Here is a 144,179-nt window from a genome sequence, read left to right as displayed (position 1 = left end):
AGGTATTGAGCAATTATTGTGAAATTACCCACGAAACTTTACTCTCCATATATGTAAAGTATTACAAAATTAAACAATTTTGGTCCGTTATGGCTTGTCATTTCTGCATCTTCATGCATCCTCTGGCTTATCCAGGTGTCGTTTCTAGTCGCATGTTCTTATGTGATCCTGATTGCTTTTGTATACTTTCCATAATTCTTAATAATTTTCCGTATCTAATTTTGAATTAAAAGTGAGTTATTCGCAAATCAAATCAAATATTCATGATGTGCTTTTGTTGAGCAGAGAGACAAGAAAAAAAGCATCTTTCTGTATATATATGGAGCGAATGTATTTTTTAAAAAATTTGTTTATGTAGTTGCCAAAATTACAAATGCAAACATACATAATTTATTTCACGATATTCTAACCGAATAACAAGGCAGAATTCAAAATTAACAAATTTATGAACGAAAAATAAAAATAAAGGTTTGCAAAATATTTTTTTAAAAAGGATATTAACATTTTTCCTATTCTTTTAAAATCGTTTTCCCAAAATCGAATAAGAAGCACACAATCCATGCATTAGAATACATCATCTTGTCTGTAAAAAAATAAAACACATGCCAATGCCTTTCCTGCATTTGATCCAATTCCATCCCCCAAAACATTCTCAACTGACACTCACTTCACAGCACGAACATCGAAAGAAACACCACTATCTACATCCGATGTTCTTTTCCGAAGCCTACCTAATTAGACAACCATTTAGAAACCTAACACGGAAGGAGGGAGACCCTCCTAAAAATAATTTAGGCAGAGCCAGGCCCCTTCGCACTTCCATGCCCGAAAAATTTTTCCCAACGTGTTCTGGAACATGAAGACTGCGATGCGAGGTTCAATCCAACGACCACTTTAGTCTCCTCTGGGATGTTCCCACGAACAACCTGTCGCCGTAACGCAAACCGGAAGCACCTGCTGTAATTTCATCCTCCCTCCTCCCTTACCCTATAAAACCTCATTAGCCTCATCTTCATCAATATCTCGAATGTCGGACGATCCTCGCTTCTAATCCCTGGGATGGTCGTGTCCCGAGTGTTTGGGATGAGCGAATGGATCTTCGCGTGGTGTGTACAGTTAGGGAAAATACTAACATCTCGTTTTATTGCTGTTGTTATGACACTTGTTGGAATTAAATATCTTGTTCATGTACATTTTAATGAACCCCTGGGCAGCAAAGAGTCAGAAGAAAGGTCTTTTCAGTTTATGCGAGGTCATGAAGACTTTCTTTTATCTTCCAGAATTTTCAACATTTATTAATTGCAAGTCATTTTGAACTTAAAGGATTTCGGTATAATTTTACTTTAAACTAAAAAAAAAAAAAAAAAAAAAAAAAAATCTGTTTAATTCTTAAAAGCCTGATTTTTTGAAAATTAATTTAAAAATATTTTCTAATTTCAGTTTTTTTTAGTAAATTAGAAAAAAAAATGATTTACGAAATTATATTTTATTTGAAATAAGGTTTGCGAATAAAAAAATAGATTGTTGGCAATCATCAATACTGAATTTTAGTTTAATGAAAAAAAAAAAAACTGTAAATAGTGATACAAAATTAAATACTGTACATTTCAGTTGCCATTTTTAATTCAACATTGCTGGATATAATATAGTATTTTCAAAAGGAAACAAAAAGAACATACTGTCACAAGAGGAAAAAAATAATTAAAAAATATTTTTTATTCATTAGCATTATTACCACGTACATATTATAAGTTGATTTAGCAACTATTTCAGTGTATATCTTTTTGGAAACCACAGACATTAGATCTTCAAATTGATTTTAACAAAATTTTAAAAGACGAATTTAGGTAAATAACTAAGAGAAATATACGGTGTTTAATGATTAGATAATTTTTATTTATTATCGCTTAATTTTCCTATTTGTTTTAGTAACTTCTGATGGAAATGGATGGAATGGATGGAAAAATGGAAATTCTGATGGATGGATGAAATTTTTAAAACTAACTAGCGTAATATGTTGATTGTCCTAAAACAAGTCTTTTTATATATTTCCACCGAATAATTTCTAATCTTTTTCTTTAACTTGACTCGTTTCATTTCTTAAAGATTGAATTTTGAAAGCAATTTTTCGCTTTCTTCCTACTTTCTATTCTCAGTAACAATATACTATTTTATTTAGATTAATAATTAATATCTTAACTTAATTAGACATTTATATTGCCAACCTATTAGTTCATTTGAAGAAAAATAATTTTAAGATTTCATTATGTTTATAAAAATGAGTTATAAAGTAAAGATTAAAAAGTAGGAACTAATTAAAATGAAAGATTTTAATTTTAATATATAAATATAATTTTTATTTCAAACATTCTTATAAAATTCTTTTGATTCAAAAGATTTCGTTTACAAGCGATTCATGGAAGCATTTTACGTTCTCACCTTGGAAACTAAAATACGAAAATAAATTATTAAATAAAGATAATATGAAGAAGAAATCATACATTGTATATCTTAAAATTATATATTGTAAGATACAGTTGTTTCAAAATTTTCAACGAAGCAATAATATTTCTCACAAATTATTTTTTATTACTAATATAACAAAATAAGAAAAAAATTACTTCAGTTCATTGACTTTTGTTATTTATTCGTGATTAGGTTTATTCGCCCAACGATAAATCCTTCATTATAAGCAGTTAAAAAGAATATAATTTTTAACTGCTTAAAAATTATAACAAAGAAATAAACAAAGTTTATTCTTTCTGTTTATAAACAACAGAAAGAAACAGAAGTTGGATTTTCGCATCCAGTACTGACGCAGATAAAAGAGGCGTGGATATTTTTAAATTCTTCCCAGCTTTACAGACGGCGGTGAAAGATTATAAGCATTGATAGTAGTATGATTTTTCGCAACCAATCTATTATTCTGATTTACATTATTTTTTTAATACTTACATTAAACACATATTTTTATTTTTCCGTGTTAAAATACCATAATGTTTGTTACTGTCTTAAGAAAAACGCTCCTTAAAATACCTTGAAAACATTTAGCTGCGAGAATTTGATGCTTCACGAGACCGAAAAATTATTTTTGAAATTGTGGTGTGTGTTTGTGTGTGTGTGTGTGTGTATATATGAAACCGATAGCGCAAAATCTTAATCAAAGCTAAACTGATGAAATTTGTCTTGAGATTTTACACCAAATTTCGGATCAACACCAAATTTGAATCAAAACTATCGCAAATAAATTGTCTATCTCTAGTATCTTCGTGAGCATAAGATTACTGAGAGCACAGCAAACTAAAATGATAAAAATGCGACCTTTACATCACAACTGTAAATCTTCGTGTCAAAGTTTGGAATGAGTCTGCCAAAAAAATTCTTTGTAAATTCAGAAGGAAACCTGATTTGGGTTTTCCTTTCTCTTATTATGTCTTTTGCTGAGTATAGTTAGTGACAAATCACGCTAAAGAACTGCACCAGCGATTAATGACAAATGCGTTTCAAACAGACAAAGTTGCAGGGGAAAAAAAACTTTTAAAAAGTTCTCATTTCATAGTATATGTCTGCATTCAAAGGTCTATTTTTTGAGAAATTATGATTTTTTGATTTATTATTTCTAATGTTTGAACGGATTTCTTTATAAAATCGTTAGAATTTTGCTTCCAAGTTTATTTTTTGGGAAGCTACACTAATTTTTGTATTTGAACACGTTTTAATGCTATTTTACACCTTCAGATACTATTTTCTCAAATACTAATTTTTCATTGAATTTTTTTACGAAAAAACTCATACATTAAAAAACTAATGAATTACTGTTACTGAACTAGAGAATAAGTAAACTGTTCATTTAGAAATATTTTATAGTTTTTCAGTGTTTCACAATGTGAAAAAAAATTGTAACTTTCCGTGTTATTTATCAGTCAAACCTCAATATTTAAAGAATGGATAGAAACACAGCTTAATTTATAGTTTAGGAGCTAGAAAATATATTTTTTACGCCAGCTTCACAATTTTGATCAAATCATTTGATGTATTTCTTAAATGAAATATTTTTGTTTTATACCTCTTTTTAGTAAAAGCAAAAAAAAAAAAAAAAAAAAAAAAAAAAGTTTTTCAATTTTTTAAAAACACTTTTGCCATTTAACAGATATATTTTGGTTTCATATGTTTTTTTTAAATCTTTTTTATGCAAATATTCAAAAATATGACTATTTCCGAACGTTTTTCAAAAAATTCATCTCGCACTTGGCTACATACTTTAAATAAGTAATTTAATTGCACAGAATAGAGTTTAAAGCTAATTTCTGTTCAAACTATATAAATTGCTTTCACAAATGCATTATGATGATATCCAGCATTTTATAAATGGATGCGATGGCATGTACGGTATCCCCCATTATTTCGGCTTAGATTATCATTGAGAAGAATTCTATGTAGCGAATGCTTCAACCAAATTTTTAAACGCCGTCTTATACATTTCTTAAAAACTGGAAAAAAAATTAATACTTAGAAATCAGTACAAAAGAAATTTGAAGTACAAGTAAACACGATATTTACATAATGTGAAAATTAGGTAAATAAAATATACCTAATTTCGTAATTTACCTAACATTTTTTTTTCCTTCTAAGGTGAAAAAACTGCTAAAAGCTTGATCATCTGTTGATTTGTATTTTCGCCTGCATATAAACACGAAATCTCAAAAATGCAAGTATTTAAATAGATAAAATTTGATAGGTGTTCTTGTTACTAAAATTTATAGTTGAGTGTCAAAAATTTGTTTTAATTTATTAACAAAAACGCTTCCAACATGAAAGTCGGTTTTCTTTATTTTACTAAGAAAACACAAAATGCTCGCATACGGGGCTAAAATAAAAATTTGAGGGCGCGTGGCATCATACCTCGCTCTCTTTTTATGTTGATCTTATTCTTGAATTATTTTTTCCCCTGAAACAACTGTAAGATTATCAATAAACATTTTCAACCACGAAGAAAACATATTTAGTTCAAACTTTTTAATGATTTTACAAAATAAATAAATAATTAAAAAAAAATAACTGCAAGTATTTTTTATTCCCCCCCCCACACACACACTTGATTATCTACTTCAATGTCTCCAGTAAATTTGGCATTACTTGGTGAGCAAATATTACTGATTTGTCAGTTACTCATTATAAGTTCTGCTTATATCAATAAAAAAAATTAAATGGTTGTGCTTTCCTCAAAAATTTCTCGTATTTTCTCTAGTGGAAACTCATAATACTCTAAAAAGAAACCCTTGCATGGCACGAAATATTTACTTTAGCCGTTCATTTAACATTTGCTGTATCTATTCGTGTCATTTATGGCGAGTTTTTTGACGATTAATTCCTGTTAAATGATTTATAAACGTTTTTAACGACGTTTTTTTTTCTAACTGAATGTAACAAAAATTAACAACACAAAATTACACTCATAGTCACAAAATCCCAAACCTAGTTTGATATAAGTCGTTGCATTTTTGTTACCGCCTTTATATGTTTCTGAAAGTACAGACCGATAGACGGTCAAGCTCACATTAGATTCGTCTCAAAACTTTATAAGTGTCTACACTATAGATATTTAATCTGTTTACAAAATCTTATCCATCTAGCTCTCTTCGTTTCGTAGTTATCGTGCTAACTATGCTATATTCAACAATTGGACAAACGGACCTTCTCTGAACGGATTATGATCAAAATTTAATAGAAATCTAAACATGTGGTGTGAAGAGCGTATACCAAATTTCACCTGTCTAGCTCAAAATATTTTTGAGTAATTTTTGGGGACAGACATTTTACCAAAATGCGTTTTTCGATTCGAATTTTTTGACGATTTCAATACTTTTCCCATATTACGTATACGAGAAAGTAAAAATCTTTTAGTCGTCTTTTGAATATAATTAAATATGTTTCTTAAAGTTTCCAAGTGCCTTTTAAAAGCATGCCGCAGCATTTTCTTAAGTGAAAGAACAAGAAAAGTCCAGAAAATGAACAAAAAAATTCTTTTCCATTTGTTTTGGGTTGTTATTAAGTCATATCCACACGAGATCAGCCAAGTCCGGATTCGGAAAGAATTTTCGCGCTGAGCGAGCTTTGCGTCAGCGATAAGGACGGTCGTATTTCATCCGGGAAAAGTAAATGAATAATTGCTTGTACAAGGCATGATTCTGAATAAAACCTGTTGTAAAATACGTTCGTCGAGAGATTTACCATGCAGATTAATCGCATTGCACGTGGTGCAGAAGGTTTTATAGTGTTTTCTTAAAATCTGAAAGCTGCTCTCGGTAACAGTAGATATTCCAACCATTCCTTCAATACATAATTATACAGCAGATTTTCCAACCATTCTTCAGAATATAATTATACAACGGATTTTTCCAAGCATTCCTTCAAACTGTATTTATACAGCAAATTTTCCAACCATTCCTTCTGAATATAATTATACATTAGATTTTTCCAACCATTCCTTCTGAATATAATTATGCATTTGATTTTTCCAACCATTCCTTCTGAATATAATTATGCATTTGATTTTTCCAACCATTCCTTCTGAATATAATTATACATTTGATTTTTCCAACCATTCCTTCTGAATATAATTATACATTAGATTTTTCCAACCATTCCTTCTGAATATAATTATGCATTTGATTTTTCCAACCATTCCTTCTGAATATAATTATGCATTTGATTTTTCCAACCATTCCTTCTGAATATAATTATACATTTGATTTTTCCAACCATTCCTTCTGAATATAATTATGCATTTGATTTTTCCAACCATTCCTTCTGAATATAATTATACATTTGATTTTTCCAACCATTCCTTCTGAATATAATTATGCATTTGATTTTTCCAACCATTCCTTCTGAATATAATTATGCATTTGATTTTTCCAACCATTCCTTCTGAATATAATTATGCATTTGATTTTTCCAACCATTCCTTCTGAACATAATTTATTCATTAGATTTTTTCAACCATTCCTTCAAAATATAATTACACAGCAGAGTTTCCTACAATTCTTTCAGAATATAATACATAAGATTTTCCAACCATACAATTATATAATTAAATATACTTCAGAATATTATTAAATATCAGTTTTTTCTACCATTTCTCCAGTACATAATAATACTAAGTAATTATAAATTATAATTAAAGTAGATCAAAGTGCCATCAATGCATTTGGGATAAAACTTTTGTGTATCAAAAAAATTTTCTTTAAAAAAAAGTTTTATATTTCCAAGGTGTCAATATTTCTGAATATTGAGCATCTATATTTTTTTATCATTCACAATATCAAGTCAGTAACTGTTCTTTGAATAGCTGATAAAGCGCTTTAAATATTTAAAGGTTTTTTTTCTAGATTTTTAGTAAATTTTTTCATGTTTATATTGTATTTATCTGTATATATTTATGTATTTATAGATCGATATATTATTAATTAAAATATTAAATGACAGAAAGTTAGATAAGATATTTAACTAACTTACTGTTTCTTTTCTAAAACAAATACCTTATGTAATCATCTTTAATTAATACTTTTAAACTAATAAAAAGTTGTAAAGTTGCTTCGAAATTTCATTGATTGTGAAATACGTAGGGAATTTGCTATACTTGATAGGCCATGGGAATGATGATTAGGTCTTATCTTGGTGAGTGGTATGTTGCTGACCTACTTTAATAACCTTTCTATATCATTTTTCTGAGCTACTTTCATCTGTTGTCCATCATGTAAGTTTTATCCATTAGAAATACATAATTTTATAACGAATATGTTGTAAAAATTTAGAGAAATGGGTTCCATCTCAGCTGTTACTTCAATGTAATTCAAAATTGTGTCCATGCCGAAATAGCCATCATGTGGCTTCGAAGAGACGTTCATCTAGCTAAAATAAACAACAAAAAAAAAAGATGTCTTTATGGGGGATTATTGTATCTTTCAGATGGCGATAAGGTATACTTAGACAGGGAAAACTATTTTACGACTAGATAGATCACATAAAATCAAATGCTGAAATAATTGTGTTTTCTCATAGCTGAGATGCAATCATAGAGAAAGTTTTACAGCAGAGAAAGAGAAAATTCAGTGTATACTAAGTTTCTTATTTTCCTTTGTTCATTAAAGGATCATAAGCTTGTTTAACGTGGCATGGTGATTTGTTAAGTACATGCATCTGAGCAAGAAGTCAATATTTTATAAGGCATTGTTAAAATTCCTGATGAGTACAGAATCAATAAATGTTTTCATTACATCCACAAATCCTTACAAGTAAAAGTTAGGTTAAAACTAACTGGTCCTTCCAAACTCTTTAATTTTACCACTTGTTCTTGTTTTCCCAATGCGTGGAGGCATTGTTCCCAATAATTGTTTGTTCCCAAGGTCTTTGGATTTGGTGTGCAGGAAAGAGGGACCCCAGAGTTAATAGTCATTTCAAGTAAAAGTCGTTGTACTATCTACATATAAGATAAACTATTTAATAAGAAGTCGTCTAATTTGGATGTTTAAAATTTTCTCAAGTTATTACTGCCTCAAGTGAACAACATAGAAGTATCTTTCGATAGATCGACTGACTCTCTGGTTTGTCGTCAGTTAGTGAATATGGCATAGATGGGAAAATCAAGTAGCACAAAATAAAAACAGTCCTTAAATTAGCTCTTTTTTCCTTCTTTTAGCTGGACAATGATATTAAAAGCAGAGTAGACTCCAGAGTCAAATTACATTATTCCAGTTTCTGTCCACTAATTAAGGATTATTACTGTCTCAAGTGAACAACATAGAGGTATCTTTCGATAGATCGACTGACTCTCTGGTTTATCGTCAGTTAGTGAATATGGCATAGATGGGAAAATCAAGTAGCACAAAATAAAAATAGTCCTTAAATTAGCTCTTTTTTCCTTCTTTTAGCTGGACAATGATATTAAAAGCAGAGTAGACTCCAGAGTCAAATTACATTATTCCAGTTTCTGTCCACTAATTAAGGATTATTATTGCCTCAAGTGAACAACATAGAGGTATCTTTCGATAGATCGACTGACTCTCTGGTTTGTCGTCAGTTAGTGAATATGGCATAGATGGGAAAATCAAGTAGCACAAAATAAAAACAGTCCTTAAAGTTGCTCTTTTTTTCCTTCTTTTAATTGGAAACTGATATTAAAAGCAAAGTAGACTCCAGAGTCAAATTACATTATTCCAGTTTCTGTCCACTAATTAAGGATTATTACTGCCTCAAGTGAACAACATAGAGGTATCTTTCGATAGATCGACTGACTCTCTGGTTTATCGTCAGTTAGTGAATATGGCATAGATGGGAAAATCAAGTAGCACAAAATAAAAATAGTCCTTAAATTAGCTCTTTTTTCCTTCTTTTAGCTGGACAATGATATTAAAAGCAGAGTAGACTCCAGAGTCAAATTACATTATTCCAGTTTCTGTCCACTAATTAAGGATTATTATTGCCTCAAGTGAACAACATAGAGGTATCTTTCGATAGATCGACTGACTCTCTGGTTTGTCGTCAGTTAGTGAATATGGCATAGATGGGAAAATCAAGTAGCACAAAATAAAAACAGTCCTTAAAGTTGCTCTTTTTTTCCTTCTTTTAATTGGAAACTGATATTAAAAGCAAAGTAGACTCCAGAGTCAAATTACATTATTCCAGTTTCTGTCCACTAATTAAGGATTATTACTGCCTCAAGTGAACAACATAGAGGTATCTTTCGATAGATCGACTGACTCTCTGGTTTATCGTCAGTTAGTGAATATGGCATAGATGGGAAAATCAAGTAGCACAAAATAAAAATAGTCCTTAAATTAGCTCTTTTTTTCCTTCTTTTAGCTGGACAATGATATTAAAAGCAGAGTAGACTCCAGAGTCAAATTACATTATTCCAGTTTCTGTCCACTAATTAAGGATTATTACTGCCTCAAGTGAACAACATAGAGGTATCTTTCGATAGATCGACTGACTCTCTGGTTTATCGTCAGTTAGTGAATATGGCATAGATGGGAAAATCAAGTAGCACAAAATAAAAATAGTCCTTAAATTAGCTCTTTTTTTCCTTCTTTTAGCTGGACAATGATATTAAAAGCAGAGTAGACTCCAGAGTCAAATTGCATTATTCCAGTTTCTGTCCACTAATTAAGGATTATTACTGCCTCAAGTGAACAACATAGAGGTATCTTTCGATAGATCGACTGACTCTCTGGTTTATCGTCAGTTAGTGAATATGGCATAGATGGGAAAATCAAGCAGCACAAAATAAAAATAGTCCTTAAATTAGCTCTTTTTTTCCTTCTTTTAGCTGGACAATGATATTAAAAGCAGAGTAGACTCCAGAGTCAAATTGCATTATTCCAGTTTCTGTCCACTAATTAAGGATCATTATGATTTCTTTGATTCAAACTCTTAAATCACTTATGTACGTTAACAAAGATAGAGATCGCCTCTCAAGGAATAGTTGCTTACAGATCATACACATACATTAAAGACATCTCTGCATACATAAAGGAATGGGAAAATTTACATTGGACAACCAAGACATCTACATGGTAAGCAGAGCATTGGGTTTTCTTGTCTTCCATACTTTTCCAACTAGAAACATCAGTTGAGAAACTCAAATCCTATTAGACTCACTTTTTGAAAGGTAGTTTAAATAGAAGAGATATCTTCCCAAAATATTTAATAATGGTGTGTTAGAAAAATGATTAACAATATTCATTAAGCTTTTCCAAGAAATACATAGTTCTTCATTATAAGGCTACTTTTATAAAACCTTAGAATGGAATAATGTTTTTTTCAGGTTTAGCTGTTTTAATGGTGCTAGTTTCAATTTTACTCCTAGATCGTTATATATATTTGAATGAGGATAACTGCTTGATTATTTAATGATGTTACGTCGTTAATTAATTACTTTAAGATATGTTCAATACCAGAAATCAATTTTCAATTCTCCAAACACAATTTCTTTAGATTCTGAAATACACATTGATATTTTCCTAGTTTATATAATTGAAATTAAAAAAATGAGCTGATAATGTAAGCAATTTAAAGATGTGGTTAGATTCATTTGATGTTCTCTAAAAAAATAGTAGAGAAATACACTATAAGGAACTCTTGTTCGGATGTAAAAGCCTTCAATTGTAGATTTTTGAGAGCTCTACCCAACCCCTCAGGAATTCAGCTCACACTTTCAGAAACGCAAGGGCGAAGTTTTAGACTTCACCCTGCGGTGTATTTGCAGCTTTTATCTCCCACCGTGACAACTGCAGTCATCTGTTATTGCCAAGTAAATACAGTTCATCTTAGGGTTACGCTACCTAGATTTACAAGTGTTGTGTCACGTGGCTCAGATAAAAAGAAAAAGAAAACGCGGAGTCACCTCGGAGTACTCATACCCAACCTAGAAAACCCAGAAAGAAAAAAATTTACCCTTTCATTCTCTTTTGGCTTGAAATAAACTTTATAATCCAAACATACCGTTTCTAAACCATCATTAAATTCAAATATCGTATCACTTTTTACCTCCCCCTATACGTAGTATAGAGAAAGTATAGTTTAGTTATATTAACGTCCCGTTTTAAAGCAACAGTAGGTCTATTTTAAGACGGACCTCGTAATTTTGAAGCAGATGATGAGGACAACACCTGAGCTGGTATACCTTCCCTAAACTTCCACACTACGTTTTCAGACCTCCCTAAGTTCTAAAAATACATTTTTGGAAAATATCCGCCCGTTTGTGTGTGACAAAGATAACTCAAAAACGCTTTCAGCTAAACGGATGAAATTTGGCATATTGTCTTTACATAAAATTTGCAGATTTCCATGAAAATTTGAGTAAAATCTGTTCTAGGGAAGTCCGTTTGTCCAGTTGTCCGAATATAAGCTAACACGATAATTACAAAACGAAGGGAGCTAGATAGATAAGATTATGTACACTGATTTAACAACTTTAGTGCAGACACCTGTCAAAATTTGAGCCAAATCCAGCTGCGGGTTGACTGCCTGTCTACCTGTACTTTCTTAAATTTGTAGACGCAATAACTTAAAAACGAGATGATTTAAATGTATCAAATTCAGTTTGAGAATTTATGAACACAAATATAGTTTTGTTTTTAATTTTTGTTTCAATCGGTTGGTAAAAACATCTGAAATACAAATTCGATTTTCGGATACTGTTAACCTAAGTTAGGGAATAGTCGCCAAATAACTCGCCTAGATTCAGTTAAAATGCTAAACTCACGCCAAAAGTTAATACTTGGTAATTATTATACGCCAATGTTATTCAAGACGTTCTTTGGCATGACGAGTTTATTAAAGAATATGCGAGAAAGTTTTTGGGAGACCACTTCCGCTTAATTTTATCAATGACTGTTTTTTCTTTCATTCATTTTTGGCTTATATAGAAACAGCATTTGCTGAGAATATTAAAATGTTTCTAAAATTTCTCATATCTCTGGTACTGTTTTGTTGCTCGAAATAAATAATTTTCTAACTTTATTTAATCTAGAAAAGATCAAGGGAATCTTTTGAAAAATATTTAGCAAGAATCCTGTCTACACATTCAGAGTACTACATTTAATTTCAAAATTCTGATTAAAATTGGTATTCGTTTGTATAAAGTAGTCTAAAGCTTAAGATATTGTAAAGCACAAAATTTTACTTTATTCGTTTAATATTTTATTTTGTGATTTTTTTTCTTGCTATTACTATATCTATTCATATATGACGTAGTATTTGTAATTTCATTAAAAAAAGAAGAAAAAACATTGTTTAAAAAACGATTATGTGAGTAATTTATAAATCTTTCATTTCTTTTTCATATTTTGAAAAGCCAAACAACAATTTTAAACGGAATATCCACGCTTGTCCTTGAACAGCAAGCTGTCTTGATAAGGAATATGCTAATCGAGGTTTCTAAAATGAATAATTAAAAGTTTGAAAAGAATTTTAATTAATTAAGTTGCATCTGAATTCAGATGGATTTGCTTAAATGTTAATTATGTAACTGAAATTATAAGCTTTTTTTCATATTTCCTAAGGGAAAAACCCTATTTTTATGAAGTTAATGTATCTATTTGTTTTCGCCGTTACCATCTCTTTCATGATTTCGTTTCTATTATCATGGCAACAACATTAAAACATGGAGTAAATGATGTATCTTACTTTATTTTGTATTTCTTAAAGAGCACCTATGAGAATAAGGGGTATAGTGTTACGCGGGTAGGTGGGGGTAAATAAAGGAAGTAAGATTCCCTAAGCGCTAGAATTAGAATGTGCCATGGAAACAAAACATTAATGAACATTGTTCGTCGTATCCGAAATTACCATTATCGGATGATTGTATTTTGCTAAGGGGTGGTACGCAGATAGATGAGAAGGTGTTAAACCTCCTAATTCTGTGAATATTCTCAGTCTAACCTATTGCTAAATATAAGCATCTCCTTTCTTCTCTTCTGTCATCCTTTGTTTGACGAAATAAACATCTCTTTACGCATGTACAACAGTGCGCAGTGTCTCCGAATCCGAGAATAAAAAGAATATATGTTTTTTTAAAAGAAAAATATGATTAAAGAACGAAATAATACTAGGTTCCAGCCACAGTTTATTTTTGCAAAACAACTAATGGCAACTAACGCCATCCCCTCCCCCCCCAACCCCCCTCCACGTACTATATCTCAAGCATCACTTATCTGTGCTACACTACTGATAAAAACAAATTCTAAATCAAAACTACTGAAGTTATGGGATAGAATCTGAAGAACAAGATAACATTGAGACCATGACAACTTACATAGGAGGGTTTTCTTACTTATCTTTACTAATAATAAAGGTGAAAATGTGTATGCACTGTCACTCTACAGGCCAGTCCGTTTGAATTAGAGCTACCAAACTTAGCACATATATAAATTGAAGGTACCGAATGTGCACTTCGGAGTGATTTTTCAAACATCTTTATTATGATTTTAATCATTTAAGAACTAAGCGAAATTTTGAAAATTTTCTGCGATAACTTCCGAAAATATAATTGTATAAAAATAAATTTCCATAATACCATTTTCGAATTTTAAAAACTGTATTTTTAATGATTATAATTTAATAGTCCTGCAAGTTTTTCTCTGAATTTTATAAATTTTCTATAGATACTTTTTCTTAATTTCCATCAATGGAAATTAGGAACCGCTCATGAGAACTTGAAATAAAAACCATTCTCATTGTTTTATCAAACAATTGATGGCGTGGTTTTCTTCCACTGTTGAAAGTTAAGGAAAAGGAATTTTAATTAATATCTGTGTAGTGAATGAATGTGTCAAAATGAATAAAAAAGTGTGTCTGTGTCAAAATGAATAAAAAAGAAAAAGGATTTTTACAATATAGCGAAATTTAAGAGAGAGATTAAATGGATATTTACATTTTTAGTAGAGCTATTATATTATGGGACTTTCTCTATTTGAAATCTTCATGTACACAATAAATAAAACTTAAGTAATACCATTAACATGATACAATTATGGGGAATCTTAGGCAAGAAGCAATATCTAAACAATTTATCTGAAATAAAATATAACCATATTTCTGCCGAACCAACCAGCTGCCTGAGACGGTAGTAGTTTAAATTGCTACTTGATGGTAGTTTGCTGCAGAAAGAAAATGTTTAGAAAATTATCTTAAATGCGGAAATTTCTAGAACTCTCTGAACTATTTCCATCGAACATTTTAATTATTAATAATGCTTGATTTTTGCAACAATATTCCTACTAGTGGCGGATTTGTGCATTTTGAGATCCAAGTCAACGCAGAATTCGAGGCTTCGCTTTTGATAAGATGACCAATTTAGTTTCCTATTTCAGCACATTTTTAATATGTTTGATTCATCTTAGCTTAAATCATTAACATTTTTTGGTTTATTTGAAATTAATCTATTTATTTATTATCTAAATATTTATTTTATTTTTATCTAACATGATTCTAGACTGCCAACCATTCACTTTTGTAATACAATATTACTGATCATACGATAGATTTCATAAATATTTGAATAACTAAGTAAAAGTAACGAAACATAGGAATATGAACTAATATTATGCATGATGAAATATTATTATCCTAATATTTTATCATTCATAGAATTTGTATTTTTTGCAAAATTATTCATTTAGTTACTAGGAAAATAAAAGTTTTTAATCTACACCTTGTGGTCCTCTTTTAACCTAGAGACCCTAGTCAGTTGAAAAAGCCGTTGATTCCTGTTTAAGGGCCATGGAAAATCTTTAGGATCAAAATAGGGTAAAGTTCAAGATCCCTTGTTTTAAATCTATATAAATGTCGTTATTAACAGGTTGTGAAACAACGTGTTACATGAAAAGTTACAACTTTTCTTAAATATTTACTGTTAAAGTTTCTCTAAATTGCATCCCCCCCTTTTCGTCGAGTCCATCGGCTCCTCTGTGGGAAACACGGCAAATTAATGAAAAAACAAAAGAAAAGGTGGCAAAATACATAACTCATGATTTAATACTTGACCTCAAGTACACGCGTTTATCTGGTCAGGCATTTATCCTAAGATAAACAGAATAATCTGCCAAATCTTGGCAATTTTTTTTCTCGCACTCCCGCTGCTTTGACGCTCAAAAAGCAGCTACTTCACACCAAAAAGTCGTGAGGTAGCCCTTCCCCCCCCCCGCCGACAAGCTCTCCATCCCTTTTTTTAATAGGCAGCTTTAGGACTTCCAGAAAAGCATGTAATTATACAGAAGAGCTATTTATTTGCCTAAGCATTTGTGAGGCCTACGTGCTTCTGGGGCAGATAGGCTAATAGCTGTGCGAATAGAAGCCCTCCGCCGAGCAGGGTGCTAACAAACGTGATTCGGTGGCGCAAAAGGAGATGGCTTAAAGATGTGTGATATTTCTTCCTTTTATTTTTTTGTTTGTTGCGTTATTATTACTACAGAAGTCAAAATTATCAGTTTGGGTGTATTTTTTCCCCCTCTCAGGCGCATCGAGAGGTGTTGAGGCTAAAAACCTTGTCGGCAGTAATGAGAGAGAAACGATTGGAAGATGTGTTAAAGTGGCCCCGGGCGCGGAAACTTCTGGCAGGGGTTGCAGATGGAAATATAAAGCATCGCCAAAGCTATTATAATCTATCCAGATGGGCTTGAAGAGAAAAAAGGATTAAAAGCAGACTTTTTAAGAATTTCTTAGGAATTAATCTTCTAATAGAACAGAAACAATTAGAATAATTATAAAAGGGAAGAATGTACCAGAAGGTTACGTTTCTGGAAGAGGTTGCATTCAGAAATCGAAATCATTGCCAAAGCTATTATAATCCACCCAGATGGGCTTAAAGAGAAAAAGGAGTAAAACCATATCTTTTAAAGAATTTCTTAATCTTTTTTACAAATTAATAGGAAAGAAACAATTAGAGGAATATATCGGGAAGTTGAGGTTCTGGCAGAAGTTACAGTTAGAAATCGGAACTGTCTTCAAAGCTACTATAATTCACCCAGATGGGCTTGAAGAGAAAAACGATTCAAAGCAGACTTTCTAAAAAAATTATTAATCTTCTTTAAAAACTAATAGACGAGAAATAATTAGAAGATGTATTAAGGAGAAGAATATATTGGGAAGTTGAGGTTCTGGCAAAGGTTACTGTAAGAAATCGAATGCATCGCCAAAGTTATTATAGCCACCCAGCTGGGTTTAGCAAAAAAAAGATTAAAAGCAGATTTCTTTTAAAAATTTGTTAACATAAATCTTCTTAAGAAAGTAAAGAGAAATAATTAGATATTTTAAAGTTAAGGATGTCTCGGGAGCTTCTGGCAGGAGTTGCAGATGGCATCACCACAGTTATTATAATACATTCATATGCGCAAAAAGAAAAAATAATTAAAAGCATACTCTTTGGGAATTTCTTAGGATTAATCTCCTATAGAAATTAACTGGACAGAAACAATTAGAAGATGTATTAAAGGGAAGAATGAACCGGGAGGATGAGATTCCGACATTGAGTGCAGATGGTAAACAAAAGTATCACCAAAGCTATTATAACTCACTCAGATGAACACAAAAAGGGTAGAAAAAAAAAGCAGATTTTTTAGAAATTTCTTCAGATTATACTAATTTTGTTGAAATATTAATTCTGCTGAAATTATACAAGTCTTCAAAAAGAACAGGGTTTCTTGCAACAAACGAATAATATTGTCAATAAGTGTAATATTACTACGAAGTATGTAATAGCTGGCTCAAAATATCATCTAAAAACTGTGACAAATAAAGAGAGATACCTCTTTAAATTTTCTTAGCATAAATTCACATGAATTATTATTTGCAAAAGGTAGAAAATACAAAAGCCATACCATGAACAAACAAGTTAATTTATTTTTAAAAAGCATTTTTCATCAGGATAAACTTTCGAAAATAATACAGACGATTTTTTTTATATTAATTATGATAAGTTTTATCTAAACAATTCAGTTTTGTTAAAATTTTTCTTAAAGCATTTGTATCGCTCATTTAGAAAAACTCAAAATACAGATATTATAATTGCTTATTGACTTTAAATGAAAATCTTACAATTCATATCTATTCAGTACAATAAAGATAAAAGAAGATTCTTTAAAAAATTTCAATAGAAAAATTCCTTTTAACAACTTATTAAAATGTTTACTTTTATTGAAAATATATTCTTCCTGGTCAAATAACTTGTTTTCTGTATGTTAGGAAGAATATTTAGATAAGCATCTTTTTTTAATAAGCAAATTAATAAATTATTTATTGACGTTTCATGTCTTTTAATATTATTTGAAAAGTATTTTACATATTTTAAATAATCTAAATTGGCCCTCTAGGATTTTGACTTCAGTGATGATTAGAAAAGAAAACAAATATTCTACCATTTTCCCTCTCAGAAAAATGAAGTAAATGAAACTATACTTGAAAAAGATATAAGGGGGAGAAGGCTTGAAAGCAAAAAAAAAAAAAAAAAATGGTCATATTACTAGAAAATCACGAGAATGAAGCACATGGAAGGTTATGTAATTTCTTAAGATGAAACGGGTTATGTAATTGTATGATGTCATAAAATTTTATTGTATACAAAGCAATAACCTTTGTCATCAACTTACGATAAGCAAGAAAATATTCCGACTGAAAGTTATAACATTTCAAAAGAACGATTCTGAAGTAGCATCAAAACTTCTAAATTAGATTTAAAATCTGATACTATGCAGGGAAAAATTATATCTGCAAGTCTTAATTTTTTTTAAATTTTTGGATGTAATTTATAAGGGATGTGTATACAAAAGAAAACTTTCAATATGCTCCACCAATAACTTGAAATTAAAAATACTGATAGAATAAAAGAACGTTGTTACTGCTATAGTTAAGCTTGTGGATCAAATTGATGCTTGAAATCAGTTGTTCATATAAAGGCCAATGTAATGAAACCATGAAATGCATTTATAACGACCATGTGCTGAATTCTGAAATAAAGTTCAGAATAGTTAAAGGATATTTAGCAGATCATTATAGATTTTTATTTTAGCATTTATTTTTTTTATTTTCATCAGGTCACTATAACGCAAAAAAACAATATTTAATTACTTCCTTCAGATGCAGTACTGGCCTGAATTTCGATATTTTTTTAATTCGGAGGTATTTTATATCACGACGATTACGACATAATGAACCATCTTTTGTATCTTGTTTTAATTTTTAAAATATTTTTCTTTTTTCTTTTTATTCTTTTTCTTTATTCTTTTTCTCTTTATTCTTTTAAAACTTGTTTCGGCATCAATTTTTTAAATAAAAAATAAGTATATAATTTATATTAAATAATTCTATAGCCCATGTATCTCTAATGTTTTTCTTATTGCAGAGTTTTAAGACCTCAATTTGATCATGTTACATCAAACACTAATAGCATAGAAGGGGCAATCATAATAAGATACATTTCTGAATCACAGGTGTGAGTCATGGTAACAAATGCATTAAACCCATGATTGAGAAAGTTTCAATGACTTAGACATCAATGACATTCATAGATGGACCAAAACATTCCATATATTTGATCATGAAGGATCAAATCCTTCTCCGATATTTCAACATTTTAATAGAAACTTTTTACGCCATTGTATTTATGAAAAAAAATTACGCATTAACGATGACTTCAATGAACCTTGATTAATTTACCCGTCCTGCACCAAAGAAAAGATAATATTTAGCATATTGGTTTCACTGTGAATCACCTGCGATTCACACTTATTTTTTTTTTATTAGATTACCCCTTCTTTCTTGTAGTTAAGAAATAGCCTAAAATGAATGATCTAATAAGACATATTGCTGAATCACAGGTGTGAGTCGTAGTAGCCATTATGTTAAAACCGATGATTGAGGGAGCTTCTATGGCTTAGATGACATTCAGAGATGGACTAAAGCATCCCATATATTTGTTCATAAAAGTACAAATATTCTTTGGAATTTTAACGTAAAAGATTTTCTTGTGAATTTTTATCATACTTATGGGAAAATGGCTTTAATGAGCCTTGGTAAATTTATCAAAAATAAAATTCAAATGAAATTACATTTTCATTGCATAAGAGATATTTTTGTAAAACAAAACTTCCATCTATCTCAATCATCTTTCCGAAAATTAAAATACTTTTTTTAATTACTGTCCAAGTACTCCAGTAGTGGATGATTATTAAAATAAGCCCTTAGTCAATGAACTTTATGATGACCTTGTTTGAATGAGAAAGAAATATTTGATTTCACATTTCAACATATTTTAAACATAGGGAATGATTTTTTCGATTAACTGTGAGGCAATTTGTTTGTGTTTATTTTTTTACTGTGATTCAAGACTGCCTGGTATCCACATTTGTATGCAGTATTATTGAAGGGTAGGTTCGGTTTTCTTACTATTTTTATAAGATTTCACATTTCAAAATATTTTAAACATAGGGAATGATTTTTTCGATTAACTGTGAGGCAATTTGTTTGTGTTTATTTTTTTACTGTGATTCAAGACTGCCTGGTATCCACATTTGTATGCAGTATTATTGAAGGGTAGGTTCGGTTTTCTTACTATTTTTATAACTAAGAGAACATAATGAAACAGATAGAGACCTGACCAATTATATTTCATTACTGACCCTAATTCTTTATCATTTATAGAATTTGTATCTTTTACATATATATTTAATCACCTCTCAGCCTAGAGGTCCAAGGCAACTGACTTGCCAGAGATGATCCTCTACGTGCACTCATTAGTTCATTTTAATTAAAGGGAAATTTCATTTTACTCTGTATCATCAAACATGTACAGAAAATAATTTTTCGCAATTTCTGAAGCATGTCAAAATTATAAGCTTCATTCCAGACTTTGTTAAAGTAAAACGATAAAGTTATATATTATTATATTCTTTAAAAGATCATCTAAATTCATGTAAATAAAATTTTAAGGAAAAAAAAAGAGGAATCAAAGTTTGTTCGTAACATAGCTCTCATTTAAGATTTAGTACTGTTTTTTATGAATAAAGAATGTTGCTGTTGCCAAAATATTTATTAAATTTTAATGACAAAAACTGAAAATTCCATACATTAGAAGGGTCTCGAAAGAAAACTACAAAAAATTTTGATTTCTTCTTTCGTTTTTAACTTTCACTTGTATCAAAAGTGAAAAACCTCTAATTTTTTTTTCTTTCTGAAAACTAGCAAATGTTCTATATATGTATGGTTCTGAATTCCAGCCAAAAGTGGCAAACCCGAATCGAATAAATGGCCTTTTATTATTGCACCTATTCCTGCAGCACAGTTTGCGGTCTCAGCCTCTTATTAAAATTTTGGCTCCTTAAGTGAGTATTTCGGCGCCTTATCTCATCCATTTGCGAGGCGTCCGTATAATAACAGAGGTCGCCAATAACATTAAATAAAAAAGAAGCAGAAATAATAACAACTGAATGTCACGTCCGAGCTGTAAGCACTTCTCATTTATTCCGATTTTCATTATTACAACAGATTCCTGCAGCCGCGAAGCCCTGATGAATTGGAAGCTGGCAGGCCGTGACGGGAAGCCGTCATTACGCGAGGGGGATCTGGCAACCAATTGATTGTGGAAATTTTATCGTCTGCGTTTTTCTATCTCCCATTGCCGCCATTGCTCTGTCCAAATTATTAATGTGCGAGTAGCAAATTGATTGCATTTGAACGCTTGTTTCCACACGTCGTAAATCTAGCATCGAAAACCAAGTAGGCGATTAATGTACTATTAATCAAACCAGTTATTGAACAGCGGCGGATTTTATGCCCCCCCCTTCTCCTTCCCTTCCATCCTTCACGTTAGCAAAGTGAACCGATCTGTAATTTGGACGGCGTGAGAAAAAATCGTTTGGTTGGTACGGCCACAGGACGTGAGAATGAACTAGTTCGAATTATAAGTTGATTTAGATGCACACCCGATACCCGAGCACTGAGAGTCCAAATTGAATTTTAGAAAAAACATTTCAATGGGGGACTACAAACGAGATGATCACGGATATGTGGATTACGCATGCGCTTTTCAATTCGCCAACCCTTGTCTGCACTTGATTTATCTCAAAGAAGTATCATATATTTAATTACCTTAATTGCAAGTTGTGTAAAGTTTGGACTTCAAATTCAGCTTCGACTGGAGATTTTTTAAATTGATTATTCGTTAATTGCTGGAAATTCAACGATTTCGTGTAAAGATTAGTTCAGCAGAATTTCTTGGCGATGGCCATTAAGGATTATTCAACAAGATAACTGTGAGGAGCTTATTATTTAATATCATAGCAATTAGTTTAGTTTAGATTACATAAAGATTTCACATATTTAATTTTTTGAAAGATTAGTTAAATTACCTCTGCCATTGTAGCTGTTGTTATATATATAAATATAGTTTTATATGATGAAAAAAAATATTTGAAATTTGGAATTGAATTTTTATAATATTTAGATAACCTAGAAGAAAAATATAAATAAAAAACTTGACTCTTTAAAAATAATAGACTAGTATAATTTAAATTTCTTATATCAGAGAAAAATAAGCTTATATTTATTCATTTATTCATAAGCTTATATTTATTTTTATATTACTATTTTATATATTCAGAGAAAAATATGCTTAACACCTAGATTTAATAAAAATTTATTACCGTGTTAAAGCTTTAGGAAATCGAGGATACCTGATTATTTTTTTCATCTAATGTCTACCAATGACAGAATTATTTTCCTCATAGAATCTTTCATTATGATTTATGTATTTGGAATCCTTAATAATGTAGTTGCGCACCAATTCAGAACTCTGACGTCATCATTACATCAAGAAAAAGGTTTAAATGCAATTAAAAATTTTTTACTCTTTCGGAATTTTAATAACTTTCATATATAAGCTTTGAAAGATTACCTTTGAATTTATAATTAATGATACCTTGTTTGAATTTTGTAGTCTTAAATTGTTTTCTAGAAAATAAGGCTTAGTATTCTTTTTAGAGAGATCATAAGTAATTGTTGTTATTCATTTAGAATTTTACACAGAATTCGTCTGTACAATTGCAGTTAGCGACTGACCGTGTCTTTTCTCAGATGATAATCTAACAAATTTTTTTGGATAATTTCTTGCTGCTATCTGATATGACAGTTTTTAAGAAATGCATGTATTCACTTTCACTTTTCATATAACTCATAAGAATTTTTTTAACATACAGGGACTCAAAATAAAAATGATTCACTTAAAAAAATTGCATTTAAAAAAAAGTAATTCATCAATTAAAATTAATTTGTTGTAAATTTTATTTAAAATGCAGCATTTTTTAAGATTTTAAATTATTTTACATTTTAATTTAACATTATACAATTCTTTTTGTGGTAATCCTGAAATAAGAGAAACATATGTTGTTGTTTCTAATGGCACTTGTCATAGACTTTAGAAGTCAGTGATTTTAAGCCAATGGTGCGTCTCTTGTTTTTCAGTAGCTCCATCTAGGATCAAGAGTATGACATAGCTACACGCGTGCGGCGGACTTCACTCATCAACAGATAGCAATTTAGACCTGAATCAGAGAACGATCACCCCTGATCCAGTACCCCCAGTGGTATTACTCTCGACATGGAGGACTTTGTGACCACGACAGATTTATACATGCGCCAGCCACCAAACACAAGGTTTGAACTCGCAACCCAAGGGACGCAAATAAGGAAACATATAAAACTGGAAGTCAAAATGAAATTGATCCGGTAGAGGTTTTCTTTGAGTTATTCTTATTTATTTACAAATAACGATTTATTTAAATCTTTTTCGTGATTTAAGAAGTTATATTTTGTGTTTTTACTTTTGCTGACACTTATTTAGTTTATAAGGGCTAACATAAGGACTTTAGGGACTTCATAAGGGCGTCATAATACTTATGAAGAAAATGAACTTGTAATTCACCATTTTAAACCTTTGCACTCGGATGGTGACTCTCGCTCACCATTTAAGATGATGCATCATTTTCACAGTTTATTTTTTTTAATTGTTAAAAATACCCACAAAATGGTAAGAAGATGTGAAAAATAATTCGGGAAAATATAAATTAAAACAATTATGTAATTTATTTTTCGGAGCAATGAACAAGTCCTTGTCTTAAATGAATGAATATGCATCGAATTACTTTTACGAGTGCAAAGGGTTAAACTTGGTAAAAGTAAATGGGAAATTGTAAAAATAATAAATAAAAGTCCTTCTACAGTTCATTGAACATATCATTTTCGCCATGAAAATCGAATTGCAGATAAAACGAGAAAAAATCCCCAAAAAGCTTTTTCTCCAAGAGCTGAATGCTGAATTGTTAAACAGATTCGCAAAACACTCCAATGAAGTGCACTGAATTTAAATGTACAAGTGGAAAAAAAAAATTGAAAAATCTGTACTGAAGCTGTTCGTCTTGTTGCGGGTAGAATTCACTCAAGAATTTGCGGATAGAATTCATTCAATTCTGACTGATTCTCTTCAAGGTAAGTATTTTGACTTTGGGGAAACATAATTTTTGCAAATGAAAGTAAATGTAATGTTTTTTTTAGTCAGATGGTAAAATTAGCGAGTGAAGAGAAATGTAAGAGTAATTTAAATCAAGGAATGTGAGAGCTAACATAACACATGGGGGGGGGGTTCCATCATGATTAAGGGTTATATAGTGTAGTATATTGTTATGAGGGAGAATAGAACCTCGGACCTTGTGGTTCGCTGCCGAGTAACAAGACCACAAGACAAAAGCAGTTGCCCGTGTTTCGTAGCTGTTATCTGGCTTTATAAGCTTTTCACCACAGTAGGAGGCTTTTCACCACATTTTGAGGTTATAAAATTTTACTTTTTTGTTTGTTTTATTATGAATTTACTAGAAGTGATATTGTTATTTATGTTTTGTAAATTAATAAATTATTTTATGTAAAAATAATTTACATATAACTTATTTCTGGGTTATTAAATCAATTTCAAATTTTGTAATGCATGTGGATCATTTTCACTTTGAGTCACTGTATGCTTGCAGATTCCTCATAAATTAACCTTTTTTGCAATGAAGATTACATTCTTAAAAGCAAGACTGAGATTCTACTACTATTTTTCCTGCCTACTTTAATAGCGGATCCCTGCAATAATATTTATTGAAATTTATTCTGTTTTCGAGTATTAATAGAATTTTTAAAAGAATCGCATCAAAATACACTTCGAATTACTAAGAAGTATTAATTTACTTAATTTTGAGGGTGCCTCTTACTCGTATATTAATTGAATGTATAATTTTTTTTATAGGTTCAGCCATTCTTTCTTACCAAAAAATTCTGAAAACCCGGAATGAAATTTTATTTTTTAGCCAGCAAAATCTGGAAAATTACGTCCTATTGAATCCGTTTCAGGTAAATTAAGATGGTTTTTTTTTATCATCTACTGCATTGTGATATCAATCCATATAAATATACACGAGTAAAAAAAATCGTATATGTGTATCCTAACATGTCCGTTACTACAATTCAATCAGGTGATTTAGGCATCAGCTATCTAATTAGATTTATCCCTTCATGATACATCTTAACTGTAGCAGAGAATGGACTGTGAATCATATGTGTTTCGCGCAATTGGAAAGGTGTTAAGAGTATGCAATTTGTTCTTCAGATGCAAAAATGGCTACATCAAACGCCTAGGTAGGAACCCTTCATTCCTATCTAACAAAATTTTGAAGAAAACATCCCCAATGAATCAACTCCGGTATCCATATCAATTCTATAAAAATAACATGTATAAAAAAAATTTGTGTGTGTATGTCTCATAAAATATTCGTTCCTACGATTCAAGAAGGCGATTTTGGAATCAATAATTAGATTACCCCCTTTTTCATTGCATCTTAATTGTAGCAGACAACAGATAATCTCATTAGAAAGCAAATATGAATCACAGGTAATTCATGCACTAGGCAATGTGTTAAGCATGCGTAATTTGGTCTCCAAATGCACAACCGACTACTTCAAAAACCCAGCAAAGAACCCTCCATTCGGCAGCCAACAAAATCTTGAAAAATCACGCCCCGATGAACCAACTCCGGTAAAACGAGATGCCTTTTGTATTCTTTTGATCGTCGAATAAGTGCTACACAAATCCATATAATAATAACATGTATAAAAAGCTTTTTTGTGTGTTTCTTAAGCGTGTGTATTTTGCTCTCCAGATAAGAAAAGTTATCGATAGCTCTCCGATAAGCTCACCTGAAGAGGAAACAAACACGGCAAGGATTCCTGCAGCACTTGAGAATGGGTGATCGCGCCGGGCCGAACTATTACTGGTTATCTTGTCACAGTGTGAAGGAGATTGTTTTTTGCACTGGACTTTCTCTGTGCCTTTTGTTTTCCTCGATAGCGTCCTGATCGACTGGCACGCAGAACTGGCGGCGCCGCCGATGCGGTTGCCTTATTACAGCGCCCAGAGGTAATGGGGGGATGATCAGCGAATTGAGTGACAATCCTCGAGAGGAAGATAATGGAAAGACACAGAGATTGGGTTTCAAGAGCTGTAAATAGTGTTGTTTCTTTCTAATTAAATGTTTATTTTTAGACCCGATATATTTGCTGAGATGTTTATTGGCGGATTTTAGTCGGAGCCAAGGGGTCGCGATTGCTCAAGAACAGATTATATTGGGTTTGCACTTCATCCCCAAATGTTAAAAAAAAAGATTAAATTTTTTTTTCAAAAGCTTGTAATTGTTTTAGGATGACTTTATACGTTAAAAAGAAGCAATTAAATGTTTATTTTGCTGGTAACCTTAACTGCATCAAAGAGAGAGAAAAAAAATTATCTGCTAGCTTGAAAGTAATTTGACATGTTAGCTAAATTAAAACTTTAAATGTTTTTCTCTTTTCTTATCTATCTACCTTTGGTAATCAGTTGATTCGTCGGAAATAATAGCTGTTAAAAATTTCAGTTCTGTTAAAGATGAACATTTATGACCTTCATGGTCTTGTCCAAGGTCAAAAGTTTTTATGCAAGGAAGGAGAGGAGATTACGTTTTTATTAGAAAATATGCGAGACAGTTTCAAGGAGACCATTCCTATTGGTTTTTATTAATGAAAGGGCCTGAAGGTTATAAAAAAATCACAACTCAAGTAATGATGTTATTAATCAACATATATCAGAAGAAAATTTGATAAAGAATTGATTTAAATAAAAATCAAACTTGTTAAATTATATTCATTCCTAATTTTAAAACAATTACTTTATGTTCCATTTCTCTTCATGCAAGTTTTGTTTGTTTATTTATTTATTTCCTTTTGAAAAGAAGTGCATATAAAGTAATATAAAAATTAAACATTAAAAGATAAAGTGTTGTGACTAGTTTCAAAATAAAATCCATCATTCAAAAGTCAGTAATCAAAATCGATTCATCGAATAATAAATAACTATATATAGTTTTCATACAAAAAATCTTTAAATTTATTTTCCATATTTTAAATTTTATAGCCATAACATTATTCCCTAAATAAATTTAAGCAATTTCCAAACTTTACGTCTCGTTTTCAGAAAACAAAGAAACGAACCACACGTTGCAATTTATCCAATATCAAAATATTATAAAAACTATATTATCATAATAAATAAATAAAAATTATATATTTTGACCGTTTGCACTCGAATATCTTCTCTCAGTCATCATTCAAAACGGTGTCCATTTTGACATTTTATTTATTAATTTTTTTTTTCAATTTTAATTGCTAAAAATATCTACAGAATGTTAAAAAGATGTAGATAAATTTTTCAGGGAAACTCAACTTAAAATTGTTGCATGTATTTGTGTAATAAGCAGTTCCATGCATTAAGTGAATAATTATGCATCAAATTATCTTTCCGAGTCTAAAAAGTTAAAACTTGTTAAATTTCTAAAAATATGGGAAGTTATTCTGGATTATAGATTATATTTAAATTTTTTTTTTAAATTTGAATAACAAATTATGTTACTTCACTGTTGAATGTATTTGATGAACATAATTTTTTCAAATAACATTTATAAATGGAAAAAAAAAATTGAATTAACAAATAATTAAATCTTTTTTAATCTTCAAAACTCGTTAGATTATCTGAGAAAAAGTAAAATATATATGCTATCACAGAATGCTGACAAGAACACTTCGTGCCCGCTTAGTTTTGGAGCTCATTGCACATTTTACAAATAAATACAGTTCAAAATAAGACAACGTGCAGTTAAATGACATGTACAGTTAGTTACATTTACATTGTGATTCACAAGGGAAATGTAACCCACTCTTCACATGAATTCTTTTCGTAAATCTAAATTCTCCACTATCATTTATTATTCTTGAAATAAATAGATGAATCCCAACGTTTTCATGATGAATGAATGCACTAAGATGTTTGAATGTTAACTAAGATGTTTGAATGTTAACAGTGAAAACATTCTTGAGGTATGTGATTACATTGAAAAATCAATTTTGGGCAAAAACAGCGAATATTTTTTATTCACTATTCTTAAGTTCTGAAAATTTGAAATTTATAAAACCATTTGAATTTTGATTCTACGTTCATTCTTTGAGAAGTTTCAAACATTTTTTCTGCTTCCAAAATTTTAAGTTTTAAAGCTATTTTACATATTTAAATGTTATTTTGTCAAATTATTGATTCTGGTGAAAATCTTCAATCGAAAAATCTAACAAACTTCAATTTTTAAGGCTTATTTCGTTTATTTGAATTCGGTATGATAATTTTTCAAAATTTTTGCAGTTCCTGGAAAAGACAATAAGAAATTTGTTCATTAAAAAAGATACCACAGTAATTTTACTCATTCAAAAATCATTCATCAAAAAATTATTAAATCATTCATTTGAATCATCATGTAAAAATGATTGAAATTCTCATGTTATTTGTCAGTTGAATCCCAGTATTTAAAAAAAGTGACGGAAATACAGATTCAAGAATAAGTTATCTGCAAAGTTTTGAACAAATCATTTTATAAGCTTCTAAGCTAGAAACTTTTGCTTCAGACTTTATTATAGTAAAATAATAATAATTATTATAATAAATAATAATTTAAAAAAACATGCTTCTTCAAAATTTTGAAGTAATTTTGACTTTTGATTAATATAATCAAAAGTTAAAAAAAAATTGTTCAAATAATTTTTAGTTTCATAAATATATTTTTAGAGTACTTTACTCAAAAAATTTAAAAAATATAAGTATTTTATAATATTTTTTAGAATTTCTTTTCTATTGTAGTCACATACAACAAATACTCAATCATAATAGTAAAATGATCAAATAAATAATTTTTCTCTCTTCATTTTTCTATTTCTCTTCAAAGTTTGTTAAAAATTTCATAATAAATAAACACTCTTCGAAAAAATCATCCGAAATAGATAAGAATAACGCACAAATTCAGAAATATCTAGAAACTACTCTCTGTTGGCGAGAATTAACGAAGATTCGTAATTCTGGACTCCGATAAAGACATTTCATCAGTAATGCCACTCCAATCTGTCAGTTTTTGAAAATATGTTACAAAACTATCTTATGATGCTTGAAAAAGAACAAAGCAGATTTAGCAAAAGAATTTTTGGCAGATACGAAACAATATTGTTTTTTTATAATGACTAATCACTTAAAACGATTTTTCAGGCATGTTTTTGGATTATTATGTTCAAATAATTTAAGTTCGTCTTATTAAAAAAAATATATACGAATTTAAAAAAAAATTGACACATGGACAAGCTTCTCCCATACATATCCGAATATTTTTTCCTACTGGAAAAATAAATATAAACATATAAACATGTGAATATATTCATTTTATAAAACTAGTTTACTAGTGGATTTGACTGTATATCTTCAATTTTCTTCTCCTAAACATGTATTCTTCTATACTTAATAGAATTTCGTTAACATTTCTGCATCTAGCGAAACGAGAAAATACGAATGATTGCATTTTACTGAATGTCCAAATATATTCAACATCTCCTAAACAATATTGAATTTAACTAAACTATGAGCACTAATTTTTTTAAGATTAGAGAAATAATATCTTATATAATAATAAATCATAAATACGACTTTTAAACTTTGAAGTTAGAAAGTAAATTAAATATTCAATTAACCAGAAATCAACTAGTTTTGCCTATTTCTCAGATGCAATTTCGGTGCAAATTATTCTATAAAAAATATTTTTGTACAGTGCCCGAAAAAAATTATAAGGACACGCGAAAAATCGCCAAATCTAGAAGCATTGTTTACAGAATCGTATGCAAATTTTTGCAGCAAAAATAGAAGTAAAACTAAAATATTTTATGCGTAAAGTAATTAAAATTTTCAATTTTAAATCTGCTAAAATTTAAATTTTAATTTTTAAACCTAAATGAAAACGGAAAAAAGTATAAGGACATTGCTTTTTCTCCAGTAATTATTTAAAAATTTGCATATTTGAAAGCATAAAATGACAATTCCGAGTTAAAAGATTCATTTGTGAAAAGAATTTCCCATTCGGCGACTTTCAGTATGAATTTTTAAACGATGCCCAAAGGAACTCAATTTCTGACTCTGAAAAAGGAAAAATTGTTGCTTTTCGAGAATGTGGATTAAGTGGATGGAAAATTTCAAAAAGAATCAAGAGATCTAAAACGGTGGTTTATAATTTTCTAAAAAATCCTGGAATGTATGGTATGAAAAAGTGAACTGGGAGACCAGAAATTCTCATTCGTCGACAAAAAAGAACGATTGTAAGGAGAGCTTGCGAGAAAAGAGAAGCCGCAAATGAAGTTAGACAAAATTTGAGTTTACCATGCTCAACAAGGACTGTTCAAAATGTTTTGAGTAAACATCCTCAAGTTTCTTATGGGAAATTTGTGTCACGCCCCCCTCTTACAAATCATCATAAGGAAAGAAGAGTTTACTTTGCCGAAAAATACATTTCTCTTGGTCAAAAGTGGGCTGATGTAATTTTTTCGGACGAAAGAAAGTTCAATCTTGATGGACCTGATGGTTTTCGTTATTTTTGGTATGATCTGCGAAAGACCAAAGAAGTGTTTTCCAGGCGTCAATATGATGGTGGCTCGGTTATGGTATGGGGCGCTTTTGCGGCAAATGGAACCACTCCAATTGTATTTATCAACCGTAAAATGAATTCGGACAGGTATGTTGATATGTTAGGAGAAAGTTTGTTACCTGAAGCACCACTAATTACTTCAGGGGACTATATTTTTCAGCAGGATAATGCTTCGATACACGTTTCTACGAGTGCAAAACTCTGGTTTGAAGCTAATTCTCTAAATTTACTTGATTGGTTGGCGAGAAGTCCCGATCTTAATCCAATCGAAAACTTATGGGAACTTCTAGCCCGAGAAGTTTATAAAAACAGCACACAGTATCAATGTACTCAAGATCTTGTCGTCGCTACCAAAGACTCTTCCGAAAAATTATCTGTGGACATTTTAAAAGATCTTTCAGGATCTATGACCTCTCGGCTTTTTCAAGTGATTGAAAAAAAAGGTAGTTTTCTTGATTATTGAAACATTTTTTAAGTATTTTAAACATGTCCTTATAATTTTTTCCGTATTTCCTTTAATGTTAAATTTTGTAAAATCAATATTTTGAAGCTAAATTATGTTTTTTATGTGGTATAAGTGTTATCACAAAATTATGCAGCAGAAGTAAGAAATATAAAAAGTTCATTTAGGTAAAATGGAAATAAAGCATATTTTCATGCAATTACGTGTTGTCCTTATACTTTTTTCGAGCACTGTACTATCTTAATTAAAAATTTTAACTTGAATGATATCGATTTCGTGCGTTTATTTCATCAATTTTAATTATTTTTTTAAAAAAAAATCAGTAAATAATGCAATAGATAAAGCTCATTTTGAAATACGGAAATTTATAGATACTCAGATGCTAGTTAATATATTTCCTTTATTTTTTTGATATTTTTGTTTTATTTTTTGATATTTTAATTAAGTTTTTATCCATTAAAAAAATTCAAAAGTTTCTTTATTAAAAAACAAGACTACAGACAATAAAAATATTTTGTGAGTCATAATATTTTCAGTAAAAATTATTCAAATAGATATATTGCAATTCCTTCGAGCACTAATATCAAATAGATGTTTGCTTTTTCGCAAAATAAAAATTTGCTCACTAATATTGAAGTACAAACAAAACTTTAAAGAAGTTTTTGGAAAAATTAACTAAAATGTTATTTTTTGATAATGAAAAATATCTTATTCCGAGCAACGATTGTATTACAGCCAGTCTCTATTAATAATCAAGACAAATGCATGTGTATTTGCGCGAACAGTATGCAAGGCCAGAGAATTAGACCTTAGAGTATCAAATTTAGAACTCATACTCATTGGAAGATGGAAATGTGTATTTCAGAGCGAAATTAAAATTATTTAATTAATTAAATTATTAAATTTATTTTTAAAAAAATTATTACAGTTTTAATTAACTAAAAAGAAAACAATTTTTTTCGTCACGACTTCCGAAAATATTACAGTACTGCAGTAATTTTTTCATCATTACAAAAATTTTTAAAAAAATTCTTTTTCGTGATCACAAATTATTTGCCATGTATTTTTTATACATTGTTAATTAATTTAAGAATATTTTAAGCAATTTTTACAATATTTTTTATTGCTATAAAATTCAAAGAAAAAAAAATCACTTACATTTTTGCTACAATCATTTCATTTTACATTTTGTTACGTTTTTAAAAAATATATGAAAAATACAGTTTATTTTCTCATATTAGGTAATTTATGGTTAAGGCAAGCTTTTAATAATATTGTTGAAATTTTATTGATGCTTTCAAATAAAGTTAAACTCTAAAAAAAGTGAAAAAAAAAAATCTTTTTCAAATTCAAATTTTAAGTGAAATGATAGGTATAATTCTTTGTTCTTTATTTAGCGCTGTAAACCGTGTGTATGTTTTTCAATGTTTGTTAATATTTGAAATTCAAAAATACCGATCAAGTCATTCAGATGGAGCTAAATAAATTATTATATCTGAAAATGAAATGAATTTAATTTAATTAAAAGTTCAGCAGTCTTTAATCTCGGGAGAAGCAGATGTCGGCGGTGGCTAATTACTTTTAAAGCACTAATTAACGCAATTACAATTATGCTCAAAATAAGACAATATTTTACCCGTATTATAGAATACGTATGACTCTTGTCTTCAATTCTCCGAAAATCAAAATTTGAATTAATTGAAATCCTTCACCATTTCTGTTAGAGCAAGATAAGACCAAGACGTCTACGAAAATTAGTTTAGAAGAGAGTGGCCCACGTGCGGTATATCTTCTTAGTGCTTGCTTTCAAAACAAAAAATAAAAATTTATTGCGCATGTAAAAAATCCAGTGCTTTCTTCATACAGTATTTCTTTAATTTGAAATAATGTAATAATGTATAAAAATTCAGTTACATAATCAATAAAGTTTTGTCAGTCTACAGGTCAGACACACCTGACCAATAACTACCAATTTTAGAACATATATACCCTAGAGGGTGGAAACAAGCACCTCAGAGAGATTTTTTTTAAATTTAATAAGAATTTTTATTAATTAAAAATTAAACTGAATTTTGGAATTTTCCCCCGATAACTTCCGAAAATATTATCGCATAAAAATAAATTTTTTACCATTTCAAAAATTTTTTTTAAAAATTGTCTTTTTAATTATATCAATTTAACAATAATTTGAACTTTTCCTGAATTTTGGCAATCTTTGAAATTATTTTTTGTTTGCCTAATTTCCAACAATAGATTACATTGTTGGCGTGTATTTCAAACCTTTTTCGTTATTTCATCAGCTATCCATCTGATCGCGTGATTTTTGAAGACTAAAAATTGACTTGAATTCAAATTTGCCGAAAACTTGAAGTCAACACTTCGCTCCGTTAATTAATAATTGGAAATGAAAAATGTTATTAGAAATGTTCTGGGAAAGGCTCGCTATGTCACCAAAAAGTCCATTTAATCATAGGAAAGAAGATATGAAAGAAAACAAGAAATAGGTTTCAAACATCTTCATGTTTTTCCGTCACATCAAATAACAAGTGGAATTTAAAAAAAAACATATATGGATCCGACATGTATCATTTAACAACCTTAAAAAAAGTGAATAATCTGGACGAACAAATTGGTCATCAAAGGCGGCTAGTTTCAAAAAAGCTATTTTACTATGCTAATGACTATATTTTATTCTATGATAAGAAACAAAAGAAAACAAACATAATCTGAAATTCATTGTTTTAAATTGCTAACTACACGATGTAAACCCATCTTATTATATTTTGTAACTTCTGCTATAAACATACATCACAGTCATGAATATATTTATTTCAACACATTCAACTCCTGCCATATCACACCTAAACTCGTTTAAACTCCTCCTTCGCTCGTTTTTTTCTTTCACTTTTGACCCTCTGTTTGCACGTTTTGTTATTAATCAGTGCTAATTGCGGAACGAGAATTAATTTCGTTGGAGTGGGCGGACGATCCGTTTTTTGAGTTGTTCTCACCTCACCGCGGTGTTCTATTTTCCTCCCACGCTCTTTCATGCCGTAATGACAGCTTTTGCCAAGATTTCATCGATGTTTGGATACAGAGAAGGCGAGGAAAAACAAAGGCAACCGTCTTTGTTATAGTTTGTTAAGCATTAAAAATTCGCTTTCGTAAGTTTTTGGTTTTTTTTTTAATGCATCGAATTAACTGATTAAGAAAGAATAATGTGTTTTTGTTTATTCATAAATAAATTGAGGTTCAGTTATTATCAAAAAAACAGGATTGAATTTATTATTATGATTATTATTTTACTTTTTCTTTATATAAAGTACACAAAATAGTAATAATGAATTTGAATTCCAGATTTTGGCCGCAATATGAAAAACACATTTTTGAAATTACACATTACACTGCGAACGCGATAACTAAAAACACTTGAATCTAAAAATACAAAATTTGACATTTGGATCTTTATAGGAAATTGGCTTATTTCTGTCAAGTGAGCGAAATCCATTCATAAGAAGACTGTCTGCTGTCTGAGTGAAATTCAATACTTTAATTGTAGATAGATGAAATTGATTTTACATTTTTAACATTTAAAGTGTAGATTTGCACCAAATTTTGAATGAAATCTGTCAGAAGTTTGTCCGTCTGTCGGTCTGTGCATTTGCATGCATGTAAATGGGACAACATCAAAGCGCAAAGTCTTACATAAATGAAAGTTGATATGGGATCTTATTACTAAAGTTATAGTTATATGCCAAATTTTGACTTCATTCTCGGAAAAAAAAAGGCCGTGGTTGTTCGTGAGCCGAGGGTTCCAAGTTCGATACACAATTCCACCGAAGAGCCGTCGTTGTAAGCTGGTCTTGTTCACGTTACATGCATTGAGACTAAATGTCCTCCCGCATCGAGGCCAAATGTGTGGTATGGAAGTTTGGAGAGGAGGATGCTAGGTCTGGTGTCGTCCCCTTCATCTGATTTCGGTTCAAAATTACTAGACACATTTCATAATAACCACAGTGTTGTTTTAAAACGGGATGTAAATATAGCTAAACTAAACTCTAGAACAATAGGTGTCCAAAGAGAGATACTTTTCTTTTTTTTCGCTATACTACTAAATACAAAATAATCATGAATCGACTCGAGAAATAAAAACCCGAGTATTTATAGCGCTTACTCCTTTGTCCAAGGTACACAATGTTTATGGATTGGCTAAAGGAATAGCACCTTTTTTAGAAAGTGTGCAAGAAAGTTTCGAGGGGATTATTTCCTGTGGTTTATTCTATGATTTATTGTTCTAAGCTTTCGCTGAGATTTTTCCTTTCTTCAGATTCTCAGAATTTGAAATTTAATTTTCTATTTCGGTTGAAGGATTCGGATTTTTCTACTTCGGTTCCCTTTTCATTTATAATGGGGGTTCGATGCCAATTGTTTTAAAATTTAGCAAATCTTAGCAAATCACTCAGCAATTGTCGTATATAAATGTGAAATAAAAGGTTTAGAGAACATTTAATCTGGTGTGCAAAAAGTACTTACTAAAAATAGGAACGATAAAACTGAATGTACAATGAACAATAAATCATTTTAATATTCGTAGGAACATTAATATTCTGTTATATAATAAATATTTCCTTTTAAATGCATTGATTTGAGACGACGAATGACAAAGATTTAAATATAAACAGTTTAATTGCAGTATTAAGTGAGGAAAAAAATTAATATTTGCTACAAATTGCCATTTTATTTTCTTATTAATAGAATATATATTTTCGAATTATGGTTTCAATTATTAATGTTTTCACTTCATTTTTCCTTATTTTCATATACTTTCCGCTTATTTTTTTCCCATCCCTGTAAAGGATAATTCCCATGTATTGAAAATTTGTACCAAAATGCTTCTTTAACTCAAAATTAAGTGGTTTCATCGAGCATAGCTATAATTTTTACCATTCTTTAATTTTCAAAATATTTTTGTTTCATTCTTAAAAATAACGAGAGTATGTATCTTTTTACCCTTTGCATTTGGAAAAGTAATTCGGTGCATGATTATTTACCTAATACAAAGACTTGTTTATTGCTGCGTACCCTTCTGTTCTCAATTTCTTACCCTTGTGTAGTTATTATTATTATTTTTTTTACAATCAATAATAAAAAATGAGTAAATAAAACGTCAAAACGGTGCACCGTTTTGAATGGTACCTAAGAGGAGAAATTAGATTGGAAAAGGATTAACTATAACCCAAACTTATAACAAGTTACGAATCAATTTCAAACTTTGAACCAAGTTTCAACTTTCCAGGGTCGGTAAGACCCGCTCAAATCTCGTACTTAATGTTTAGTTGATACGACTTGTGTGAGATAATTTATTTCATGACGATATCACTATATAGAATATCTGATAAAACTAACAGATTAAAAAAAAAGTTGAATGACGAATGAAGGTGATTTGAAACATGTACAAAACACTGGTTTTTTACTGATTAAATAAGGATAAAACAAACTTGTTTAATCACACACATAAAGTGATTATCTCCTGAAAATCCAGGATATAGGATGGTGATCTCATTAGTGTTCCTTTTGAGAAAAAAAAATTATTATCTACATACTACTACATAAAAATTAATATCTGCATTATTATCTACATATCTTTTTAATCTAAAGAATATAACATGTGCATATTACAAAGATGTTACTTACTATTATTGTTATGCTGTTATTATTACTATTAGCTGTTACTACAACTTAGCTGATATCAGAAAGTATAAAATGCTGTGTCACTAAAAAAATATTACATTTAATGCTTTATAGTTCTCTGGGGTATATTTTAACCACCTGCAAAATATTTTTTATGGGGGTTAAAAAAAGAATTTTATATTGATAAACAAGACAATCAGATGATTAAAACTGATTGGGCTACCTTGATAGCTCATAAATATACTGTCTATAGTTAAAAATAATTTAAATTAAAAAGTGGTAAATATGCTTACCATTGCCCGTTGACAATGTACGGGTTTTCGTAACGACATTAGGTTCCAGCATTTGGCATTAAATTTTAACTCCTGCAAAAGTTTTCAGAAACGAAACACCACTGTGTTGCGTTCCTTATGTATAAAATATTCTTATATCTAATTATCATTATTTGTTGTGGAATTTATTTAATTTAAATTCACCATTTATTTTTAAAAATAAATCAAAACTGTAATACACTTGGAGATTTAAAATTCGGAATCTGCCTCAATGATTTTATGCATATTTTCACTCCGTTTTTGATGTATTGATTATTTGAATACTGTAGTTTATGACATTTTAGCTTATTTCTTAACGAAAAACGTGGCTAAGATGTTATCAATAAAATTGCATCAGATTGCAGCAGTTTTATTTTTATACAAAGCAGCGATCCGTCCACCAACCTAACAAATGCAAAATGAGCTTCAAACTTTAATATAAGATATTACTGAATTTGAGATCCGAGCAATTCCATGATTTGTAACTAAAAAAACTATATGAAATTGTTTTAAACTACCTAAAGTTGAATGATAAGCATTTTTTACCAAAGAGCATCCGATGATATTGAGCCCTTAACGCTCAGTGGTAAATATGCTTAACACCTGAAAGTTTCCCTGAAATGATATCCGATGATATTGAGTTTAGTTTTCCCTGAAAGATCTCTAGTTAGTATATTTACCGCCCCTGATTTCAAAAATTAAACGACAAATTAACGAACTTTTGAAGTTTGATTTTACATCATCAATTTATCATATAACCCTAAAACTTTTTATTTGATGTCCCGGAATTATGCTCTAAAAAAGATTTAAGTAATTAATTCCTTACCTGCAGTTTAAAGATGTTAAACATATAACTTAAACGAGTATTCAAAATTGACTAATCAAAACTATGTTTTTGTACGGAAACTCATTGAATTAACTTATAAGATATTATCTCATCTGAAATCAAATTTCTTTTGCTTTGATTACAGTTTTATTCGCATTTAGAGTAACAATATAATCCTCAAAAATAAATATTTGAGTGGAAACAATAAATTCAAAAGTTGAATATTTTTATCGAAATTATCTGTTTTGACTAAAGTTTTAAATTCAGTTGTTTTATAACTGCATTTCTTCACAAAACAATAAAAATAAAATTCTTCCATGAATGTGCTATAAAGCAATGAATATTTAATTAAACTTTAAAGCAATAATTTAATAAAGCGATGAATATATTAATGCACATTGCTCATCATTGCAAAGTAGTCTTAAAAACAAAACTCAGACGAATGGGAACAGGACAATAGGAATAAAGCGCTTACAAAATGACACATAAAACCTGGATAGGCATGCCAAAGGAAAAAAAAGTAGTGCACGGAAGTCTGGACAGGCTTTATATTTTCTGACGAGAAAAAATTTAAATTAGGTGGTTGGAGCGACTGCAGTATTATTATCACGATTGGAACACTAGAGAATGTATTCTTTCGCACGGAAATTGGCTAGTTATTCTATAATGATTCGAAGAATGACAGGATCCCAGCAAAAAGGATACTTTTTCTGCCCATAAAAGTTTTACAGCAATTTTTCGAACTAAATCCCCTTCTGATCCCCGTTGTAAAAGTTTAATTACGAAAACTATAAATCATTAGAATAATTAAATTTGAACTTATCATAATAAATTTTTTAGAAAAACGTTAATTCTAGATTTATTTTATTATTATTTCTATTTGCTTTTTTATTCTTTAATTTTTTTTTCTTCGTTTAATTGCGTACCTACAAAAAAGAACCTACAACAAAGGAAATATTTTGCGGAATCATGTAAAAATTTATTGAACATGTACTAAATAATAAATTAATATAATAGCAGAAATTTCATAAATTTATTTTAAGGTGACTTTATATGTCAAACATATTAATTTTAATTTTTAATTTCGTGTAAGAATAAGGAAAGAAATCTTTTAAAATAAATAATTTTCTTATGCATTAATTTTACTGTATAGATTTATTTGGGAATGTTTCAGTTAATTTTTTAAGTCAAATCATTTAAAAAATATGAGTGTAAAAATTATATGTAATAAAAATGTTTTAAATAATTTTGGAGCAATTTTGAAAATACTTAAGCCTTTTTACACAAGAATGTAAAGAAACCACAAATCATTAATCGTTTCAATGCAATAAATAAGACATTTGTCGAAGGAACTAATATAAGTATAAGCTTTCATTTATGTTGATTATCAATTTTTATCTTTTTTGTAAAATTATTTTCGACCTTCCTCTTTTCCTTCCATCCGGTTAAGATAACTCAGTTTTATAGGTACCGGGGGCGCAGGATGGTGTTATGTTATGTCGATAGAACTATGCTAATTTGAGAACAATATAAATAAATTTAAACTCAAAAATAAGAAAATTAGAAAAAATAAAAAAGCGATTTCTCGGTAGGATTTCGAATATATACTACAAATATCCCAACAAAGTAGATAGAATTTGATTTTGTGATTTAAAAAAAAGTTATTCTTTATTAACTGTTTCTCATTTTTAATACATCTATATATATGCATATATACCTTTCTCTTCTTCTTTTTTTTCCAAAGAATTCGCATTACAGTTGCTTTAAATGAAGATGACTTTTTTAAATATATATTTATATAAAAGCTTGTTTGAACATTTCAAAAGATTTAAAATGCTAATGTAAATTGTATAATTTATCCTTTCTGAATTTGTATTATAACTTTAAAACTCATTCGAAAAATCCTACCACTGAACAATTTAAAATTAATATAGGTATTTTAAATAAAAAGCATTAATGAATTCCTAAAATCTCTAAACCTTCTAGTTAATGTTTTTTGAAGAATCGAGAAAATTTCTTTGAATAAATCATGAAATTTACATCTGATAAATTACGATCTTCACAAAACGGTAAGGAAGTTCGGATTTGAAAAGTTCTAATATTCTTTGAATTTGAGTAAATTTAAAATGCAACTGATTTAACAGCTAATTGTGGGAAAAAAATAATGAAAAAGCAGTAATAATAAAGAAGCCGATTCTAAATACATTATTCGTCATCAATGGGAAAAATGCCTGTATGAAATATCAGTAGCAAAATGAAAAAGATTTGAGTTTAAAAATTAAATAAAGTGTAAAATTAATCTAAAATATTCTTTAGAAATTTTTAAAAAGTATGCAGAATAAAATTAGCATAATGAAAAGTTTCCATTCAAAGTTTCTTTTTTTAATGAGAATGTGTAAGATAAAACAGAATGATCAACCCCACAAGAAAAAAAATGAACTACGAAAATTACGAAGAGTCTGAAATTTACTGCAACCACTATCCTTTTTTGCTTTTCTGTTTTCCTGTATACAAAGTATACAGGAAAAAAAATACTCTAATAGACGAACATTTCGAATTTGACGAATTTCCATATCTTAGATCTCCTAGAATTCGATTGGTATTATGTCTGTCTGAAAAAAAACAAGAACTCAAAAATGTTTGAGCTAAACTGATGAAATTTGGTATACGGTCTTTAAACCAAATTAAAAAATTTTTGTCAAATCATGAGCAAAATTCAGTCACAGAAAGTCTCTCTGTACAACTGTTCGAATATATGTTAACATGATAATTACAAAATGAAGAGAGTATGATAGATAAAATTTGGTACACGGATTTAATATCTACAATGTAGATAGCTATCAAATTTGGTACCACATCTGTCAAGAAGTTGATTTGATTTTCTGTCAATTTGTACTTTCACAAGCAGATCAAACAAAAAGATTAAATTTGTTGTAAGTTCTTTACACCAGATTTATTTTTGTTTTTTTTGTGTCTAATTTTGAACCAAATCCAATCAGATGAAGTCTATCTGTTTGAATAGAAGTTTAAACAATAACTACAAAGCGAAGAGAGTTAGATGGATAAAATTTGGTATGCAAATTTAACACTTAAAGTATAGATACGGGTGAGATTTGGAACCAAATACATCAAGGTATAAATATCCATAGCTCATCACTGAACTTGCAGAAGCATGTAAATGCGATAGTTCAAAAACGAAATTACTTTAATAAATAAAATTTAATATGTGATCTTACATCTACAATTATAGTTTTATATCAAATTTTGATTTTAATCGGTCATTAAAAAGAGATTACAAATACGTACTCGGCTTTCTGCTATTTGTGCATTTATTGTATGTCAAAAATTAATATTAAAAATATAGCCAAAGATCACTGACTGATTAGCTAAAACGGATGATTCAAGTCAAAGATTGATGCTTCATGCCATGTTCTCCATTGCCATGCAGTTAATACATACCGTTTTTCTTTACTATTATATGAAGTAATTAAATGTCCTACAAAAAATAAAAATTTTAGCACTCGTAGTATTCACAGCCTTGCGCAACGTCAACAATTTTATACTGTAAAAAAAGAATACCTTTTTTTTAACAAATATGCGAGAAAGTTTCATAGAGATCATTCCAGTTCGTTTATTGTGGATTTTAATTATTAGATTAAAACAAGAATTGCGCAAAGTATTTCAGATTTACTTAAAAGTATAACTTTTGAATCACAGTTAACAGCCATTAGACCACAGAATTTAGTTTCTTGACAAAAAAAAAAAATTAAACATAGCTTGACATTATTTGAAAAACTGTCTATGACTTTGTTATATTTGCATATGAACAGCTTATTTCCGTTGATCCTGCATTTTTAAATGTCATATAAAATAAATAATAATTTTTATAATGTAATTAGATATATCTATCATATTACTTCTTTCCTTAAATTAAGGTACCGCTTTCTCAATTTGTTAATAACAGTGTTCTAACAGATGAAATTTTTATTGAATGGCTTACATTTAATAAATATAACATTTTATGCTGTACCAAAAATAATTTTGCTACAAACTGGAGTTAGAAAATAAAAAGTGAACATTAATAACTTTAGATATGGATGTTCAAATCTGAATGTATATTTATACAAATATATATTTATAAACTATATATATTTTTACAAATAAAGATTAAATCAAATCAGTTTTTTTAAATATACAATCCAATCATCGTCAATCCGAGTTTTTTGGCGATTAATTCTTAATAGTATCAGAATATTAAATTAATGTTTCAGATACGCTTTTCTCAATACATTGAAACAAAGATTTAACGCGAAACTGCAGTTCTAGTCACAAAATCTCATGCCTAATTTGATATATTTGAGTCATTGCGCTTTAAGTTACCGCTTTTACGTGTTTCTGAAAGAACAGACCGACAGACGGTCAACCCGTTTTTGGTTTCAGATCATACGTTACAGATGTTAAATCTGTGTACCGAATCTTATCCATCAAGCTCTCTTCGTTTTGTAGTTTTCGTGTTAACTTATATTCGAACAGCCGAAGAGATGGATTTCCTCTAAACAGATTTTACTCAAAATCTGACAGAAATTTGCAAAGTCGATATAAAGATCGTATACCAAATTTCAACCGTCTAGTTCAAAGCTTTTTTGTGCTATTTTTGTCACAGACAGATAGACGGACATTTTGCATAAATGTGTTTTTCGAACTGATGGGGGGGGGGGTCTAAAATGTGGAAATACGTTCAAAATCGCGGGTTTATGTTTTTTTTTTTTTTTGACGATTACTGTACTTTATCTATACTAAGTATATAAGAAAGCAAAAGAAACCGAAACTATACGAGAATTGCTTAAAAATGCGAAACAACGTATGTATTACTTTGTAAAACTTGCAACAATGAAAACGCTTTTGTTTGTTGCAAGAAAAGCACAAAACTTTATCGTTGTCTAAATCAGTTTTAGTTATTGTTCAGTGTTAAATTCTTGGTTGGAAGATGTTATAAATGACTGTTATTCATCCCTTGTTAAGATATGTAGAACATTATTTCAACACCGTTGTGTCTGCTAATCAATTCACTTGATGAAAAGCCCCATTGTCTCTGTGCAAAACATAATCTCTCCAAAAGTTTCATCTATGAACACGCATATAAGACGAAGAAATAGTCAAGAAATCAGCATTATATATCAGACTTTCTGAATTCATGCAGTTTCAGAAGTCAATAAGAAATATAAATTTCTTAAAAAACCCATGTGAATCTCGTTCCTTATAGAAAGAAAATAAATGAAAAGATTGAAATGCGATGAAAGCCTAAAAATGAGAATTTTATTCATATATTAATGACAGAAAGCGGAAAAATCTTTGTAATTCTAAACAAAACATGTTAATTAATTGATGCTATAAACTGCGATAACGGAAAAAATAAGGAAGTTGTTTTATTTTTTTAGAAAAATATTTTTCTGTTTTTCCTTGCTATTAGGAATAAGTTATGTTTTTAGTAATTGTAACAGATTTATTGATACATCAAAAATTGGTTTAAAAAATTTTCAAAAAAAATGTCTATTTCAATTACTAGTTTTCAGACGCAAGAAAATAAACTACTCTTGTTTTTCTAGTGAGAACATAGATTTATAAATAAATCATTTTAAGAATCAAATAAATTTTTCTTTTTCTTTCAGCTTCAAGTTTTTTTTTTTTTTTAAATATTAGTTTTAAATTCTTTCATAAAAGTTTCATAGTCTGAAATTTCTCATGGTATATATTTGAATACATTGTCAAAGCTGGTAATGTAGTAATTTAGTACGATGTGATTTGATCTATTATTAATAAATCTTTTATTCATAGAATTTGAAAATGTAAAAAATTTATTACGAAAAATCTTTTTTACAAGAAAACAGAAAGAAAAAAAGCACTTTTCGGATACACTGATATTTTCTGGAAAAACTTCAAAGAAAATTTTTTAAATAGTTCTTAATTTTCTTATAGAGTATATTGTAAAAGTAAGAAAATAATTTGAAATTATTGTGAAAAAAAAAAACAAAGACAAAAACAAAACAAAAAAAAACAAACAGAACATCACTTTCAATACTTTTAGTCCAGTGGCGGATTTTGATGTTGCCATGGTAACATAAAATCAACGATGAAAATATTTTATAACAGAATTAATCGAAAATTAAGAATTATATATTGAAGAATTAAAATAAAGAATTATATTATTAAGAATTATATTTTTAATTATATTTTAAACAATTCATTATTTATTTTATCCTTGTATCGTTTTAATTAATGTACATGATATAAAAACTGACATGTTATGTTACACTTTTTAGTTATAAAAGTAAATAACATTTACGAAAAAATATTAAATCTTTGATTTGTAAGTTTACAACCGAAAAAAAAAAGATGTTTGATTACTTTTTACCATTAATATAATTTGTTTTAATTGAATCTTTAATTTTTCGACTTTGCACTTCATTGCTTAGCGTTCCTTATTTCACGAATTTAGACGAGTTCCAAAGGATCACTGCTATAAAATTATTTATTTAATTTAAGCCTTTCTAGGACCGTGGGAAGTATGCTCCTCACCAAATGATTAATCTTTGTATGAAATTATGTAGGTTGGCATAAGTTCTGAAATTTTTTTTTAGTAAGTCAGAAACTTAGATGCTTCAATTCTTTATCTCAGACAAAATGATGTGTCTTGATTTGTTACTTAATTATTCATTAACCAAATTAATTAATTAATAAAATTAAATTTATCTAATAAGCTAAGTGAATCCCTTTTCTCATTTCAAGCTTAAAAATATTTTAACATAATATGACTAGAAAAAAAATGACCCTTTAAAGGGTGTATGTACACACTTGAAACTTCGAAAATCTTTCAAAATATGAAATATTTTTTTATTGCTTAATAATGTTGTTTGATCCTTTAGCTTTCAAACGATACCAAGATTTTATCAATATTCGAAATATTTCTCGAGTTATAATTATTTTTCTTGAGGTGCTTTCATTAAAAACTCTAGTTACGGTGTTTTTAAAACTCATTTGTTTGTTTCTTATGGCACTTGCCACTGACAAGCCCGCTGTTACGAAGACAGCGATTTAAGCCTGAGGGGAACGTCTCTTATTTTTTATAGCAGCGCCAACTAGGGCCAAGAGTACGACTTTGCCACTCACGCATCATTCATTCGCTTGCACAACCCCTTTTTACAGGAGGGCACATTCACACATCTCACAGATAGAACAACAGAAGAACAACCATGCCCAAACCGGGACTCGAACCCGGGACGCCCAGATCACGGGGAAGACGCGCTACCCCTATGCCAGGACGCCGGCTTAAAACTCATTTTATGAAGAATGGTATTTTTCCTCTATGTTGCTTCATTCAAACAATCATAACTCAACAAGAAATGAACCAAATACAATTATTTAAATATCAAAATAATCTGTATGAAATAGCGGATGTTTTGTGCCTCAATCAAAGTTATATTTATAGAAATAAATTTTTTATAGCTATTTAAAAGTTAAAATTACAGAAAAAATCTCGCTTTTTCTATCCATTGTTGATGAAAAAATTGTTAAAAAAACTATATATTTTTATAACTTGATTGAGGCAGATAACATGAAGACTAATATTAGGTATAACTTCCAACTAGAATTATGTGCCTGTGCAAATTAGAATTTAAGATATCATGTTTCAAAGATATAGGCTAATCAGCTCATTAAATATTATTTAATTAATTAATAATTAGTGTAATATGGTTTTTTCTCACTGAAATGAGTTTAAACATATATTAATGACCTACTGTGAAAAAACTGGATTTTTAAAGTTAAAATTTTAAAAAAAATCTTCAAGTGTGTACGTACACCTTTTAAAGGGTTAATATGGGCTTGGTATTCTTTGCATAAATGTAGACTTGATTGCTAATATAGATGATTAATTTAAGTATACGTTGTACATGACTTTAATATCTTATGAAGTTGCATCAAAATTTCCATGCTTTTAACAATTTCTTTATTTCATATGTTACAGAAGTTATTGTAAGACGAAATGTCTGAATCATCTATGTCTCATTTTCTTTTTATGAATATTTCATGTACACGATAACCGTGTTTCACTTACTCAAATTCCTATCAATACCGTACTCGTTTTCTAATCGACGTTAAACAAAATGATTCATTTTCGCTGTTTAATACTTATTACCCCCAATTACGAAAAATACATTAAGTTTATCTCATTACGTTTTAGGTATTGCTTTCGCTTGGTAAAATGCTTCCATATACGAGCACCCAGACAAGCACATTTCTCAGGATAATCTACATTTCGATATCTTCTACAGAAAACCACCAATGACGTGAACCAGTTAAAAAAAAAGTAATCTACCAAAACAAAACAAAAAAAATGTAATAACGATGAAAATAAAAACAAATAAAGATTATCCGTGATTCCTGCCCTCCACCCCCGACCCCGACGGTGCGGTGTTTCATCCGATTCATTTCATCTGCCACCTACGTAACGCTATTAAGAAACCCAAGAGGAGAGAAGAGAGAGTTGAGTGAAACCGTCCGTCTCACCTGGCGAGAGAAACCCACCTTCCGATTGGCTGAAAAAGTTCTACCTCGAGATCTCCCGTCGTGCCTCGCGGCCCCTCTCTCTCCGATACGGCAGAACCGATCACAGAAGGTAAAGAGTCGCTCGAACCTGTTGCATCTAGCATCAACACTCGCTCGCTGCTGCAACGGCGAATGTAACAACCGTGGTCAAGTGTATGCATCTGCCCCTGCTAGAAGAAGCCATGGCCGCTTACCAGCAGGAGGATCCCGGATCGCCCTATCCACCCCAGGATGCCATGGCGATGATGGGACAGGACGTATTCCACCGATCGCCCGGATGTGACTATGGGGGGAGTCCGGGAACGTCCCGGCAACAGCAACCACCCCAGCAGTCCGGGTCAGGCCCCGGTGCTGAGTATTACGGGTCGCCCTACGCGAGGGCATGGCCGCCCCAGCAGGACTATCCGGTGTCTTACGGGGTACCGGACGATCATGCTGGTGGTGGTTGGTTGCCGGACGGTGCGGGATCATATGGAACGTCGTTGCTCCAGAGGATAAACTCCGCCTCAGTGACTATGGAAACGAATCCGGCGGCTGAACTGAGTCGCTATGGTGATGGTAGTGGGGTGTCTGGAAATGTGGAGTCCGGCAGCTCGCCGCCCCACGGAGACGTGGTGGACGGATCGGCGACGGTGGAATCCCCGCCGGAGTTGCCGTCTGGTGGAGGCAAGGGACGCACTAACCAGGAACAGAGAATCCGGCGTCCGATGAATGCTTTCATGGTGTGGGCCAAAGTGGAAAGAAAGCGCTTGGCCGATGAAAATCCGGACCTGCATAATGCAGATCTAAGTAAAATGTTGGGTAAGTCCATTTTTTTTTCCTGTGAAATAATACTTGTTGATAAGATATTGTTGTGATTGAAAGAGAGGGGGGGGGAGAAAGCTAGAGAAGTAGATTCATCAAATATATTCTACTAAACAAAATATAAACTGTTTCTCATGATTTAAGAGATCTTCTGTTACTAAACGTCAAAACTTGTTTATTTAAAAAATTATACGTAAATAAACATTTTTATTCATCATCGGCATGTTGTTTACATCAGATTACTGTTTACGCATGTTTAACTCTCGAATATCACATGCTACGAATAACTGTATAGAACATAAATTACCCATAATCGTTAGTTTCAGTTATTCTTTTCGTAACTTTATGTTATTTTCTTGAAATTAATAAAGCAAGATCTTTACTTTTCTTTTAATAACTTTTCATCAGCTCCTGCTATCTATTTATTGCATTCAAATTCCAAATTCTTTAGAATGTGACTCGTTTTCGGAAGATAAATTTTAATTATTTTCCTTAAAAATTCAATATTAACACAAAATACAATAAAACAATTTAATCCGCAAGAAATAGTTTAATGCAATATTATAAAGTAGTTAATGTAAACAATGCATTTTAAGAGGAAAGAAAGAAAGAAAATTTCGAAGGAAAATTTATTAAAGAGCGAATTAAATTCGAAACAAAAGTAATTATTGGATTGTTTTCTTACAGCCAGAATTTTGCATTTCAATTTTATATTGCTATTTTGCCCCAAAACTAAGGCTAAATAAGTACAAAAAAGGAAATTTTTAAAATTATTTCGTATTTTCATTTTCACAATTATCGATTTTTTTAATCTTAGTTTTATTTTAACTTTTTAAATTAATATTTTGCTTACTATAACATTTGACTTCTCTATAACAATCTGTCTTGCATAAAATTTTATAAAAACAACTTTTTGATATAGTGAGAGTTTACTTGCAAGATGTAACCGAAATGAATAAGTAGAAAATATTTTTACAATACTTCTGAAATTGGTTTTGAATTAGAATTTTTTTAATATCAAGAAAATTATTATTTTAGTTCAACTGTTCAAAAAACCAGCTTTTGCAGTTTAAAAAATATTCTATTTCGTTTATTATGAAAATTTGTTATTGTCACAATTTAACCTTTTGAATATTTGGATGAGATGTGAAATCATATATTGTTTTAAGATTTTTGAAAATTACAGTATTATTGAAGTACACAAATACTTTTAGCTACGCAAAATATAAGTACTAATGCCTTTCGCCACTTTTTTGTATATTTATTAAGGATATGAAAAGTACAATTCCGGAAGCGAACCTTATTCTTTTATTTTTGTTGAAGTAGACCGCAACGTAAAATAATATTTCGTTCTATCTTTTTCAAACTTAACGCAAATAAAATTGTTTGATTTTTTTTTTCCAACAGTTAAAAATAACTATTGTAAAAATATTAAAATACTTGAATACCAATACTAACATTTTTTAGTAAAAGTTCTTTATTCTGATTCAACTGAGAAGTAAGTAACAATAATTCATTACTCCTTAAACATAGAAAATACTTTCTGCAACTTATAAATATTTATAATTTTGTACAAGGGTTACAAATACATATTCTAAAAATATAAACATACAAATTATCCACAAATTACAGAATTATGTGTAACTTTTTAGCAATAGCGACTTCCCTATTTTTAATTTTTTCTTATATGCAAATAATTTATCCAAAAAATTAAATAGTGGTATAAAAGTGACTTTTGATTGTTTTATTAAGAAATTAAGTAGCTTGGCAACTGATGAAATGGGAATTGTTTGTTATATATTATTTCTAGTTATTAACGAACTTCAAGTTTCAAACAGGTAAAATAATCGTAATAGATAAAAATCACTTCCTTTTTCCAAAAGCCATGTAAAATTCTTTATACAAATATTAGCAAAACCTTTACTCACTTGAAAATACAAAATTAAAACTGTTTTTCAAGAAAGCTAAAGGAAATGAAATTTTCTTTAACGAAATATTTTTTAAAAGTATTTAAAAATCAATTGTGTTATAATTATTTTTATTATTACAATTATTTTAAAATTAGTTCAATTATCCGATTATTATAATCAACTGAATTATTGCGAGACGTTATATATGAAAGTGTACCATCAAATTTTAATTTCATATGATAATTTTGAGTTTTCGTACTTAACTTTTAAATAAATATTATATATTGTTTTTCGTTAAGTGAAATTATATATATATATATATAATATAATATAGCAATTTCTACTAATAATAAGGATGAAAATGTCTATTTGTACTCTACAGGCCAGATCGTTTGATCTTACCAAACTTGGTACATACGTACTTTAATGTATAGAAAAGTGTTCTTTAGAACCAGTTTTTTTTAATTTTTAACTAATTAAATATTATTAGACTTCCGAAAGTATAACAGTATTAAAGTATTATTACAGTAGAAAAATGATTTTTACAGCATCTTAAAATTATATATATATATAGTCTTTTTAATAATACCAAATTGTTTACCATATATTTTTTCTTATTATTTTCCATTAATTTATTTAAATATTTATTTTAAATGTATTTTACAAAAACATATTATTGAGGTGAAACTCAAACCGTTAGCATGTTGACTATAAAATCCATTCATTGTTGTAATCAAAATATGAAGTTTTGGCTGTTTTTCCTCTTTGCGTAGATTTCAATATAAGGCACGCTTTCAGTGAATTAGTCACTTAAACTAAGGTTTAAGCTCAGAATCAAATAATAATGGAAGTGCCCCCATTTTAAAATTTTCTACTGCTTTTTTCTTTGACATAATTCGATGTATAAAAATATAGACAAAAAAAATTAGGAAAAATACAAAACACAATAAGCAGAACGACGTTCAGCTTTTGAAATAATGCAAATTTTATATCTATCAAAACTGAACGCTTTAAAACGTTTTACTGCGGAAATAATTGAAATCTTTAGCAACCATTAAACCATTAGTCTTAGCGAAAGAAGTGATCTCCAAAGGCGGCTAGTGAATAATATGATAATAATATTTTTAAACAGCTGTTATTTAAAATTTTTCCATCATGTTAATCCTTTTTATCTGAAGTTTATAACCAAGAAGAGTTCAAATTTGATCTAATAATACACTAATTCTTTGTCATGATTTTATGCGAGCACTTCTTGTAACTTTGCTCTACAATCTTTAGAGTACTATTTTAAAAGAAGATAGAAAGTGAAATAGTACTTATCCATGCCTGTACAGTTTCTTCAATATTGAAGAATTTTTTTTTCATTCATTTTCTTTTTATAATAAAAAGGATTATTTTATAAATTATTTAGTTATATGCCTTGTTATGGCGCCCGCTTTCTTTTTCCGATTATTTGTTTATAATTTTTACACCACATAATATACACAAAAAAATCATAATTTTTACTAATTTCAGATTTAAACTATAATGCTGCAATTTTTAAGAATTATTTCTTAGAGCAGATGATCAGATTCACAAAAATGCTTCAGATTTTACAAAGCAAAATATTGATGAAAACGTTCCGTATATTAAAAAAGTTTTAAACAGATTTCGATTTTTAATTCTGGAATTTGTAAGCAATATATCTTCTTTACATGTGACACACACAAAAAATAAATAAGAAAATGGGATTTGTAAATTTAAAGTAAGATTTTTAATTTTCGTCAGCAAAATAAATATTTTTTTATATTTATGTATAATATCTCATCTCTAAATGTACTATATCAGCTGCGATTAATCAAACCTTGTCGAGGATTTCAGTCTGTAACTTTTATTCAATCCCTGAAGAAAAAAAAATATCACCGTATTTTTTCCTATCAAGTTAATTGTCTTAAAATTTCTTTCATATTTGGAGCAGCAAATACAAAAATAAATAGTATAGCACAATCTATAAGTAAAATTCAAATTTTGCGTACTCAATAATTTTTAAAAATTTACAAATAAAAGGATTCTTTTTATCTTTCTGAAAATATTGAAAATAGTTTAAAATAGTTAAAAATCAACGCTATGTCATTTTTAAGTATTAACCCTCAATCATTTCCATAATAAAGATTCAGATGATTATAGAATATGGCCCATCTTGAATCCTATAAAATTTATCAACTAAATTAAAAATATTTTATTATTTATTTATTTTTGAATCAGCTTAATATTCGTTTACGAAATATCCCCTTTTTATATTGCTATTTTAGCAAACAACAATCAATCCTTCTTGTATTACAATAAAACATCAATCAATCTTTCTTTGACCTGTATTCCCTATATTTTTATAAAAAAAATTCCTATGAAAATAATTTAAGCAAGGTCCAGAAATTTATCAAACCTTCGAACTGAAGACATTACAGTTTAAAAAAGATAAGTTTTAAAAAAAAGTGTTGCGGATTTTTTTTTTTTTCGATATAAAAAAAATTTATAATTTCTATATTTAGGGTTTTAAAGGAACTTTGTAGATATATTTCCTATGAAGGAAATATCGATCGAAGACTCTTTCAGCGTTTAAGAAAAAAGAAAGCTGGTTGTTAAATGAAGCTAGATCATTAGCTTTAAAGTACTAGAACTAACGTAGTGGGATTCCGTCCAAAGTTTAAACCGCAAAAGTTCTGGGACAGAAAAATTAGAACAAATAGTATGTCTGTTTTTAATCGTGTTCTAAAGAGACTCGCGTACGCTTTGAAAACTGCTATCATATAGAATATTTGAAGTTTTTTTTTTTTTTTTTTCATTATATTAAATTTATATGATCGAATTCCTGTGCATTAAATCTTGAAAACATTGAATCATTGAATGCTATGATTTCATTGTAGCTGTATTTCAATTGCATTAATAAGTTTTAAAGGTTTATTTCTTTGTAAATTCTAATTTCAGATTTTTTTCTTAATATTTTTTCTTTCTATAAGCTGTATTTGATAATTCAATTATTGCGTATGGATTAATTCAAAAACTATGCAAACTCATACATCTTTAAATGGGCGGATAAACTGATGTCCTATTAGTTTTGATAAGTTTCAGTGTAACTTTTTTGTTTTTGAAAGTCAATATAATCTAAAATTAATTACGGTAGAAACGTAAACATTTCAAATTTTATTTTCAACAGAAAGCAAATATGTTGCACACTTTAACTTTATGTTGAAAACACCTAAGAAACTCAATTTTTATCTCTAGTTAATTATAAGAAAGTAAGTCTCTTTAGTTATGATAAACTCAATAACGAAACGAAAAAAAAAATTATAAGTCTTATTTGAAGCTATAATGTTATAAATTCAATTTCCCAAACGCAGTAATGTTTTAGAGAAAATCCAAAGAATTGATTAGGAAAATACCAAATAAACTGAATGTCGGTCTATCCATTGATGATTTTATTAAACTATAGTATATCCAAACTAATTAAATCGTTTTATTGAGTTTATTAATTTTTTATCGAATTATTATGTGATTTTCTACGTACGATTGACTTTTCATTATAAGAAGCGTAAACAACAACATACGTTATGAATATTCCTCCTTAGCATTAAAACTAATCAACAGTTTTTAGAAAACCAAACAGACAATTCTTAGTCCTTAGATTTTTTGCAAATTCGAATACACAAGGTAATAAAAAAATCATAGGCCAAATAAAGTCATGTAAAAAAAATGAAAAAAATAGGCAGTGTATATATATATATATATATATATATATATATATATATATATATATATATATATATTTGTTCTATTTGTCGATAAGCTACTTTCCAGATAACTATTTGGTAGAATCTAATAGCACGGTATTATAGCAGTTAAAGATTCCTTTACTTTTCAGACACTTACTAATATCTGTAATATTAGTGGACGTTAAATAGTAAATGCCGATTTCAAAAATTTTGAGCCTCTAGACAGCACATTAAGAGGGCCCTCTTTTAATAAACTGATCAATTTTATTTTACATTTAAACATATTGTTTTTAACGTAATCAACTTGTTAATTAATTGTTTAATAACAGCTGATTTTATTTTAGTATTTCCGTGAAAATATGTTTTTACCCATTTGTTTACTCATTGGAATTCATGACTAGGCGGTATTCAAGCTCGTTTGTAATTATATTTAACAAGACTATATTATATTTATTTCTATGTTAATAAATATTGCAATAATTAAATGTACGTAAATAAACGGATAATAACTTGGCCAATTATATTTGACACCGTTATAATGCATCCTAATATTTTAATACACCGCTTAATAATTTGAATATTTTAAAAATCTGTTTATTTGATAACATTTTTGATAACAATAACATTTTTTTAAAATCAATCTAACTGCAGCCGTACTAGGCAACTACCTAATCGGTGAAATCCCACCGCGCACTATAATAAATCAAGGAGTCTTGCATTGAAATGAATGAATTATTATTGGTATATTATAGTATAGCGTTAAAAGATATTATATTTGAATTCTAGATTTCTAATAAAATTGTTAATTCACTTTTTTATATTGTATCCTGTGTACTGAATACCCAAACTGACGAGAAATTCTTTATAAACTTGTTGCCTTTGGCGATCAATTGGTTTTCAACCACCCGAGGTGAGTTGAGTTATATTAACGTCCCGTTTTAAAGCAACACTAGGGCTATTTTGGGATGGACCTCGACATTTTGAACCGCGGTCAGGTGACGAGCACGGCACCTGAGCTGGCACCCCCCCCCCCCTTCTTCACACCACACCAGCGGGAGAACGTTTGGTCCGGACGGTTTTAACGTGCACCAGACCCGCTTACATGACGGTTCTTCGGTAGAATCTGTGGAAAACCTGAAATCCTCCGGTTCCAAAGCTGAGACCTTAACACCAGACCAGCGCGACTTTTCAATCACCCGGGAGTTTCAGTTATATTTGTAACTAAATTAAACAAATGTAAGATGGAATACTTTTTAGTTGATACTGTCAGATAAATTTTCAATTTTAAGAAAGTATAAAAATCTTTTTCTGTTCATTATTTTAAGAAGTGTCGGCAAACAAATGTCATAATTTCACTTATTTTTAATTAATTAAAAAAAATTTAAAACATTACCCCGAATGGCACGTTTTAAAAAGTGCCGTTATGTACTTCCATTCTTAATATCGTTCCGTTCTATTCTTTAATGCTTTATTCTTAAAATAATGAACAGAACAGGAAAGCATTCGTCTTATCCTGTTCTGTTCAGGATTTTAAGAAATGTCTCGAAAAAACGCAAAAATTTTTAATTAAAAAAATTTCTGTTTAAATTTCACTTGACGCGTATTATTTTGAGAAGTGATAACATAAAAACGTCAAAATTTCTTTTGGTTTTTAATTAATTAAGATTTTAAAAAGAAATCACTCAGAGGTGCACATTTCTATTTTTCAAAGCATATTAGACCCAAATTTGATAACTTACGACTTAAAGGTCTATCCTGTAGAGCATCAACACACATATACATTCATCTTTATTATTAGTACAGATAAAATACTGAATATGATACTTCTGAAAATGAATAAAATTCAACATTAAATGTGCCCATTCATTTTATATTAAAAAAAGCACCTTACAAGTGCATTTGCTATGTAGTGGTTTTTATTTGTGAAAGAATATTATGGCTTTCGTTCCAAGGCTGATTAACAGCGAAATAAGCGTTGCTTTGCCCTTCCCATTCCACTAGCTGTGGGTTCCGATCCTAACTGTGAAGTGGAGGATGATAACAACGTCACGATAATGTCGTAACCCTGTGATCATAATATACAGCTCTCCCCCCATGTCGACTTTACAAATCATTGCTCAAGCGAATGAAATGATGAGCGCTCTTTTTTTTTTATCATAACTGTTATTATTTATGTATTTTTTTCGCTAAGTTTCTGTTAAAGCGTGCAGCAGACCTTGTCGCACGTGCGGCGCTTTCCAGTATAGGGCGTCCTTGTGCAATCACTGTACTGAGTATGTACTGAACTTAGTACAGAAACAAGAAACTTGGAATTTGGAAGTAACCTTCGTGATTTTATTCATTTACTAGCCGCTTTTGGCGACCAGTTGGCTCATTGAGATTAGTAGCTGCTAAGAATTTAAATTGAATATTTTGTGTTATTTGGTCTTAATGGCTTTCCCAGCAAAATATTTTTTTAACTTCAAATTTTGAAACATATATAAATAATATTACTTTAGAAACTTTACAATGTTCTGTTCTTTGTTTTGTGCGTTTTCTTAGTTTCCAGTCTATATCTTCTTACATCTAATTCTATAACAGAAGAGAGCAGACATACGAAAATAAAATTCAAAATTTTTATTGAAAGCATGTTTTGTACTGTCTATTCAACAAAGAAAAAAGCCTATGTTTTTATTTCTTCATAATCAAGGAAAATCCATCAATAAAAAAGACGAAAAAGATTTGGGCTTCGTTTCAATAATAAGATGTATTGTTGTAAAATATATTTAAAATATTTTATTTAATGAAAAAAGAAAAATATATATTCAAAAAGAAAATCATTGAAATGATATATATTTTTTAATTTTAAAATGATGCAAGAGTCAGTTTTATTTGTAATACTTTTGGATATTATGGCGGAACAATGTGAAAATTTCGCTTAATTTTTAATTAATGAAAATTTATAAAAGTCGCGCCAAATTTTAGTTTTCTATCTTCCAAAGTATATATGTGCCAATTTTGGTAGCTCTAGGTCAAAATTAATGCCAAGCAGAGAGCCAGCACACTTACATTCATCTGTATCATTACCTCTTTCAGAACTAAAGATATTTTCTAAATTTTTTCGGTGTTTGACTATCGAACAACTTTTCATTTTTTATTCGCGAAGCTAGACAGTTTTTATGCTTCCCCATTTCTTAAAAAATTCTTAGTTAAATAAATTGCAGGAACCGAATAAATTGCACCTCTTATATATTCATACAATTTGAAGTTATACTGTTTTTTCCTTACTTTCTTAACGTTACTTTTTTTCAGAAGTTGTACTGTTTTCAGCTTTACAGAAAAAAACAAAATCTCAAAATAAATTACACCGATTTACTGCAAAAGTGTAGTATCATAATTTTCAGAACACTGATTTTTTTCAACTTTTTGTTTCATCAGTTCAAATTAATGTTTTTTTATCAAATATCTTAGGTATAAATTAATTATAAATAAAATGCTGATAATTAAAAGTTCTACAGTGTTAACATCAGAATTAAAATTGATTTTCCTCTATATTTATCTTAATTTTAAAATTTTTAGAAGAGGCTATAAAGAATATACTAATATAAAATAATATAAACCCTTTAATTTCTTACTTATTTGTTGTTCTATAGATATATTTGTCGGAATTCGTAAAAAACTAGTGATCAACTTCCACAAATAGTGATCAAAATCAACTTCGTAAAAAACTAGTGATTATCTTGAAAATTCTCATGTAAAAATCTGTGATTCATTTCCTTAGAGAACAGCGGGCAACTTATTCAAAACTATATCTAGATTAATCTGTGTTCCTTGTGTGGTTAAAAAACATTTAAGAATATTCATGCTGAATTTTACCATGTAAATACCACATTATGGTCACTGGACCGCATTCATATGAAATAGATAAAGAATTTTAAAATTATTCTGATAAATGGTAGTGCTGAAATGATTGATTAAAATGCCATACTCTAATGTATATCAGAACGTAATTTTGAAGAAGTAAAATAAATCTTCAGAAATATTTAACAACTAATAATATAAATACACCCAAATAGAAAGCTCTGCTCATATGATTTTGGAAAAAAATAAATTGTTATTATGCATCATTGTCTTATTTTAATGAATATCAGAAAGTTATTTTGGAAAAATAAATTAATTTTTGCTATTTATTTTTTTAAAAAAATTAACCGTATCAATAAACTTAAATAAAAACTTCTTCTTGTATTGTTTTTAAATATGGTGAATAATAATTTTTAATAATGAGATAATTAATAATTATTAAGCATCCTAATCAATTTCAAATGAAATACAGAACGTAACATAGAAAAATAAATTAATTTTCGTTAATATTTAAAGAAAACTAATCATATCAATACACTAAAAAAAAATCTGCTCATATGAATGGATTTTATGGAAAAAATAATTATTATGCATCCTAATCACTCATAATGGATATTAAAATAAATTGTAATTATCAAAGAATCATAATTATTAGAGTTTTCACGTCTAAATTAATAATTATTGTTTCTACAAAGTCTACTACAAATAATTCTGTGTCTACAAAGCTCACAATTTTAAAGGAATTATCAACACATTCTCTTTCGGTTTTATATATTTGAATCGATATGGGATATATTCATTTTTAACTAAGGAATAAATGTTTAAGAGAAGGTCTAAAAAAAACTGATATTTTTTTGGCAATATCGAAAGTAAACTCAGAAAAGTAGCAATAAATGTTTTAAAACTATGTACAGGTAGAACCACCATATTATTCATTCTTTATGGCACATTGTATTTTGAAGATCCGGAAAGTATTTATTTCTTTCTTTAACAGAAACATATTGATTTATTTAAGGGAAATTTTGAACTTGTATAAAAAAAAAGAAGAAGAAAAATAATTCTTGGAATAATGTAATGCGGGAAGATATTATAGAGTTTGCACTGCTGCAATTCATAAACGTTTCAATTTAAAATGTAATCTATTATATTCAAAAGGAAAGTAAGGGTTCTTTAAAAAGGATAATTATGATAAAGAAATTTTTCTAGTTAGTTATTTATCTCAGGATAAGCAATTTTATTCGGAAGCAAACATGAACATACTCCAAAATAGTACAAAGATAATACTGCGAAATATTATTATTATTACTTAATATTCAAGTTACCGTGCATAATATTATTATATCACACAATATATTTAGTCCATGATCTTCACAATAAAGTATAATTCTTTAAAAAAAAAGGCATTGTAAAATGAATCATTCAGTTTTAGCCAGCATATTATTTTTAATAATATAAATAATAAATATGTGATGTAATAAATTTGACGAAATATAAAAAAAATGACACATTCATATTAATCAGCATTGTGTAATTTTTCAATACAAAAAATATTTTTTCGGAAAGATTTTTATGAATTCTAAAGAAGCAGTGCGCATGGAGTATCATCTGCGCATGTCTGATTCTGCTGCTTCGAAATTAAAAAGCTGTGTCGATGGAATTTAATCCGCATTATCTATGGAACCTTAATAGTGGAATTCGAAAAACCTTGTTAAGTGTATTGTTTCATGTAACAAAATATTTATTTAGGAATTCTTTACAAACCCGTTTAATCTTGCATCCGTATTTTTATTATTTTAAAAGATGATTAAGTTTGCTCACCAATCAACAGATATCCATCTTTTATAAAAGTAGTCAGCAATCTAACTAACATTTATCAAATTTATAAATCTTCTTATCTTATAGAATACAAGGTAAATACAACGCCATAAATAAATTTTCTGTCATTTTTATTATTTTAAACCGAATAAGCTACAATGAACTTTTTGCTAACTACTTTTAGAAAAGTTACACTTCTGTTGATTGGTGAGGAATCTAACTAACATTTATCAAATTTAGAATTCTTCTTGTATTATCGGATACAAGGTAAATATAAAGCCATGATTTATTTGTCTGTTACTTTTATTATTTTAAACCGAAAAAGGTACAATGAACAATTTGCTAATTACTTTTAGAAAAGTTACACTTCTGTTGATTGGTAAACAATCTAACATTTATCAAATTTATAAAAATTTATAATTCTTCTTATATTATAGAATACAAGGTAAATACAACGCCATAAGTAAATTTTCTGCCATTTTTATTATTTTAAACCGAAAAAAGTACTATGAACAATTGCTGACTACTTTTAGAAAAGCTGGACATCTGTTGATTGGTGAGCAGTCTAACTAACATTTATCAAATTTATAATTCTTCTTATATTATAGAATAAAATACAAGAATTATATGATAGAATATAATAAGGTAAATACAACGCCATAAGTAAATTTTGTCATTTTTATTTTTTTAAACAGAAAAAGGTATTATGAACTATTTGCTGTCTACTTTTAGAAACGTACACTTCTGTTGATTGGTGAGCAGTCTAACTAACATTTATCAAATTTATAATTCTTCTTATATTATAGAATAAAATACAAGAATTATATGATAGAATATAATAAGGTAAGAATATAATAAGGTAAATGCAACGCCATAAGTAAATTTTCTGTCATTTTTATTTTTTTAAACCGAAAAAAAGTACTATGAACTATTTGCTATCTACTTTTAGAAAAGTACACTTCTGTTGATTGGTGAGCACTCTGACTAATATTTATAAAATTTAGAATTTTTCTTATAATATAAGATACAGGTAAAACATAATGCCATAGTTAAATTCGCTGTTATTTAAAAAAAAAAAAAACCAATTGCACCTTTATTGCTTGGTGAGCAATCAAAACTAAATCAAAAATAACAAAATTCGACGAATCAAATAGGATAAATGGACCAAATATAATGTAAGATGAAACCCCATTAGCTATGCATAACAAAACATACTATCTCCTTGAAATATCTTAATTAACTCCGCGATATTCTCTTTTACTTTCATTTTAATGATGCACATAGCGCGCGATCAAATCATTGCAGCAGCAACCGTATCATAAACACATGTATCGTGAAAGAGCAGATTAAAGATGCATTTAGAGAGTCGTCTAGGCCGCTGTGCAATTATGAACGTTGCCTGAGTTGTTGATATCAGCCCGAGAGGCAATGATGACAAATTTTACGGCAGTTTAAATACGCGGAGCTGTCGGCTACCTGATCAAACAAGCCTCTTGTTTGCACACCTTCGAGCCTCCATCACGTTTAGTGTTCATCACGGGACGAATCTCCTATCTGCCAGCCGAAAACCACAAGTACATAACAGAAAAGAGATGGCCACGATATCGGCTGTTATCCAATGTGCACTGCTGTATTTTTGTGCAGCAATTTTTAGTCTAATCGTTGGGAGGGATCAATTCCATTTTAGAATTTTGAAAACTGCTTGTAATCACTTTAAAATCTATTGTCGTAATTTTTGTATGTTTTCCGCTGATGGATAGTGTTCTTGCGCTAATGCAATAGTAGATGATGGATTTGTCTTTGAATTTCTTCTACAAATATAGCCAACGAGGGATAACTATCTCTACTACTAATAAGAATGATTGTATCTATTTGTGTGTTGAATGTTAGCGCACTACAAGGCAGACCGTTTGACATAGAACTACCAAACTTGACACATATAAGCCTTGGTGGGGGAGGGGATGTGTGGAACGATTTAAAAAAACGATTTTTAATTAATTAAAAATTAAACAAAATTTTAGCCTTTTCTCGCCATAATTTCTAAAAATATTATTACATAAAAATTATTTTTATGTCATCTTAATTCTCTTCTTCTCTTCAATGAAAATTATGCTAATTTAAAAGTACATTTTTTTTCTTGAATTTTGGCTATTTTTAAAAGTAGGTTTTGAATAATTTTCAACAATAAACTGCATTATTTCCCTGGGATTCAAATCACTTTCATTGTTTCATCAAATATTTAACCCTAAATAAAAGCTGAAGTCTGTGTTACTGTGTGGTTAATCATTCCACTCATAGGTTACGAACCAGAAACAAGAATAATCTATAATTCCTTCATTTATTTCAAACAAAATAATTTATCTTAAGAGAAATATTATATTATTTTAATTAAAAAAACAGAATTTATTTCGCAAGTCACGAAGATAATGCGAATAAGCGCAACAGCATTTTGCGCAATAATCATAATAATAATAATCAAGCGCAATAACATCTCTAATTCGTGAAACTGCCTAGGGTAGGTAGTCTGTTAGACGAACGTTTAGGTACCTAAGGTTAATCGGATGATTTTCTTCTATTGTTGAAAGCTAAGGAAGAGGGATTATATTTAATATCTGTGCAGCTTGCAAGTTGAATTTAAAGTCAATTTTCAGCTGGACATTTACTCTTTTAATAGTGATGTGACGTCATGGGTCTGGTCTCCATTAGGAAGGTTCATGTACACTTTGATCAACGTTTTAAATTTGGCTCATTGCACAAAACAAAATTTTTTAAATCATTTTTAATCATTATGAAATATATATATATATATAATATTGAAATCAAACACTAAAAAATCTAATGGAATTTCTGAAACATATTTATTGAAATATAAGCCATAAAAAATTTTTTAATCATCTATTTCGATACTGCGTTTTGAATTAAATATGAGTATTTATGATTCGCAAAATGCTCATAAAATATGGAATTTGTTATAAAAGATCCAAGAAATGTTAAACATATATTAGTGGAATGTGTTGCATTGAGTTTTATTTGTTTTAGTTAGACGAAGACACATGGCGAAATCCTTCTTTATTGCTTAACTAAGCAACCTGTGAAACTCCGCAACGTAACGTCTGGCGATAACGGATTCTGCGCAGGCCATCTGGGAATGTAAAAACAAACAAAGATTTCAAGCAATGCGCACATTCAAGCAACATTTCTTGAAAAAAAAAAAAGAAATTTGGATCTGAATTTTTAGTTTAAAAACAAAAATCTGGATTTGGATTTATTGGAATTGTTGATTCATCATAATTTTAATAATTATATTTTAAATACAACTGTTAATAAAATTATGAAAACGAATTTTCCTCCTTTGACGATAAAGTAATACGATCAATTTCTTTGTGGTATGTAAAAATCATTTATCACGAGTTTATGATTGATATTTTAGTAATTATTTAACAAAATGAAGTGTGAATTTATATAAAAGATTAGGTTTAATTTTTTTATTAAAGTAAATTCAAATCACAAAATTTTGCATTTCTAGCGTCATATCTCTTACAAATGAATAATGCAGAGAAATGGGTTTTATGTTTAGGAAGACCGTTATGATACATTTAAAATAACGTAATGTTACAATGTTGTATATTTGTTGTAATTAATGACAAGTTATGTTTAAAATATTTGAAAATCTCTGGATAGATGAAAAAAAATTTTTTTTATAAGAATAGCATGAAGTTAATTCAAATTGAAAAAATGAATTATCAATCAAAATTATATTTTCAGTTTCCGTTAAATATAGTAAAAAGTATTTAAATGTAAAGAATTTTGTCAAAAGAAAATTATACATTACGTGACTAGTCTCAAATATCAACTTAAAAAAAGTATTATGCATAAAGTATTAAAATATTTAGGTAAAATGAATTATAAAAAGAAAATTCCTTTAATTTCATAAGAAAAAGAAATCTTGCTTTAACAAATATATCTCCAATTCATTCAGATTAAGAAATATGATAAATGAAAAGTATGATGCTCTTTTCTTTGGAGAGGAGGGGGGGGGGATTAACAAAATTGGTAAAACAACGAAACAAGTTGTCACTGAATAACAAAGAAAGAAACATGTTCTATTTGTCTTTGAATTTTAAAAAAAATAGATAAATAACAGTTAATGAATTTGAACAAAGTCCTTGCTTTACTTACGTATTTTAAAAGAAAGGACAAATTTAATTTGTTGCCATTTGTCGTCTGATCTCCGCGACTTAAATGCTAAACGTGCAATAAGGAAAGTTAGCCCTTAATTTCGAAGGCAGGTCAGTGACATAAATAAGTTAGATGTTGAGCAAAATAGCCATTGGAGGAGGAAACGATGGACAAAACATTATTCAAATTCAGAGGGAAAAACCAGCTCTGGGCATTATAAAACAAAAGAGATCATGATTATCACAGGTAACTTCTAAAAGCAATATCCAATGACGTCCCTGTTTTCTTGCAAGATGATTGCGATTAGGCTAACTGAACGCCTTGGTGTTCTTGGTACAAGAACCCTAAAACTGCTACATTCATTAAAACTCTTCGCATGCCTAGACTGTAGCCAAAGCGCTAATAATAATGCTAAGGCTGAATAAAATATAATTTTGAATTTTTAAAGTCCAATGACAATTCTTTCTTTTTTAAAGAAAGTAACTCTTTAATTTTTTTTTCAAGTTTTCTATTTTTATAAATGAAAAATACTTCTATCAGAATTTAGAAATTTCTGATAGAATCTTCCATGTTTCTGGTAGAAGAATGTTCTATGTTTCCGATAGAAACTTCTATAAGAAATTGTCATGATAAATGAGACTTTTATCAGAAACAAGTAGTCTTTTATTAAATGAGAAATTTAAACTAAAACAGCTTCAAACACTTCTATAAAATTACTTCTTTTGCATTATTATGTCATTTTTCCGATTATTTGTTTTTAATAATTGCTTGTCCAATATACGAAAATTTTAACCTTTCCCCCCTCTCTTGATGAATTTGTAATTCTTAATTACTGTGCTAAAATATCCTTGAAAAATTCCTTGATAATATAATTCTTAAACTGAAATATCACCAATGACCCAAGTATTTTATGTACAACATCAAGAATAAATACGTTAATTAAAGTATGAAAATATAATGGGATATTACAATTTATAGAACTGCAAAAGCGCAAACAACAAAAAAACTTCATGTAATAATTTATTTTAATACATTTTTTCAATACACGAAATTGTTAACCTCTTCTTGAAGATTTGACTCATTCTTAATCAATCAAAAAAATACCAACAGCAAAAATATTTATCAGTAAGGTTGGCCACTGTAAATTGTAGGACATTTGAATTTTTACAGATGGATATACAGAGCTTATCGTGGGTCTAAAATATTACCATAATAATTCGAGATGGGAAATGCTTCCTTTAATTTAAGAGATTATATTAGATTAAACTTTTATACTTATCACTTCTATATAAGTGTATTAAAATATGAAGATTGTGTTGTCCTTTCACAATTTCGCCTCAATATACTAATAAAAGATAATTCTTTTCAAATTATACATATTTATTTATTTTTTGTAATAGATGCATCCCAATTCTTATTTTATCAATTATTTGGCTTGCTTTGAAGTCCAACATCTTATACTAAGTAAAACGCGATAAATAAGAAAAGTACGATATCCAAACATTGCGTTTTAATCGGAGATTCATAAAAAGTAACACTCCAAAGCTGTTTCAGTAGAAGCAGTTACTGATAACACTTAAAAGGCGTCACTGCTGTTATCATTTTCGCTGCAAAGATCGAAATACCTTCTCGACTTCTTGATACTTGGCGAACGAAAAAAAAAAAAAAAAAAACAGTGCGTTCTTACGTTTAGAGATCTGTTAAACCTCAGATAACCTCTCAAAACGAAACTATTATTTAGCAATCTTTCCTCCCCAAAGACCTAACCTGAGACGCCAATAACCTTTTCGGTTCAGAATTTAGCGATTTCGCAGAAAGCCAAGACACATAGGGCCAGGAGAGAAGAAACATAACAAAAATGAAAGCCTTCTGCAGAAGTAGCAAGGGAGGGGGAGGCTTACTTTACGGGTGAAGAGGGTGTCAATAAATCAGCTTGCAAGGGTCTTCAACTTGTGCGGTTCCAAGTTGAACGTTCGCGACAATGGTGGTGACACCTCGAGTTCAACGAGGGATGGCAGTCATCTGTCTAGAACGGTTTACCACTTTTTTTTCTTTTATTGTTATCATTTCTTTTACGTCTCTTCCTTACACTTGTCATAACACTGTAGACGGGCATTTACAAATAGCCCTTGGAAAATGCTAACTAATCTATGTTCACAAATTTATTGGAAAGGTAATCAAAGTAAAGGTAGCTGCAAATTTTATGCAGTTGGTATTTGCAGAAACAGTGTAATCAAACAATGACATCTTTAGTTAAAAACTTCGGAGGGTATTTGTAAACTTGTGAGCTAAGTTCTATCAAAAAAGGTTGCAATATAACATATTTCAAGGATATAACTATGTCGATATTGTACAGCAATATAATATTTTTCAAGGATATAACTATGTCGATATTGTAGAGCAATATAATATTTTTCAAGGATATAACTATGTCGATATTGTATAGCAATATAATATTTTTCAAGGATATAACTATGTCGATATTGTATAGCAATATAATATTTTTCAAGGATATAACTATGTCGATATTGTATAGCAATATAATATTTTTCAAGGATATAACTATGTCGATATTGTATAGCAATATAATATTTTTCAAGGATATAATTATATCAATTGTATAGCAATATAATATTTTTCAAGGATATAATTATATCGATATTGCATTGCAATATAATAATTTTCAAGGATATAACTATATCCATATTCTTGTTTTAGTTTAATTAAGTTTGACAGTAGTTATTAAAATCTCATTTTCTCTCATGTAATCCTGAATATTTTGATATTAGTTTTTAAAATCTGAAATACTGAAACAGACTTTTTAATTTCTGCATTGCTAACATATTCCACTGTATCAAAGAAGTATTGTATAAACGATGATCCGCACATTTTGTGATGAGTTAAAATATCTTCCTATTTGATTTCAAACTTAGAAGTGATATTTTTGAAGTCAATATTTATAATATATATATAATTAGAGAGGAATCTATATTTTAATTTACAATGTCAGCCTTTTAAATGTTAACAACTGTTCTGTAAACAATTTTATAAAGAGAATTTGAAGATGCTGAAATTGTATAAATTCTATTTTTTTTTCCATTGTGATAATCAAATAATTTAACCAAAAAATTGATTTATTCGAAAAAACGATTATTATTCAAGCATTATATTATTGATTTGCAGAAAAGAAAGTAAAAATAAATTTTAAGAAAGGCCTAAACTGGTAATATTTTTAAAAAAAATAATCCGAACAACAGTATCAGCATCCAGATTTTTTTTTTTTTTAACTAATTGCATGATCTGTTTATTTGACAAAATTAAACTACATACAGTGGATACATCGGTAATGATGGGAAATGGTAAGAATTCACTCCTATTAAAAATCGAAATGTGGCAGTTTTTCCTTGGTGGATGTTTTATTAATTTTGCGCCAAATATTTAAACGAAATCTAAGCAAGAATCACCATTTATAAGGGATTTTGAAATATCTAAAGTAATTAATTCTTGTGCTATCAAATACTAATTCAAAGGATAATTTTATTGTTAAAATTTTATAAATGAAATGTTTAGTGGCGAACAAGAATTCGGTGTTAAAGTGCCTTAACCCTTCCACAATTTTAATATTTCGAGAACAAAAATACCACCACAAACAAATATATTTTATGGAAACAATCTTCTAAACAAAGGGGGGGGGATGATTAAACCAAATAATAATCAGAGACCTAATTTTATTTTTTGAAGTACAGTACTTATTTTCATAGAAAAATGCAAAAGAATAAAAGAGGATAATAATTATTTTCGAATCTAAAACAATGTGTCGGAACTTATTTTCCGTTAATATCCCCGTGTCCGGGGATTTAAAAAAAATGATTTTGCGTGTATTGCAGGTGCTTTGATACCACACGGCTTACCACCTGGCGTGCCATCTGCGATCACCTCCTCCCCCTTCTGAAAAATATCGCCGAAGAATCCATGAACGTACATATCCACCGGTCGGACGTAATGAAATATCGCAGAAAAAGGAAGGGTAATAGAGTGGGAAGTTAACTGCAACTGTATTCGTAATATTGCATGCTTGTAAGCGATAGTGGTGCAGTGTTTTTATTGGCTGCATAAAAATGATTCCGTATTTCGACCAGCTGCCTTGATTCGTTTTATATTGGGTTAAACAGCGGATGGTTAGATTCAGTTTGAAATCTTCAACTTTATAGATTAAATTTATTGATTCATCCAAAAAAATTATGTAATAAGGCTTAAAGAAATCGTTTCGAAAAATTTGAATTTAAAATGTTTCATTTAAAAAAATCGTAAATTGTGAAAAAGTTTATGTAAGTTGAGATTAAAGATTTAGAAAGAAAAATTATTTAATAAGTTATATAAATAATTTCCAAAATACCAAAGTCAAATACCAAAACTAAATAAAAGGAGATAGAGGAGAAGTGGAACTCTTTTATTATATGCGTGAGTAGCGCACATAAATATGCGGTGTAGCGCACATAAATAAATATAAAAGGTTTAGAAAAATCAAATGTTAGATAAAATTCACCGTAGATAAATTTCATTTATAGAATGAAAAGATTTCATTGAGATTTATTTGTACAAGAATAGTTAAATGAATAGAGAATGAATACTTAATATTCGAGTTAAAAGAAAATACAATCAAGCTTATGAAAAATTAGTCATAACAGTGTACAATTTTTCGAGCTTATAATCAAATTTGAACTTATTTTAATTTGATTCTAAAGTAGAATAGTCCAACTTTTTAAAAAAAATTTAGAATCAAAATTGAGAAATTATTTGCTGCACAGATTTTTGTTTTGTTTCATTTTTAGTTTAAAAGTTTCGGAAGAAAGAGCAAGTAACATTGAGATATTAGGTAACTAAATGCTGAATATATTTCACCAATAGGTGTATAAAGGCATTTTTGAGGGAAAAGTATAGTTTTTTAGGATATTTATTTCTTATAACAGAAGTTAGAGCACTTGATAAACTAATCATTTTTGGTAATAGATGTATATATTTTGGCAAGTAAAAATAAGAATATTAAATATTTTTAAAAGGCGCATATTTGGATTTTTTTACTTCTTTATATATAAGTTATAAAGAAAATATTGTAATCATAAAAAAAATTCGAGTTCCAAATTTAGCCTTATCTCTACATTTTAGATATCGACGAGTTCGGAAAGTAAATTTTTGGTATTGACTATGACTGCCTGCCCGTGACAAAAAATAACACCAAAACGCTTTGAGATGGGATGATGAAATTTGGTATAGGTGTTTTTCACCAATTTTGTAGATTTCTATTGAATTTTGGGTGAAATCCATTTAGAAGAAATGCATCCATTTGTCTCAATTAAAATTAACGCGATAACCAGAAAATGAAGAGAATATCATGAACAAAATTTGAAATACAAATACAACTTTAATTTGTAAAGTATAGATTTTCATCAAATCTGACACCAAATCCATCTAAGAGTTGATTTTCTGTCAGACTGTATTTACAAACATGTACATTAGACAACTCAAAAATACAATGATTTAAATATATGAAATTTGGTATGCTATTTTGTGATTACAATTACAGTTTTGTGCCAAATTCTGGTTTCAATCAGCTGGAAATAATGCGTCTAAAATATAAATTTGACTTTTGGATCCCTATTGCTAAATGCCAGAGATTGATTGTCCAAACAATCGCCAAGAATCACTCGATAGATTGACTGAAAATGTAAAATCCACGCCAAAGATCATTATTTCGTAAGTATTGTTCACCAAAGCATGCGAAGTATTCGCGGCCTTACCCAAGATCAACAATTTTATGCCACGGCGGGGAAATAACATCTTTACTACAGAATGTGAAGACCACACCCGCTGGTTTCAACAATTAATAGTGTTAAGAAAGTTCAAAAATATTGTAGCAAGCATTTTTAGAATTATGTCATAAATTACTGATAAAACATACGACTAATAGCCAGATTCTGTAAAATTATATATTTTATTTTAAAGGGAAATATTTTTCGAATAATAGAATTTATTAATAATTTTTCTCTAGTAAGAAAAAGATCATGTCAAAAAGAAGACACATGTTTGGAAAACGTCTGCCTGTCTGTCTGTGACAAAGATAACTCAAAACCGCTTTGGTATACGGTCTTTACACTAAATTTGTAGTTTTCTATCAAATTTTGAGTAAAATCTATTCAGAAAAAATCGTCTGTCCAGCCGTTTGAATATAATTTAACACGATAATTACAAAATAAAGAAAGCTATATAGATAAAATTCTTTTCTTAGATTTCACATCTATAGTATAGACATCTTTAAAGTTTTACGCCAAATCCAACTACAGGTTGACTGTCTGTCGGTCTGTACTTTCAGAAATATGTGAATGCTATAAATGAAAAACATAATTTCAATATTTGGTATGGGATTTTGTAACTACAAGTGCAGTTTTGAGTCAAATTTTTGTTTCGGTCGTGATTAATCATCAAATAACTCACAAAGGATGATGACAGAGTCAGTAAAAGTACTGAATTCGCTCCAAAAGTTAATATTTCTTAACTATTATATGGCATTGCTATGTAAGGCGTGACAAGTTTATAAGAGAGTAAGCGAGAAAGTTTGAGGAGACCACTTCCGCTGGTTATTAGAGAATTTCTTGCGGATTTAAGTCATCATTTTTTTAATGATATGACAAAAAAAATCCATCAGAATGAAAATCTGTTTAAACATATTCATGACAGGAATCTGACAAATATCCTAAAAAGTTTGGCTTTAGACGTCTTTAAGACGCTTGACAAGAGCTTCTCTTCAAACATAAGGACGGTTGCCAAAGTCAACATCAGACGAAGGATGGTAGAATAAGAAAGGTAGTTGTTTTAAATAAGTGCGAACAACAAATTTAATTGATTTATACCTCGTTGTACAACTCTTATCTAGTTCTTAACTTTAGATTACGGAGTTGAATTGATGCATTCTAAAATGTGTGCATTAGAATGAATGAGAAAAATAAAATACCGTAATAAAGAAATATTTTTAAGATGCAAAATTATTTTATAAACTTGTGAAAGAGAAATAACTTTTTAAACAAAACAAAAATAAACATTAAATCCTTAATAAGCAAAAACAACTTTTCAAACATAACGAATTTTTTACATGATTCATAATTGTTTTTATTAGATAAATGTTTAAAATAAATTAATCACGTAAAATTCTTTTATTTTAGATATTTTCTCGAATTAATTAATTTATCATTTGGAAATCGTCAGCGTCTTTTTTTTAATGGAAAAAAATTCACTTGAATATGCACAGTTGTTGTTATATAATTTATGTCGAGAAAGTAAAATTCTTCATATATCTCAAAAAAGGTCTTATGTTTTTTATGCTCACTTTTTCTTTAAAAAAATTCAAACTGACCCCTTAAAAATTAAAAATATTTATGAGAAATAGATAAGTTTTAGAATTATTTTGATACATGAGCAAATATCTTGTGTTTTTAAATATGGAAAATTGTTTTGGTATTTGCTTTGGGAAATAATCTTTCTAATCACTAGAACTTCTAAGAGAGAAAGGAAAACCCAAAGATTTTGGTCGGTCCAATTTATTCAATATTTTATTTCTTTCAGTGGAAACGTTTTTGCACAAATTAGGGTAAAAAAATTTTTTTGCTTTTATATGTAAAATAAAATATCATTATAGTTTCTTAATTTTCTATTATTTATTACTTTTTCTTCACTATTATCTAATAAAGCTACAAATCAGCTTATTAGCAATTGAAATTAATTCAAATTTTTATTTTAAACTTTAAATAAGATTTTTAAAAAATCCAAATATCTTTAAGATATCAAAATTCCAAAATTTCGACTTGGAATGAACTCGAATTAAGTTTTAAGTCAGATTAATGAATTATTCGTATCGAAAAACAAAAACAGAATTAAGTTTTGTTTCGCAAAATAAGAAAATTTTGTGGAAAATAGAGAATGGAAACGAAAATTGACGAAATTATCTAAAAGCAATTTCGATTTACGATACGAATAAATTGTCTTCAAGAAGATTTAAGTTAGTATATGAATGAGTGTTTACCAAATTTTACAAATTAGTTTAAAAAATTAAATTTTATAAAACTAATAAAAATTAATAAAATAGAATATATGCAACTTTAAAATAATGTTAGTTTTTATTTTTTTTTTTTTTTTTAAAAATACAGGGTTTTGTAAATCTTCTATTAATATGATCTACTATTAATGAAAATTAACAACTAAACTAAATCATTAAAATAGATCTAAATTTAAAAAAGTAACAGTTCTCAAGAAATTGGATCGTGGATTAGTAATTAAGCTTCTCTAGTACGAAAATAATAATGCAATTAATATTATTAATTTGAAATTAATTTCAAAAATTGGGCATCATATATTTTACAAAAAATTTATATGCCTTTTGGAGTTTTAAACATTTCACATTCTTTGGAAAATTGCAATCCAAAAATGCAAATTGAAACCATGAAATTCTTTATTGATCTTTATTCACTTACAGACTGAATGCATATAAACTATAAATTCATTAACGTTAAAACTTAATACAATTTATGAAATTCAAATCCTTTCTAATCCTATAATCCCAAAAAATTCTAAAATTTACTTTAACCAACTACAAAAAAATAACTCTTTTTGCGTATCCCGAAAATATTTACCGACATTTCAAAAGTCATAACACTCATTTAATAGCTGTCTTAACGGCGATAACTACAGTAAAAAAAACACTTCTAAATGTCCAATTAACCGAACGATTCCCAGTCATTCAGCTACAGTGTAGTTCATTTAAGCGCAGAACAGAAGAAAGCAGCTGGGGGAAAAAAAGTCGGAATGAGAAAAGGTAAAAGAAAAAAAAAATTCTATATCGTACACAGATATAGCCCTGCTAGGTTTTTTGGGGTGACGGATATAGTCGCGTTTCGAATCCCTCTCTCAAAACAAGGGACGTTTGCCAACGTTCAACAAAAAGATGGGAAGGAGTCCAATTTCCAGCCTTAGGTATCCATTTCTATATATTTAAAGAGTGTGGCCGCCGTGCTTCGGGGAGGGGTAGGGGGAACGGCTGTTCGGGTTGGGCGATTTTCGTCTACTACCGCGGGAGCTGGTTTCCAGGCAGTCGTCGGGAACCTGACTTACGATAAAATCGGTTCGTTTTTACGAACCTAATGAATCAAACTGATGCAAAAATTATTGTACGTAGAAATGTAATAAGGCGCTGTTCATTTCCTCAGTGCAAAATTCATACCAAAAAGCAAAATTATATTAAAATTAGTATAATTCTGTAATGACGATTCAAGTCGTTTTAAGCGATCAAATGTTAGTCCGTTAACGGCGAGGAAATCGGTTAGTATAATTGTGTAATGGCGATTCAAGCCGTTTTAGGCGATCAAATGTTAGTCCGTTAACGGCGAGGAAATCGGTTAGTATAATTGTGTAATGGCGATTCAAGCCGTATTAGGCGATCAAATGTTAGTCCTTTAACGGCGAGGAAATCGGTTTTGTTACTAAAAAATTATAAGTTATCTTTTCATATGTCATTTTTTTAGCACTTATTTTCTAAACTTAAAAATATTGCGCACAATGAATGGAGTCAATTCATGCTCACGTGACTCTCGTATCGTGAGCCACATTATTTTGATTCTTTAAAATCATTGTCAATTAGAAATGGACCTTTTTTCCTTAGATAGATTCCTTTTTTTTTTTTTTTCGTCATGAGATAACAAAGTTAATTTAATTGTTTTCTTTGTTTCATTTAAGAGTACTGTACTGTAATGCTGTTAGGGACCAAATAAATTAGCTCTGTACTTCGGATGAAAAAAAAAATTCTTAATTTTTTAAAATCCTAAGATGTTGCATAGAAAAGAATAAGTACAACAGTAAAAATCAAGTTTATGAAAAACCTAGACATATCTTCTGTTCAAGCGTTTTCTCGCTTTTGGCATAAATCTCATTTGCAGTGGATTACATTATAAAAATCACCAGCATGATTACATTATAATTTAGGTAGTGATTCCATTATAAATGATTTGTATTTTAACCGCTTTTATTACTTTGATCTCTACTCCCCCCCCTTAATATAATGGATTTTTCACACTTCCATCTTTCATCTGCTACTGAGGGTTAAATATTCCCTTTTAAAATGCCAGTTCCCTTGTAGTTCTCAAATAACGCATTAAAGATGAGTGAATATTAATTTTTGTCTAAACGAATTTTGAAATTAAATTTTGAATAACAGATTTTCAATGGGAACCAATTGTTACTTATAGGTTTTCTACTTCCTTTCTTTTCTTTTTCCCGTTTTTAAATAATGGGGAAATAGAAGATTTTAAGTAAATATGTATACTAAATGTTATTCAGGAGACCGGAGTAACATTTAATTATGAAACTGAAGTTGAACATACTAGCATGAACAGAAGAAATTGCCGTGGAAGTGGACTTAAAAGATAAAGGTGAAACCTGGGGAACAACTCTCAAACAAAATACATTTCGCTGGCGAAAACTTTCATAGTGGCTTTTTTTTTTTTTTTTCAGACTCTTCAGTAATTCCGCAAATAAGTAAATACAAATAAATAATAAAAAAAAATATTTTTGATTCAAATTATCAATATTCTTATCAATGCAATTATTTTAAATTGAAACTTTTGTTGTAGTTTTTTGCTAATATTTCGCTTTGTTCCTTATATTCTATCTTTGGATTTTCAACAACGTTCTCCAGATAAATAAAATGTTGCACATTTTCTGATTAAAAAGGAGTAGAAAGTATATTAGGAATCATGTTTTAGCAGAAATTTTTATTTCTTGCCATTGCAAGTTGATACACTTAAAATCCTACTATTTATTTATAGACATTTTCTGATCGGAAAGTTGATAATGCACTTAATCCTTAAAAAACAATATTAAATGAAAAATCTCAGTGCATCATGAAGACCAAACTGAATTTATAATAAAAGTAAGAAATTTTTTTCGAAATTTATATTAATATGCAATGTTTTATTCCCTGCTTCATACTATGTGTTGTTCATATATATATATATATTAGATCTAATTGTTTCTTTTTTTATATATCATCTACAAATTCCTTGAAATATTAAGTTAATAAATAGATTGAATTTGAATTTCAAGTAATCAAATTCATATTTTAATACGATGTGCCAGAAAAGCTGATATTCATTTTACTCAAACATATTTCTGTCATGTTAAGCCTATTTATTTTCCATATGATCAGATTGTAGTAGGTACGATTTTTTAACCAAGTCCTAGAAACAGGGTTAATGGATAAGAGGAATTTATTTTTAACTAAATAGATTAGATAATTCAGTACGATGGCCAAGAAAGGCTGAACCTAATTATCGAATTTGCCAATAAACATTTCATGCAATAAGTTTTTAAGTTGATACGAATTTTTATAGCTTATTTCAGTTTACTACTCAACTTTGAAAAGAAACATTTTTATAAAAAAAAAATCAGAGTCTCTTTAAGAAACTAAGAAAAGTCAAAATCCCATCTTCAATTTGTAAACGTCCCATCGCGAAAATTGACTTTTAAAACAGACCACTTAAACTGTCCTTGAATAGCCACCAAGTAGACGCACCTAGCATTCATCCTACAGAATTTACGAACTCTTCACGGTTAATCAATTCAACAAATAGATTGTCTGAATTAAATATGTTTGTAATATAATAGTCGAGAACGAGAGGTTATTTTTATTCTGTCCTAACATTCACTTTATACAGCCCCTAATGCGCTTCGTGAAGAAAAGGCTGTCCTCTTCCTGCACGCTTGGATGACTCTCAACAGGTGAGAGGGGGGATAGATCATTTTCGTAACACTTTCTCCGTCCGAGCGCCAAGGACCCTCGACAACCAATGAGGTGGGCTCTTTACTACTGGAAACGCAAAACCACCTCCCAAATTGTGACTAAGTGCCTTTCCTTGTGCCCTCACCTCCAATTTGGTGTCCTCCACCCCCCTCATCCCCCCCTTATTCCACCCATCCGTTTCTTCTTTTCCAAAGTGAAAGATTTTGTTATGGCAAAGAAAAAAAATAGAGGCAAATTTCATGCCATTTAAGTGGAGTCTGGTATTTGTATTGTCCGTAATGAGAAGTTCTTGTTGGGGTCAAACTAATAATGGTGGTGTGGCCAACGACATTTTTTTTTATCACCCACACTTTGCCCCTTTCCTTTCTTTTTTACGGTTGGTGGATTGTGGTTTTTGTATTTCGACAATACATGAATTGAAAAATACCTGTAAAATGAGTTGTTGTTTTTCTCCTTGTTGCTCCTATTTTTCATTTTTGCAAATGTACATGCATGCGATTAAAGATGATACATATAAAATTATGGGGTGAAGAAAGTAAAATAGGAGATTATAAGCTGGTTTTATACATTTAAAATAACTATAAAGAAAAAGAAGATAAGATATTATCAAAGGCGATTGAATCTTCTCTGTAACTGACAATATTGCTGAAAAGGTGGATGTAACATTGCATCATTAAATATTAAGCGATACATTCAAAATGATACATACACATATTTGTCCAACCAAAGTGGCTGCTTATAAAATTATTAGATGGGTGTATTCTTTGACTTTCAAAAAAATTTGTTGTATTCATTAACACTGGATTCATGAACAGATCGATGTAACCTAAAATTTGAAAAATAAAGACAAATTAAAATCATCAGTTTTTCGAAGACTATGAAAAAAGAGATAATTACCTGAAATTTTTGGAAATATGATTTTATCAATGGAAATTAATATTTTTTTAAAAATGTGCTAAATTTTAATTCTTTTTAAAAAGTTTGCTTGAAAAGAAACATTGTGTTCAGAAACGCATTCTAACGTAAAAGGGATAATTAAAACACTTGTATAATCTTATTTAACATTTTAATAGCAATAAACGAAATGCAATATTTTATACTGTTAATTACGATTTAGTGTTTTGGAGCAATATAATTATCTTGGATGGATCAATAATATTTAGATTCTTAGTGGATTAAAAATATTTTTTTTCGTGTGATCGATTCCAGTATAAAGTAAAGTAAACTTTTCATGCAATGCAAGATTATAGCTATTTCTTTGTCTAGTATGGACACTTATCAGAAAATACGCACACACACACACAGTTAATTTCACAAATGTTTTTTGTGGTACATCGCCAAAATGAAACCGATTATGTCCCTAGAAAATACCTATATCAAAATCGATCAGAATGTTATTGAACTAGTCATAAGCAATAAGCGTCTTTTAAAAATCGTATCTATGAAATTTTTTATTAGCCATAGAGTGGTTATAGCTTTAGTTTATGACTCAGCAATTTTCTTCTGTTTCTAGTTTTTTGAACTACATTTTTTCTTTACCCTTAATTATTTTCTTTCTTTTTTTATTGTTTTTCTTTTTTGTAGAGGGTCATTTATGTAGTAACTTCAACTCGTAAGACTTCTAGTTATTGAAAAATTATTGAGATGGTTTCCAAATCGAAAAATAAACATTTCAGTCTTTTTTTTTAAAAGCTACCTTATAAGTTTCAAATTTGTTTATGATCCTTCAGTATCATTATGTTCATGTTCTGTAATACCTCTTAAAATGCACCAAATTGCGAACATAGTCCTGAATTACCAAGAAATATGATAATTCAAGGCTCTGAGTAATTCTTTTGGTGTCGTGGAATTTTAAAACTAATTTTATGTGTTAAAAGTAGATGAATTTAATTTTTGTTCATCAGCTATTTTTTTATTGAATACGATGTTAGTATTATTTAGATTAATACTTTAATTTAAACTTAAAGTATAGGTGTAATTTTAAGAAAATTTTTACTATGATAGTTTTTATAAATCATTTTAACTAAATAAGAAAAAGCACAATAAAATTATTTTGAATTTATCTATAATTGAAATAAAAATTAGAGATGAAAAGAATCAGATAAAGACAAAATGAACATAAATTTTTGCTGCATTCAAAAAGATTATTTTGTTTAATATTTTTGAACTATTTTTATTCACAAAATCCTTTGCATATTCAAAAATAATTTGTCGTTTTATGAATGCTCTGTTTGTCATGGTAGTAGTCCTCCATTGATTTTATATCCAAATGAAATCATTGCCCTCATTCGCTTATAATAGTCCGCTAATTCGTCTAGGATTTTCAGAAAAACTGTCTGAATGGTTGCGAGAATAATGTTTATGTTCATATTGAAACAGAAGTGTCTGAGGTTGTTAAAGTTGCTGCTAAGTAAATCAAGAGAATTTTCATCCATTTGATTGATGAAGTTCTTGGCATCAAGGACAAATGAGACCCATTTTTTTCGTTGTGCCTTATTCATTGGAATCCACGAAATGACGATCGTCTATGAGCGTTTGATTTGACAGCTATTTAGAAAATTCTAGTTTTAAGATTTTTGCTACTTATACCATACATTTTCTTCGTATGTCATAGATTCTATGAAGTTCTTGGCATCAAGGACAAATGAGATCCACTCTTTTCATTTTATCTTATTAATAGAATCTACGAGATGAATATCGTTTATGAGCACTTGATTTTGTGGTCATGAAAAATTCTAGTCTTAAGATTTTTTTTTCGCTTATTCCACACATTTTATTTTGTTCCATGTATGCAAAGTAAAAGGTTTTTCTTATCAAGAACTTTTATGTAGTTGTTTAATTGGCTAGAATTTTATATGCAATGTATAGCAGCTAAGAATTGAAAGATGCATCTAAAGGGCTCACGCATACTATTTTTTCGCCAGCAACTGTGTTTTATATGATAGAAATCTTTTTATTTAATAATATTGTTTGATTCTACCATCTCAATGCACAAGAAGTGGAGATATTTCACGTTGTCTCCTTACAGGCAAAGAAAATAAATAACCAATTAAAAATCTACACAAATTACCCATTTTTCGTGTTCGGAAAATTTATTTAACTAAGTTGTGGTATATTTTCAATTTTAGATAAGTTATGGTAATCATATTATCTTCTTTATTCAGCACAGGAATTTTGGGGTTTGAACAAATTTTTTTGCCATTCCTTTTCATGTCATTCTTCTGTTCGAGGAATAATTATCTTTATAAAAGTTTTAATATTTTATAATTTAGCCACATTAAATCTCAGAAAAGGGAGTTGATGGAGAAAAAAAGTTTTCATATTTGAAATCAGCATACCACGTTTAGTGAAAATTATTTTAAAAATTCCAGGAACAAAACAAAACAAAAAAATTTCGAGCACTGTTCAATGTGATAAATGAATGCTTACATTTATCATATTTTGTTCATATAATATCCCAATTACGGAATATGGTAAATAAAATGCTTGATTAATAACACTGTTATTTTCTTGTAGAAGTACGTTTGTTTCTTTTGCAATGAATTTTCTTCCATGGATTTTTATAAATAATCAGCTTTTGCTTTTAAACCAGTATTTTTAAAACTATGCTCAGATTTATGAGGTGAGAGCTTGAAAGAAATCTCGCAATCAAAGTTGTGGTACGATTCCGTTTTCGTTGGAGAACGGGTTACACGAGCGCGTGCGTTTCTGGCAAGAAGTCAAACGCGACTTTTTTTCTTTTCTCTCCATCTCTTTCAATCTTAGCATACACCTGCAAGAGATCCTCTCATCCAGACAGGGCGCCAAGATTTGGCGATATTTCATGAAAATTTCTCTCATTAAAATTGGAGAATTTGGTGAAACATTATTTTATTATTTTTAATATATTCGCCTTATTGTATTCGATTTCTAAGTAATTCTCGGCCGACAAGATTTGGCCAACAGACTGTTTCCATGTGACTAAGGTTTTTTTATATCAGAGGTTCGCAAAATTCGAATGGGAATCCTCGCAGATGTGTCTTGAGTCATATTTTACAGGGTCGTGGCAAGATTTTGGAAGTATATGTCTCCTTTCACAATTTGTAAAAATGCGATATGGCATTAAAATCTCCGTGAAACCACATATTAAACACACGCATACATATCTGTAAAATCTTAATCGATAATAAAAGCTATTTTTCTTCTCAAAAATACCTTTCTGGCCAACGAAACCTCTTTCACAAAGAATTTGTGCTATTCGTCTCTAAAAAAAACGTCACTGCTCCAAGGCTGTAGTGGGTCGCTACAGATTCGTCTCCTAAAAAAATGAACTACAACCTTTTTCCTTTGTTTAAGAATTCGATTCTTATTTATTCACCTAATACAGGGACTTCTTTATTGTTACAAAAGATATATATATATAATTTTTTTTAGTTGAATTTCCCCGAAAAATTAATCTTTATTTTCTTATTATTTTGAAGGCATTTTTAAGAATGAAAATTTAAAAAATTAATGAAAAAACAAACCCCTCAAAATGATGCACAGTCTTGAGTGATGCCTGAGAGGAAACATCCGAGTATAAAGGGTTATTAATTTTTGAACCCCTGGCTTATACTAAGATGGCACACGTAGATCTCATTCCGATCATAGTATAGTTATATTTGGAATGGAAATGCCGTATTCGACTTTTCTGAATTTTAATTTTTAACGAATCATTAAAATAACCTTATTCTAAATAATCGTTTTGAATTATATTTAAATAATCTTATAAATTTCTATTTATTTATTCGTAGCTTATTATCTTTAATAATTTTGGTTTTAATCGTAAAAGAATATAAATTCATATTTAGGTGCCTCAAATTTGAGACATACGATAAAGAACGTGAAGTAACGACAGAATAGAATGTACAGTGTGTGACATAGACGTGAAGTCACGGCATTGTGCAGTAAATAGAATGGGCAGTTGCGTTTACGTGATATGATTCTATTAAATATGTTTTTATACAAAGTATTTTTATAAGAGTACATTTCCTGCCCTAAAAGTGTGTCAACTGACATTGTGATTTACTATCTTACTTCTTTAAGAACAAAGTCTTTCTGAAGTAGCAATCTTGTTTAATTAAAATTAAATACTTTTAAAAATAGTTTAATTTAAGAGTTAAAAGAGGAAGAGTTTAATTTTCTGCCACCTTTTTTTTTTAAAATTTTATTCGTCGAAACAAAATAATAATTCTAGTTTTAACTATTACGAAGGAAAATATTATTAACTACTTCGCTGATAATATTTCATGTCCATGTCGTTATATCAAGGAAATATCTTTAAATATATTTCAGAAAATGGATAAGCATAATTTTTTCTCTATGCTCCAAAGAAAGATAAAATATGATTATAATTCAAATTTATTTAAATTTTATTCTTTAACTTTAACGATCTTCGAATCAATTACTTTTTTCTTCCCTAAAACGAATTCAATTCTGATTTTTCACAATGTCGAACTAGAAAAGTTTGTCTAAATAATTTTTCATCCGGTCATTATAACAATCGTAGATCTCGGTGATTAATTTTATGGCTGTTTCTATTTTAGCATTTATTTAGAGTTTTTAACTTCACACAACAAAAATTTATTAAGATAACGAACAGGTAGATAGATATTCAGTCTTAATTTAAATTTTTAAATGAACTGAAATACAGTGAACGGAAGAAATCAATTAGTAAAGTATTTAAAATATCATATCCTCGCTTAATTTGTGCCGATATAAAAACTTTTTAAGCTATTTGCAAAGTAAAATTTAGATATCGATGATAATTTGCCGGCCGTACATTTTTTTATTGTTTTTATTGACCGCAGAAAATTTCAGTGGTTTATACTAGTCATGTTAAGAATTAGATTAGAAAAAAAAATTGTTTGTCAAATAATTATTGTTTATAAGTACCACTTTGATACAGATAGCATTTTCTGTATTTAAAATACCTAATTATTATTTTTTAATAAATCGCGTTTGGCAACTAGCTAACTCATTGAGGATACTTGTTGTGCATATTTTCAGTTAAAGCTTTTACAAATAATTTGATGTTAATAATTCTCTCACAAAAAAATTGAGTGAATTCTCATGACATCATGGGCCTATTAAAAATTTAACTATCCAGTTTATCCATCTTTTAAATTTCATAAAGCTGTAACCTCCATTTATTTTTTTATTTATTTATTTTTACTTTTCATAAAAACGCATATATTAAACAGAATCTTGTATCTTTTGCTTATAGCAATAGAAGAAAATCACTTGATTAAATATTTGATGAAACAATGGAAATGGTGTGGCTTTATTGCAGCAATACAACCTAATATTAAAAATTCAAAAAAAACAACGGAAAAGATTCGGGTATCATGGCAACAATGCAATCTATTGTTAGAAATTAGGAATGAAATATTTTTTAAGATATTGCCAAAATTCAGGAAAAATTTGCATTGTATTTAAATTAATAGAAAGACTTTTTTTAAATTTTAAATTCATATATAAAATCAGTTTTATGCAATAAAATCGAGAGAAATTTGCATGGTATTTAATTTAATATCATAAAAAAGACATTTCTTAAATTTTAAATTGGAATAAAAAGTAGTTTTATGCAATAATATTTTTGGTAGTTATCATGAAAAAAAAACACTCCAAAATTTGAGTAATTAAAATTTTAATTTAAGTAATTAAAATCCTAATTGAAGTAAAAAAGGGCAGGAAAAAGTACTCTGAGTACCCATCTTGGCAAGCTTGGCTGCTCTGAATCAAGTGTAGTGCCCTGTACAGCTTTAATATAAGAAATGTACTGCCCTGTACAGCTTTAATATACGGACATTCTCCTTTGTTATTTGTAGATTTTGAATATCATTAAATCATTTAGTCATATCGTGGCGGGAAACAGTTTGGCTCGGGATTTGGCGACTAACGGTTTTTTGCTCCTGCCTGGCTCTCCGCCGCTTGCAACCCTTGTTTGTAGATGTGTTTAGAGCGAGTAAATAAAGCAGAGGATAGTAAATTTGACTCCCTGCATTGTTCCGAGTCGTCTAGTGCTGTGGCTCCGAAATACGAATATCTGGAAGACATTTTTTAGCTGCTTTGACAAACTTTGAGCGTTCATTTCGGAAAAAAGATCCCCAGGTGACTCACTCTCTGCTCTTCCGCATCGTGCATCGGAATCGCGCATTCTTGGCGGAAATAAAGATTGCGTTTATTTGGGTGGAGTGTTGGGGGTTATATTTAGACTTTCGGATGCATGCTAACCTTGAAAACTCTCTTCTGTTATCTAGCGTGGAAATGATATAATTATCGAAAGTTGTGTCAATGCCTCGTAATTTCATCGGGACATTTATCGAAACTGCTTAGAGACTTGCCGATTTGACAACAATGTTCAAAGGACATTTGATTATTACATATTAATGAAGCAGGATCGGTTTTATAAAAGCTGACCTTTAATTTTTGCAATTTTTAGAAGCTATACTGTAGAATTCGAGCAATTTTTCATCAAGCGGATGATAAATTTAATTCTGTCATAAAGATATAATATTTTCAATTTTAATGAATTTTTGATTTATTATATGTTTTCCTAATAAGATTGTAACTCCAAAGTTTTGTAAGATGCCTTTGGATTTTTTTTTTCTTTTAAAATGTGATTCTTTTTAAATGTCTAAAATTTCCATTACATCTGAGTATTAAAACATGGACACATGAGAAAAGGCTTTTTATAAGAAACGGGGAAATTTGCTTTTTTTAGAGGTCAGCTTTTTTACAGAAGATAAATTATTTTCTTCTTAGATAAGGATTTTTTTTTGACACAATAAAAGTAAATCTCCAAGATTATATAAAGGACTCAAAGAAACCGAGATTCCAAGAGATCCAAACAAAGTTAAAAAAGTAATTCAAAACGAAGCCAGCATGAAAATGTGATACACTGCTTTGCAGCTTACACTACGAATACAAAGAGCTAGAATTTTCTACAGCAAAATATCTTGCACCCGAAGAGATTTTTAATTACCCTAATTAATCTCTTTTGTGCTTTTTTAATTGTTAAGAATATAACGACGCCATCAACATTGTTAATTTATCTTCCTTTATGCGATACATTTTCCCTTTCTTCGCATTAACATTAAGATGCTTGATGACTCTAATCACAAAATATAGTTTTAGCACAACATCATGCCAACACGTTCCCTTTCTAAACCAAGAACAGTATTCTGTTTATTTATTTTCCGTTTTTCCTTATTGCTTTTAAGTAGGTTCTTTCTGCGCAGCTAAATTAAACATAAGTAAGCCATCCCTCGCATCTTCCGAAAACAAAAGGCCATCCCCAAATTGTCTCACTTGACCAGTGCCTCGGCGCATAAACCTCAAATTAGCTCTCGCGAACATGACCAGCAAGCTGATGGCAGCTCCCGTGAAATGGCGACAAGCCATTAAGACTCATCATCATCACATCCGTAGCCGCGGGCACTTGTTGCTGTACGAGTCGACTCTTTCACAGGGCACTTTATGGCCAACAGAGAGATTAAGCAATCTTACTCGAATTATGAAAACTAAATAAAGAAAAGGGGTGAATTAGATATTCTTCCCATCAGCAGAGGGGAATGGGGTGGAGAGGAAAATTGGTCGTAGTCACGACCCCGTAACGGAAGATCTTTTGCTTATAACGTCTTCAGCGACCTTTTCGGATTATTATTTTGGAGGTGTTTTTTTGCTTGTGTTGCTGTAGAATATATATATGCTGTGAAGAAATATATATAGAGACAGGCTAATTGCGTCAAATGAAAATCGCTATGTAAAGCACGATGTAAGTGTACTGAAGAGAGTATTAAAAAGTTATGGTTTTCATCCAGTTAAATAAATAGCATAAAATTTGTTAACGTCCTATTTTCTGCTCAAGCTTTCCGTGTAAAATAGAAGGCTGTTTTTAATAAGTTTTTTATATATACTATTTGTGAGCTGATACTTTTGAAATGATAGAAATTGGTGTTTATAAGTAATTCTATATTTGCATGTTCGCTGCCTGTGATTCGAACCATCTATCTTATTCCCCCCTTTTGCAATCTCTTTACTGTAGCAGACGATTCACTTGCCAACATCTTCTCTGAAACTTAATGGTAAGAATGAGACGCAATTGTTTTTAATAACAAGCGGCAAGAGGAATCACTTTCATCTGAGTATGCGCAACTAATTTCTGATATTGATTAGGGTAATATATAATACAATTGTTGATACCCAAATGATATTATGCTATATAAACCCATGTCTTCTTAGAACAAGTACAAAATAGTCCTTATGGTTCATCTCTCCCCCTCCAAAAAAATCTTTTTTTTTAATGTCTTGTAGTGTTTTTATTAAATAAAATGAAATCTTTTAAAAAATTCGATGAAAACTTCAGCGGAAATTAATATGCACCAAATGATCAAAAGTATGTTATACTAAATATTATTTACTGAAAACGTTTTAGCAAATTATATTCTGTAAGTGAAATTCCATCATCTTTGCTTCAGTTTTGTCTTTTATGTCAAAAAAATCATTTCTTTTTTCTATTATTTAAGAGAGGCTTCTATAAATTCAGTTTGCAGTAAGTTATATATATTTTGGTGCTAATAATTTTTAATACTAAGCACTTTTATATTATCTTTGTCCTTCGTCGGAGGGTTGGTGGATTTATTATCACATTATGTTTTAGTTGGGAATTTCTATAATTTTTGATTGGGCTAGAGTGTAACTGTGTAACTATGTTCCACGATACCATATTGTATAAGTATTTTCCTCAATTTTCTGTCGATGATAGAATAAAATCTCCTTTTATTACATTGGATTTATTTGGAATTTCATAAAAATCGTTTTATTCACAAATAAAGAGATTTAGTACAGTAATATAACTTTTATAAAAATCGTATTTTCATATAGTATCATAAACCCTTTTTTCTAAAATAAAGGCCAAATAATATCACGGCTATTATAAACCGAGCTTTTCAATACAATTGAGTGTAAATATTACTTTTTTAAAGCATATTGATATTTATATTTACAGTTTCCTATAATCCGAAAGTGAAATTGCATCGTGGATATAGATGTTAATTTGAAATTAAAATTTCAAAAATCTTTCATTGTTTTAAATGAAAATTTGGTGATAAAATGTAGTAAATTAATGATTATTCAAAAAAAAATTGAATAAATTAGCGCCACTGAAGTAAAATAACCACACATTCGCTAAAACGAAAAAGAATAATTAACATGTATAGTGTATTTTTGCTGAAAATTTCTAATATCTATAGATTAAAGAGATGAAACAAAAAATTTTAACCTTTTCATTTTGACATTTCAATTGCTTTCTTTATTAAGAAATATTGCTGAAATTTTACTATGCAAAACAATAATAAATCAAACCAGAAACAGAATTACAAAACTTCTGTAGATTCAAAGAACATGGCAGTTTACTTCAGTAAAAAACAATGACATTGCGCAAGCGGTATAAGTTTGTGATGCAGATGAAATTGTGTGCGTGCGATTTGAAATAGCTAAAGATGAACATCTTCGTTTGTAATTTTGAAAATATTTTCGATTGTTTAATTTTGTTTATATTTTTCTTAAGTACTAAACAATATATAGTTAATTTGAATTAGTAACAAGTAGTTGTTTTAACTAAGAAAATTTTAAAAACAATTCAATTGAAATAAAACAATTTGTTCCCTCTCTTCCGTATTTGCAATTAAAAGAAACACATAATTTTTAAATTATCGGATTCCTGAATATTATTCTTTGAATCATTTTTAGTATAATAAAAAATTTTATTTACAAATATGGATTAATTAATAGACATTAAAGACTGCCCGCTACGGCGTAGGTTATTTATCCGATAAAATTATTTATTTTTGGTTATTTAATTCAAAATAAAAGTACACGAAAATTTTACAATTCAATTGAAATTTTCCTTCCTTTAGCATCTATATTGTTAAATTTTAAAAATTTACAGGAAAAATTATAAAACATTTCGAGTCCACAAGTTAGCATATAAATCAGAATAGTTAGTTACTTCATAAATAAAAATATCAGTTTAATATGTCAAATAATTTTGTGCGATTAAATTCTTTAATAAATGAATAATTTTTTTCAGAATAATACACTTTAATTTGATTTGCATCTTTTTGAGAAAAATTTCAGCGCAAACAGAAATAAATTCTCTACTGCAAAATTTGAGCTTAAAAGTTATTTTTGGTCAAACGATTTTCAATTTATGGAAAATATATATTTGTAGTATTTAATTTTTCATACGTCTATAATAATAAATATCATCCTCTATTGAATTCATACTATTGTGTACTCTCAGTTCAATCTTAGAATCTATATTTATGCATAAAATGTTTGATTAGTTCATTCAAATTTGATAATTTTTTAAAGAAGTTCTAAAATTACTAATGACCTTTCATTTGTGCAATCGCAAATGAAAGTATTTAATCAATTGACCATCAAAAATGCAGACTAAGAAATTATTTCTACTAATAATAAAGTTGAAAGTGTGTGTCTCTGGAACTCAACAGGCCAGACAGGCCGTTTTATTTAGAACTATTAAACTTATATATATATTTGAAGCGTGGAAATGTGCATTTTGGATTCTTTTAAAGTTTTAATTAATCAAAAATTGGTCATTTTTAAAGCATAAATGTTGCCATTTTTCCTCGATAACTTCTGAAAATATTGCGTTACAAAAATGTATTTTACACCATTTTAAAATTTAAAAACTGTCTTTTTAATTATACCAATTTAATAGAAGTGCGAATTTTTCCCAAATTTTTATTAATATTTTTAGAATATTTATTTTCTAATTTCTAACAATAGATTATATTGCTGCTTTGATATTCAAATCATTTTCATAGTTTCATCAAATATCTAATAGTGAGAGTTTCTTCCATTTTTAAAAGCTAAAGAAGAAGGATTGCGTTAACTGCATAGTTAATAACTGCATAGTTTATAAGACAAAAAAAATGAAGTTACAATAATTCGAAATTCAGAGGATAGATAAATCATATTCTTACTTTTTAATAGCCTTATTATGTTGGTACTGTGTCTTAGAAAGATTCATGTAAATAATACACAAACGTTAAGTATAGCAATTAAAATTTAATTTTATTAATATCAGACAATTTGGTGAAATAAGCGATTGATATGAAATGGAAGATAACTAATATTTCCAGCTAACTATCTAGTCGCCTGAAGCGACTAGTAATAAATAAATATGAAACAAAATTTAATCTATTGATTAATAAAATGAGATTTGTATAAACAATTGGAATCAGCAAAATAAATTTTGTGCTATTATGAATTAATAGGAATATTAGTGAATATGCCCGTGGATGATAAATTCGCCAAATCTGATCATAATAAAACATCCTTTATTTTAAAATCTCCAATTAAATGACAATTATTGAAATAACATGCATCTTTTTTCAAAACATCCTTAGAATTTCCGAACAGAAAGGTAAATTTGTACATTGTAATAACACGCTTCATTAAAGCAAAACTTTCGATGTATTTTAATAGCTATCTCTATAATAAAATATCTAATTATATCAACCTAAAAGAAGGCCATTAAAAATATATTTAAGAAAAATAAGTCATATCTATTAAGGAAATTGTGATAGCTTTGATTCATAATTTAATTGGATTATCTGTTCAGATAGTTTATATTATTAATCAGATAATGTTTACTAGTTACATCAAAATGAAATTAAATCAATAAAAAATTATGTTTTTGTTATTAGTTAGGTTGCCTGCCTAATCAACAAAAGCAGGTTACAGAAAAGTAAACGATTTATCTATTTAATTTCAAAACTAATCTGCACTTTGCATTAGTATATAATTTAAGTGATTTAATTACTTAGTAAATTATTTATAATTAACTATATAATTTTATTAATATATCCGAATCAAATTAAATCAATTAGAGATTAAATGGTCATAATCAATTAAGTTGTCGCCTAATCAACAAAAGCATGTTTTAGAACAAGACAAGTATTTATTTACATTCGAAAGGACTTTGTAATAGCTTTTATTTATAGTTTATTTGGATTAGTTATTCAATTATTTTTATTATTAATCAGATAATATTTACTAGTTACATTAATGTTCATTATCAGTTAGGTTAAGTAAAGTTTCAGAAAAGCAAACGATTTATCTTGAATTTCAAAAGAAATCTGCACTAGTCTTTAATACATAATTTAACTGGTTTAATTATTTAGTTAATTATTTATAATTAATTAGATAATTTTATTAGTAATATTCGAGTTAAATTAAATCAGTTAGAATTTAAATGCTTAGTTAGAAACCAGTTTGGAGATAAATTAGAATTATATGCCTGTTAGGTTGCCTGCCTAGTAGAGGTTGGCACTCACCGCCAAACTTAAAAGCAGATTTTTTAGACGTTATTGACCTTCGACCCCAAAAGGTCATCTTGGCTTCTAATAATGAAAACGTACCATATTTTTAGGTAGGGCAAAATGTAATAAACTTAAAAAATAAGTTGAATATTTTCGAAGCTATGATTTTTAAACCGAAACTTTAAAATTCCGATGTGCATTCTATCCTATCTATCTCTGGAACAACAAAAGCTTCTAATGATTTCTCATTCATGACTTGTGATATGTTCTCCTTTTTTCTCTCTTGGGAACCCGAGGAGTAGACGTAGAAAAGGGGTCGGCGAGTGACACGAGGGTGTCAGCGACCGATGTCCAGAGCGAGAGAAGACGGAACCGATTAGGAAGGATCGGAAAAAGGGGTTCTTCCCATGCGACGGTCACCTGCGGTCTGGCTTTCCGGGTCGACACGGGTCACCTGGCGCGATGCACCGTGGGAAACGACGCACTGAGACTCACCGACGCCAAAATACCTCCCCCTGTTTGCAGCTTCTCCAGACCGCAGGAACAGATCGACTCCGGTGAAGAAATTGTTTTTTAGAGAAGGGGGCTCGTGTTGGAAGTAATTCATGCGGTTGCCAAATTGTTGGTAATGGAAGGTTTTTGGTAGAAATTTCAGTGTGATGTAGTGTTTGGTAATCAAAAAGCCAGAAATCTTGCTAAAATGTACGGGTTGGTTATTATAAAGATAATTTTATACCTAAATAATTGTTGATTCTCTACAAAATTGGACCCTTGAGCAGACTTGGCTAATATGAAAATCTCATAAAAGGGATAAAAAATTTTGAAAATGATTTTGAACACACCATAATTATGATTTGTAAAACATTCGATTTCCGTATTTTTAAGTATGTTAATTTAGTTTTTCACAAAAGGAAAAAAAATGTGCCTTTGTATTGAAATACTTCCTTTATGTTAAACATAAGTAACAACTTTAAAAAAAAGTGACTCTAGTATTTTAAACATAAGTAGCAACTTAAAAAAAAAGTGACTCTAGTATTTTAAAGAAGATTTTGAACGTGGTTTTTATTATTATTATTATTTATTTATAACTGAAATATTTTAAAGAAGACTTTGACGACGGAATTCTTTATTTTAAAGAAAATTTTCAAAGTATTATTTACTGTAATAGGAATTACTAATTTCAAAATATGTAGGAAAGTGTCGTATGGATTGTTCTTGCCATAATACACTGTTAAAAAAATAGAATCTTTATTTTTAATAAAAATGAACCAATTGAAATACGAAGCATTTTATTTTTTTATTATGAAAAAAAAACTTACCTTCTTGTTTTATCAAAAATTCAAATGCTTATTTTTTTTATATATATTTTTATATTCATTTTGAAACATTTCCCTGATTTTTTTTATAATGTTGATTTGTGGGTTTAAATTATGGTTTCTATTTATTTATAGTTGGGCGAGGTTTCAATTATTTATTCAGTTTCAATTATTTTAGTACTTTCGTAATTCATCAGTAGGCTTTGAAAGTCAAAGATAAAATAAATAATCTATTGTTTTAAGCAAAATATTCAGGTTGAGAGTATACCTAAAAAATGTACATATTTTTATTCTTTAAACAAACTTTTTGAAAAGATGATCAGGAAGGAACTTAAAAGGATTGTTAAATGTATAAACAAACAGATTATTCAGAAAACGAAGATAAAATATTAAAAAAATATATATATTCAGCCCTACTTTTAGGTTTAAATACTCTCTTTTTCAGACTAAATATACTTTTTTTTTTCTCTTTTTCAGTCTAAAAAAATTTAATATATGTAATTAAAGCAATTTATCGTGTGAATTCCTGAATTATATAAACTGGAAATTTTAAAATTTTATATTTTTTGAAACTTTATTTTTTTTTTCAAATTCCATAATTATTATTTTTCAGATAATAACACTGATTTAAACTATGAGAGTATAGTGTAGATTTTGAAAGCGAAATGCAGCTATTCGGGCAGCCATTCCTTATTAATTCACTATTATACGTTAAATAATAAAAGTTTAATAATTATTATAAGCAATATTGAGAAAATCAAGTGAGATCAATGACGAACAATACAATATAAATCAATAAATTGAACAAAAATTAACAAAATACAATATTGATCTCAAACTAAAATCAATCGAATGAAATCAATTATATAGAGCTGAAATGCAGATCAACTAAGTGTTTCTAGAACCTAAAATTAGGCTAAATAACAACGTAATATGTCAACATTATATTAAAAAATATATATCCATTTGAATTTGATGTATTGTTTTCAATATTTATTTGCTGTCTACGTATAAAATTTGAATTATTTTAGAAAACAATGATTTTAATAATAGTTGGAACTTTAGCTAACTTCGCCATGTTTCTATGGAAATTAATATTGAAAATTATGATAATGAAATAGGACATGATTTTAAGAAATGTGTAATATGAGACATACCCATAAAATCATTAACGATAAATATTTATAGCATTCTAACTTTTATGTGGCTTTGAAAATTGTAACGAAATAATTTGTTAATTTAAGAAACCCATAATATGAGAATGATATATAACATCATTAATGATGAATGCTCATAGCATTCTGACCCTTCTGTTACTTTGGAAATTAATATTTGAAATTATGGAAGTGAAATATTTTGTTGTTTTAAGAAACCCATAATATGAGAATTACGCATAACATCATTAATGACAAATGCTTATAACATTCTAACTCTTCTGTTCTTCTTGAGAAAAAAAAAGTGAAGTGAAGAAACCTCCCGACGAATTATTTACATTGCACCACATCTCAATAAAAAAAAATCTGGCACACTTACACTCGACAGAGATTCGGTTCGCAGTGCCTACTTACCTACATTATTATAATTACAACAAAAAAAAAAATTTAGAACGCACGGAGGCACTTCACATTTCACAATGCATTCCTGGAGTATAAACTTTTTCGAGGATTTATTTATGTTGATATTAAAAGGGTCTTTTAAATTCCTCAAATGGGATTTAAGCATGTAAAAGAAGTGAGAAGGGAAAAAAAAGTGAGGTCTCAGCAACATTTTTGGACGAGGAGCTCCATTCCAGCGAAGATATTTACAGACTTTTAATGTAGTCTTAGCAATCTCATGCGAACTCTGAAATGTCTTGGCAGAAGTTTAATGAAGAATGATAGCGACATTTAGTTTTCCAGTCGCTGAAGTAAATTCCGCTGTACTATTAGCCTTTTCTTATGCGATGACTCGTCTGGTGTTTCCTCTGCAAAAGCTAATTTTAGACAATGATCGATTAAACGAAATTAGTTAATGCTCACCACTAAAGAAGATTCATTTGGGTTTTAACTCTTCAAATTAATAGTTTTGGGTTTTTTTTTTAATGGAGAAATTTTTTTCTTAAAAAAAGCATATTAGGTGTAAATCCTATGCACTGCAACTTAGTTTTGTTGCTTTTAAGGGATTATCTAAAGATTTTTGAGTAAAAAATTACCTTTGACTTTTTGAAGAATTGTAATTGCTGCAGATATAGATAGTAAGGTTAGTTTCTTTTAATATTATTTATTATGATCATCAAAAATATCCATATATTGAGAGAATTTGAAAAATTCATCATATTGGTTAGCTGACCGAAATGCCACCCTATCCCAAGATTTCTCAAAATTGCTATATATTTGCTATCTTCTGGAGGCATTTTCAATTAATTTCATACTATTATTCATTTTACATTCATTATTCATTATTACTATTATTCATTACATATTTACATTCATATCACAATTTAAATAATTTTAATAGCATACTTCAAAGAATTTTGGATAATTATGCATTCATTATCCGTAAGTGAAAATTCTTGAATATTACTAAAAATGGCAGAAAATTTTTTAAATCTTTAACTTTGGTATAAGTTAGCCAATTCATTTCAAAAGATATTATATTTAAGTATGTTTTTTTTTTAAAAAAACTATTACATTTTACCTGTGCATTGAAAAAACATTGCAAATTATAATTTAAATTGCATGAATTGAAAACTTCATTTGTAAACAAAATGTAACCAGTCTTTTAAGCACAACCCCTTAGGAAATATTTTTTGTAAAGATTTATATTAATTCATAAGATGATATATAAAATTATATAATATTATATTATCAGATTATATAATAATAATAATTATAATAATAATGATATATTATTATATATATTATTATAATAAGATTATTGATTGAATATTTTATAGTAATGTCCAAGAAGAACAAAAATATTCCGCAATATTTTAAGCCATTTAAACCCTAAATCGCTTGCTACTCAGAAGGCAAAATGAAGATAATGAAATAAAATCCTAAAAAATAAAGAAAAATATAATTTCATAATTTCACACATTAAACATTAAAAAATATGCCTTAAGCCTTAAATCATTTGTTGCCCAGAAAGCAAAAAGGAAAATAATAAAATAATAACGAATGATAACATTTCAACTGTATTGAAACGTTCAAAGCAATTACTCGCAATAAGTTACTGAACTGTTAAATAATTAAAATCAGTCTATAAATTCTAAATAGCTTGCTACTCAAAAAGCGAAAAGAAATTAATTTCAAACGATAAGGTTTAAAGTCTAACGAAACGTTCAAAGCAATTACCGTAATAAGTTACTGACTTAATAAGTAATTAAAATCAGTTCAATAAAACTCCATCAAATCAAACAAGAAGAATGCAAAATATTACCCAAAATTATATATCCTATAAATTCTAAATTGCTTTCGCTCAAAAAGCGAAAGGAAAATAATTTCAAATGATAACATTTCAATTCCACCGAAACGTTCAAATCAGTTACTGGTAATAAGTTACTAAACTAATAAGTAATGAAAATCATTTCAATAAAACTCAATCATATCAAATACTAAACATTTTAAAATAATCCGTAAATTTATACATTCTATAAATCCTAAATCGTTTGCTGTTCAATATACCATAAAATTGTAAATCACTTGAATCCTAAATAGTTTGTTGCTTAAAAATGCGAAATAAAAATAATTTCAAACGATAACGTTTCAATTCCATCGAAACGTTTAAAGAAATTACTCTCAATAAAGTAATTAAAATCAATCCAATAAAACTGCATGAAATCAACCACTAAACATATTAAATATTCCTCAAAATTATACATTCTATATATCCTAAATCGTTTGTTGTTCAAAAAGTGAAATAAAAATAATTTCAAACATTAACATTTAAATTCCATTATAAATCATTTAATAATCATACATTCTATAAATCATAAATCGTTTGCAGCTCAAAAAGCAAAATAATAATAATTTCAAACGATAACTTTTCAATTCCAACGAAACGTTCAAAGCAATTACTCGCAATAAATTACTAAAATAATAAGTAATTAAAATCAATCCAATAAAACTCCATCCGTCCAAACATGAAAACGAATTGAACGCACAAGAGGAAATAACAGTAATTGCACCAGCAAATCTCGCACCGACTGGCAAGCTGTTATGTTAACACTCAGAAATCAGGCGTAATTTATTTGCTTTGCGTTGTTTTCTTTTTAATTCTTCGCAAGAGCGAGAGGCGCACAGGAAACGCTGGATAATAATGCTGAAAGGCGAACAACAATAGGGGGTCATTAGTCTCCAATTAATTATCTGGCCCACGTGCCCGACTGCATTGTTACGATTTCCAGCAGCGGTTCTCAATGGAATTGAATACCACGCCGGCTGATGAAGACCTTTTCATTTGTCACGACTGACGCTGAAATACAATGACTTAGAATGGGATGAGCTCATACTGCTTCTGGGATGGGTGATGACTGGTCTGCTGCACAGATATGATTTTTGTTCGCTAATTGTTTTTATTTCTATCCCAGAATGGCGTGAATGGGCAGAAGGGAAAAAAATCGTTTGGGATATTTATAGGATTTCCTGAAAAGGATTTGTAAAATGTGTACAAATGTGATCGCCGCCCAAAGTATGAAATACAAATTAAAACCAGAGAAATGCAGACTTACAAAATTATGAGACGTTTATGACTGCATGTTTTTTTTAAGACAATGTTATACCTTGAATATTTGTATTAATTTCTTAAGAAATTATCTTGATGTAAAATTTTGAATGTTGAATTGCAATTTGTTACTGAATATGAAAAAAGTATACAAAGCTCATCATTTAAAAATTGAAAATTTGTGAACAATGTTAATAATATTTCAATAAAAAGATTGATATATTAGTTTGAATTTTCAATTTTATTATTTTATTAGTCAAATTATAGTCAAAATATTTATCCTCAGAAATATTTGTCCTCGAAAAGAAGCATTTAGTGTATATATTAAATGTTCACATTCTCAAAGAGTTTGATATATTCAGTACAAAGAACATTTTGTAACAAAAATTCTCACATAATTTGATCACGCCAGTTGAAATATTACTTGCTCATACTTTTTATTTATGCTAACTGTTCTTTAAAAATGGCGAATTGAAAAAAATTAGTAATTAAATATCTTTAAAGCTGGCTATTAACTATGAATTTAACTGAAAGTCTTTTTATCTATTCAGTTTTAATAAAATTCTATTTCTAATTCTTATTCATATTTTAGTTAATCATTCTATGAAATTTTATAAAATTCATTTTTTTTTCTTCTGAAAAGGCTTTTGAAATTTGAACCCAAAAAGAAGTAAGGATAAAAAAAAATTCTTAAATTTTAAATAATGTAATCTGATATTTAAAAATTTATTATGTTTTTTAATCAAATATGCAAAATGCGAGTAATATTGCATTAATAAACAACTATATACAATGAGAGTATAGCAGAATTATAGTATCGCTAAAAGTAGAAATGAATTAAAATGCTACCAAAAAGTCATATTAACACAATTCGTTGTTATTAAATAACTTATTTAAATAAAGTTTTGGAAATTTTTATTCGAAATACTTTTTTTTCCATCGACATATTTTTAGAAATGTCATTTTTCATTAAATATAGGACGTTTCGACGTCGATTAATATTCACAATTTTTTGCAGATGGAAACTCTCAAAATGTAGAAATGAATAAGAAAATAAAGCATTAACTATTAATAATTATACAAATCAAATAAATTTATAAAGCAATTCGACAAACTGACTGTTCCGACCCGACCAGAAGGCACACGGAAAAATCTGAATGACCGCAACAGCAACAATGGTGGGAACTATGGTTGAGTCCTAAGGACCATCACCGGCCACGGTACAATCCTTCCCTAAGAAAGTGCGTCCCGTCATCGATAGGAAGAGCCAGACCCTCCCCCTTTTCGTCTACCAACAAGAGTGGTGAGAATCGTCCACCATACTGGAAACTTCTCGTCCTCAATTACGAGCTGCCCCCCCCCTCGGTACTAAAGCAATTCGTAAGGAAATCTTGTAAATATATTGTTTGCTTGGCTTATTACTATTATTATTTTGCTTTTAAATATTAATGAGTCTGCATGAATGAATCAGTGTATCCTTAATTCCAGCATGTCCAATTTAAATTGTTTTACCTTCATTTTAAGATCTTATTCTATAATCCACGTACTTGTTTCGATGATCTTCATTTTTATAAATTTAATTTTTTTCAAACTTTAATTGCATAATTCTCACTTTTCATTTTGTTAAATTAAACGGTCCTTTGTATTTTAATGAAATTTTTGACATCTGTTAATAAATTTGGGACTTTTATCTGAGGATATTTTATCCCAAAAAGAATTTCAAACCAGCAAGGCAGAACGTCGCCAGAAGTAACTTCGGGAAAACCCGGAATGCGAGCGAGCTTCAAGCAAACGATCTTCCAGGCGTACAGTTCGTTATCAACCGTAAAGATCAACCAGCTTTTCCAACCTGTCAAGAAAATAGAGCTTTGCTCGTTCCGTAATCAAATACGAGACATTTTCTAGAAGGGACCAAAGAACAAAATCCATTAGATTGTGTGCGCGAGATTTCAATTTCAGGTTTACGGATGGGCTTTCGACGCCACATTTCTAAGATACAGATAATTTAGGGTCAAAACAAAACTTTTGGGAGTGAAACAAGAACCTGGAAAAACTGCCAGATAATATTATTTTTATTTGTTTCTGAGTCAAACTCAACACTTTCTTTTAAACTTTTTTCAGGTTTATCTTCTTTGTAAACAAAAATATTTTCGTCTAAAATGTTGCTCAGTTTTTATCTTGGGTTTGAAATATGAGGTCTCAAAATTCTCTAATTACTATTATTTAAATGTAAAGTTTTTCAGAATTTGATGATCGAATTGTAAAAAATCTAATAATGAATGTATATTTTTGTGTTCGCAAGAGGCAGCCGAAACAAAATACAGAGATAATATTTCTTAGAATGAATTTTATTTAGTTAATATAATTTTAAAAGTAAAATATGATGTGCATTTAAAATATAAAAGAAAAAGAAAATATGCATTATTTTATTTTATTTTCCTCCATTTCGACTTTGAGTTTAGATAGCCCATATATTCATTTAAGTTTTTGTAAAAAGTAATTTTAATGGAAATTATCTTTTTATAATGAATGGTTGCCATTTGAAAATTTCTAGTGTATGCTTTTGGTCTAAATTTTAATTCCTGCAGCTTGTATTCTTTGTTGAAGGCCAAAAGTTTATTCATATAAAAAAAAATTATTCATATAAAAAAAAGTTTATTCATATAAAATCATTTATGAGATTTAAATCACAAGATATTTTAAAAAATTCTTTTGGATTTGTTTTGGCAATCAAAATTTTCGGTTTGACAATAGCCATAACTTTAATTCTTTCAATTCCCTTAAAATGTAAAAATATGGAAATGTTTATGCTGCTGTTTTTTGTAATTTTTCCCATTTCCACATAAAAACAATAATAGGAAAATAATATGATGAAAATAATTGCTAATTATATATAGAAATTAAAATATGCACTTGTAAATTAAATTCGAATATTAATACTAAGAATTGGTCGTCTTGACATTTGTTCAATTTTTTGTTTTACTCTAACTTTTTTAGGTTCTTTGATTGAAAACGCTCTTTTATAAATCGAATGGAAATAAGCATGATTTGGCTCTTCATACAAACGCTAATTTTCACCTAATTTTCCGAACAGCAACTTCATTAAAAAAGCGTACCTAAAGCAGGCAGATAAAATCGATTTTTTCTCACAGAAAAATCGTCCGTTCTAGTAGCTACTCCTCTTTAACTGTTGTTATTTTTCAGTTCATTATTATTCTACTCTTCAATTCCTTTTATTACAGTGGTGAGGCAAGGGGTGAGGCGTGGTCAGCTCGCTGGAGGGTCACTGCTCGGCGGAGAGAGGCCAAAAAACATTACCTTCGCTCTGAAACTGGGTCAACTCATTCAAACCACAGGCTACTGCTCTATCTCAATCTCTCCTTCTCAATGAAATTCGGTCCGGTTTCCATTTCTTTTCTCTTTTATTTATTTATTTTTTTGTTATGAAGTTAGTTTCTTCTAGGAAAGTGGGGAGGTGTGAAAGGACATTGGGGGAGGTGGGGAGAGAAAGGACCGGAAATGAGAGCTTTAGTTGATATGAAGATCCGGTTTGGAAAAATATGGATTGAAAATAGGTTTTTTTTATGTCCCGAAGAAGGAAAGCTGAACTTGGTATTTTTATACGAAAATATAGTACATTGGAGACATTGGTGTTTTTCTGTTTTTCTCTCTTGTTCTATCAATAAATTATTTCTGATATCCCTATCGGCATGTATTTCTTTTAAAAAAAGGCGCACGCTTGGATCGTTAGTTTATCTCAAATGAAAAATTAATTTAAATTAATTGTTTGAAAAGTAATTTAAAGAAATGTCTTTATAATTTTTTTTTTTTTTTTTGTTACAAATACAACTCTCTTTAGTTACAATTTCAACTTTTTATGGCTTTGAAGTCCAAAATATAAGTAGGTCTATAGTAGAATGCATTAGTAATATTCGAGTTGATCGGTTTTTCGTAGCTAGTAATGTGACTGAAATCTAATAAAAGAAACTACTATAATTTATGTAAAAGAGATAAATAAGTTAGAAATATTAGTGAACAAGAATTAGTTTAACTATATATGTTTCTATTTAAGCTATGATTTTCTTTTACTAGCAATTATAATTGTTTATTTATTTCATTTATTTTATTTATAATCGAAAATAATGACGATTTCATTCACTTAATATTAATTCCTGTTCTTCTAAACATAAAAATTAAGGAAATATAATGCTTTTGTGGCTTTGATAAAATCTTGAAAGAGACTTTATGCTTTCTTTCGAGATTTCATCAAAGATACAAAAACTAGAAATAAAACTTAATGTTGAATTTTTTTAAAAAAAAAAATTCTGTATTTAACAATTATATTGAAAATTAATTAAAATTTATTTATTAAATACATAATATTACATTAAATTTCAATTTTAAATAATTTAGAAATGATAAAAGCCTAAATGTATTTTTCAGAGTCCATATTTTAAATCAAATTTAGTTACGAATTAATTTAATAACTAATAAAATATTCAAATACCAAATACGACATATTTATTAAGTTTGCACTTCCTATTTTACAGAAATTTAAAAATATTTTATTTTATGGAAATTTTTAGGAAACGCATCATTATGTTCAAAATTATTTACCATTGTTGTAATATAAAAATGAAGGGAAAAAAACAGATAATTTAATTATCAAATATATTTTTCTTCCACCGAAGAATTCTTGATAACAAATTCTCGCCACAATTCTGTCTAAGATTTATAAGCGAATTTGCGTGGAAAAGCATAGGCGCCATTTTGTAGTTTTTCCCCGCCCGGAGACTGAGAAACAAAAATAAATTGGCGGCGGGCCAGGATCACTCGATGTGAAGTCAGTGAAAAGAACCAAGAAAAAAAAATCCAGGAATGCCTTCACCTGCCATTTGAAGGGTCTGGGAATGGGCTCATCGTTACGTTAATCGCAATTAAATTGGGTCTCAACTTGCCTCTGTAGACTTGGCGCTTGCGCGAAATGTCTGAGAAGATTTCTGGGTTTTAGTTTGAAATGGAACTAAATGAATGATTAAAATATTGCACAATATTGTTCAGTATCTTGAATCCGTATTTGCTCAAATGCACAATATTGTATAATATTGTTCAGTATCTTGAATCCGTATTTGCTCAAATGCACAATATTGTATAATATTGTTCAGAATCTTGAAATCGTATTCGCACAAATGCAGAATGTTATTTAATATCGTTCAGTATCTTGAATACGTATACATCCAAAAGCAAGAATATGTAAAAAAATTGTATTGTATTAAAAAGAACTATGGTATTAATTAATATAATCATTATAATTTTAAAATGACTTGCATAATTTGTATAACGGATGAGAAAGAAAACGTCATAATTAAGAAAACAAAAGTAATTCTAAAATATGACAGAATTAAAAGTAATCTTGCACCTTTTCTGTTACTCTAAGGGTTCATTTTTATTAGATAGCTTTGATTTCACTGATTTCTTTTGTCAAAATTCATCTCACCATTTTTTCATATTTTATTTGTTTAGCACTTAAATCAATAGCATTCGTATCAATGTTTGTCAATTACACCAAATCCTAGCCACAGCATAACTTTTCATAGTCTTCAAATGTATTAAACACATTTATAGGTTTATATATATATATATATATATATATATATATATATATATATATATATATATATATATATATATATATATATATATATATATATATATATATATATATATATATATATATAATTTCATCATGAGTAAATATAAAAATTGCAAACGGAAAGTTTCAATAATATTTTAGAAAAAATACTAGACGATACCTTAAATAATTCTACTTAGCTATCATTTTAGATTCGAAAAGAAAAAAAAGAATTAGAAAATAAGTTAAATATTTCTGGTAAGTCATCATTTCAAACTTGATGTCAGTGGCCTTGGATGTGACATGAGCTGTTAATTTGCCAGACGACAATATGTCACACACCGTGCTCTATGCGTGTGGGAAAATTCACTTTTCAAAGAAAGTAAATGAACTGGGAACAGATAGACAGGTGGTCAGATGTATCATCTTACAAATACACCCTGGAAAGCATTTTTCATCAAGGAACGTAGCAATTTTCTCCTCAATTTAATTTCCAAGTGGAACGCCATAATAAAAACATTGAAAGTAGAAAGTGGAAGGTCTTCTTTTCATCGAGTGGTGTTTCCCGATGGAACAAAAGTGTTAAGGGAGTTGGTTGAGCGGAACCGGGTTGGACTGATGGAAAAGTTTTGTTGGGAAATTTCTTTATAAACACACGTTAAAAGCAAATTAGTCGTTTTGGTCGAACAAATTGGATAAAAGAAAACTTGTTTGTTGTTTGGGAAAGTGGTTTGTGAGGTGTTTCAGCATATGATAGAGCTTTGTGGATTGATGGTTTTCTAAGCTTAAAGCTTATATTTTAAAAGAAAGTAATTCATCTCATATTAAATACGCATCTCAATATTCTTTATAGAATTTTTAAAGCATATTTATCCGAAGAATTTAACTAATAACAAAAAAAAGCCCTGTTATCTTTTTTTATACATTTTATTTTTGTTATGCGAATCAGTTCAATGAAGAAATGAGTATTTTTGTACAGTAGTAATTGGCAAAAAACAACGACAGCCACTATATATTAGTGAAACAATTCATAAAACAATTCATTAATTTTCGGGATAATAGTGAATATAATGATAATTTCACTCATCACGTTTATTTTTGTTTATTTCTTTTTTAACCACTTAATTGTTTTTAACGAGTATACACATTATGGAAAATGTACAACATTTTGCGTTATGACGAATTTATTCAATGACGATTATTATATTTAGATAATAATTACTTAATTATTTATAATTAATTATTTATTATATTTATGTATTATTTATATAATATATATGTTAAGGACAATTTAAATACGCATTTTCCGAAGAGGTCGAAACAGTTAATTGGTTAAAAATGTTCTATAACCGAATTTATTAAACACCTCAATACCATTACAAAAAGACTTCTCCGGTCATATTAAAAAAAAAAAAAGACCTGAAAGTTTAAAAAGCGATGCTATAAGGGTCTTCTTAAAATATATCATTTTAGACATCAAAGCAAGTAAAAATAGAGGATCTGTTCCAGAATTTCTGGTGTTAAACAGCTGATTTCGAAAATTTTTATTAACTTCTCTGGTTTCAAGACTATAATAGATAATAAAATATCCAACATATGGGAAACAATCTTCAGCTTTAGATGTGTCAACATGAATTTCAAAAACTGCGCACCAAAATGTGAACATGCGTCTGATAACTTTAATGCGTCTGATCCTACCTAATACGAAATCCATGGCTGAATGTTTAATACTGAGTTTAATATTTTCTTTTCCGGTTAGCATCTTTTAACAAGTGTGAAAAATATTTTAAAATATTTCTTTTTCGCAATTGTGTTCATTACAACTTGAAGAATAAATTTCAATGATGATTGAATACGTGTAGTTTTAAAAAGGATTCCAGACTAATGTCTTTCATATTGTCTTTACACATGTTATGGTAAATATGAGTAATCCATTGATTATTCAAAATTACCACTAAACTTGGTAAATACGATAAATTATTGAATATTTATCGAATTTATCGATTAGTTTAAAGAATCACCTACTCGGTGAGTATATATAATAAACTGGTGATCATCTATAATTATCGGTGATTATTAAAAATCACTTTTTTTAGAAAATTATGATAAAGGTGATTATGAATTATCACGGATAATTATATATAATTATTGTTACGTTTACCATAATGATTATTATATTTTCCATTAAATAGGCATACTGTACTATATTTTATAAGAATGTTCCACTATATTTTATAAAATTATTATTATGGATGCACTATATTTTATGAACTTACTATTATGGACATACTATATTTTATAGGCTTACTATTATGGGCATTCTATATTATATTTTATAGGCTTACTATTATAGGTATATACTGATGCATAAAAATGCCAAAATATGCATTAAAATTATGCTTTAAATATACATTAAAATGACAAATAAAACTGAAATAAACCCATGACCTTGAATTTACTTAATTTCTTAATTCGAGGATGCATCTTATTCGGAACATTTAATTTTCATTTTGATTCTTGTAATATAACACTTGAAATATTGAAGTGTCTCTAAGGGAATTTTGTATTTTAAATTCCTTAATACTTTCAATTAATTTAAAATTACAAATTCAGACATTCGATAAGCGTACCAGACACGTCACTGTATTCGAAAGGGAAGTCGCATCTTCACATCGAATATTCGATTTGACTCATCACTATGTTTCATCAGGTTCGATAACAAGCGTTGTTCATACATTTTTCAATTCCTACTATTAGTTCACACTCTCCCTATATAAATATATTTATATATCTTGTTCAAATTTTCAGTCGTTAATAAAATACTTTTCATTCATCCACTCAAGTTCAAATACATTTTTTTAAACTTGTAGTGGATGACACTTGATGTTAATACAGTTTTTTCGAATATTAACTCATTAATTATTAAATTAATACTTTAAATAGAGTTTTAGCAGTTTGTAATGAAAATTGCAATCAGCAGGCTGTAGCTTGATCGGTAAAATACAGGAATTTCAGTATTTTTCACGTGAAGGTAAAGAATGCGAGTTCAATAATTTTTTTATACTTAATAATTTTTTTGATAATTATTTAATAAAAAGTAACTAAAATAAAATTTTTGTTTGTTGACCTAAGTAGGAATTGAATTAATTTTTTTTTATATTGCTTGTTGTTGTTTGATATCCATCATCCTGAAACAAGATGCTTTTGACATAAAGTGGTAAACGGCCGTCAATACGACAAATGTTGATGATTTAATTTTAAAATAGACATCTGGCAATCATCGCGTGTCTTTCCTAATGTTTCAAGGGGGGGGGGAGAATGATCGGAATACATTAATTCGACCACACACATTTTTCTTCTCACCGCTTCTTAGGACTCAAGGAACAATTACTCAGAGACCGCACCTCGATTAAGGCCTCCATTCGAGACACGCATCAATTAAAACCTCACCCTCGGGACTGCCCTAATCGCGGCCATCTACACAGTATCGCTTCGATCCCATCACGGGCAATTAATACCGATATCCCATCGATGGCTGCGTGGAAGGCATTTTCTCAATTAAGCAGAGGGTCATTTGTTTTTATCTGTTGTCAAAATCGGTTATTGTCTATTTGTCTTTGGCGCCTCCCTGGTGATGATGCATGTGGCCATTGATAGAGAGATCCTCATCTCTCTTTCTGTCTCTTCATAGAATGTCTGCCGCCGACACCTTAGAATCGATAGATCCGTTTCTGGTTCTCGTAAGAAAGCATCAATTGAAACTTCACGCGGATGGTGAATATTGATTTAGAAAATCTGAAGCAGAATAAAGAAATAAGTGAATTTTATACCAAAAAAAACTCAATTCAGTTCAATGTTTCTGGTGATATGTTCTGAGGAAAGAGTTATGACAGATCATCATCATGATAATAATAGAAAACGAATTCGTTTTAAATGCAAAATATAATGTTTATCGGTAGAAAATTTGTGAATCATTATATATTTCATTTTAAATAGATTTATGTCTATCTAATTTGGACACAGATATGAGGTGATATGGATCCTAAATTAGAATGCAATTTTTTTTATTTGATACGATTTTTTGATCTTTAAGAATAAATGAATGTTGTTTTATTACTATGAGTATGAGAGAAATGTGTATTGTCTCTTTGGGGAAAGTGAAGGTGATTGAAAATATTTAATATTTTATACTTATTCTATGAGTATATTTCTATTTCTTAAATGCTTTTTATATCATTCATCATTTTTAATGTCTGATAATGTTAACTACTGCAGTTAAAGAATAGTATTTTTTCTTTCTTTTAAAAATCTTACAGATAGACCAATAAAGAATTTCAGATACGTCAAATATAGCAAACATACTTTCTTATTCACTTAAAAATTTGGAAAGCTTTTGGACAATAGCTTATTTAAATGACATTAATAATATCATTTTTTAGAGAATATTAAGTTTACTGATGTAACGCATTTGCAACAACGATTTCAAATATTTCAATAATTAATTATTTTTATTAGTAAAGAATTCGTGAAAACTTCCACTTGAATGTACTTTTTGAAGCACATTTCTGTACCCAATTTTGAAACTTCAATTTTGCCTGAAATTCCATTCAATGTGCCAAAAAACAAGGTCTAATGAATTTAATGTCACCAAAATAGTGAACGAAACATTTTGCCAAAAATCAATGAGTGGTGTTTAGGTTTTTTAAAATTATATTTCAAATAGCACTGGGCTGTTTTCAAATTATATCGAAGGAAGTAAAAAATTGCCTTCTGAATGAAAAATTCATGAAGGGTCAGTATTTATTTATTAATTTTATTTTAAATATAGTAAAAAATATAATATATTCCTTTATATAGGATGAGCTCAAATTCTTGCCCTGATTACAAAACGTTAGTATGAATTAACCATTGAAAGTAATAATACAAAATTTTTGTCAGCGCTTAACTTTATTCTAAAAGATTTTTTAATCAATGAATAAGTGACATAGCTTATCAATACATATAAGACTGAATGAAATTTTAGTTTTTATCGAAATGCAGTTGAAAAAAAAAATAATGGTTTTTGTGATTCGATCAAATGAAATCAACCATTTCTGTTCAAAAAGAATTTAGAAATTTCTGTAAGTGTTTATGCTCACAATTTTCTGGTAATCAAGCATTGAAGGCTTGGAGAACAGATATTTTGTGTTTAGGGTTCTGTTATAAATGTTGGACCCCCGCTCCCCCAAGGGTCAGACCAGTAACATTTTTCGAATAACAAAAGAAGCATACATTGAAATTTGCCAAGCTAATTATTCTAGTTGCAAATTTCAGTAAAGGGTTAATAAAAAGAAATAAATTAAGTGTACTAAATTTTTACAATCAGGGCTAGATTTATACTCTCTCATGTATTAGGATGTATCCTATTTAAAACTTATTTAAAAAAAAGATAAATGAAATTCATCACATCAGCTAAATTTCTAGTTACCTTTTTAAATAAACTTTTAAAAACAAATGGAAACCACCAAAAATTATTCCATCCAAAACTTGCTCTCAAGGAAATTCACCTGTTAGCATTTTGTACAAAGAAAGTTAAACCAAATATGTTTATTTTCTATCATTGCAGCTATCGATAGATTAACAAAAATGATAACAAAGCAAATGTTAAAACTAGTACTCAGCATTTCGTTCTCACGTTTTTCAAGTCTATTTACTATTCATCATGCAATTTATTACTATCACTTCCAAATGAATTTTTGCAAAGATATCGCTTCATTTTGTTTTTAAGGAGCTGTTACATTCCGAAATCTGCATCTTAAGTGGCGTAGTATTGTTGTCTATCTCGCAAACCTGTTTCTGAGCAGTTGATGAATCGGATACTCCGGCAATTCATTAATCTTTACACTCGTCTCGTTACTGTCCTTAAATACTGTTTTAATTGCATATTCTACTGTTGCAATTCTCAATGTATTTAAGACCTTAGAGGAAAAATGATTTTTTTTCAAGGGTTCTGTTGAAAGAGTAAGGAAACTATGTGTAATATCCAACTAAGATTAATTTTTAACATTTCCTTTAAGTTTCCCTATATTGATTGTTGGTATAAAGTTGTATTAAAACATTGTGAAGTTTCTATAATACGCAGAATAAAGTAATAAAGAAATATTTCTTTTATTATCCTTTTAGCTATCTTTGTTCTGTCTACTATTTCATCCGGAATATTGTTTTTGTTTGATTTCATTTAAATCTCTTATGCTTAACTTTGATACTCCTGATTCACACTCGGGCCGTAGTGGCCTGGTAGTAAGGTCTCGGCTTGTGAGCCGTAGGGTTTCAGGTTCGAGACTCCATTCCACCGAAGAACCGACGTGTAGGGGGTCTGTTGCACGATACATCCGTCATGACCAAACGTCCTCCCGTTGGTGTGGTGTGGAGAGGGAGGTACCAGCTCAGGTGTCGCACTCGTCATCTGACCGCGGTTCAAAATGACGAGGTCCGTCCCAAAATAGCCCTAGTGTTGCTTTAAATGGGACGTTAATATAACTAACTAACTAACCTGATTCACACGCAGTAAGTATTTATAATTGTCATATTGAGGTATACATTATCACTCTGCTGTAATATAAAAGAGCATTTTTAAGGGAGTCGACTACAATATACTTCCATTAGAAACCTAATTATTCAGGTAATATATCTTCTAGTTGCAAGCTGTTTCGCGACACTGTAACTTCATTTTCTTATTTCATATGTAGACTACGCAAATGGTAATAGAATATTTGTTCCTATATTTTCAGAAAAAGGAGAAACTCATGAGGTGAAATAGCTCTTGCAACAACTCAAACTATCTGAATTTCATTGCAACAAAGAAATGCAGTGTTGAAAATAATATAAAAGAAAAGAAACATTTGAAAAAATTCCGGCAACCAAAATTTAAAAAAAAAGTTTTGATTTATAAAATGGTTTTAAAATTATTCTTTTAATTTTTCTTTAGTTGAAATTCTAATTAAAATTTCAAAATCTGTCATTCCGAGGTATACATTTCCATCTTTTAAAGTACATTTGTGCTACATTTGGTTTGGTTGAAGAATGCCAAAAAACAGACAGCTGACACACGCATACACATAACCAAAAATTCATTATGCGTTATTAGTAAAAATTGAGTTCAAAAGGTTTTTTTTTTTTTGCTAATTTTTAAAAAATAGTTGTATTGTTTATAAATCAATGAAAATATGACTTACAAATGCTATTTTGATGTGGTAAACTAATAAAAGATCATTCTAGTTCAAAATCTATCTTAATTCGTTGTTTTTTAAACTTTATACAACAATTCTTTTCTACAAAGATTTGTGTATTACAAATGAGATAATGATTTAAACCAATCAAGAATTATCTCATAGTTGTATATTTGATATACTAAAACATATTTAATGGTAAATTGCGAATTTTTCACGCAAAGCTATCAAACGTCTTGGTTTCAAAATAAACAACATTTGCAGTTTGAAATTCTTTTATATAAATTAATTTTCTTTGATTACACCGTGAAACTTAGCAAAAGATTAACTTTATAACATTTGTACTAACTTTGTTACAACATTTTCTAAATTACATAAATGTACTTAAAAAATCTTTAGATGCCAACAGACAGAAAATGTCCTTCTATAAAATGATTTCAATTCAATTAACAATTTTATTTTCGTATAACTAAAAAGTAAACGTGTTTAAATTGCTTGATTTACAAATGAGATAATGATTTAAATCAATCGAAAATTATCTCATAGTTGTATATCTGATATACTAAAATATTAGTACAGTGTTAAATTCATGTTACCTTCACATTTCATACCTTGATTTTGCTTTGTACATTCTCAAAATATAGCCTTGGTGCGTCTCAGTAATCTTCGTCAAAATCATAACACTATCCAAAACTCATTCATTTCAGTTTCATTTTTAGAAAGCCAATAAGTAAACACCTCGTCATCTCGCATGTTTTCCCTGTCAAAACTTATCTCAATATATCGTTCTATGTTTTGGTCTGCAGAGCATCTATCTTAGCACTTGGCACCCAGAAAGGTTTACTATCCTTAGCCAATCCACAACATTTTTTTTTTTCTCACGGAGCCAACATTTTTAATTCGTTGGCTCTAGAAGTAAATTTCTCAACAGACAGAGAACCTCATTTAGATTTTTTTATATTAAATAAATCGCAGCAAGTATATAAAAAAAGGAAACGAGAAAAAAAAAAGGAAAGAAAACCATCGCATGCGTAGATCCTGGAGAGCAAAAGACCCCCTTCTCCATTAAAAATAGCAACCGCCCCAGTCTCCCAGCTGCCATGATTACGCAATTTTTTTTCCCTTCTCCTCCTTTTTCCTGCTTCTGTGCGTTTTTACCCCCCTCTTTAACCTTTAATCAATTAGGAACCGAATGGCGTCTTTGGTAGGCTTGCAGCTGTCAGCAAATTACTAAGGCTGACTTTGAGTACCACCACAGGTAGCGGGCTCCCTCGGAGAAACATCGTTTCGCTTTTTTTTTTACACGTAAGCTGGGAATAGGATACGTAAGTGTCTCAACAGCCAGGTAAAATGCGGTGAAAAGAGCGGCATGGTAATTTTAGGCATGAGCAATTTATTTAGAGTAAACTACTCGGCTTTCCTGCTAGTCTTTATTGTTTCCTCTAAACAAATAATGTAACATATTTTGATGCTAATGTAGTAAATTTCAAAAGTGAATAGCAGATAATAACGCTTTTAAATAAGATAAGTATCTTAAAATTAGTACGCCAAACACATAACTTCTTGTAACGAATTCACCTGCATATTTAAACTTTACTTTGGGATTTCTTAATGACATATTTAAAATTATTGCATCGTTTCATATATCAATATATTGCATCGTTTCATATATCAATATATTGCATCGTTTCATATATCAATATATTGCATCGCTTCAGGTATCAATATATTGCATCGCTTCAGGTATCAATATATTGCATCGCTTCAGGTATCAATATATTGCACTGTTTCATGCATCAAATTATTACATCGCATCAAATGCAAAATTATTGCATTGTTTCTGGTATCAAATTATTGCATCGTTTCTGGTGTCAAATTATTGCATCATCAATTTAATCATTTTCAAATGATTTCAAATAATTAATGCTTTAATTTTGAAGCCATCAATGCCTATGGTTCCTCCTGAATGTGATGCAAATTAAATATCACAATTTTTTGGAGCGAAATTTGATAACTTATTTTGGTGTTCAATAATCTTTTTAAGTATTCGGAACTCACTTAGTAAACTCACTCACTTTTAAGTAATTGAAGTAAAAAATGTCTAAAATAAATTTAAATTCATTAAAATTTGGTTCTTACAGTTATAAAAGCACATAAACATTTTGGGCTCCATTTTTGTAAAAGCTATTTATAAATATTCCTTTGAGAAGTATGAGAAACTTCTAGAACTGAATTCTTCTGCATTTCCTAGGACCTATAGTTACATGATGGCCAAAAAGACATCAAATTGTTGATTAATTTTATAAGTTTTTTGACAGAAAGATCTTTTTAATAAAAAATAAAATATCACCATCACACATTTTTTGATGCGATTAATCGAAACGACTCTCAACTATTGTTGAGATAAAATTAACGTCTTGCGTGACATTTTTTTTTTTTTTTTAGTTTTTTTTATGTTATTTTCCCTCTAAATAACCTGTTATAGTTGGTAAAGATTTTGTTTTAACCCATTCTTTTCCACTGTGAATCTCATTACCAATTTGACAGCACACAATCAATATAGTTTCGAAAAACAATTTATACAACTTTTGAGTTTTAATTCTTTCTTTTTCTTTCGACACTAAGTTTTGCATTGATGAATTTTTGCAATTGTTGAGGTATATTTAAAGTTTTAGACAATAATTGTTTAAGCATAGATAGGTACTTTACACATGTTACGATTTTTTTTTAAATATATATTATTAAAAATCCAATTTTCCTTTATAAATTTTTAATGAGGAATTTTTTTCCCTCAAATAAGTACTTCCTCGTGTAACTTCATGAAATAAATAAATAAATCTCTACTTTGATCTACTGAATGGTGTTCTAATATTCAGATAAAAAATGCTTACAATCAACATTAGCAATACATTTTTGAAAATATTGCCAATGCAAGATTGTCACTTCTTCAAATTTGAGGAACTGTAGTTATTTTTATGAAATGATTTAATAATACTGCTTAATCTTTGCACATCGTTGAAGGCTTCGTATATTAAAATACTTAATCATCAATTGCTTTAATTTCTAGAGTGTTATATAGCAATGATTTTATGAAGATTATTAGAGTATAAAAATACTATTTCATCATTTAGTATGGTTTTTGAGTATTTCATTTCTTAAATATCATTTACTAAATTCCACAAATTCCCCGATAGTTCTTAAAATAAAGATATCTTCCTTTACAACATGACTGTGATTGTAACTGTTCCTTTTCCAGCACCCTCACCCAAAGGGCAGCGAAGCCAAGTGCGACGCGACGAAGCAGCGAGAAGAACAAACAGATAAAAGTCGTGGCAATCAAAACAAACGGCGGAGCGACACCCCTATCACAGTCCGATAGATCCAAACATTTAGTACCGCAAAAACGTTTCGCTTTCGCGGTTGGCCTGCCGTGCAAGGCGAAGGTTTTCTCCGCGCACTGCTGGCTTTCGCGTGCTGCTTTCGAGCAGGACTTAACGCGTTACGTCTTCACTGGAAGTATTCCGCTGAACATGCGACTGATACTGATCAAAATACATTTGTTTGAGTTTGATATAACGATAAAGTAAATTGTTTGAATTTGGATTAAATTTTTTTCATGTAAAAAAGGCCTAATCATTTAACCAGTAAAGGGCGATCGATGTGTCGAACTCTTATTCGTTTTATTATGAATTTTTGCAAAATTTACTATTTAACTATTTGCATGACGGTCGAAGCACAAATGCGTCATCGCCTGACTTTATAAGAGGATATTTGAGGAAATTTTAAAAAATAAATTCAGCAGTTAATTCGTTAACCGCGTTTTAAATTTATCTGGCGCAACAATTTGTTCAAGATATTTTCCTCTTATTGATGTAATAATACCAAATTTTTTTATCTATGTTTTTTTTATTTTGCATAATTTTTTATTAAAATATGCTTATGAAGGATGATTAAAAAAAAGGTAATCATATGACGCAATCACTACGGTGAAAATGTACATAAATTTTGAAGTGTTTAACTTAAATATCATCCAATATTTATTTATTTTGAAATTTTGGATGTAGATTTATTGAATAATAGTAACTAAATAATAATTGATTTGTTAATAACTGAATAACACTTGGAGTAAATAAAAGATAATCATAATCCAGCAGAGCTAAGGTGGAAAATGCAAATAAAGTTTGAATGTGTTAGATTTAAATAAAAAGTAATCATCTGCCAACATGATTACGATAAAAAATGTAAATTTTAAATCGATTGGATTAAATAAAAAGTAATGATATGATAAAATGCTTTAATTACGAAGTTAATGTTCATATTTTCATACAAATCTGATATTTTAAAAATTTATTTCTACAAATTATCCGTCTATCAGCCCATTTAAAATTGGTACTTGCTTTTAAAATTTACAAGCTTTCTTTGAACAGCCAGTATTTAAATTAAAATATATTTCTTACTTCTATTGGTTTTTCTTAATATATTTCAGAATTGAATTCTGTAGCATTAAGTGAAGTTTCAGGAAATTGCTATGGAATGTCTAACAAAATCTACATAAAAAATCCTCATGTCGATTAGTTTGCAGATAATGCAGGTGCACTGTAACGTTCAACATTTCCGTCAAACGTATTTACGCAAAGTATCAGATCGCAACTACTTCAGCTTAAACGCGAGAAATGAAGGCTCAGAAAAGTATGTTACTTGAAAAATGGCATAATATTCCTTTAGTTCAAAAAGAAAAAAAATTTTAAACATGGAAATTAAAGTAAAAATCTCAATGAGAAAAGAGCAAACGTCTTTTCCAAAGCAAACGAAAGAATTTACAGATTCAAAGATAAATTCTATATTTTAGAATATATATTTATAAAAAAGGCATTGGGAATATTATCTTCCTCTAAATAAATTTTCTTTTAATCTCAAAAAATATCTTGGCTTTTGATTCTGATTATTTCTGATTGAATTTTGAATACTCATAAGCTCCAGAACAAAATCTGCCATATTAAACCCAGTAAGGATGTGAATTATTAAGCATGATAATTCTTATACATGAAATTATATTACTCATAAGTTCCAGAACGAAATCTACCATATTAAACCTAATAAAGGTGTGAAATCTTAAGCATGTATAATTCTTAAACATGAAATTATATTACTCTTAAGCTCCAAAACGAAATCTGAAATATTAAACCCAATAATGGTGTGAATTCTTAAACATGTATGACTCTTAAACATGAAATTATGTTACTCATAAGCTCCAGAACGAAATCTACCATATTAAACCTAATAAAGGTGTGAAATCTTAAGCATGTATAATTCTTAAACATGAAATTATATTACTCTTAAGCTCCAAAACGAAATCTACCATATTAAATCTAATAATGGTGTGAAATCTTAAGCATGTATAATTCTTAAACATGAAATTATATTACTCTTAAGCTCCAAAACGAAATCTGAAATATTAAACCCAATAAGGGTGTGAATTCTTAAACATGTATGATTCTTAAACATGAAATTATATTACTCATAAGCTCCAGAACGAAATCTACCATTTTAAGCCTAATATGGGTGTGAAATCTTAAGCATGTATAATTCTTAAACATGAAATTATATTACTCTTAATCTCCAAAACGAAATCTACCATATTAAATCCAATAAGGGTGTGAATTCTTAAGCATGTATAATTCTTATTCATGAAATTTTATTACTCATAAGCTCCAGAATGAAATCTACCATATTAGACCTAATAAGGGTGTGAAAGCTTAAGCATGTATAATTCTTAAACATGAAATTATATTATTCATTAAATATTTTAACTAGTTTATCTAGACTCTTTGACAGTACTTCGTCGATGTGTTTATATGTACTCTTCGCATTTGGATTATAATTATTCAATAAGTTGGTTTGTTAATTACTAACACACTATGCTTTTATATTTTTGTGAATTAATCAGTGATGATAATTTCAAGACGAAATTGACAAAAATTATATATATGTTTTCACACGAAACAGCAGTGCTCAATACATGCCATACATAGTTGGCTAACACTTCCAGACACTACGCAATCGTTGAAAAGCAAGCCCCCAATGCTTGTTTTCGCATCAAAACGCTATTTCAACCTGTAAAATAAAAACAGAAGATAGACCTGTCGCTACTCAAGTCTGAAATGGCATTTGAAAAAAGCCGCCATCTAAGATTCTCTGCAGTAACGGAACCGTTTGACGAGACGCTTTCTAAGATGTCTTCACGAGAAAGAGAACAACGATATTCTAACAATTAAAGTTGACAGCGATCTTTTTTCGCTGGAGGAAGATGAACAATGAAAACTGGAGCACAGTGGAACGCGCATGAGGTTGGAGATCGGAGAGATATTGAAGATGATGGGTCTTCTTGCGTGAGAAATAAATGAATGTTCTTTAGATAACACGATTATGTGACAATTATGTAAACTATCACTAGACGACGTAAAGACAGGTGTTGTCAGAAATAAAAATTGGGTACTTTTAAATAGTTCAATGGTTTTTTTAAATTTAATGAATTCTGACTATTTCAAGAAAAGAACAAACACGAAATAGTATATCCATTTTTAAAGCAACCAAATAATAAATGGAAATCAACTACAGAAAATGCAGAGTTTCCTATGTACGACAGACTGCTTGATTAAAAATTAAACTAATGTGGACTTATCAAAATTTTTTCGTATAATCGCTAATAAAGGATTATTCTCCTATTCTTGGGCAAACCCTAGAAAATACTGAGTAAACCTTGGGCAAAGCCGTGGAAGCAACAAGTGCGCAATTTTTTTACTGATTGTTATTTTAAAATCTCACAATAGAAAATATTGTGCTTCGTACTATAGCGAAGAAAACCGTATATTCTTTTTCAGCCCCGTTTTGTTGATTGATTAAAACCAAAATTTGGCACACAATTACAATTTTAGTAAAAATAGTACATACCAAATTTTATTTACCTGATTCGTTTCGTTTCTGAGTAGTCGCGTTTGCCTACATGCAAATGTATAGATCGTCAGATGACCAGTTATTTAAAAAATTTAGTGCAAATTTGTTTCCTATCTACATATTAAATGTTGAATCTGTATGCTAACTTTCATGTATCTAGCTCTTTATGTTTTGAAGTTGTCTTGTTTAGGATCTTGTTGTCTTGTTCTTGAGCAGGCAGATAGAACAAACTTCCTATTTACGGACTTCTTTCAAAATTTGACAGTATTCTAAAAGTTTGATCAAAAGATCAAATGCTACATTTCATCTGTCTAGTCGTTTTCGAGTTATATTGTTAACAAAGCGACAAATGTGTAGACTCAGTTCCAAAAAGTGTCGGACTCTAGTAAGTCTAAAAACATGAAAATTCATCAAAATCTTGAGGTCGGAGTTTTTTTTTTTCTTCGAATATATTTTACGATGAAGTGAAAGTATAATGTATTATTTTTCACTTTTAAGTATATTCATTCAATGAAAAAATGTATCGAATTAGTTATTTTTTTTCGTTATCGACCCTTTCTTTTAGTATTCGATAAGAATTTTAAAAAATTGGAAAAAAGGTTTTTGCATCACTACATTTTTTTATATTTATAAGATTAAAAAAACCGATCTTACAAAATAAATTTCAATAATTAATAAAAAAAACCTTCTCAAAGAAAAGAAATTCTGAATGGCGCAATACATGGTATTTAATTGTTACTAGTTTTTAGAAAACAGTAGAATTAGCAAGAAAATGATAATAGTGAGAGTTGCGATATATCGCAAAAAATCACTTATAAGTGAGATATGTATGTAATGTGAAAAATGTGTGAGAAATTTATAAAAACTTCCTGTTATGTTTCTTAAAGAATTGGAAAGGGTTTCCTTTGTTTTGAGAACATAACATTCAATACAGTTTCTAGTTTTAAAATGCATTTGTTTTCGTTTATTAATAGTGAATTTCTCATATAGAAATCAAGTTTAATATAACTAAATAAATATCAACAATTAAAAAAAATGCCTATTAAAGTATCTATTTCCTGACGTGAAATTGTTTTTACTGAAATTTCAGATTTCACTTATTTGGATTTCTTCCAGGATTTTTCAACTTATTACACAATTATAACTGGAACTATCAATTGCGTACTGATTTCAACCAATCAGGTCTCGGCTTTTCAAGTGGGTATAGATAGGATTTCTGCAGCACTGATTATAACTATTCGGAATTTTTGCGTAGCACACTTATCACCTTAGCTGGCGCCAACTTGCTCAGCTAGATTTTAGATAAATGTATTAATAATAAACCCTACTGACCCATTTCAAATCTTCTATCGCTTGTAATGTTGCGATTTTTACAAGATAAAATGTTGTCCCCTGGCACATTGAAGTGTCGATAAAGAAGGTTTTGATAGCTGATATGCTTCTTTAGAATTTGTTTTCTACCTATTTTTTTAAATCAGGGTTGCCAGTTTTCTGTGTTTATATTTAATAACAAATAACTTATCAGTTGGAGTAAATTCGAATTTTCTTTAAATCGTAGTTTCGGAGGCTATAAACTTTTCTCTCAATTGATAGCTGTTGCTTATCGATAAGATATATAGTTTGTTTCAATTTATAAATAAATTCGGACTCAAAAATATTTTAAAAGAAAGAATTTTATTAAATTGCATCTATATATGTTTTAATAATTTTAAATTTATTTTTGGAAACTAGCGATATAATATATTGGAATTAAAATATATATCATTAAACTAATGTAAAAACATAAATTATTTAATAATCGCAACATTTAGAACATTCGAATTTGGAACACTGTTCAATATTATTTCGAAAATTGCATCTACGGAGATGTGATTAAAAATTAACATAATATAGAAAAATTAAATATTGTGTCCGTATTTCAAAAATAATTTATGATTAAAGAAATAAAAATTATTAAAATAAACATTATTTAAAACTATTATTAACCATATTTACCGTATTTAAGTTTAAATTAAATATAATTTTCAATTTATGTTTTAAAATGTAATAAGTGATAAATAACTAGGCGTGATATGATTTTTTTTTCGTTCCTAGTCTTCATCAGTAGTTTAGCATGTGTAAATGGCAACAGGACACGTTGTCATTTTTTTCTCAGAATTGATTTTAAAAATTGATATAAACGTATCAAAGTTTTACCTCCATGGCTTCTCTAAGACTGGAACCCAGGGTATCGATAACCCCTCTGTCCTTTTCCTCCACCGTTACGCCACTTTCTTTTAACATGCTTTAGAGATCTTACTTCTAATTTCAGAAAAATTCCATGTGATTCTTTTGATTAAATATAATTTCATTTAGCAATCCTGAATTAATTTTTAATTCATAAATGCGCTTCTAAATGCATTAACCATTTTATAAATCACTTCGATAATAGCCGACTCTGAAGAAAAATTGAGGCATATTGCTTTTTGCAAATTAAAAAACAACAATACATCTTTGATAAAAATGCTCTACATTTGCGTAAATTAAAAGCCTTCTGATTTGTTCTAACTTCAAGTTCTTCTGACTTCAAGTTCTAACTGATTTGGCAATTCTGTGGTGATTAAGACAGTTGTTAAAATGTGAGTAATAGTCTTTATTTTCCTTTCATTGAAAATCGCCTTTCGCCAACAATATTCAAATAATTGATTAAATAATTTTAAATAAGCTAATTTAAAGGCATTATTTCAAGACTGTGGCAAATGTTTTCCTAAATAAATCATGTATTTTTCTGTGATCTTAACTGAATGATTGTGCGTACAACTATAAAATATTATACGCAGAATATTTCTTTTACGTAACGCTGTTTGTTGGATGTTTTCATTGATTTGATCTGTAGATAAAACATATTCTGTGTTTCAACTTATATTGTATTATAATTTTTGAAAAACTCATTTTTATCATGTTCTTCCAAGGCTGTTGGATTTTTTAGAAAGTGATGTATAATTAAACATTTTACTATGTCAGTTTTCCAAAACTTGCACCTTTTATAAAGATTAAATTAACATCGACAAAACTATTTAATTTTGAAAGTTTGGATACAAAAACGGCCCAGAGATTTCTCTTAAAAGCTTAATTTGTCTTCAGTCTTTGGATACAACATACCAGGATCGTAACTACTTTGTCTACTAAGATACTTACATCAGTAATAATCTGAATTTACTAATCAGAAATTTTAATTTTAATAATTTGCATCCATAAATTATTGTTAAATATTGTATCTGAGTGTAATAAAAATATCTGCTTGGAAATAAATCCGTCCTATAATGTAAGCTAGGAAAACACATTCGAAATTTAATGCGCTAATATTATATGATATTATTCTGACTTTAAACTTGCTGTCGAAACTTTAAATCGTTTAAATACTATGAATTTGTCACTCTTAGAATAAACTTGTTGAATTGTTTAGTAAATTTCTTCCAAAAACCGACTCGAGGAGTCCTTTTTCCCTTTCTATTTGCTCGTCCTCCTCCAGGGCTGTTAGAATTTTTAGAAAGTAATCTGCAATTAAACATTTTCAGTTTTCAATTTGCCAAAATTTGCTCCTTTTATGAAGATTAAATTAACATCGATAAAACTACTTAATTTTGAAAATTTGCAAAAACGGGCCCAGAGATTTCTCTGAAAGGCTTAATTTTTCCTCAGTCTTTAGATACAATATACTGAGAGCGATTTAACTAATTTGTCTAGTAACGTACTTACATCAGTATTAATTTAAATTCAATAATAAAAAATTCTTAATTTCAATAATTTTATCAATAAATAATTGTTGCATAGTAGGTACTGGACCCAAGAATACTAAAAACTACTGCCTAAAAATAAATCCGTCCTCTAAAGTAAGCTAGGAAAAAGGATTCGAACCTTAATGCTCTAATATTGTATAACATTATTCTGATTTTAAACTTGCCGTCGAAACTTTAAATCGTTTTGAACACTATGAATCGGTCACTGTTAGAAGAAAACTACTGAATTATTTAGCAGATTTCTTCCAGAATCCGATCCAAGGAGTCCTTTTTTCCTTCTATTTGCTCGTCCTCCTCCAGAGCCGTTGGAATGTTTGTTCTCGTGCTGAAGATAAGGCTCTCAGGCAGGACTCCGAGTAGTCTACGCTCAGGTAGGCCACTATCGGCCTATCGGGAGATCGGTAAATACTCATTTCCGGGTTGAAATCTCGGTCTTTTAGGCGGAAAAAACAGATAATGGTGGGTTGTTTGCTTACCTCTACCTTTATCTGCCGGACCCTAAACGATGGTTTAACAAAACTTGGAAAACGGCCATCCAGACGGGTTTGCGATTCGTTCGCCTCTATCGCTGCTTCGTTAATGCGCCGTGTTTCGGCGAATGCATGTTTACGGCTTCGGGAATATGCCATTTATTTTTGGATTCTTGCCTGGAAAAGGTGCTGCGAAATTAGTTGAACGTTATTCACATAAAGGGATAAATGATACCAAATGCAACTTTCAAAGCAAATCAAAGTTACGGTTAATTTTTGATTATCGTTAATGCTTCGTATTTCAGTGGATGCATGTTTACGGTTTCGGGGGAATATACCATTTATTTTTGGGTTCCGGTCTGGGAAAGATTTGGAAAAGGTGCTGCGAATCACCTTCAGAGAAAGAATAATAATACCATAAGTTCGTTGAATATTAATAATTTTGTTATTATTTATGATTTAGATTTTTCTGTGAAAAGATTAAAAGAAATGATAGAATGTAGCAGCCAAAGGAAATTTAAAAATAGGTTTTGTATTCTAAAAACTTTCAGAGGATATCAAAGTTACAGTTAATTTCCGATTATCAGTGGAATTAGGCGGCAACTCTGGATAATTTTCAAAATTATCGATCAATTATGCATATGTCTTTCCCCCAAGAGATTATAAAACAGCAACCAATACCATCCGGGTGTAATATTATTATTTTACATCCAATCAACATCAGTGGTTTAGCAAATTTAAAAGTTAAATTTGCTAATTAATGTGAATACGATGTTCTATAATTTATTTTATTTACTACAGGGAGCTTACAAGTGCAATTGTGACAACTGTAGATTGCTGTGATTACAAGTAATATTTTTTTAAAATCGGTCATTTTTGGGGGGTTAAAAAATTTTTTTGTAGCCGTAATTGATAAAATGTTTAACAATATTCTGAGATAAACAATAGTGGATAACTATGAGTTCACTGTATTATTTTATTGCAAAACTTGTATAACATTCCTGAAGAATTACGAGTCATAAATTCCCATCCCCCCCAAAAAAAATCATAGAAAATTTTATTAAATATCTCAAAAAATAAATTAATTTCTCAATATTCACAGAATAAAAATTGAAAACATTTGATTTCTAAAAATAAAATATTAAAAAAGTAAGAACCTACGCTCATGTCACGTGAAATATAATACTAATTCTTTTTCTCGTGACAATTAAATGAAATTTTATTTCAAGCTAGTATTCTTAAATGCAATAATTTTCCAAACACACATTTCAAATAAATTTGAGACCAATAATGGAATATTTGGCAATTTTTAATAAGAATTCATAATTTATTAAAAGAAGTTTCATAACTTAAAAATATGTTAAAACATCTTTCGTTATTTCCAGGTTGTTCATCAATACGTTCTTGTTATATTTTATTCGTTTCGCAACCGATTAGAAGGATTTATTGTTAATTTACGTCGATAATACATCAATATGGGAAATTTATATTAGAAAAATACTAACTGTGAAATTGAAATTATATGATATGCATATTAATATAAAGCAAATGTAACACTTCGCGTATTGATAAAATGAAGTAATAAATCTCACGAGCTTTGCCTCTCTCTTATCTTAATATAGATTTATTATTTAGATCGTTTATGTGCCATAGATAAGATAATACTTTTAATAATAACTGTATACATATAATTTAAAAATAGATTGATTAAATAAATACATTAACCACAATTATGAAAGTAAATCAAAAGTTAATGGATAAACCGATTAACTCAAGTAAGTAAATTTTGGCATATTCTTCTTAATGCATTTCTCTTTTTCAATCTTCTCAGGCAAAACCGGAATTTGTCTGAGGGAAATGGGGAGGGTTGCTCTTTTAATTTCCTTCCATCTTAATGAATTTCACAAAGGGGATTCAATCGAGCCAAGTGGCCATTTTGGAGCCGACTGGCGTCAATAAATAATTAACGGGCGCATGGCCCGAGGCTTAACTAGCTAACTAAAAAGTCATAAATCGACGGGAGCACGTAATAAAAAAATGAATCTCCAACAAAATGCTTCTACAATGGGGAAAGCCTTTTCCGAATGGATGAAGTTTGATTTATAACTACTAATATTCTATTTTAAATTTCTTTGAAATGTAATAAAGAAATTTCGATTCTTCTAGAAATACGATTAGCATTATTTTCTTGAGCCTATATTACACAGAAATTAATAACTGCATCTATTGCAATGTTACATTTTCCCAACAGATTTTTCAGTTACAATAACTGATGATAAAGTTACATATTTCATTATAATTTCAAGAATGAAAGCTTTCATTAACGAAAGCTTAATTTTTGGAGCTTCTGAAATAAACAAAAAAAAAAAAAAATCTTAAGTATGTTAATATAAATGTTAACATTTATTATTATTATTTTATAAAATAAATTATAATAAAATGTATGATTTATGAATTAAATGTTTTCTGCCATATTTCAGTATACGAATGAAATTTTAAGAATACAACTAAAATATATTTAAATATTAAATTTAGAATCAATTTTTGAGCTATGTATCATGTTTTTTACTTATGTTTATGCATGTGTAATTATGTATTTTTTTAATAAAATTAAATTCCATTAATGCATAATTTACGAATTTAATGTTTCTTACTGTATTTCATTGCTGAAATTCTTTATTGTTTTATTTCTTAAATAGATTTCTATCATTCTCAGCATTTAACATTAATTTAAAATTTTTGTGATTTTATTCTTTCTTTCTATTATAATCTATAGAACTAATGAATATATATATATATATATATATATATATATATATTCTAAGTGAAACTAAAATAACGCTAACATAATCTTAAATTTAAAATCATTTAAAAAATACTAACCGCTTTTTTTAATACTGTAGAATGTGATTTCAAAATTTGACAAATATTTCTTAAGATCAGAAAACTTTTTTTACAAATCAAATAATTTTCGTAAATTATATATATCATATTATTAATTTGGGTAAAGTTTAGAAAATTCAGCAAAGTTGAAAATGAATTTTTTTAATTCGATAAATTGATGACATAAAGCAATCATGACTAAAATTAATCAACGATTTTTATTTTTATTTACTTTTATAGAATTTTAAAGTTTGTGAAGTATGAAATTGATGTTTAAATGCTCAATTTGAAAAACTTCGACAAAAATATTGTTTGTTGCTAATTTTATTCTCAAAAATAAATGCTTGCATCTTTTTTTTTCCTTTGTAAATTGTGTTATCAATGTTTTATCTTCTTTGTTCTAATTTTAAAATTAAAAAAAATAAATATCGAGTGAAAACCTATTTTGTTAAAGGTAATAAAGTATTTTATGCTATCAGTTACTATGTTTTATATATATATATATATATTTAAATGAATTACAGAAATGTTTTTCTTTTCTCAAACGATAATTTTTCAAGTTATTTTTTATTAGAAATTATTCTTTTCAATGATGGGCATTCAAGAAATATCGAAAAATTAAGGAAAATCGGCGATTGCATATATTTAATTGTAATCGAAACTAAATCCATGCAAGCAAAAATTATCGTTTTATTATATTTTCCGTTTTTTTTACGACTACCAAATCTGGTTTTTAACGCATAAAAAGAGTATAAAAGAGATTTTTTCGTGATTGTCGTCTTAGCCAACCCTTAAGACATGAAAAGTACTATTTTATTCAGTCTTTATTTTTCGTAAAAAGAGTAATACCATTGTTTTTGCTACATTTCGTAACTATTTTCTCACCAGAGATTTTCTGCTTATTATCGTATGCAACACATTTAACTATATATATTTATATGAAGCGAACTAATTTTTTGAATAATAACATTGTATTAACCAAAAAGGGTTTTGATGCTTATTTAGATAAGCCTTACGTTTTATTTTCCCGAGTTTTAAAAAATAATCCCAATTTATTATATGATACTTAGTGAGGATTACGTACTTAAAGTTAATGAAGGATTAACCATAATTTATGATGTCGTATAAAATAGAAAAACATTTTGTCTGAGACTTCATTTACTTCCCAGCAAGATGGACTGATTTTTCTAAGCAAAAAACATCAAACGAGCGCATAAATTATAAGCGACGGGAACGGGAAGTTAAAGGGGGAAAAGAAGCAATTCAATCAACCAAGCAACGTATGGAACAATTATTTTTCACTTTATTAATCACAACCGAAACTGCGACGCTGGAGGTAAAGTAAGAGAGCAAGTAAAAAAGATGAGAAGCCAGTTCAACTTCATAAAACGATGTATGAAACAATCTTAACGAAGAAATGATAATGAAAAATAAAGAAAAAAAATAAAGCAACATATTTTTACCTTAACACTTTATGATACACGTCATGCTAACCACGGATTAATTGATTTTACCCCTCCTGATCTGCAATTTTCGAATACATGAAAGAAAAAAAAATCATTATATTTTTTTTTCTAAAAAAATAATGTCTATGATAATTAAAAAGCTGAAAGTCCAACGTGGGAATACGTTTGGCGTAGCACACGTGGCTAAGTTTGAGCGCGAATCACGAACTCACTTTCTACAGTCACGAATGGGACCAAAGGTCAGCGGCCCCAGCCCATCCATGAAACTTCCCTCCCCCTTGCCCCTTCTCTTTCTCCTTCATCAGGCAGTTCTTTCTTACTTATTATTCTTATTATTATTCTGTTTTATTTTTTTCATACTTCAGACCGTAAGGGTTCCGTGGGAAAAAAAGCACAGAAGTAATAAATAAGGGAAAGGAGAGAAAAGACGTTCTGGTAGCTTCCGTATTACTCGTACTGCAGGCGAAGGTTACAGTTGGGGTCTGATGGAAGTCATTTGTTTCCTTTCAAACGATATTTTGATTAGGAGGAGTACTACTAAAAAAAATCAGAGTAAACAAATTTGTAAATGAGTTGGAGATAGTTATTATCGTTCGCGTTTCTTTTTCTACCCTGTATGTTTCTTTATCGCTTTTAATTGGTGGTTGTTGTTGCTTATCCCCAGTGGATTGAACACTAATTCAAACCACATCCAAGAGATCGGGGAAAGAGGGATGCAGTAGCTTCTGAGGGTAAGACCCCTGAACACCCGAGGGCAGGAGTCTGACTTCCAGCTCATATGAAGATGACACTCACACACTCGCTTTCACCATCCCTTTTCACAAGGTTGGGGGGGGGGAGCTCTTTCACACACCTGACAGATAGAGCAACCATGCCCGAACCAGAACTCGAACCCGGGACGCCCAGATCACGGGGAAGACGCGCTACCCCTAGGTCAGGATGCCGGCGTTTTTAACTGATCAATAATTATATTATTGACAGAAATGTATTCAATTTTTTTTGTAACAGCACACTGATAGTATTTCAAATTCCTTATTGCATATGACATGAAATACATGAACTTGAGATAAGACTATTTATTGAACTCTTTTTCTTGTATTTTGCAAGTTTCAATAAGTAATTGATGTCAACAAGTCCATGGGATAAAATCTATATACAAAATTAACACAACAGCAAAGAAAATAATGTGAAAAACAATATTTCGCATAGTACAGTATCTTGTACCATGCTTCATGTTGATTATTGTATTGATTTACTGAAAATAACCTAGCAATTGTAATTTGAATTTCATTATAAAATTGTTTCTTAAATTTCTAGAATATTTCTAACTAAATCTTTTTTTTAAAAAAAACCAAAATATTTGTGAATAAATTTTCAGAGCTGAATCGTTTTTCTGTATTTCTGCAAGTCTTCGCAGAAACCTTGAACCCCATAAAATAAAAATCAGAATATATTACATTTCTGAAAGCTTTAACTATTGGTTTTGTCGATAGTTTGAAATTTTCAAAAGACAGATTTGGCATGGTTACGCCAATTGAATATCCAAAATGAAGACACTCCAAGTAAAATCAATACAAATCTTTTCAAAAATATATAAAAGTTACGGTTTCGAAAAAAAGCTATTGGAATCGAAATATTAAAACATGCTTAAGAACATAATATTAGAACATAATTTATAACATAATTTTCGAAAAGAATAAAAATAAAATCTTAATAAAATGCAGAAAACCAGTGGTTTGTAAAAATGTAAAAATATTAGAAGAGGATTGTCCCTGTAAATCCAAGGATATTACTGCAAGTCCAAGGATCATGTATTAAAAACAAGACACTCAACTAATACATGATGGGCGGTTAAAATTCCTTGGCATGTTAAGCGTTTGAAGACTTTATCTGTTTGTTGATTGGCAGTTTTGTTAGCAGAAATTATAAGAAAGGAATGGAATCTTCAATAATATTATAGGATATAATTCCGCCTGTTTTTATTAGGATTTAAGCTTGCTTTTTAAAGATTAGTAATCGAAAAATTTTCTGCGGTTGATTATTAATATAAGATTATTATCAAATAATCAAATTCTCGTCATTTTTTATAATGCAGTTTTAGTTCTCTTAAACTGAAATTTAGAATATCAATTTTTATACATATCGTATAAAATTCTGAAAAAATAAACCATTGAAAATATCTTAGAAATGACTTAATGACCGACTTAGAAATGACTTAATATTAGTCTGTGTTATAAAATTAAATATCTTCCATTCGTAAAAGCACAAAACCGAATTAACTTCTCAGCTGTAAAATCGAACTTTACATTCATTAAAGAAGTGGAGAAAAAATAGCGTTGCAAGTTGCTGAAAAGCTCTCGAGTGGAAAATATTCTGGTTGTTACAAAACGTGGGAGGAGACACCCCGTTGACACCTAATATCGTTTAATGTTACTTAACGTTGCGGATCGCTTGATTTTCACGAGCCAGCGATAGCAGAACCGACGCGTGTCCTTCGAGAAGATAAGTAATGTTTTCTCTCGAGGTAGGGCAAAGGTCTAGAATCAGTTTTTCTAACCCGAGCTGCGCATTTTAAGTTATAATGATATTAATTTTTACTTTCTGGTATATACGAAATTAAATTCGAAACTGCGTTTCAAGCCTTCCTATATTCGAAAAACACTTTTTATTCTTTGTGTCGGCCGGTCTATCTATGAATATAAGAAAAATACTTTAAGCTAGAGGGTTGAAATTTCATACGTAGAATTACGAAAAAACTTGAATATTTTTGTCAAATTTTGAACGAAATCCATTTAAAGGAAGTCTGACCGTTAGAATATAATTGAACTCGATAATTGTTGTTTATAATTGCACTTGTCACAGACAAGACCACTGACTTTAAAAATCAGTGATTTTAAGCCAAGGGTGCGTCTTTTGTTTTTTCAGTAGCTCCATCTAGGGCCAAGAGTACGACTTACCTATTTATGCATCACAACCCTTTTTATGGGGCGGACTTCAGTCATGCATTTCATTCAGAGATCGTAATATAGACCTGAATCAGAGAACGATCACCCCTGATCCAGTACCCCCAGTGGTATTACTCTCGACATGTAGGACTTTGTGACCACGACAGATTTATATGTGAGCCAGCCATCACACACACGGAGAGTCTTCGGCCCGCGGGATTTGAACTCGAACTCAAGGGACGTGAATCCAACGCCCTATACTCTTTCTAATGATGCTTAAAATTGTGTTTATCTAATTGCATGCGTTTTTTCCCTTAAATTATGAGAATGTGTAAAAATCTATTTTGTATGACTTTCAGCAATTGATCTTGTTGAAAAGAAATACAAAAAAAAAAAAAAAAAATGTTTGTTTCTTCAAATATTTAATTTTTTTTAAGATTATGAAAGAAATATACTGCTAATTATTTGCGTAATTTACATAAGAAATCAGAAGGTGAAATTACATTACCTGAAAAGACAACGTACAGTTTGAAACAGATTACTCGAGCACTTAAATTTTTATTGTCATGAACTCCATTAAAAAATATATCCCCATGTATATAACAAAGAAAATGGATGCAAAATTATTAAAATAAAGCGACTTTGATATCTGTCATTATTTGAAGTTTAAAAATGCATTATTAAGGGATTCAAAATCAAACTATGCATAAAAGATTTATTTTAAATTAACCACAATCAATACTCCCGGTGAATCAGCTGGTTATGAAAGATGAATAACATATTATAAACCTACTTACGGTAATATTATTTAATGATATAATCCCTAATATCAAAATTATTAAGATAAATTAAGATTATTTTTAAATCAATACTTTAATATATATAAAAAATAGTTAACATATTTTATCAATTTTTCTAAGATAATTATGAATGTTTTCATTCAAAAACTTCTTCAAACTATTCAAGCAACATGTTTAACATTTTCCGAAGTACAAATAAAAAAATAGAAAACATATGTATATCTCAAATTAGCTACGAACTAAAAATAATCTTCGTTTTCTAATTACTCCAGCCGACTTCACTGTTCTTTAGCTTCTTAATTCCACTGTCTATTATTTTTTTCCCTTAGAACTAAATCTCTATGTCGGTAAATTCTTTTAGGAAACTATATATGTTCAGATTACTTCCTCGGTCCTTCTTTTTTGCTTTCTGCCCTCCTAATCGGTTTGCTTCACTGTTCTTGTCATGGTTTATTATTATTATTTTAATAAAAGATAAAAATCGGAGTATTTAGTTGAAATTATAGAGTATGAAAATCGTTAAATAAATCTATGGCTGTTTTTCAAATCGTGCTTTACACGTTAAATAAATCTATGGCTGTTTTTCAAATCATGCTTTACACGTTAAATAAATCTATGGCTGTTTTTCAAATCATGCTTTACACGTTAAATAAATCTATGGCTGTTTTTCAAATCATGCTTTACACGCACAGCCTATATATATGTAAGGACTAAATTAAAACAAGGATAATTTAAAATTTGATTAAAATCCGTAAAAGATAAATCGATTGAAAAATTCATGTTTCGACTAAAGGTGGAAAAAATGCTTATTATATTTCAGAATTCTGTATTTTTCTTGAAATAGTTTTCTGCAGAATTTTGTATTTTTTTTTCCTTGAGTTCTTTATTCAAATGTAGCAAATTAAATTAGCCAAGTATGCATTTTTTTTATCGGGTTAGAACCTTCTATGAGAAAGACAATAGTCTTTCCTGAGGAATGACTATGGAATGTCACCTTAAATGTTGCACAACTTATAACATTCTTCCTTTATTCCTGGCATCCAATTTCAGTACTTCCGTCAACATGTTCTATACGCGTCCGACAATAAATTTCCTTTTAGATGTCAATGACCACAATAGCCTATGTTTGGCAACACCAGGCAGACCCTTTGAAATCGCTTCGATGTACCCCATGTCCTTGCGACCTGAAATCTGCTTCTCCACGCTTTAGCCTCTCGAACCTCATGCCCCTAACCCGGTTCCATATATATCTATATATAAAAAAAATGTTCCAAGCCTTGAAAAAGAACAACGAAGAAAAAACATACCACAATGGGAATCGGATATTTCACGGGTGCCACAACAGCTGATGACAGATCTCACGATTTCAGAAGCAAACATGAAAAATGGATTCATAGTCAACAGGTTGTCACTTCTGAATGGATCGCAGGATTTAAGATGGCAAGGGTCAATGGGCAAGATGGGGGCCACCCATAACGGGCCCGCTATGCAGGGGTCAGGTTCTTCTCAAGGAAGACCACAAGTGGATTTGTCTTTCGTGGTTATGACACCGTTGGAGTTGTCAACTTGTCTGTCGCTAATCCGGGAGCTATAGCATTCTCTTGATAGTGCGCTACTGTGAAAAAAAAAATGGCGCTACTTCTTTGAAGATGACCTCACCTTTAAATTTTTTTCATTCTTGCTAAAGTGTTTTGGTTGTGAAATCGTGGCTACTGGTTATTGAAACTCTAATTGGATAGGATTTTCTTTTTTGATGAAGGATTAAGGAGATGGGAAATCATTTGTCTTTATGAAAGAGCAGAGTTCGTGACTGATTTTTGTTTTACCGAATCAAAGCTCGCTGGAAGATAAATGATTAGTTAAGTTTCTCTATTAGAAGAGTTCTTTGATTTTCATAAGTCTTTTTTATTAGTTCGTTTTTTTTAATTTTAGAGACCAAAGCTGTAGAAAAAAAAGGGGGGGGGTCTTAGTTTATTTCGAAAATCAATGTTGTGAAAATGCTTTGTTTGATGAATTTTTTTAAAACTTAAAATAGACTATGATGGATTTATAGGCTTCAAAAAACAATTATAGTACTCTTGTTGTTACTTATGGCACTAGCCATTGACAAGACTAAGTCAGAGATTGAAGCCGAGTTTGTGTAGTAGCTTCTGAGGATACAGGCCCCTGAAGGCAGAATTCTGACTTCCAGCTCATATGAAGATGACACTCACATACTCGCTTGCACAAATCCTTTTTGCAGGGGGCGGAGGGCTCTTTCTCACACCTCACAGATACAGCAACCATGTCAAAACAGGACTCGAACCCGGGACGCCCAGATCAAGGGAAGACGCGCTACCCCTAGGCCAGGACGCCGGCATCTTCGAAATGTAAAATAAAAATATTTGAAAGCTTTTTCCTTTCAAGTAATTGAACCAATCCTAAATTGTTGAGTATAACTTGATGTTTTAAGAAAAAATTACAGATAAATTATTCAATCCGATATTTTATTAATCACTTTTAATTTAATAAAAAATATTGTTATTATTATTTTTACATTATTGTTTTGCAAATGTTAAGTTTTTATATTCCATCAATTATCAATCTGAAAGTTTGCAACGAAAGTTGCATGTTTTCTTTATTAGTAGTAGTTTCGAAGCCACTGAATTGCCACGAATAACATAAAAAATGAATGAACGATTGCTATTAAGTCGTAACAATTGATGTCATTTATCTCTAATAATGATAATAAATAAAGTGTGTTTGTGCATGTTGACACTTTAAAGAACAGATAATTTTACCCTGAGATATCAAATTTAGCATATAATATATATATATATTGAAGGGTAGGAATGTGCATCCTTGACCGGTTTTTGTTATTATCTTCAAAAATTTACTGCGCAATTCTTTGATCATTTAATAAAGTTTTTACAAAGATTAATACCTTTTTGACAGTAATTAATCAATTTTAACCCATTCAATTAATCAATAACTTCTTTTTAATGTCGTGGCTTTGAAGCCTTTGAATCGCAGCTTGTATTATAAAAATTGAATGACAGTCTACCTATTAACAACCACAGCCAACCGGCTGCCGTTTATATTCAATAATTGCTCACATATTTGTGCGATGTATTATGACAATCATATTTTCTTTATTTTCAACTCAAGATATCTGGAACTTGTTGATGTGATAAGTTGAAAACATGCAGGAAAATAAATTGAAATAATTTGTGTTATGACAAAAATTTAATTTGAATTTTAAAATTTACTTCAAAAATTCTTAACCGTACATTAAAAAAAAAATCAAACGGCCACACTTCTTTTTTCGCAATCAGGTGAGATTTATTTTCACATTTTTACACTATCTCCCAAAGTTATCTTAAACGCGGTGTTTGGATTGCTTATCTTCTAACTAGCAAAGTGGCACTAATTTTGATCTCTCCTTATCGCCGAGTAGAGAGAAGGTGACAGAGCATAAAATCCAGATCTTTTTTATCACACTCCTGTTTTCATTTTGTTCATTTTTTTTTAATCTGTACCTGAAGCTCCCGATAACCTGGGGGTAGGGTCGGGACACCACTTGTAGATCGACCTTGTACTTTTGTTCAACCTTGTTATAAAAGCTTTCTTGCAGGCAGACAATCCGTGTAAACAAGTGCGTTCTATCTGTGTTTCGCTTTATTACTGCCTTTTAAAAGATTCAGACATCTCATTTGCATGTCACGACTATAATTTACGCTTGTTTAGAAGTGTATTTTTGATTCTTTCAGGGGGAAAATCCAGAGACATTTTCTGCTGAAATGAGTTTTTCGATGTGTTGCAAGTTGCTCGTTGTTTATGCCGCATTAACATGTAACTGGTGTTGCGTTGGAAATGCGGTTTTCCTGGACTTTAGAATCATCACTAATATTTTGTTTTATGTTGATATTAGTTGAAATTTTAAGGAAGCGATTGATGTCCATAAATAACATTTTGCCAGAAAACTTTAGCTTGTTATCTGTATTATCTACTTTGTCCGTTATTATGTTCGACTACAAAATATAATCGTATAGTAATTTTGTAGCTGTTTTAATTTTCCTTTAAGCTTATTTAAATTTTACACAAACATAATAACACTTAAACAGCTTCATTAATATTACTGAATTTCTAAACAGACTCAACTATACAACTTTCGCAAGGTCAATGGTATAATAGTTGAAGAAAAATAATTGTTATTATCATCAAATGAAACAAAAGTGTTTTTATTTTCATATTTCTTTTTTATCTGCTTTCACCAGCATTGTTTAAAAATATTCAAATAGTCATTTTAATTCAGATTAATTACAATTTAAAACAAAGTGGAAGATTTTTTACAATTGCTTTTCTAAATTTAGTTCCATAAGTTTTACGTATGAAAGATTTTTCGATTTTTTTTTTTCTTTTTTGGCATAATTGAAATGCATCGCAAGAGCTCTTTAAAAAAGTAAAACATAAAAACTTTGAATTTTCTTTAAAATGTGCTGACATCTACTTGTGGAGTGTTGGATGCTTTGCAAAATTCAGCAAAAAAAATGTTTGAAGAAAGTAATCCGATGAAAAATAATAGATGAACATCTTACTATTTATCATCTTGTTCCTATCGTCAAAATCACTTGATCTCTCAGAGATTTTACTGTATAGTGAATTTTTTAAATTCTTAGACAGAACCGCTTAATACGATAATCAACTTTTTAAAAATGTGTTTCTGGAAAAAATTTTACAACCTTGATTTAGCGTATGCCGATTTTAATTTTAATTTATTTTTCTGATATTATTTTTGATAACTAACTTGTAGTCTAACTTGTAACTTGTTCATATATTGTTAATCTTTGCAAGCAGGTGTGAACGACGCAGTTCATATTGATAAGGCTAATCAATAATCATTGCAAATATTACGAGGTCAAACGTTTTATTATTTTTATTTTCTTACTGTTTCATTATTAAAGAAGAAAATCGCAAGACGAATATGAAATTAAATGTATTTTATTAGCATAAATTTCCTATTTAATTTTCTTTTTTATATATTGCTTTCTGTAGGTTAATCCTCATATAATAACTGAAATTCTCAATAATTTACTGGGGGCTTTAACATTGTATTTGAATGAATTCAAATCTTATTCATACAAATTAAATGTCTTAAAACATTGTACAGAAATCTAAAACGCAGTTTGCGAAGTATTTTGCAAAAAGTAAAAGGGGAGTGTTCCTTTTTTTTGTTTGAAAAGAACTGAGTGGAATCGAAGTTTTTGAAATATTTTGTAAAAAGCAAAAGATTTTTTGTTTGTTTGAAGATATGTGAATCGAAATGAAATAAAGATTCACATTAACTTTTTAAATGCTTATAGAAATTTTTTTTTGTGAATATATAATTGGCAGATATAGTCGCGAAAAACTTTCAATAATCATTTTGAAAACATCATATTTTTTATAAGCACCTTTTTATCATTTATTTTAGAAATTACTAAAGCGATTTAAATAAACAAATGAAATCGATGCAAAACAAAATCTGTGCATCTTAATCTTTTTTTAAATTGCTTAAAATATAGAGTAAAATATACTTTCCAAATGTTTAAATATATTAGAGAAATTATTTTATAAACATATAAGCTGATTTAGAAATGTTATGAGATGTAATTTTAAAAAGTACCTTAGAAATAATTACTTTTATATTGTATTTCTGTCTGTTTAAACTGATATGTTAAAAAAATTTCTAAAATCACTTTTAAATTAAATAGATTTTATATGATATATTATAGATGTTATTAAAAATTATCGTTTTAAATGAAAAGAAATGAATATTGGTTACTTGTCTTTAAATTATGAACTAATTGTACTGTTATATTTAAGCTTATTTTACAAAAAATACAATTGTGTTAAATAATATATCTTTCTAGCAATTAGGTGACAAAGTTGATTATGGTATAAGATTGAATTAAAAAAATTTTTAAATAACTTTACAGCAGCCAAAGAGATTTTTTTTATAAGAACAAGAATTCATTCCTCTTCCTAGGTAACGGAAACATTTCAATAATTATTAATTTTTAGAATTCTTTTAATCTTATCTAGATTTTTTTTTCTCGGAAAGAACTTCTATTTTTTTATTTCATTTTTTACATTTGTTTACATATTACTAAAATTAAATCATAATAATCTTTTAAAAAATCTTGATTTTGTCTTATCCATATTCATGTTAACTTACAACAAGAAATGCATATTTTAACAAAACATTTAAGATCTTCTTTTCTTTGTATCTTTGAATTTTAATTATTATTTTATTACGATGAAAGTTTACATGCATATAAATGAAACGTACATTTTAAATGGAATTTCGTGTCCTGAATTTTGGCTATGTTTTGTAAAGACTGCATTTTGAATAACAGTCTGAATTAAATTAAACAAATTTTAAAGCCACAAATAAAAAAATTCTGTGTTATTCGGTGATTATATCTAAATCATATCTTTTGCTTGAGATAAGCTTATCCCATATAATGAAACTAAATTACAGTTATTCATAAATATTCATATTTCATTCAATGCAAATTTATCTTAAATAATTCGGAAGTGTTGCATACTAATAGGTATTAAAAACATTCTGCGATTTCAAACAGATAAGACATTTTTTTAATGCCTTACTTAGGGAGGGGCTAAAAGTTTTAAGTAATAAAGTTGAATTCTAATTTAATTAACTCTAGATTAGAACTAGAAGGTAATTTTAGAATATTTTAACAAACATTTTAATTAACTTCAAAGTTAAAATCGTGTTTTTATGTACGTTTTTAGGCAAAAGTCTTCTATTTTGTTTCTGCCCTTATTGTATTTTTATGCAACCAAATGTGTTTTTAACGCGATTTTACAAATATTTGATTAGTAATAATTGAATTGACATTTTCAACTGATTTGAAGTACAGTAAAAATTACAAATTCTGCGACAAAAAAAAAGGATCCAGGAAGATCTGTCACCCAAATGGGCCCATCCTTTTATTAATATTCGATTATAAACAAACTGTTCTTCAGTAAATAACTATTTTATTTCTAAATAAGCTCAAATAAATAAACAATTTTATGTACAAGTGCTTGTAATTTATAAACTTTATTTCTTTTATATGCTGCAAATGTTTGCAATTGATAATATTTTTTTGCACCTCGAATCGATATCCCCTTGCAAAAACCTGGCAACATTATCGAAACCACCTTAATAAGTAGTTTGCCGCATATCCAGCGACAGATTCCAACTTTCCACGTGTTAGAGGCGATCGTTTTTGGTGCCCGTGTTCCTGTTGAAGATCGTAAAGATCGCAAAATGGAAGGGTAAAGAAAAAAAAATCCAAACACATAAAATAATAATAAAAAGGTGCAGGGCGTCTCCGATCACGAGCGGAACGGGCACCGGAACCGGTCGGCACTCTGAAAGGTCATGTCCTAAAATTCATTTTTTCGTCACTAGGTTCTTCAAGAAATCATCAGAATTCCCCGAATCTAGAGGAATTAATGCTTTTTCATAACGAAATGACTGCTCGAGATAGTTTTATTGCATTTCTGTTTTTGCTCCAGTTATATTTGATGGAAAGTTTCTTTTGCAATCATTTCTGCAGCAAACAAACTGTGAGGGATAAACACATGTATTTTCTGGGAATGCATTAGATACTGAATCGTAAAGGTCAGGCATTTCATTAAATACGATAATCATCCATTCTTTAATCTTCTTCTTTTTATAAATCTTTTGCTTGGGGATGGTTTCCCATTGTGAAGCTATTGAAGAAGGCGCGAAATGTAATAAGGAATGGCATCCAACTATCTATTTGTTAGAATAATGGATATTTATTACTTGTTGAATCTGCATCTTTGAGATGACTCTGAATCATGCATTGCTGCATTATGATTAAATATTTGCTGTTTTTCTTAAAAGTTTTGTTTTGAAAACTCATATAAAGAAATTGCATAACACTTCAAATAATGTGTTTACTGCAATTATTATATGGCAATTTCAATGTTTTAACTAACCAGACTTTAAATGCATAGAATGGCATTATTTGTTTGGTGTGTTAACTATTTCAGATAGCATAAACAAAAGAAACGTAGTGTTTATTCATTAAAGAATGATTTGAAAGTGCATATACATAATATTTAGAAAATTTTCGCCAAATTGATATTGACAAAACAAGAATTAAAATGAAATTGGTTAGAATTAAAAACATTTAAGGATGAATTGGGTTTGAAAATTTAAGCCATCAAATGAAAACACGATTATGTTTTCCACATACTTTCTTTGTGAAATGGATTACACTATTGTGCATATTCGTGAACTAATTTTTAATATCTTCTCTGTGAAGTTTTTTTTTATAAAATGTACCCATCAATTTTATTGTGTTGGCAAATATCGAATCTCCAAAAACAAAACTATTTTTGATGAAATTTTATTGAGATGTAAAGAAATCACATCTTAAACTTAAACAAAAGCAGTTAAAAAGATGACAAATAAAAACAAATATAATATCTTATTTTTTAAAAGATCATAAAAAATGGTATACACTTGAAAATCTACCGATTTATCGTCATCTGATAGGCATTATTGCTCTCTACTTGTTAACATTCTGTTTTGGTTGGGGCTGTCGTGTTTTATGGCAGTGTTGGTTGGAATCGTTGTATGGTTGGTAGAGAGCACCGTCTGCCAACATCATGAGTTTGTAATAGAATGCCAATGTAGGGTTGAATAGAGTATCATGTTCAAGTTGATATAAGATAAAGTAACACTATTGTAATGACAAAATAAAAACTTAAAATGTGTGCAAATATTTTCTACATGTCATTACAATCTAACGTTAGTATCTGAAGTTTTACAATTAAATGAAAAATATTAGTATATATTTATTTTTCGAATGCAAATATTATCATTTATACGCAATCAAGATATAATAAATAATATATTTATTTTATACATATAGTATATTATTATTAATATATTAATATTTTATACAAGCTTAAATTTGTCCTCATTTCTTGCATATATATCTAAATTTATTCCGTGTATCTTCGAAATGGATTTGGATCAAATTTCATATTTAGATAAGGTTTTGCTTTTTAAGTTTATCTATAAAAGTGTCTTTCCTGAACAAAAAAAAAGGGGGGGGGGAGAAAAGAAAAAAGAAACAGGATTTTACACACACACACACACACAAAATAAATTAACTAACAATTAGTCTTTTTTTTTTAATCTGCTCTCATGCTAACAATGTCATACACCACCATCTCTTAAATTTTTGTGGTACTTGCATTGTTGCTATTGGATGATAAAATACGCTATATGACGTTTCCTATATGAATACTTTCGGCTCACATCCAATAGCAACAAGGCAATTATTATGTTACGAATTATAATAGCATGTTAAACTAAGTCCATTCATGTTTTTTTTATTTATTTAAATAACCAGTTCATATATAGGTAAGATTGAAAAATATTCATATGTAATCAGTATGTGATTCGCATCTAAATATTTTCTCTGAAAAACCACGATTTCACAAAAAAAAAAAAAACCTGTCAAGCGAAGTTGGTTTTCCTGATACTTGTAATTAACATGACTCATGCTTATTCATATGATGAAATTTTAAGTCATCAATTCGTAATTCCAAAAAATCACATGCAAACTCTTCTTTTTAGCGAAAGAAGACGGAAGTTTACGTTTTGCAAAGAGTAAACAGCTCACGTAAATAAAATTTGTAAAAGAAGGTTCCTCGTTGACAAGATGATAGAAAACGACTAATTTATTTTCTGTCCATTCTGAATTTATTTATTGCATCTTGCGCCATGCGCATAGAAGACAGTACTTAACCATAAGTGATCATAAAATACAAGGACAACGTTCGGAAAGATCTCTCCAAGGATACAGCAATTTAGCTGCGTGACAAAGCGTGTCCTCAAGCCGTCCAATTCAGTAGCTTCGGAAATAGAACTGCACGGTTGCTGTTATTAAAAATCAGATCGGAAAATTCGGAAAAAAAGTAATAAAGTAAATAATGCTTGAAAATAAATAGATGTATTTAAGAATAAGAAATGCATGTCTTATGAATAATTAGATTGGGAAATGTTATTGGATTTGATACACAAAAGAATGAGTTATTCGCAGCAGATTCGTTTCAGTAGGAAGGACAGATAGACGAATTAACTTTATTGCAGTGTTTAAATCAAGAAATGATTTGATTGCTGTTTCACAAGGTGAAATTGAGATAAAATAATGATTGAATATAAATCTTTTTGACCAAGATTTTTTTGTAATAATTTACAAAAAAATTAAGAATTGAATATCACATATATTACATGCACTACAGATTAGAATGACAACATTATCTTATTTTTACCATGTATAATCACTTCTCAATTTCAAAATTTCTTAAAATATTACTTTATTGAAGTATAGTAGTCTTGTAACAGACTAAACATAGTTTTAAATAAATACGATTTAATAATGAATTTAGAATTCATTATTAAGAATATGCTATTTTTGGGCTGATGTTAAAAAATGCATTAAAAAATAAACTAATTAAAAAGTCAAAACTCTAATCTGCCTTCTTTAAAATATTTTTGCGTCATGAATTTGTAAGTTTACTGCGAACTTGTAGTTTTGAATACCTTCTAAAACATGGTTTTGAATCAGAAAAAACTTATAAATCATGTGAATAAACGATTTTTTATAAATTATTTCACTTAATTTTACATTTTATGAAAAAAAATGCGTACCATTTTTCTATAATTAAATTTGCACGCCACAGATGCTCTAAACATTCCTTCAATTCTTCTTTACAGGAAAGAAATGGCGTGGTCTGAGTCATGAAGACAGACGACCCTATGTCGAGGAAGCTGAACGTCTTCGAGTTCAACATATGCACGACTATCCCAATTACAAGTACCGGCCGAGAAGGAGAAAGAATACTAAACGTGGCAGCGTGCGAAAGGGGGCAGCGACTGCACCGGCATCACCACCAATGATGCCCATCCCCTTCCCTGCACCCTCACCATCTTACTCTTTTCCATCCGGAAACAGTCATATAATGGGTCCCTACAGCGGCAACGGTAGATCACCTTCTATGAACATGGACGTGTGCGGCCTGCAGACACCTGATTCGTCACCCCACGGAAGTCCATGCTCCGATGCCAACGCAGCTCGCCAACGAATGGACAATTACAGGTATCCTGAATTTATGGGAATACCCATGAGTAACAATCACTCTACTGCGAATGGTGAAATGTCAGGTTCCTCTAATGTGAGTCCTGATTCTATTCGTTCCCTACCAACTCCTGAAATGTCTCCTATCGACAGGGACCAGGATGGATTCATGTTCCAAGGTCAGAAAGAGGCTGCGCAGGAACAGCAGAGACAAGGAGGAGAGGTAAACGAAAATCCTGTGTCCCAACTCATCACCCGCTTTAGCGATTCGTCCAAGTTCCTAAAGAATGTCCGTCCACCCTTCCCAGTTAGGGGAGCTCATCATGCCACCAACGGTATGACCCTGAGGGATCTCGTTGCTTCTAGCAACAACCCATCTGCCACATACGCAGCCCTAACTGCCATGTCCCCACTTCCTCATTACTCAATGGCAACGGAAATGATGTCTGCTGATGGACACCAAGCTATCATAAAAGGACAAGACCAGGAGGAGAGAAATTCGTGCCACTACTCGTATTCGTTTGGTGGTGACGTTAAGCCACCACGGCCATTGCCTTCCTACAATCCTTTTCCGTCCACTTCCCAGTTCCAAAATGCTGTCTATTATCAACAGGGCAGGTACTCTCAGGGCAGCGATGGCAGCTACTTCGCGGAGCATCCTTACCCTGACAACGAGAGCATTGAAGATGTCGATAGAAACGAATTCGAAAAATACCTCAAAGGCAACACTAACAACAACACTGTTGCTATGACCTCTCAATTTTCGGACGCTTACCAATGTATAGAGGGACCCTCTTACGTGGAGGTTCCCAATGATGGTACAAATACGGACAAATCTTTTTTGGGCATGTCCATGGACAATTCTGTTGAGGGTGTCTCAAATTTTGCGCGCACAGTGTCTTCTGCTTCGAACATTTCTGCGATTTATGGAGCTTCAGGATCTCCAACCAAAAGTGAAAACTCAGGACTCATAGCAGCGCTATCTGAAGCCAGGCAAATTATGCTATAATGTAAAGCGAGAATCTTTTATAGTGTAAAAAAAACGCAAATTTGAGAGATGGTGTATGATGCACCTGTTGATTACCAGTGCCTTAATCCCGCGTGTCTTCTGGAATAAGTTCACTGCAGTGAAGAACAGTTACCTGAGGAAGTGTAATAAGTCTGATCTTTTTCTTTATTTATGACTGTCTTGACTGTCTTCGAGAGATCTCATGGAGAATCATTAGTAAGGTAATAATTAATTTATGTTCAACAAGACACAATTACTTTTTTTGATTTAATATAATAACACTATGGAATTACGACACTGCCATTTGGATTACATGACGTGAAAGGGCAAGGATCCACGTTGATTAGAAAGAACCGGTGGTTCTACTGTACTCTCTCCTCAGTACTCAAAATGCCATTTCAATTTACCGTAAGTGCCATGTAAAACGACTATATAAAAGAAATATAATTCAGGACTTCAGTTTTGTTACAATCACTTTACAAACTCTTTTTTTTTATATATAATTATCTTAAAGAGGACATTTACACATAAGACAAAAGTACAGAAAGACTGAGCGAGATCTTGCTAAAAGAAAAATGGATTTAGTTGTGGTTTGCAGTAGGATGAGATTGTTATTTTTGGAACTCAATGTGCGTGAGGAAAGTCGCCAATCACTGCAGTGAAGAAGTGCAATATGATGCAAAGGACGAGAGACTTTCCGAGATTTTCAGCCTGGACGGATTTTCGGTGAATATATGTACATAGGGTTCGTATTTAAGATGTGACTTACGTTTAGTTTTTGAAGATTTTCAGTTTATTGTATATTTACAAATTTAAATGTTCTATCATGAATTCTTATCAGTAAGTGCCTGTATTTACGATGGAAATTCAACAATAATTGAAATGTATTATTTTTATAAATGATAAATGAAATACGTATTATTTTTATAAATAACTTCTCTGTTAACAGCGTAAACTGTAGAATCGATTAAAAATATAGAATTTAAAATGAATTAAACACAATATATTTTAAACTTATTTATTATAGAAGTTACATGTTGTTGGTGATATTTGTAAAAGCATTTTTACATTAACGTTATAAAATATTCCATAAAATTGTTTATAACTTAGAAAGAATTATTTATTATCATTGTCTAATCTAATTAAAATAACTTTATGAAGTAACACTTAATAACATGCATTTGATTCACTGGGTTTCAAATATCATCAATTTAGCGTCAGTCATTTTTTTAAAATCAAAATTTAGATATGTGTTCACAAAAGCTAACCAATTAAAGCATTTTTCTATCATAAAATCCATTTCATTACAAAATAATATTCATAAATAATAAATTTTTTACAAATAGTATCACAAATAACTTTCCATACCCAAAATGAAACGGTGTTTGCATGCCATAATCAAAAAGTATTTTTCATGCATGATTGAGGTAAATCAAGATAAATCATGAAAAATTGTCTTTGAAAGTATTCCCATGCAATAGAAGTTGTTTGAGTTTATTAATTCAGACATACATTCCATTTTTATTGTATTAATTTGTGTTTCATAATGTGTGAGAGAATTATGACAAAATTTTTTGTTTGTCTTCTATTACATTTTAGTTGTGTTTGTTTATCGCATCAAGTTGCTTCAAGTTGCATAGCAAAACGGCAGTTTTATGACACTGATCTAAGATGTGTATAAATGTTTACAAAAATTCAAATGTATATAAGTAATTGTACAATCTGATGTTAAATCTGATTACTTTAAGCAAACCACTGAAATCTTAAACAAGTATTGATTTTACGATCTAAACAGAATATTATAACCATATACATCATTATGACATAATTAAATCTTAGAAAAGATGAATAAATTTTTAAGAAATTTCATATATCTTGATAATTTAGTATAGTTAAACTCTTCACTAGAGCAATGAAAATTTGGACTCACGAATTTGAATAATCCAGAAAAAAAATTGATAAACATAAGAAGAAAAATTATACTGTTTATATCAAGATATTTTTACGAATAGTACAAACACAGCTTTTAAACTATTTTTATTAATTATTTTTTTTAATTTACAGTATAATTAACAATACGATTAAAGTAAAGACTGAAGTAAAGATTTGAGTTATTGTAAACGACATAGAGATTAATTGAAAGTTTTGAGTGGCATCATCGCTTCGTTTTCTCAGGTTTTCGTGTCCCTAATGTTAGTAATAGTACTAATATCTGGATTTAGATATCAATGGCCAAAAACATCTAAAACATAACTATACTATTTTTATATAAAGCATAATTTACGAAATTTTCCCCTGTAGATGAGATGCTTATTCAATTCATTAATTTTATTAACTTGTAACATTCCTATCCTAGTCAAATGTACCACCGATCATTAATATATACGATAACAGTAATAATCAGTTTCGAAATGCAAAGACGAAATTATTGTAAAAGATTAACTATTCTTATAAAAATATAATAATGCCTTGATAAGGTGTTAACAAGCAGATTAAATTTATTGTGTTCTTTTTTTCTTTTGGTAATAAGGAATGAAATAAGAAAAAAAATGTTTTAGGAAGATTCCTACTTTTGAGGTTTCAATCAAATCGACAAACAAAAAAAGTCCATCCAAATGTTTTTTTATGGATTATTACGTGTAATTGTAAAATATATTTTTTGACAGGTACTATAATATTACGTAATCCAAAATGATTGTGGTTGCTGAAGTTGTGCAAGATTCACTGAAATTATAAATAAGTGACACATAAAAATTATCTGAATGATTTGCATCATTTTGTATTTTTGGATAATGTTAAATCAATTAGAAATGCAAAAATACAATCACTTGAAAATCGTTGTTTCGACAAATCTCTAAAATTTTCACTGAATAAATTTCACAAAATATTAGACGAATTTAAATGCAGAGAATATTCTGTGATTGTAAAAATGAACTGCTATGTATTCATTGAAAATGTCAAAAAGTTTTTTAGAAGTGTAAACTTCTAAAAAAAATATTAAAAGTTATAAATGAGTTTTACTGTGAGTTCTATTACTTTTAAAACTAGAACTCTTTAACCCTGAGAAATTTCAGGTTAATGCTCAAATGTTAAACAAATTTGATTTTTCTATATAAATTGTTTTGAAATATTTTGCCTTGGATTAAAAGGCACAGATACTTGAGAGGTGTTTCTTTCAAGTTTCCAAAAGAGCCTTATAATGTTTCTGTTAATGAAAATAAATATATTTTAAAAAACCGGTGAGTTAAATTTAAGATGCTGATAGCAGAATTATTTATTGTATATTATATAAAATGTGAAAAGCAATAAAACTATTTTGTAAAAAATTGTATTTACTATATGTGTTTGTGAAGCATATGATGCCTTTATTATATTTCAATTTTGAAATGATGATTTGTGTTGAAAATACTATAAGAACATGGAGCAATCTGTTGTAGTTAATAAAAGTACTTTAAAATTTAAATTGTTTTTTGTTTTTATTGCTGAATTCTGTATCTTTATCTGATGAAAAATGTATTCTTTATCTACTTCAAAAAGTGCTTAGAAAAATATAAAATTAAGTAATGGCTTTTCGCAAGATGCTACTGTCTTTTGTGACTACCCGTTTGCCTGGGATATGAGTTGTATTTAACTTCAGTTACATTTCTTAGGGTCAACTTTATGTTCATGATTTTGACAACGAACTATTTCTTAAGTAGATTTGTCAAACTTAAAAGCTAGGTTATTTTAATAGCTTCACATATAATCTTTGTGTAAATGAAAATTCTTAATGAAGACCATACCACGACATTATAGTGCTATTGAAAATGTAGATGTTTTATTTATTTATCTTCTTAGTATTAAAACCATTTTTTTATTCGTCATATAAACTGATGCTAAACAATAAATAGATGTTATACAAAATTCTTTTTCTCTAGCTTTTAACAGAAGGGAAAAATCATCAAATATATGAAGAGACAATGAAAACTGTTTTAATTTCAGAGAAACATTATAATTTATTGCTAAAAATTAGGCAAAAAAATTATTTTTAAAAAATTACCAAAATTCTGGAAAATTTTGTATAACAATAAAGTTACTGTTATTAAAAAAGCAATTTTTAAAAACTTTAAAATGGTGCAAAAATCAGCTTTGTGCATTATTATCCGAAATTATAAAAGAAAAAAAAATGGGTAAAAATTTCGCATTTTTTATTGACTAAAATCAAACAAAAATTTCAAGAAAAATCACTCCGAAGAATTTTTAAATCTTACAGAATATTTTTGCTCTAACTTTGATGGCTTTGAGTCTAATGTTATCTCTAGTAGAAGCCAACATAGACACACATATTCATCTTTATTAGAAATAGAGATTAATTTTTCATATTAACTTTTTGTCCTGACAAAAAAAAATATAAAATGCATACATTAGAGAATATTTAATTTTTACGTCTCCATTTTTTTTTGTATCCGCTTGTATTGTAAAAAATGAGCATAGAATTCGAATAACCATTGCATAGACAACTAATCCTTAGAACCTTTAGTGCTTTATTAAATTCAAAAATATGGCTACAGATTTGATATTATTCCTAAGAATTAATTTCAGATTTTTTTCCTATTATGCAAATTATATAAAAATTATCTAATATTTATCTTATTAGATAATAATCATTACTTGTCAAGAATCTGAGATCGTCGATATCTTCTTTTGATTGGCTGTAAGACTCGGCATAGGAGTGCGAAGCCTTAAAATTATACATAAAATTTTCAGAATTAAAATAATTTATTTATACAGATGCAGAATTTTATCAAAAATAGGTTTATTTGAATTGCTGACTATTATTATCTAGACATAGCTTCTAAAACTTATTGATGACTTTGTCGTTTTGGCACACTCTGTAATTACTTCAAATTTATGAAATACAGCTTATTGATGACTTTGTCGTTTTGGCACACTCTGTAATTACTTCAAATTTATGAAATACAGCTTATTGATGACTTTGTCGTTTTGGCACACTCTGTAATTACTTCAAATTTATGAAATACAGCTTATTGATGACTTTGTCGTTTTGGCACACTCTGTAATTACTTCAAATTTATGAAATACAGCTTATTGATGACTTTGTCGTTTTGGCACACTCTGTAATTACTTCAAATTTATGAAATACAGCTTATTGATGACTTTGTCGTTTTGGCACACTCTGTAATTACTTCAAATTTATGAAATACAGCTGATTTTGAGAAATAGCAGTATATATATATTCCAATAAAAAGAAATTCATCGGAATCGAATTAGGTGAGCGTAAGAGAGGTTTTGGCAGTCTTTTATCTCAAATTCACATCTAAATAGACAAATTTAGTTGATATTCGTAGATCTGTACGTGCTGAAAATACCACTTTTCATTTTTAAATATTTCTTAAATGTCTGTTATGGATTCTAATAAACATCACTTATCTATTATCTTTTCTGAAAAAAAGGTTCTAATAATTATGCACGCACACAATCCACACAACATAAAGAATATTTATAAATTAAATCAAAAGCCCCTTCGTAATTTTTACATTCATAGGATTTAATTATGGAGAGTATTGATGTATTCTTAGACAAAACAGCAGCTTCTATAATGCGAGGAAAAGTAAACATTTACAATTCTTTACAACAAAACGTCTTCCTATTACCTCGTATATGAAATGTAGAAACAGTTTTATAATCAAAAAAAAAAAAAAAAAAAAGAAAGAAAGAAAAAAGAAAAACGGACTCAAGATTTTGAGAATCTCCACGGTTCAAACCTCTCCGAGTTCGAAAAGCACATTTTTGGCATTGTGTCTATGAACATAATACTTAAAAACACTTTTGA

The 144,179-nt window shown here is 29.2% G+C and overlaps 1 protein-coding gene across 1 annotated transcript; it reads left to right on the top strand.

The window, feature by feature from the left end:
• The first annotated feature begins 24,847 nt into the window (after positions 1-24,847).
• Positions 24,848-141,809, top strand: LOC129988206 (uncharacterized). Its single transcript, XM_056096369.1, has 3 exons — positions 24,848-24,939; positions 46,148-47,313; positions 136,977-141,809. Exons 2-3 carry the CDS (start codon positions 46,668-46,670, stop codon positions 138,344-138,346), a joined length of 2,016 nt encoding a protein of 671 aa, XP_055952344.1. The 5' UTR covers positions 24,848-24,939; positions 46,148-46,667; the 3' UTR covers positions 138,347-141,809.
• Positions 141,810-144,179: the final 2,370 nt, after the last annotated feature.

This window comes from Argiope bruennichi, chromosome 10 (assembly GCF_947563725.1).
Source record: "Argiope bruennichi chromosome 10, qqArgBrue1.1, whole genome shotgun sequence".
Classification (NCBI taxonomy): Eukaryota; Metazoa; Arthropoda; class Arachnida; order Araneae; family Araneidae; genus Argiope; species Argiope bruennichi.
This window is presented reverse-complemented; position numbering and strand designations above follow the sequence as displayed.

Excerpts from the sequence above, each read along its gene's own strand:
- LOC129988206 (XM_056096369.1), top strand. The coding sequence starts at position 46,668 with ATGCATCTGCCCCTGCTAGAAGAAGCCATGGCCGCTTACCAGCAGGAG. Across the intron at positions 47,314-136,976 it reads AGATCTAAGTAAAATGTTGG|GAAAGAAATGGCGTGGTCTG; the intron begins GTAAGTCCATTT and ends TCTTCTTTACAG.